Genomic DNA, 144179 nt, shown 5'->3' with positions numbered 1-144179 from the left:
GCTCCTGCTTAAGTTTTAGGGGACAAACTAATACTTGATATATGATACTTGATTCCAGAGTTGTCTCTGGCAATTGTTACTATTTAAACAAGTATTTCTTTTCTAGTAATTAGATTTTTTCATTTTGATGGGTAGTCATAAATATTAACCACCAGCAGTGCAGGAATAATTTATATTCAAATTGTCAGACATCACTCTGTGAAAACATAAAATAATTTACATTTATTTACAGCCTTTTATCCTAAAGTGCTCTACATGTATTTCTTTATAATCTGATTGCAAGTTATATATAGGACTCTGCTACCTGAAATAGGGCAGCAGCCAGAGTAATTTAAATAAAGGATATGACTACAAAAAAGGTAGAGGAAAGAAGAAAATATATATTTTACTTGTTCTTATTATGCTTTTGTGCCCACAGGATTGGAGGATTCATGTTGACCAAATGCACCAACATAAAAGTGGAATTGAATCTGCTCTAAAGGAGACCAAGGTATGTGAATTACTTCAGAATCAATGTACATTTCCTCAACTCTTGAACACTTACTAAAGGAGAACGTGAAGTGAAAAAAAAGACATAATCCTTGCCTTAGAGGAGCTTATGGATTATCATATTACATTTCAACAACCCTAACACTTTAACTAAAGAAAGAAAGGTAACTGTATGTAAAAGAATTAAAATATATATGTACTATATTACATATTAGAGATATATTTACTATATATAGTAGCCTATATATAGGTACATATATGAAACTTTTCACATATATATGTAACACTTATATGAAACATTTCATTATTCTTTCCTCTCTGAATCCCAAGGGATAACAGAATACCAGGCCAGCGATGCTTAGAACCCCCAACTTCCCTAGGCTTGCGGCTGCTCTGGCCGGAAATAAGGACTTTTTGGAGGATGCCACAAAGAAGCAAAGTTGGAATGAGAAGTTATGGGTCCCAGGCTAGAGCTATATATTTAAGGATCTACCCCCAACAGGAACATTCTAGTCATCTTTGAACTGTGCTACAAGAAAGCCATGTTATTCCATTACCCACTTTATGAACTATAAAGCCGATTCCACTCACGTACGATTTAGATATGCATAAGGACTAATGAATTGACTAACACTACCAGGTGCCTTTTTATTTTAACATTCTGCCATGTGTGACTAAAATATTTCTCATTACAGACTTCTTTTGCTATTGAAAATTTCAAGCTATCTTTTTCGCAAGTGGTTGAGAATTTGTGGGATGGATTGAAGGAGATTTAGCCTGTCTCAGACTGTTTTTGAAAAATATATTTGCGATTTTTTTATTTCTACTAAAATCTTACGGAATTTCTAGGGATTTTTGGATAAACTTCATAATGAAATTAGTAGGACTCTCGAAAAGATCGGCAGCCGAGAAAAGTACATCAACAATCAGCTTGAGCACTTGGTTCAAGAATATCGGGCAGCTCAAGCCCAACTGAGTGAGGTAACATAGGAATGATAGATACTCGGGGATGTATTTCAGTCGATGACCCTGATTCCCAAACTTGATACAGCACTTTTCATTTGAGAATCGTGAAATGCTTTTCACAAATAGCAACACATGGATTCTCTGCCTACTTTAGGAAGCCACGTGAGGCAATAGAACTTGTCATCTCCATGTTACATGAAATAGAAATTATCTCCTGGAAGTCTTTAAATGTGTTTCTTCATTTGATTTAAATAAATGAAGGCATGTATTGTTGGGGAACATTGCTTAGAACAGGAACAGAGTGTCAGGACACCTGGTTTTGTTTCTAAGTCTGCTGTTAATTTACCGTATGAGTAGGAGGAAAAAGAATAGTATGCATTTACATGTGTCAGAGGGAAAAGACATCCTTGCCTTAATGGCTTACAGCCACATAATAAGGAATATGAAAGCAAGACACGTTCAAAGACAAGCAGTTTAATTAATTTAATGAACAAATTTTTTTAATCCTTTTGAGGTTTTAGAATTTCCACCAAAAAAAAATAAAACCTCCAGCCTCTGAAAGCAGCAGTTCTTTGTACCCCAGTAGGGATCTAAAGGCTTTTCTTGGGAGTTATGCCCCTCTTTTCTGTTGTTGAAGGAGACTGCTAAGAACACTTGCAAATGTCTGTTGAAGACATTTTTTTTTCTTTCAGCAAACAAGGAGAGAAGAAGGAAAAAAAATTGAAATAAACGTGAGATACTTCTGTGCTTTCAGAAGTTCCCAAAGGCCAAACAGAAAATAATCTTCACTTTTTTATTATTTATTTAACAAATGATTCCCTCATATACACATCTACTCTTGGATGTTTTTACTTTCAAAATGCTGCAAAAGTCTCTGATTAAAACCACCATGTATCTATCAAGCAATGATATTAAATAATTGTTAGATTAGTTCCCAAGAACATATTCCATACCGTCATACCATTTGTTAATCCTTATTAATTGCTCATCCTGATGCTCTATTATGATTGATTTTTTAGAACTGGTTTTCTCTGCATAGCATTCAAATTAGATCGACCAAGAGCTGCGCTCCTAAACTGTTTAGCAATAGCTGAGGACAGTTTTTATTGTGCACCATGCCCATGTGAGTTACACAGTCAGTATATGAAGGTTAAGGTCGTTCATCATTTAATAGTGCTTTAGTTTAAATACATGTGCCTATTAGGGACATAAAATAGCTACAGTTAAATGTCACTTTCATAAATGTATTCACAAATGGGGGGGTGTCATAAAATGATATGCAGAAATTGCAAACACAAAGAGGTCGTATTTAAGTAATCTGCTTCTATTTTGAATTTGTCATTAAACAAAATGTTTTCTCCCTTAGGCAAAGGAGCGATACCAGCAGGGTAATGGCGGAGTAACAGAGAGGACCAGGCTCCTGTCTGAGGTACACACACAATACCTCAGTTCTCCCACCATCCACCGGGCCCTGGCTGTTCAGAGCCATCGGTGGTTTAATAGTGCACAACCGTGTGCTGCTTATTTCAGTAACTGCTTCCTGTGGCTTTAAGTCTTTTTTTTTTTTTTTTTTTTTGGAGAAAATCTCTAGTTTTCTTATCAATGATGTATTTATGTACTGCTTGTTTCCATAAAATGCCTGAAGTTGTTTTATTCACTTCAACATAGAACTTGCTGATAATATTAGCCATTTATAACCCTCCTTAATGTTTTTAAAAATATAAGTTATAATTCATATATAGAAGAGTGAAACACTGGCATAAATGGCTTATACCAAGTTTTAATGTTAATCTACAAGATACAAGATTTGTTTTTAGTGATGGCTCCTGATGTGTGTGACCCTGAATATTTCTCTGCCCACATACTAGAAGTGGCTTATAACCTTTTCCTTCTGGGAACTTCTGAAATATTTGCATATATTGTTGTATTTATTTTCATCATCTTGCAAGAGAGTCAGATCTAATATATATTCCAATTTTTTTACTGAAGAGCTGAGAGAGAAAAATCTTACAATAAGATCAGTAGCCAGTGTACAGGATTATCTTTGGTTACAGTTCAGTGTAATTGTCACAGGCTTTTTCTATATAATAGAATTAAGCTCCTTTTATAGAGATTATTTAAGGCATAAATAGTTATTTTAAAATACTAAAAATATAACTTTAGAAATATTTAGACTCTAGTTCTGTGGTGCTTCTAGCAAATAAAACACTATGTAGAAGTAAAGTGCTCACTTAACGTTAGGTAAATTAACACTTGAAGGGAGTCCAGGGAACCATTTAGTTCTTTTGCAGGAGGTAGTTATCCCCAGTTGTAACATTGCAGGTGCCTAAAAAAAATTAATTTGCTTTACTTGGATGAGCACTTTATTCCCAAGGAAGTTTTTACTCACCAGTATGATAAAAATAAAGCCTGCTAAGTTACAATAATTATGGCTTAGTTCTAGTCATTTAAATTTTTTTTTATTTTTTTTAAAGATAATGTGCTAGAACGGAATTTTGTTAATAGCGGTTATAGTAGTATAATTTGGGCATGACGTAGAGTACAGATAAGAGCCAAATGACAGCACGAGGTGCCTCTTGGAGTTCTTGGTTTGGATAGAGCAGTTAGAATATTTTTATATGCAGCCATATGGTCTAAGCATTATTTTTAGTATCCTATAGAGGAAAAAGTGGCATCTTCTCTTATAAAACTATAATATTAAGATACCTAGTAAACCTCAGAAATCCAAAATCTTCTCAGGATGTGTATACAGTTTTAATTAGTAACTGATGCCTGAGGACTGGCATGGAGGATGCAAGGAGATAACGGTAAGCTTTCCGTGCGAGCGCTCGAGGCCTAAAACAACCACTGAGACCATCTGCATTGTCACGTGACCACCTGAGAACGTCATTTGGTAAAGTTAAAGTTAGGAGCACTCTCAGAAGATAAAAAGCCTAGTGTGTCTGCATATTTTATCTTATTATTCTAATTATGTCCAGAACAGTCCTAAGATCTTTATATCCCTTTACAGATGTATTGTATCTAAATGTTCTTAATACCCCATTCAGTAATTTTGGAGAATTTATTAAAATTCAGAGCCTACAAAAACTTTTTTTTCAATTAAAGGTTACAGAAGAGCTAGAAAAGGTAAAGCAAGAAATGGAAGAAAAAGGCAGCAGCATGACTGATGGCGGTGAGTGCACACTCCTCTTACAGGGAAGATGAGCAAGAGGAGAATTATGTCTTCAAGTAACCTGTTTAGCAAAATGGTGTTAGCAAATAGGGAGTTTGCTTTTTAAAGTGAATTTGAAGAGAGGTAGGTACGTGGTGCAGAGATGGTGTCTGAGAATCAGTTCACGGTTTTCCTTGTAAATCCGCTGAGAAGAGTCACCATTTTTTTACTCTCATTTAAGATTTTTTGATTGAAATTGCATTGATTCAGAGATACAATTGGGAAATATTTAAATATATACTTTGTTATTCCAGTTTTTAGAAAATAATATTTTCTGTTTTCATCAAATAAGCTTTATTATTCCATTTAATGTGCAAAAGAGCACTAAGTGCATGCCCACATGGCACAGTGGCAGGGATGGGACGACCTTTGTTTTTCTTCCTCTCCCCCCAGTAGACCTGACTGGGCAGGGGTCAAATAGAGAAGAATTAATAATCCTCTAGTAATCATGCTCCATCGTGAGCTAGTGACTCTGACATGGCCCTGGGTGATTGCCTAAGGCCCTTCTGTGCTCAGGAAGGATTTTCTAGAGCTCTAATGGTATATACTGAGGGTTCCTTCAATGGGATATATGAAGATTTTGCTGTATTTGAATGAGCCCTTTACCTATATCTCACAGGCAATTGTTTCTTCCTTTTTTCTCCTGTTGTATCTGCTTTCCTTCAGACAAATATTCTAGCCCATAAAAAATATTGATAGACATCCTCAAATACCCTTTTAACAACTCTTCCCCTAGAAAGGAAAGGAAATTCAGCCTCAGCACATCAAAGGCTGCATCATTTCCCATCCTAAAAATCTCAGGTGTTTAAAATACCACTGGAAAACCGTGTGAATGTCAGTACGTTGTTGGCTGGGTCTTTAACCCCGTTTTTGGCTTACGACAAAGTGAGGAAAATGTTCATACAATTCTGTAATACACTGATACTGTAATACACCGATACATTTTTACTGCATGTTATTTTCATTCTGTAGCTCCCTTGGTGAAGATTAAACAGAGTTTAACAAAGCTGAAGCAAGAAACCGTTCAGATGGACATCAGAATTGGTGTTGTGGAACACACATTACTCCAATCGAAACTGAAAGAGAAGTCCAACATGACTAGGGACATGCATGCGACAATCATTCCAGAATCTGCAGTAGGCTCTTATTAAAGCATACTGTTTTTCATGCTTCTGATTAGTTGTTTTTTTATATCAAAGTATATTTCACTTTGCATAGATTTTCAAAACATAATTATACCTCTTAAAGCATGTTCAGTGGGTATTTTTTTACATACATACACATACCTTTTGTATCATGGTGATGATGGATGGTTAAAGCCTTTAAATTGAATATAGTATTTAATAAAGTGATTAAAAACTCTCACTTTGAAAGAAGCTCTCTCTAATCATTACATGTTAAAGCCCCCACCTGGTGGCATGTTTTTCTTACTGTTCCTTGTGCAGGCCAGTGTCCACAATCCATGCCTTCTGTAGTGCGGCTGCTGCTGTCACCACATGGACCTTTGACACAAGCCTGGCACCTTCCGTTTGGTCCACCTCTGCAGTGACCACAAGTGCTTCTGTGCCCAGCAGCAGCTAACGATGGCTGTGGGTTCTATTTACGAACCCAGACCACCCTTGCCTCAGCTTTAGGGTTACCTAAAATTATACTTCTTTTAAAAAGCATATGAGAAAACTTCAGTGTACTGATTAACATTTGAAGTTTATTATCTATCATGAGTATTTCATGACTAAGATGATTTTATATCTTCTCTGATCTAAGGCTACCTAATAAATCAATAAACATTTCAGTCATGGTTGACTCTATAGTGACAAAAAGGCATATTCATGTCTCAGTTCTAGTTTTTTCTGTGATATCAGCTGTATTAAAGAATCATAACGGGAGACAGCAAGACATGTGAAGATCAGCCTCCCAGTGTCGGTGAATTATCCTTACACGTGTTACTGAGGAACATTATAGTCTAGGACAGCTAAATTGCCAAAATAAGCAATATTAGCATGACCAGACTTAATACCTGGGGGAAACTGGGGAGGAGAGCACAAACCAGAAGATAGCCTGCATTTATGTTTCAAAAGGAAGAAAAGAAAATCTTGTGGTGAATTTTGATAAGAATACTTATTTGTATAGGACAATAAAAATAATAAAATCCCTTTCTCTATTTTTATCCTAATATTTTGTCCCCCCAATTTTTTGTCTTACTGTTTACTTTGTAGATAACACACACGCAAATCTTTTTCTTTCCTTCATACTCTTCTTGAGTTTAAGTTTAGATAAAATAAGTATGTATATTCTGTGACTCAAGAGGGTGATAATCAATACAAAGGCAAATAAGTCAGTTTATTTAGTTTGGGATAATAGGCAGTTTGAAAAACTCCAAAATTTTCCTTCCCTTATTCTATATTTATTGGGGGCGGGGGCTAGAAAAAAAGAGGGAAGCCCAAACTTTGGTCCCACAAGCTCACACTGAGTCCCTTGGAACTTATTTGCATAGGTATTGTCATGGCTGCACGGTTTTTTGATGAATTCAGTCAATGCAGAGAACCCTTCTGGATAAATCAGAGCTCTCCATAAAATGTACTTTTGCTCAGAGGCAAAGTACACTCTTCACTCTGTGTAAAGAGGCAGTAATCTAAGAACTCTTCCAATAAGTAGTGTGAGAAACCTATTTTTATTTTCTTCTCTGAAATAATCCAGTTTACTCAATTTGAGCTGTTACCCCCACCCCCCATTCCCTAGAATACTGAATACCTCTAATACAGAATTTATTGTATTGCATTGTAATTTTCTATTTTCTTCTACCCTTTCTAATAGACTGATTTGCTTGAGGATAGGGAGAAAGTCTTTTTCATTTCCATAATTCTACCCAAGGACCTAGCACACAGAGCACAAGTTAATAAAGGAATGGGTGGATGACTGGCATTACCCCGTTCAAGAATGTCTCGTGATTCCTGTTGTACAACATGGCAAATTTAATGACTTCAAGTCTATGAGTTTTTACACAATTCTGAGATAGTTACTGTAAATAATGTTTGTTTGTTTGTTTTTGCCCTGTGGTATTGGATTGGAGTTGGAAGCATTAGTATGGATTCATGATTTTTTAATACACACAAATTAACAGAAATATATTAAATATATAGAAACAAGTATATACATATATGCATGTATTTACTATTTCTCTCTCTAAGAGGGCCTACAATCAGTGACAGCTCAGAAACAGAATGCCTCACAGATCTTGGTTTTTAAATTTTCTGCTGAAAACAAAAACAGACTTCCTAGGAAAACTATGATTCCTGGACCAGGGCAGGGAAAGCACAATATGAGCCAGGAATATCTCCTTCTGCCAGAAAGTAAAGAAGGCCTCAAATAATAATGGGAAAATGGCTAAAGGACACAGATTGAGGGGTGTCCCACCAGCCAATCTGGGACAACTGAACATTAAATAATGATAGTAATGAACTCTAGCCCACAGAATAAAACAAGAAATCATGAGTCCATTCAGAGAGAAATTATGAAAATGAATGAAGGAAACCACTTAAAATGGACCCAGAAAGCCCTGAAGGGGAGAGCTCTCATGCACCCCACTTGTCGCAGCCTGCGTAACAGCAGAGAGAAGGAAGATAAGAATTCTCTTGACAAGGAAAGACATTTTTTCACACAGGAATTTCATTTTCTGCTTTTAAGAAAAGGAAAAAAAAAAAAAGAAGATCCCTCCCTATCCCAGCAACAAAGCACTAACCATTGCATACGCCAGTGAGAAACTAAACTCTTGCCCTTTGCAATGAACTTTTGTTCAAAACAACCTCCCCAGCTTCCTCCTAAAACCTAATAAAATCCAGCTTTTCCTTCTTTTCAGATTTGCCTGTGGTTCACCATAGCTTGCATGTCCCAATGCCTCTGCTATTTCCAAATAAACTCATTTTTCTATATTATAACTGGGTATTTTATTTCTAATGTTGACAAAATAAGTGAATCAATAGAAGACAGGTTTTCCTTACAATAGAATGATAGCTAATGTAAAAAGAATAGTGCATTTAGAAATTGCCATCTGGCGATTACTATAGTAATTGCTTCAGGCAAGAATCATCAAAGGGATATGTAACAGGATTTCAATCTAAAGTGGAACCAAAAGGGGGCATCTGGATGGCTCAGTCAGTTAAATTTCTGACTCTTGGTATTGGCTCATGGTGAAATCGAGCCCCCAATGTTGAACTCTGCACTGATAGCATGGAGCCTGCTTGGGATTCTCTATCTTGCTCTTTCTCTCTCTCTCCTCCCCCCCCCTACTTATGCACATGCACTGTCAATAATTAAACAAACAAAAACCAGAGGGTATGAAATGGGACTCTCACTTATGCACCCTCAGAACATAATTTAAGAACTAAGAGACTGATTTCTCCTAAATGCCTGATTTATAGAAGACCCAGATTTGGGGTGCCTGGGTGGCTCAGTTGGTTAAGTGTCCAACTTTGGCTCAGGTCATGATCTCATGGTTTGTGAATTCAAGCCCCACATTGGGCTCTGTACCAAAAGCTCAGAGCCTGGAACCTGCTTCGCATTCTGTGTCTCCTTCTTTCTCTGCCCCTCCCATGCTCATGCTCCTGCTCTGTCCATCTCTCTCTCTTTCTCAAAAATGAATAAACATTAAAAAATTTAGAAGACCCAGTCTTATCTCCTGAGCAATGAACATATGCCAAGAGTCTCTCCCCATCCTTAAGCCAATGAACTTACTGCTCAGATTCTGGCCTTCCCCACTGTGCACTCCCCGTTCAAAAATATAGCCCTGCCTGAACTCTCATCAAATTCACCTGTAGCTTGCATATGTGTCCTGAATTGTAGTTCCTCTGCTATTCCTGAATAAACTCAATTTCTGGTAGTTTGAGTTTGCCTCAGTTTACCTCTTTATTTAAGTTGACAAATGCTAAAACTACTAGGTAAAAGTTTAATGAGAATCTGAATATCTGCAGAGTCTCAAACTATTCCATGAAGAGAAAAAATGGTAATGTTACAAAAGAAAAACCCTGGCAGACACCATTTTAAGTGATCAAAAGTTAACATCAGTAGTAGTGGAATAGACACCAGGACCAGGTGTCTCCTGGAAAGGGCACACACTTAGTGCTTCCTTCTGAAAATGCATAACTTGAATCTAATCATGAGGAAGCATCAGAGGAATCCAGTGGGGGGACATCGTACTAAATGGCCTATATTCTTCAAAAATTATAAGTTCATGAAAAACAAGAAAGACTGAGGAACTGCTCCAAATTAGAGATGAAAGAGACATACTATGCCAACAAACGATTCCAGTTTGGACCCTGGACCAGGAAAAACATTTTGTTGTTGTTGTTAGAAAAGAACATTATTGAGACAGGTAAAATTTGAATAAACTCTGTAGATTAGAGAATAGTATTAATGTTATTTTTTTTATATTTGTATAATGGTTATGTAAGGGAATATCCTTGTTTTTACCAATATATACAAGTATTTGGAGGTAAAGGAGCATCATATCAGCAACTTACTCTCAAATGATTCAGAGAAAAAAAAGTAAATGTATGTGTGCTTTTGTATATTCACGTATACATCAATAGAAGGAGAGTGATAAAGAAAATGGGTGAATTTTTAACATTTGGAAGTCTGAGGGAAGGGCATAAAGAAATTCATTGTATTTCTTAGGCGGTATTTTTATTTTAGTATTTTTACTGAAATACTTAAAACATAGTATATTAGTTTCAGGTGTATAATATAATGATTCAACAATTCTATACATTACTCAGTGCTCGTGGAGATAAATGTACTCTTGATCCCATTTATCTATTTCACCTGTCCAGTCTCTCTCTGTCCCCCCGACAACCACCAGTTTGTTCTCCGCATTTAAGAGCCTGTTTTTTAGTCAGTCTCTTCTTTGCTCATTTGTTTTGTTGTTGTTTCTTAAATTCCATATATGAGTGGAATCCTAGTTATTTGTCTTTCTCTATCTGATTTATTTCATTTTGCATAATACCCTCTACATCCATCCATGTTGTTGCAAATGGCAAGATCTCATTCTTTTTTAATGACTAATATTCCACTTTGTGTGTGTGTGTATAGATATGATATAGACTCTACATCTTATTTATCCATTCATTTAACTATGGATACCGGGTTGCTTCCAGATCTTGCCTATTGTAAACAGTATTGCAGTAAACATAAGGATTCATATATCTTTTTATGAGGTCGGGAGAGAGAGAGAGAGAAAGAGACAGAGAGAGAGACAGAGAGAGAGACAGACAGAGAGACAGAGAAACTCTCAAGCAGGCTCCATGCTAAGTATGGAGCCCAACACAGGGCTTGATCCTATGACCTTGAGATGATGACCTGAGCTGAAATCAAGAGTTGGACACACAACTACTGAGTCACCCAGGTGCCCCATTATATATCTTTTTGAATTAGTGTTTTCCTAGTCTTTGGGTGAATACCCAGTAGTAGAATTACTGAGTCATATGGTAATTCTGTTTGTTGTTGTTTTTTTTTTGAGGACCCTCCATACTGTTTTCCACAGTGGGCCTGCACCAGTTTGCATTCCTACCAACAGTACATGAGTATTCCTTTTTCTCCACATCCTCACCTACACTTGTTACTTCATGAATTTTTAGTTTTAGCCATTCTGACAGGTGTAAGATGGTATCTATCTTATTTGCATTTCTTTGGTGATTAGTGATGTTAAGCATCTCTTCTGGTGTTTTTTGGCCATCTGTATGTCTCCTTTGGAAAAATGTCTACTTGGGTCCTTTGCCCATTTTTAATAAGATTATTTCAATGTTGAGTTGTTTAAGGTCTTTATATATTTTGGATATTAACCCCTTTTCATTGTATTTTTTTACCAATTTTCTATAAAGTTGAAATTATTTCAAAATATAAAGCTTAAGAAATGATGGTCCTTGGAAATGATATGTCTACATAGAAGTTAGCCTCCCTCTGAATCAAATAGAAAATCAAATTGTTAAAATAATATGACCTTCCCAATAAAATTATATGGCCCACTGATCATGTCTTATATCTTTATAATCATTGATTCATAGGAAAAAGTTTTTGACAGTTGCATGGAAGTTTTTTTCTCCTGCCCTCTAGTTTATCTAGGTCAGCATTTCCCATGAGCCTTACACAAAAACAAATTTCTGTAACCAGTAAATTTGAAAATGTTAAAAACAAGTTTAATTTTGTTTAGAACTTCTCATCTGCGTTATGAATCTGCCAAGAGCAAATACAGTTCCATTATTTTCTTTAAATATGTAATCACCTTTTCATCCAAGAACATTCTTAGAGAATGCAGATTTAGGTAAATGAGCACGTGAAAATCAGTGTACAAATTTAAGATTATTTTCAACCTTTTGTTAGGAAGATGCGGAGACCCATCTCACCTGGTTCATAACTCTCCTGTATGTATGACAACATGCAGCAATGCTCTTTCAATGTCAGTTGACTTTGACAATTCAGGGGACTTTATAGAGAACCTAGGATTACATGATCAAATGCTTTTCTTCTTAAAACTCTTCTATGCTGGCCAAAACACCTTTTTGTTTTTCCTTTAAAGCAGTCTTTAATAACTATGTAATTATAGTAGTTAGAATGTACTGCTGTATTTTGTGGTCAAATAGTAACCATTATCATAGCTTTACCTTCCTCAAAACAATGTGCCTAACAACCAAGTCTAAATCTTAAAACTTTATATTTTAAAAGGAGACATGGCATTTTACAGAGTAAAAACAAGTTTGGATTCACTAGTTTGTTTATTTGTTTTGACAAGACTTTTTTAAAATACAGGAGACAGGAGAACAAGAACCATGCTCATCTAAATGTGTCCTAAATAACGGGTCTCAAGCATAGATTTACATAATTGTGTGTATTTGATATAGACATGCAAAGTTCAAACTTGAGATTCGCTGACTCACCATCAGCACCTTATTTCAGGACTGTGTTGGGGTTCACCATACTTTGTCCTTATACTGCTTAGTACTACAAGGACAATTTCCAGTTGCCCATCAGATAGAACCCCAGAATCCATCACCTGCCCCTTCCCATCCCTTACTTGAGATGCTTCTGGGTAGGCTCCAAGTTCCTGTGCACAGCCCCATCTCTATGGGTCAGCAGTTACAGCCAGTTACCACTTTCTTACCCTGTAAAACAGTCTCTGGGCTAGCAACCTCTGAAATTTCTAACTCTGGATCAAAATCAAACTTTAAAAAAAAATGTGTTTTTCTCACCCCTCTTACCTCTCAATCTTACTTGATAGTTCTTTGATAGTTCTTGGGTGGGACTGAGAAGTCAGATATATTAGTGTTGCAGAGTTGATGACAAAAAGATCACCAACGCCAAATAGAAGCGAGACAAGATTTTAATTACGGCAGGACCAAACCTGACCTCCCTGGTGTTAAGGAGCAGAGAATGGCTGTGAACAAAGGCGGCAGTGAGATTATATGGACAGAATATGTCATTATTTAGTTAACCAATCACAATCCATAGCATTCCATGGTAGCCAATTATATCGTAATACACAAATGCCAGCTTTGGCGGGAACCCACCACCTCAATTTTGTCCCTTTAAAATGACCAATCATAGTTAGACATCTAAGATACCGCGAGACAGTGACTAAGTGATTTCTCTCCAGTTAACTCTGTCTTTGCCAGGTCTTAGAAAGGGGTGGGGTTGCTTAACAGAATCTAAGTTATCTGCTTAGAAAGCAGGCGAAGTTACAGAAGCGAGACAAGGTGGTTAGCACCTTCTGATAACTTTAACAGGGAGCTACATAGGCTTTTATCTCAATGTTTTAGCAGTTACCACACAATTTGTCAGAACAGTGAATGGGGAGATGCATTCACAAAGCAATTTACAGAATCCAAAACAGCCAGTTAATGATTTTCCATTTTACTCAGGTTTGTTAACCTACAACAATTAGAAAGCTCCTCAGATGATTCTGAGGGGTGCCTGGATGGTTCAGTTGGTTACTCACCCAACTTCAGCTTAGGTTCTGATCTCATGGTTCATGAGTTCGAGCCTCAGGTGAGGCTCTGTGCTGTCAGCTTCAGATCCTCTGACTCCCTTTCTCTCTATCCCTGTGCCCTCTCTCTTTCTCAAAAATAAACATTTTAAAGAAACAGAAAAAGACAAGGCTCCTCATATGACTCTGATGCAGCTAATCGAAGAACTACTTTGTGGAGCTCTCACTGCAGAAATTGTCCCTGCCTACAGTACACAATTAAAGCATCTTGGATCTGAAGAGCTCTCTAAAAGAGATCTAAACTAGTGTTGTTTTTTTAATGTTTATTTTTGAGAGAGATTGCACGTGCAAGCTGGGGAGGGGCAGATAGAGAGGGAGGCAGAGGATTCAAAGTAGTCTCTGTACTGAGAAGGGAGAGCCCAATGCAGAGCTCAAACTCATGAGCTATGAGATCATGACTTGAGCCAAAACCTGATGTTTAACCAACTGAGCCACCCAGGTGTCCCTAAACTAGTGTTTCTTAAAGTTTGACCTGTAGACTATCTTAACATTAGCCCTACCTGGGATGATTTTTAATAGGTACCTTAGATTATTTAAAAGATATTAGAGTTTGAGACATACTAATATTAAAAACTGCCACTTAAAAAAAATAATCCAACCAATGTCCAAAAAGGTTAAGTTGGCCTGCCCATTTTCAAACCAAGATTAGAGACCTCAGTTTCCAAAATAGTTCTCAGTGCACTTGGAGCAGCTCTATGGGAACTTCGTGTTCACAGTTCCTGTCATATATGCTTCCCATCTGAATCCCAAAGCAACTATACAGTCACACTTCCATTCATGCCCAATGACAGTTTTTCTCTAGTCCCTATATAAAGGCTTTTGCATAGGATACTGGATGGGGAATCCAGACACATTGATTTCAACCACAAGTCTGCTAGTAACATTCTGCATGACTTGTAGGACATCACTTATCCTCAGTGTCAGTACTTTTTTTCTTGGAAAGTTAGGAATAGGACTAGAATAATCTGAATGATTCTAGTCCTAAAATTGCATGATTTAAAACCTTTAGCAGGCTCTCCTATACTACATAGTTTGCAATGGTGTACTAATTCCTTAGAGCTGATTGTCAGATATTCAGAAACTTTGAGAGCAGTTGTTAAACTGTTGGTAGCTTAAATCCAGCACGTAATGGGAGTATTTACACCATGGAAATAGGAAAACACTAAAAATTAAGGCTTTAAGAAGACAAAAACAAAACAAAAAGCCAGTTTACCAGTACACCACTGATAGGCAGTATTATAATGTTCTGTAGACCAGAACCAAATTCAGTAAATATATAACAGAATGTTCCACCATATTTTAAGGTAGATTATTATAGTACTAATTGAATTAGATCAGATTTGTAAATTGTTCTAAAAAATCACTAAGTCTCCATAAAGCCACTCAGTGTGTCAAATGTGCATCCCCTCTACCATTTTATTGATGTAACTTTACTGCCTTTCTAACTAAACCCAGTTCCTTTTACTGCCTCTTAAATCAATAGGCTAAAGCAGCCCAAGCATCCTCCCTCACGATAGATTCAAAGATCATGCTTGTACAACTGAAAAAAAAAACGAAGAATGCACAACTAGCCCAATTACTTGCTACAAAAAAAAAAAAAAACAACTAATTCAGTTCACTGCATCATTGATCCATTTAATTGTATAGCAGCTTCCTATTGATAACAGGAAATGTCCCTGACTCAACCATGCTGAAACTGAAACTGGCCAGTTTTCCACAACCATAAATTTCAATAATGATTCTACATAACACACAGAGACTGAAAATTGTAGCCAGAGTTTATTACATTTTTCTTGGTTTCACTGATGTATTTCCTTTGCATATGACCTGATTTCTCTTATGCTTCCTGGGCTTCATGAGTCATTAAATGTTAGCCTATACTTATGCTCATGACTGGGTATTTTATTTCAGATAGAGTGTGACAGATTTTAAACTACCTATTCATTTGACGCTTGGAAACCATTCAGCAATCCACGAGCCCTACAGAAGGTGCTGCCGATCTGGAAGTGCCCCCTTCGTTCATATTTCTGACCACTTGGTTTAGGCAGATGCGATTTAGTATGCACATGGAATACAAATACAACAAAAATGGGATGGATAACTACTATATTTTGGGCATAATAGTAGGTGCTGAAGGAAACAAATAATCAGACATAATCTCTCCCGTCAAGAGCTCCCAGTCTAACAGGAAAGATCTGTGCCTTAATTAAAATGTTAGACTGGTAAATCTCATAATAGAGAAATGCACTGAAGGGTACTGAAGTTGGGTGAAAAAGTAATTCTAACTTGGAGGAAACAAAGAATTTATAGAGCTGGTTTTTGATGGATTAGTAAGATCCCAGGAGCAAATTAAAACAGGAATGGCTTGGGGTGCCTGGGTGGCTCAGTCAGTGAAGTGACCGACTTCAGCTCAGGTCATGATCTCATGGTTCGTGAGTTCAAGCCCCGCATCTGGCTCTGTGCTGACAGCTCAGAGTCTGGAGCTTGCTTGAGATTCTGTGTCTCCTTCTCTTTCTTTGCTCCTCCCCTGATCACACTGTCTCTCTATCTCTCAAAAATAAATAGGGGCGCCTGGGTGGCTCAGTTGGTTAAGGCTCTGACTTCGGCTCAGGTCAGATCTCATGTTTGTGGGTTCAAGCCCCGCATCAGGCTCTGTGCTGACAGCTAGCTCAACAGGCCCCTGCTTCCGGTTCTGTGTCCCCTTCTCTCTCTGCTCCTCCCCCTCTCATGCTCTGTCTCTTTCTGTATCAAAAATAAATAAAACATTAAAAAATTTAAAAATAAATAAATAAATGTTAAAAAAATTTTTTTTTAAAAAGACAGGAATGGCCATTCCAGGAAGAGGAAAAGACACAAAGTCAGGTGGTGCAGAAGGGCATTAGGGAATCAGGTGGCAGAGAGGAAGGATTAGAGGTACACTGGGAAGAAAAATGAAAGATGGAATGGAAGACTTTGAATGCCAAGAGAAGGAGTCAAGCAGGAGAAGTGACAAATCAAGTAGGCATAATACAATAAAATATAATAATAGACCTGGATACAGTGCCACACAGTTGGGGAGACAAGAATCCACTGAGAGGAAAGGATGTTTCAACAAGGTCTTTCAGGATTTTGCAAAATGGGACAGAAGAGAAGCAGCACTCTAGGGAGAGGGGCTAACGTGAGCCAAGGCACAAAGATAGTGATAATGACCAGCATTATCACCATGAATGCCAATCACTGTGCTAAGCATTTTATCTATATTACCATATATTATTTGGCACCTGAGTGAGGGGGTTAATATTTCCATTTTATAGATATGAAACTGAGATCCAGAAAAGCCATGTAACAGGCCCCAAGCCACATAATAGTGGACTCAGGATTTGAACCCATTGTACCACAAACCTTCAATCTGAGAAATCTAACCATATATGACATGACATTGAAGGGCAACAGTAAATCAGGGTGGTTATAGTGTAATAATTTTTTAAATCGCAATAATAATTTATTGGGCAGCTACTATATCATGGGGAACTTAATACATGATTAAATCACTGCAGTGCCTTGAAGAAAAAAATGGACCCAAATTACCCAGTTAGTAGCAAACTTAGTAATTTTTGCCGCACAAAAAGCACAGAGGGAGCTGAGAAGAGCAGGGAGAGAGGATGCCAGGCATGATTTTGCAGAGAAGCATCAGTGGAGAACGGAGGGTGGTGTCGACAACTACACTATTCTATGCCTCCTCCTGTTGACTGTTCTTACATAATACATGTGAAGGAGGAGCCAGATTCAAGGTCAGGACAGAGACCCTAGCTGATCTGAACCCTATTGTATTTGAAGCATGTTGAAACCATCATGTAGATACATTTACATATGCAGATGCTGGGGTGCCGGGTGGCTCAGCTGGTTAAGTGTCTGACTCTTGATTTCCACTGTCATGATCTCATGGTTTGTGACATCAGGTCCGCACTGATAGTGCAGAGCCCGTTTGGGATTCTCTCCCTCCTTTTCTCTCTACCCCTCCCCTACTCACACATTGTCTCTCTCTCTCAAAATAAATAAACCTAAAAAAAAAAAGCTGCAAATACCGTCAGTCAGAAGTTGACATGGGATATTTTGTAATGGGAGATGGTGGAGGAAACTGCCTAGAGACTAAAACGGAATATGAGAAAAGGACCAAGCTTCCATTTTCTTGGAGGGGACCAAGTCTGCCCAGGAATGTAAAGATTTAGTCCAGTTTGGAATCAGGAAGCAGCAGTTTTAGACTTTCAATCCGGGGCCTGCAGGCCAGGGATCAGAGTTGGTATGATACCAAATGCTAACGTAGGTAATGGCAGGTCATGAAAAGTGCGAGTGGAATCTAATCTTCCCCAGGCCTGGGCTGGCAGGGAAAGTGGAAGTAGGTAGGGATACTGGGTGAGATCCCTTCTGCAGTGATTACACCTGGGAGGGGAATCCCCAAAGTCAAGGACACCAGAAGACTGCATGGACCCTCAGAAACCTGTCAGCAGCCTCCAAGGATTATTTCTAGGAGCTGCTGATCCAAAACTGCTGCCTTCAGTCATATTTCTTATCTGTTGGTTTGGGGAGATGATATTTAGTCCTAATCTCACCAGGATTCTGGACGAGACTGGAATGACTCTAGCCCAATACACGCCAGTTGGCCACAAGCAGGTCAGCGCCACTCATTTACGTGTACAGGTGGCGAGCTGGGAGGGGGCAAGCCTGACACGGCTCTAGAATGTAGGGCAGAAATCGGACCAGAAATGGGAATCATCTACCAGGAGGCTGTACCTCAAGCCTGCAGCGGCTAAGAGCTTTCAGAAACTGAGACTGGGGAAGGGACCAAGGATTGGAAATGCTTGCCCTTAAGGACTGGCCAAAGGAAGGAAACTAAGAAGGATTAATCAAATAAATTAAAAGCAAGTGAGGAGTACAAACTTCCATTGTTTCCCTTTTTCTCTTCCTCCTTCATTTCCTGTGTATGACTTTTATTTTACACATTGATTTGTAATTAGAACAAACCTTCAAAAAGGAAACTCACTTCATTTTACAGAGATGGTAAATGATTCCTCCCTCTGGGGAAGCTGTATCAAATGGGATAATGTAGGTGATTGCACCTCTTAGGTGCTCACTGTGGGCTCATACTCGCCACCTCTGGCCCACCTTCTTCCTTCCCTGGGCTTCTACTCCTTAGCCTATAAATTCTTTGATCTTATCACCAAAATAGAAGCACATGTGATTAAATTAGATGTAGTTGATTTCTACATACAGGCTTAACAATGAGGGAAAAGAAAAGAGTTAAGCCTTTGGTTTCCAGATTGGCTTTTGCAGAGTATTGAAAAAGTGCTCTTTGGCCATCCCTTTTTATGGATAAGAAAATTGAAATAATCAGCTGAACAGAAGTGCTCTCTCCAAATTCATAGTTGCATCCTGTGCCCTGGCAGACACTTTTTCACCTGTTGCTTAGCATTTGGGAAATTCCAGGGAGTTGAAAGAAGTAAGACAATGAATCATTTGGTAATATTATTATTAAAAAAAACTATTTTCCCAGCTGTTAGAAAGGCCTTTTTTTGAGAGAGAGAGAGAGAGAGAGAGAGAATGACAGAGAGAGTGTGAGTGGGGGAGGGGCAGGGAAAGAGAGGGAGAATCCCCAGCAGGCTCCATGCCATCCGCACAGAGCCCAGCACAGAGCTCCAACTCACAAAACTGTAAGATCGTGACCTGAGCTGAAACCAAGAGTCAGACTCTCAACTGACTGAGCCACCCAGGCGCCCCTCTTTTGGTATTATATACCTTTATCATTCCAATTCTGGAGCAAACCAGTTCCTAGGAATCACCTTACAGGAAATCTGTTGCTTAGCAATTAGATTTCAGCACAGCCATTTTACAAGTGCAAAGATGATAATCATCAGCCTGTTACCTTTTCCCCTTATTAGAAGGAGCTTGGTTTATGATTATAGGGGTCACCATTAGTTCCACTTCATGGGTCACCTTTCCTGTAATATGGCTCCTGTAGTTTATATTAGACATTCACATGGGTTTTAGAGCATAGTTCCATGATCCATATGTTAACCCCCTAATGGCCAGGGAGACCCATGAACTTTGACCAACCAAATGGAAAATCTAAAACAGTACTAAAGTGGCCTTCCTTAACTGCCAGTCCCTAGGAAGGTGATAGATGGTTACACTGTGGCCTATCCATCCCCACCTTGGTGGTGAGGCTGAGCTCCAGAAGGAGAGAACATGATAATGTTGCCACAGTGCTAGGTTCTAATCATGTCTGCTCCTCTTGGCTGGTACCACCCTCTGCTTTAGAGAGGAGCCCCTCTCCTCCTCCAAGGACACCCAGGGAGACCACTCCAGTTTCTCTCACATAACAATCTGTGGATGTATGTGTATGTCTGTACACATGCCAACATTCAAAAATGAGAATTTTGCATAAAGATCCAGACTACAGGGGCGCCTGGATGGCTCATTGGTTAAGCGCCCAATTTCAGCTCAGGTCATGATCTCACAACTCATGAGTTCAAGCCCGTCACAGGGCTCTGTACTGACAGCTTGGAGTCTGGAGCCTGCTTCAGATTCTGTGTGTCCCTCGCTCTCTGCCCCTCTCCCACTCATGCTCTGTTTCTCTCAAAAATAAAATAAACATTAGGGGGAAAAAAGATACAGACTATAGACCTTAACCAAAAGTTAGAAGATGTCCCAACTTGAAGGCTGCATTGGCACCCATGACAATCAGAGCAAGTGGAGTGTAGCTCTCCACTGTCCCTCAGTCCTCACCACTCCCAACTGTATTCCTGAAATGAGGCAGTTCTGAATACAAAATATAATGCTAGTGAATTATCAGAATTCTTACCTTGTCTGCCTTCCTTGTCTGCATTGCCTGCCTAGCTCAGCAGGCGTTTAAGTGGAAGCGATGAGTTCCTGCTGCCTCTAGACTTGAATCGCCATCACAGCCACCAGCATCCAGCATCAGCAGCTTCCGTTTAACCATCCACTTTCAGAAAAAAAAAAAAAAATCAACAGATATTTTTCCTCTGACTGAGCCTCTGGAGCTGGTGGAATAGAATCTGGACCAGGCTGCAAAGGCCATCTCAAGGCCATGGGAAGGTTGCCAGGGCGGGAATGCATGCAGACAGGGCTCTGAGTTTGCCACTGGGCCCCTCTGACATTTCCTGGTTCTTCCAGGGCACAGAAGACCAACCCTTCTCAGAGGCCAGTTCAGTGTGAGCGAACTGAAAAGAAGATTCTTCTTGCGGTTGTCCTAACTGAAGAATTGATAGCACTATATTTTATAATCCATATATGCATATCTTACAAATATCCTACATACATATTTTTACACATATGTAGGCCTATATCATTTTGATATATCACAGTAAAAAATGTGGGTATGTTCTTGGTTTATAGTTCAGTTGCAGATGGGAAGCCCTGGCTGAGAGGACACAGTCTTTGTTTCATGACATCTTGTTTGCTTTCCAACTTGAGGAGGCACCCTATATAGACTTTAATAATCATACTCATCTTTAACAGGCCTTATTCTACAGAACAAGCTTGTACTTCTGTTCTCGCTGAATGTTCCCATTCATACACAGAGACGCACAGGGCAAGATCATCTCTTGGCTCTAATAAAAAGGCAACAGAGACTCAGGTGGGGTGGGCTGCTCACGACATCCAGGTGGGTGGGGTGGAGTCTGAGCAAATCAGGCCTCCTGGCCCGCAACCCAGGGCTCTTCCCAAGACAGGCACCTCCGTCAGAATCCAGTGAACATTTGAAACATGTCTGCTGATTGAATAAACAACCCACAGTCCCTGGAAGTTAGTACATGAGAAGATAAAGCAAAGTATTAAAAATCCATATGCGCTATACTGACAGTTCCCAGGTATTGTACTGGAGTTAGAGGCACAGGGCGGATGTCAAGGTACTCTGTAATGAAAAATGGTCATGCTTGGACTGTGCCCCTTTATCTCCCTAATTCTATAACCCAATTTTTATCAAGGACCTCAGGCCTGAAGAGCTCAAACTGTATTTTGAAGCTTATCTCATTAACATTCACCACCACATCCTCAAAGGGTGCAGAGCACGTATCATTATCTTCATGTTTCAGATGGAAACATGGCAGCGAAAGAAGCCCAGCCATGTGTGCCGGGGTTAAGGAGTCAGAGACTGTTTCCTTATAGCACCACCATCCATGTCCCATTCGGCAGTGACTTCCCCTATAAGAAACAACACCGAGATAAACCAAGTGGGAAGCTGTCATTTCAGCCTGATGTCCCCAGTGTCACAGTCTGACCAAAATAATAAAATCAAAGCCCCAAGGCTATGATGAAAACGAAAGGCTATGACGAAGCAAGATTGGCAAAGAACCATTATGTATTAGCCTGGGTCCTCAAATGTCCTTAGAAGAATATTGAAACCACAGATGCATGTTATTGTACAGTAGCAATTAAAGCTTATGCCTCACAGTGAAAACAGCCAGCTTAGAGCACTGGCCACACAAGATTTGTGTGGGATTTCTTGGATTTTAGATTTGATCCCACTATGATCTTTCAGCACCATCTTGAGCACCCATGTGTCAATTTCACTGCTTCCAACACCGCTTACTATTTCTCTTTCTACAAATCTCTGTGTTTTTTTAAAAAGCATACCAAAGACACCTGGCATTAGTAAACCCCAGTGACCCTGGAAAGAACATAAGAAATGTCTGCTTTCAGCCAGGCCAGTGTTTTAGTTGATTGAAAATTTTGTCACTAACATCTGAGACACCTGGGGGAGGATGTGACTTCATAAAAACTCGTGGTGTACTTCCGGGAACTTATCCTACCCAAATCACACAAGGTCTTCACTGCCGTGTTTGTAATAACAAAAACGTGGGACTAAGTGGCCATTAATAAGAGACTGGTCAAATAAATTATGGTACATCCATGCAGTGGAACAAAACTGGGCTCTAAAAGAAAGGATGAAAGAGGTCTTTATGTACCAATAAGGAAACCTCTTGAGGACGTAATAAAGCAAGATGCGATACAAATGAGTAGTATAGGATTCTACTATTTGTTTAAAAATTCTGAGGGTGAATATATTTGATTATTTAATATATGTTTCTTGAACACCTTTGATATCCCAGGAACTTTTCCAGGAGTGGGGTAACAGTCACTGGCTGACTAAACTCCCTGCCATCAAAGGACTTGCTCCTATTTGCTTTTATGTGCATTTTACAAAATATTTTTAAAGACATATAAGAAACCTGTAATGTGATTACCTGTTGGGAGAGGAAGGGACTGGACAGATGTGGGACATGTGCAAGAGAGCAAGTTTTCACTGTATGGTCTTTTATATTTTCTAAATATTTAAATCAAATAAAATAAAACTAAAAAAATAAACAGGAAAATCTTAAACTCCTTTCCCTATTAATCTGAGATGGGTTCACACTCACCAAACTATCCAAACCTGTCTTGAACCAATTAGACAAAGTATTAAACTCTCTTGTAGGCCTCTGCCATATATTTACTCGTGGAATTTAAATAAAATATCATTCCCTTTGTTTATGCTCTAGGCATTTCCTTCTTGGTTTCAAAATGCCCCTTTTATCTAATATTCTGAGATTAAATGAATACATTTATGTTTATTGTTCTCATATCATTCATTAATCTGTAAGCCTTAATGAAATCTCCCCATCGCCATTGCCTTCTCTCACTCAAGACTTCCCATTCTTGCTAAGAGATTCCTTACTTCCATGCTGTTAGTTACATACACCAGCTTCTCTCCTTGCAATTGAGGTGACTAGGACTGTGGAGTTATTTCTAGAGAGTATATTGTAAGTTCTGGAGAGTGAATGGGGTAATAGCTGAAACATCACCGATGTTCTGGTCTCGAGGCTGTTGAACATGATAGCACTGTGAGGACAGAGCCCCGTGATCCCCCAAAGGACAGTTAAGATACAACACCTGCTGTAACTCCCTGACATTCCTTGAAACCACATGCACTCCCTCCGTGCCTTCACGTAGCCACCAGACGTATGTCTGGCTAATGTCTAAAGATCCTTTGTGTTCTCTTTCCTTGCTTTGATACTCTTTGATGCTGCTATCTAATGAAATATGAAATAAAGGCTATTGCAGTCTGCTGCTGCTGCTGCTCTCTCACAGACGCAGCCCTGCCTGTCCGCTCAGTCTAGTGTCTGAGAACTTCTTCAGTGCGCAGCCACAGGGCTCCACTTCTTAGCCCGCCAGAGACACCAGCTTCACCTCTCCCATGACAGCCTTTAACCTTCATTTTTATCCATAAATTGATCTCTTCCCGCCCCATCCTTCCTCTGACTCCAAGTTTTCAGCCTCTCATTCCCCTTAGATCTGTAGATGACTCTGTGCTGTGTCGAGTTTCACATTCCAGCCCAGCTCCTCGTTGTACCAATGTGCTTCCTGCCCCTCTTCTCTCACTTGTGCCTCTCACTGCCCACCTAGATGTTTCCTTATACTGATCCTCCTCCGTCTCTCTGTGGTGTTTAAAATAGTTTGAAATTATTTATGCCTGTTATAGGTCACAGGTTCTTAACGTTAAAAGGGTCCTTGGCAGCTAGTTGACCTCCAGCAACTAGAGAATCCTGTAGGCCCCACTTACCCCAGCTTGGGGATATTCATGCATTTACCAGAGAAGAAATGTCAGGCTCTGCTCATGCATCCCGTAATATCTTCCTAGGGTGGCCAATTGTTTGGTTTGGCTAGGACTGAGGGGGTTCCTCAGATGTGGGACTTTCTATTTATTTTTTTTTAATGTTTATTTTTGAGAGAAAGAGAGAACGTGAGTGGAGGAATGGGCAGAGAGAAGGGGAGAGAGGATCTGAAGCAGGCTCTGTGGTGACAGCAGAGAGTCCATCACAGGGCATGAACCCATAAACCATGAGCTCATGACCTGAGCTGAAGTTGGACACTTAACTGACTGGGCCACCCAAGTGCCCTGGACTTCCCATTTTAAATAAAGACAGTCCCTGACAGACGGGGATACACGGTCACCTGCTTTAACCGTTCCACACACTATTTCTGTGTGCACCTGCGCTCCCGAAGGCCAGCACCAGTGTATCCTTGCTGGAGCGCTGCGCTCCGGCTTCTAACAGCCCCTCACCCGCTCCGCCCGAGACCCAGAAGTGACTTAAGTTTACATATCCTTGGGGCAGCTCTTAACCAGTGACTGAAGGGTAAGGGAATTTTGGGACTCCAGTATCTAGGACCCTGATGAGGATGATACTGAGCTGTAAATTTCACCATCTCCAGAGCTCCTGACAGGATTAGGTCACACGTATCCTCCATGGGACTGCTTGGTGTCACATCCTTGCTTGGTTGTCTTCTCTCTAGTGCCTCACTTGCCCATGCCACCGCCATTTGTTTCCTGGGAACACATCCTAATAAATCAACTCCTTATCTCAGAGTCTGTTTCTAGGGAGCCCAAATATTTGGTCATCTAGTACTATGTAGGAAACCACCCCAAAATGTCGCAGCTAAAACAACCATTTTATTACCTCATAATTTGGTGAGTGGTTCTTCTATTCCATATGACAGCAGCTGGGGCTGCAGTTATCTGGGTGCCATCGACGTGAATGTGTGTCTGAGACCCCTCGGCAGAACTGCTTGTCTCACTTGGAGTCTCTCATGTGGTTGTGGTCAGTGGCCGCTGGGGCCAGACTCAGTGGAAGGATTCAGCAGAACGCTGGACAGTGAGGCGCATTCTCTCTCCATGTAGTTTCAAGACCTCTCCTCTTGTTTTAGCTTTCTAGGGCTGCCATAACAAAGTGCCACAAAATGGGTGGCTTACAAACACAGATATTTATTCTCTAACAGTTCTGGAGGCCAGAAACTCAAAATCAAGGTATCTTGATTTCAGCAGCCATGGTCCTGCTGAAGGCTCTAGGGAAGAATTCTTCCTCACCTCCTTCTGGCTTCTGGAGGTTGCTGCCAATCCTTGACATTCCTCGGATTGCAACTGTATCACCGCAATCTCTGCCATGTCCTCACACAGCTTTCTTTCTTCCTGTGTGTGTCTGTGTTGTCCCACGGTCCTCTTATAAGGATGCCAGCCATTGGATTTATGTTCCATCCAATCTAGTATGACCTCATTTTAACTTGATGACATCTGCAAAAACCCTATTTCCAAAGAAGTCTCTTTCATAGGTTTCAAGGTGCACATGATCTCTCCATATGGTCTCTCCATCAAAGTAGCCGAATTTCTTCCAGGCATGTCAGGTTTCCCAGAAACAAAAAGTAGAAGCTAATAGGCCTTACTGAGTACTCACAAAGTACTTCGCCAAGCTTTAAATGCTGAAGTTACAGTAGAGAAAAAGATAGGCACAGTGCCTGCTGTCATACAACTTCCACTGTGGCAGAGGGAGTATCATTAGCCCCTTCCCTCACCTAGAACTCTGAGCTAATGTGTTGTGGTAGTATGGGAAGAGTAATGAACTACATCTGACACCTGAACTCTAGCAGTGCTTTGGGTTCCAGACAGACAAAAGATAATATAGCCGGTCACCTGGCTCAATCACATAATATCCTTGGGCCTCCATTTCCTCGTCTGCATAATGAAGGATTTGAACCAGACAATCTGAGGACTCCCAACTGAGGTCTCCACCATTTACAAAACTGTTTTCTTTTGTTCAAACAACTTCGTAATTTTCATCTCTTTCATAAAGTGTTAAAAGTAGCTAGTGCTTTGGGGGGATGAGTAAAGAGGGGATGAGAGGGCAAGAAACAAAATGAAGTTCCTGAGCAGTTGAAAATTTTCTCTCTCATTCCCCAAGGTATTCCATATTCTTACATTCTTTCTTTTAAATTGTGACACTTCCCTAAATTATTAATACACAGCTGCTCAAATTGTGGTTTCCATCTCAGCTGACCCATTTGGCAGGAATGGCAGACTGCAAATTGTGATCTGGGCCAAAATCATATGATTTTTTATCATTGCTATCTTGAGCATACACCTGTTACAGACACCGCCAGGTGTTAGGCAACAGATGTTCTGGAATTCACAGAGAAAAACAGGTAACTGCCCCTCTATGCTTCTTAGCATAAAAACACAATAATATCCATCAATATACTTTAATGGAAGGGACCAGAGGGTCAGCCTACATGATGGCATGTGTGTATTTTGTTCCAAACGAGTCAGTACAGCAGAGAATATAGGGAGGTTTTGAAAGTGAGTGTTAACATTGCTCTTAATAAATTGTGTCTCTATGCCAGTGCTTTTTTCAAAAAAAAAAAAAAAAAAAAAAGCAGGGACCACATGCATCAAAATTATTTGGGCTGCATATTTAGATGCAGATTTCTGGGCCAGTTTCAGAGATCCAGTGTAAGCAGGCCTGGCATTTAATCACTTCCCCAAAACACACTGAAAATAGTTCTAGCATCTTATCCTTCCATGGAGCTCCTCCACTCCCTGCTCTTTCTCCTAGGTAGTCTGGATGCCAGATCAGAGCTACATAAACTCCCCTCTTGCCAGGAACTAGGAATCAGCTCATCCATCAGCATCACCACCCCACTCCCCACTCGTCAGTCCTGTGGGGAAGCTACAGGGATACAAAGTCCAAGGGTGAAGCAAAAAAAAAAAAAAAAAAATAGAGTCTAAAGAATCACCTCAAGGAAGTGCCAGTGATAGGCTCTGACTTGAAACCAAGGTAGGTGGGAAGACCAGAATGTCATAGACGCAAGGAAATGTGGTAAGTGTGGTGGGAAGGGGGATGGCCAGGCCAATATCCCAGGGCAGCAGGCTCTGGCTGCCACACACTGCAGTGGGCCTAGTTTCAAGACCCAGGGATGGGATTCAAGACCAGATCATACCCTTTTGTTATAGGCCACTGAGAAAATCAAAAGGATTATACATTGAGATATTCAGAGTGTGTTAAGAAGCTTACAACAGAAGAGGAAAGTTTTGAGTCAAAAAAAATTTTACCTTAAAATTTAATAAATGGCCTATCACTCAAAAAAGATTTAGTTTTTACTATTTAATCTATTATATTTCAAATTAATTCCTTTGTGTTTTCAGAATCATTTATCTTATTCATTCAATGACTATTTATCAATGACTGTAGGAGATACAATGCTAAGCAAAAACTATATTGGTTCCTGCCCTTATGGGGTTTCTATTCCACTAGAGAAGAGAATCATCTAGCAAATAATTACATAAATAAAGGCATAGTTACAAACTGTATTAAATGTTATGACAGTGAGCCTCATGGTGTTATAAGGATATATTACAGGAGAAGCTGAGCTAGTCTGCGAATGGGGGACCAGGAAGGTGTCTCTGAAGAATTGACATGTGACCTAAGAACTGAAGAATGCATAAAAGTTAACCAGACTTGGTGGGAGGAGTTGGGGAGTGCCGAAGTCCAGCTCCAGCAGGTCCAGGGCTTCCTGAAGGATGGACAGTGTAAGCGAAAGGGAGTGAGAGAGCCTTGGCTCCTTTCTGTTCACCAGGCAGGCATCTCTGCACTGACCAGAGAGTCAGCTTTATTTATTGAAATAATGTATGGGGTACAAAACAGGAGTGGCAACTTCCTTAGACAATGATTTCTGATGACAAATTCTTTGGTATGTAAAAATTTCCCAGAACATAGATTGGTAGAAGACTCATGCAAAATCTTTATTAATAGTGATTGGAGTAGGTGACTAGATGCTTATCACATGGAAAAGGTTATCTTTAGCACTTAAATACAAGGCAATGATTTTAGCATAGTAAAGGCAAGAGTTAGTTCTTTGTGAGCAGGAGTCAATAGCCTGTTTTTGGAGGGGAAGAAAAACAGGTTTTCTCAGGAAATGTGATATTTACTCCTATAATCACAAAAGAAGAAATTTCTATAACAAGTTTTTTTATAAGGTACAATTCACATGTTTTTAGCATAAGAAGGCAAGTCACTCCTGATATCAGTCAGTCAGGCACCTTGGGGGTAGGTGCTCAAGCAGAAATTGAGTGAGGGTTGAGTGGGGGTAGATGCCGTTTGCCATCTGACGGTGGAAGGCCTTACAAACCTGCCTTACTTCAGAAATGGCTCCCAGCAGGGGAGCATTTCACAGGGGAATGGCATGTACAAAGACCCTGAAGTGGATTGAAAATGTCCAAATGAAAGAAGGCCACTATGCCTGATACAAAGCGTGAAGAGAAGAGGACTCACATGAGGCTGGAGCTTCAGGCACAGACTAGGCTTTGCAGCACCTTGCTGATCTCGCCAGGTAGATAGATAGTTCTTTAGCTATGAAAAATGAGAACCATGGAAGCATTTAGGCAGGTGATGGCATTGTCAATTTAGACTGCAATGTCAAGAGCAGATGAAGAGGGCCAAAGCTGGATGTGAGACCAGTCAGGATTCTATGGCACTAGATTAGTTAAGAAATAACAATGGCTTGGGCCAAGGTGGTGGCTGTGAGATTGAAAGAAGAGGACAGTTTTGAAACCCATCTCAGAGATATCAGTGAAAAGACTTTATAATGGATGGGACACTGTTGAAGGAAAAGAAAGGACGAGTCAAGAATGGTGCCCAGCTGCCTGATTTGTACCACTAAATGGAGAATTGTGTCTTTCACTGATGGAGGGAGGGTGCATTCAAGAGGACTGGGTTTGGAGGGGGAAATGCAGTTGGCTCTTAATAAACATGAATTTTAACTGCACAGGTCCACTTACATGTGGATTTTGTTTGAAAAATACGGTACTATAAATGTATTTTTCTGTTTCTTCTGGTTTTTCTTAATAATATTTTCTTTTCTTTAGCTTACTTTATTGTAATAATGCAGTATATAATATATTAAATATGTTAATTAATTGTTTATATTTATCAGTAAGACTTCTGGTCAACAGTAGGCTATCAGCAGTTATATTCTGGGGGAGTTGAAAGTCACATGCAGACTTTCAACTGCATGGGGATCTGCACCCTTAACTCCTATGTTATTTAAGGGTCAACCACTTTCTAGCTGTGCAATCATGAAGAAATTACTCAAATACTCTAACCCAAATTCTCATATTCTATAAAACAGAGACAATAATATTCCCTACCTTATAACATTGTTGGGAATATTAAGTGGCAGGATTGATTTAAAACTCGTAATATGGTTCTCAGAATCTAGTAATTATTCTCTTAACCAGTCATTAAATGTGGACTTTAATTCTCCCAGAAAGCACAGAGAATTAGTAAGCAAGACCTAGGACTAAGCCTTGATGAAATCCAATGCTTAATGGCTGGATAAAGAAGGATGAAGAACAACCAAATCATGGTCGGAAACTGCTGTCCAAATCTACCCACCAGAGAAACTAAGTCAGCAGCCCCATGTGGAAGCTGCTAGGATGGGTTAACCTTTTCAAAGCAACTAGAAAGAGAGGCCAGAATCCTTGAAAGGAGCCCAAAGTCAAAGGCCTAAATAGGTCTAAAGATAAAAGGAGATAATAACACAGAGTCAGGAACAAGCTGGAAATAGACCTGTAGCAGGTCAGAAACCAGGGAGTTAGGAGATGGGAAATGTTAACCATGGGGTGCCCAGAGCATCCTATTAAAGGTAGATGAGCAGGATGGGAGAAGCCACAGTATTTCATAAGATTCTTAAGCAGATAGATGTCTGCTGTTCAAAATCACCTACCACGGAAATATTTAAAATTGTCCTAAATATAAACAATAAAATAACAGAATTTAGAAGCCCTTCTTGTTTAAGTGTTTGAGTATCCTACATTATATAAGTTGAGTCATGACACAGTATGAAATTTTGATGTTTGCACATTATGTTACTACATTATTCTTAAAAATATATATTCTTTGGTATTCTTGATTAGTGTTATTGTTTGGGGATATATCAGACAGCTATATTCAAAATGTTCTCAAAATGTTCTTTGATACGATGATGATAACAACGGCAATAGTGGTGTCACCAGTGTTGTTATCAACATTGTCCAGTGGCAACAGGATCTGGTCAAATGTGACACCTGTGTTATAAGAAAAGATATATATGTATATGTGGGGTGTATGTGAAGGCGGCTAGGGGTGAGGAGAGAGAAAGTAAGGAAAAGAGGAGCATACAATGGCAGGAAAACTTAATTAAAAGCAAATTTGGATTGATACCAAATACATAGCAATAGAATTTGCATTATTAAAGTATTGATATTGGCTCATGCTCCTAGAAGTCTATTTTCATTATTATGATAGCTTCTATTTCTCCCATTAGATTGATGAATTGCTGAAGGAAGCAAAAAGCGAATTTGTCTCAGTAAGTGAAAATCATTTGATTGAGTATAAATTTCTTTTGGTCCAGCCCCAATACTAAAATAGTCACAGGTTGAATATCAAGTGGTCTCTAGCCCAGGCTAATCTGAAAGACAAGCATGTAAGCTTATTCAAAGGAAGAAACACTATTACTAAAATTTAACAAACATCTTGGGAAATATTTAAATAGGCTAAATCTACCTTAATTCTTTTTTTTCCTGAGTAGGAATGTTGTTCTGAAAGGTCTCAGGCTGACACTGTTTACTTATTGATTGCATATTTCCCACTGTGTCTTCAGCATCATTAGTCCTAGGGATCAGTTTTGAATGCAGCTTTTAAATTTTTTTAATGAGGGCATTATAATGTATTAAAGTCAGGCAGAAAGTAAATAGTAACTATCTCTCCATACACATCCATAGGCATCCACTTCAACAATAATCTCTCTTCCTCTTCCTCCTCTCACCCCCTCATCTCCCTCTTGCTGCCCTGAGTCTCTTCAGAATCTTTGGTTTTTATTGGAGTTTTGGAGCAGGATAAAAATCACTCATCCAATCTTTACCTCCTATTTCCACTCAGTTAAGAACCTGGCAAAAGGAGCAAGTGGAGGATCATAGCACAGTTATCAGCTTTACCAGCCGTAAAGCCAGATTGAATAACACTGCACAATCCAAGCACAGAATCAGCTTTATGTTATAGGCCAAGGAAGAAACAGGGCACTTTGTTAAACTTTGCAGAAAGTGCAGCCCCAACCTACTAGTTCTCTGCTCCAGGTCTACACCTGGACACCCACTGGACAATAACATCTTATCCAACCACAAGTGGAGAAGCAAGAACAGGAGTCTTAGCTAGACCCACCAGTGATAAGCTAACTATGTGGACAGTTGAGACGGACACATGCAACTCCTAGGAGCACTTGAGTCAGAGAGACCAGGAGAAAAAGAACAATGACCTTCAAGACTTAAATTTGCCCAGTAAAGAAATGTGGCCAAGTAGATGACGTGCTGTCCCTACATTCATCAGTCAGAAAACCCATCTTCTCAAGAGAAGAGCTAAGTAAGCAGGAAGGAGCAGGCTATATAGCACCTTTCCCAAGAGGGCCACTGACCATTCTAGATCCATGCAGAGAAATTATTGTATTTCATCACTTCTCCAATGGAAATAATACAGTTGTTTTTCCTTTCATATCAAGCAGTGGTTATAGATGACCCAGAAATCCTAGGATAGAAAGGACTTTAATGAGGAAAAGTTTAATTATTCATGTTTACCATTTTGGTGATTATTAACCCTCTTTTTCAACTGGCAGTGAAGGATTTCTAGAGATCAGCTAATTCAGTCACTCTGAAGAAGCTGATACAGTTTGTTGTAAATGTGTTTTGCTTCACAGACAATAGTGCTGTGATGGAATGGTTAGTCCATGAATCTGTGAATAAATGAATAAATCACACACCTGTTAAATTGTGTGCTGCACATAATGAAGGGGTTGTGATGTGGTTTTTTTTAAGCAAAATGTTGCTTCTTTCCATTTGCTGCTCCTAAACAATTTCTAAATGTAATGTCTTGTATATCTCCTCTTTTAGTGAAGCTCAAAGTACTTCATGGAATATGAATTCTAACTTTATTTATTCTCTCCATTAATTCTCAGAGTTGCAAATACAAACACTGTGATTTGGCATATGAGCAAATTAAAATATATCAACATTATGATCCTGTACCAACTCATACTGTAAGTAAAATATGGAGATACAGGAGGAATAGAGTCTGGCTGGCACCATCGGCATGCTGTTCATCTGGGCAGGTACCCTATGGAGGGGTGTAAGATGTGCAGCATCTTAGAAAAATCCATGTAAGCCTTGGAGTCTCAGGGACCAATTCAGGAATAACCACCATGGATGAGATCTTTATGCCAGGAATGTGGTCATTGCATCCAGAGGGCAAACAGAGGGAAAAAAAAAAAAACCATGAAGCAACTGGGTTTTGAAATCTGTACATGGATACCTTCTGAGTCCTCCCTGGTATCTTGTAGCTTTAAAACAGTCTCCTCTTCCAGAGTAGGGATGTGTACTCCATTATGAATGAGGGCATTACATCTTTATCTAAGCTAAACAATAATTACAACATTGATTTTGTCCTACTTTGTACCTATTATCTCCCAAGATATGCAGGGAACAGACTATAGGCTTTGGAGCCAGACAATTTAGCTTTAAATTCATGATCCACATTTTAGTTTTCATTGGCCAAGCTACCTAACTTACCTGTTGGGGTGATTAAATGTGTGTGTGTGTGTGTGTGTGTGTGTGTGTGTGTGTGTGTAAAAAACACATAACACATTTGGATTGAAATAAACTCATAGAAGTTAGACTGGGCTTTGGCCATTTTATGTATTAACTTATGTATTGGTCCACCTGGTCCATATATATTTACCTATAATAGCATCAAAAGAGGTTTTGTAACTTGAAATATCATACAGACAAAAGAAATAAAAGGACGGAGAAGGAGAGGGAGGGGGAGAGAAAAAGGGAAGAGAGAAAGAAAAAATGAACTAAAAATTACTGAAAGCCATATTACTAAGATCTACAGTTCAATGATGAACTCATACATATATATATACATATACATAGAATGTACACTGCAGTTCTGATACAATTTATGTAGGGGAGCAAATTTGCCACCCCTAAAATGTATCTCCATGGCATGAAAATTATTTTAGGCTGATTATTTTTAAGACACAAGCTCAAGAAGTTTTTCTTTTCTGCCCTAACTGCCTAGAAGAAAATAGATAGAGGACCTGCTCCAGGAAGCGAGGAGCTATCACCATAGATACCTACAGTATAATATAAACCACAGGTGGAAGACAGGAGGGAAACTAGCAATATCTGTTTGCTAAAATTCCTTTCTGCGTTCCATTGCTTCTGTATGGCCCAGCAAACATTTGTTTACCAAATATTTACTCTTCCTGTGAATTGTCCCAGCCCCCTTATCCCCCCCGTCCCTGCCCCATCTCCTGAGCTCTGGATGGCACATAAGCCTCAACTGCCTGACTGCCTGTGTGCTTCATAGGCTTATGGAGCCCCCAGACATATGTAATTAACTTTGATTTTCTCTTGTTCATCTGTCTCATGTCAATTTAACTTTTAGACCAGCCAAAAGAATCTTGTAGAGTAGATAAAAGTTCTTCCCTCCCAACAGTTGGTGTAGCCAGCAGGATAAACTTTAACTAACTGAATGCTGCTCACTCCAGGTCTGCTGCAGCTGAGAGATTCTGGAACTTCTGACAAAAAAAGACCAGCAGAAGGTAAGAATTCTTACACCAGTCTCCCAAACTATGCCTGCAGGGTCTAATGGAAACAAGAGTAGTGAGAGTCCTTTTCTTTATCTAAATTTAGATTAGTAGGAGAAAATATTTATGGAACTATTGCCTTGGGTATAGTGACTTTGGTAAAAATTTACTATGAGTATTGTTATTTTCTATTGATCCTTTTCCTCACAGAGATGGTCATTTTTTTTTGTCTCTGTCTTTTGTGTCATTTGTCATAAGAAATGGTGAACCATAGTTCTGATTAAGTTTTCCTCTCCTCTTGTTCTATGTCTTGAGAGCTTAGCTTTATGACCAGTGAGAATATTCTCTCTGGTATCTGGCAGCTAGAGAATGCTCATACTGGCATGCATCTGGCAGGCAGCCCAATAGGTTGCGGATCCAATAATCAGCACTCTTTTTGTCCAAATGTGCCTGCTCTCAGGGGAATTTGTCATAAGGGGATCCAGTTCATAAAGGTCCTTTTATATCTCAACCTTCATTGTCACTAATTTGGCCAGACAGAATGTGAGTTGCACTTTCTTTGCAGCTAAATATAAGGCTGTACAGAAAGGTGAGTGTTACCCCATTTGTGGCTAGATCTTTCTTAGGCTAACTTTGGGAGCAAACTTTCTGGATCTTCTGAGGACTGTTTGTTTGTTTTCACTTTCCTTTGGGGACACATCTTATTTCCATGGTTAAGCCATAAAAAGGTTTAGTGGTTTAAGTCACTACTGAGATTAATATAAGATTCTACTCATCAGTGGACAGGCACTGGATCTCTTAAACTGACTATATTTGAAAGAAAAAAGTTTTTGGAGAGCTCTCTCTTAAACAATTGTCTGATTGGTATAATGGCTAGCCTTAGGGGCTCCTTAATAAGAAGAAAGAATAGAAAGGTGACATAGAACAAAAATCAAAGTCCACTCAGATCTCCTCCTATTTGTCTTCAGAGATTTGCAAGTATTGTAAAAAAAAATAAATCAAGATATTAGAAAAATAAGAAGAAAAGAAAAATAATGAAAGCAACTGTCCTTATCTTACGAATTTTTGCAAAACTGAAACAAAAAATGAATTAACTCTACAGGCAATCCAAAGTCCATCCATGCCTTTTTCCCAATTCTAAAACCTCACCAATTAATCTCAAAAGGCTTGTCAATTATTGGACTTAGGAAATCAAAGCCCTTCTTGGAGGAACTTGTATTTGTTTTCAGTCTCTTGAAAAAATAAGTCAAACCATGTCTTTGAGATATAAGACCCCATGACATGTCTAAAACTATGTCCATACTCACCTAAGACTAGGAAAGAAAAGAAAAGAAACAGAGTCTTTTTAAAAACACAAACCACAAAGAAAGCTCTCTTGCCTAAACTCTAGACCAGAACCTTCTAAGGATTATTTCTAGGGACAAATACAAATCTTAAAACTCTTCTCCACAAATAGTAAAAGATTTTAACCATTTTAGTGAGTAAACTTAAATTATTCCAACTGCTATTTATAAACTAGTGATTTTATATTGTTTTAAAATAGAAACAATAACAGGGAGCCCTGGTGGTTTGGTCAGTTAAGCATCCAACTCTTGATTTTGGCTCAGGTCATGATCTCACAGCATGGAGCCTGCTTGGGATTCTCTCTCCCTCCCTCCCTCTCTTTCTCTCTCTCTCTTCCTCTTTTCCTCTTCCCAGCTCATGTGCTCTCTCTCTCAGTGTAATAATGATGATGATGATGATGATGATGATGATGATGATAAAAACTATAAAATCTCTGTGTTTGTCTATATGTATGTCTATGTCTGTATGTTAAAAATATGCTGTTTTTCTACTTCTAGATGGCATTACAAAAGTAACTTGTAAAAGAGCTCTATTTAGTTGGCTTAAAGAAAATTAAGCACTCCTATAAATTTAGTATTCATAAAAATCCTCAAAAAAGAACTTAACCTAAATGAATTTCAGGTTTATATGGTTTGGAAAAATATTCAGTATGAAAAGCCAACTTAAGGTTGTTGGTTTTATTAAAATACTCATGTCTTAGAGCTATCAACATTGACTATAATAGAGACATACAACTTTTATTCTACTTGAGTTTATTAGTCAAATAAATTTGTTATTTCTCTTGAAAAATTTGTCAGCAAAAAATAACTTAGAATGATAGCTGATTTTGTCTAATATCTCATAGAGGTTTCATGGGTGATCTAAACATAATTTTTTGGAGCAAATTACTTAAGGAGATATTTTCAGGTGAACTTTTTAGCAAAATTATGTTTTACGATATGTATACTTAAAAATAATTTCCAAAATCTTTTTGGCAACCTGAAACTTAAGAATTTTGCTTTTGTAAGTTAAATGATGGAAATTTATTAAAAACCTAGATTATCCAAAGAAGATAAAATAATGAAACATTAACTACTAAATATAGGTTTACCTAATTTAATAAAATTTGGGTCTGTTAATAAATATGTTTTATGCTTTATTAAAAGATTATATTATAAAGATGCATGTTTCTAGAAATTATGAAATGTATTCATAAATTTGAAATTCTAAAGAATGCTGATAAACCTACAGAATGGGAAGAGATATATGCAAATGACATATCAGATTCAGGGCTAGCATCCAAAATCTATAGAGAACTTATCAAACTCAGTACCCCCAAAACAAATAATCCAGTTAAGAAATGGGCAGAAGACATGAACTGACACTCCCCCAAAGAATACATCCAGATAGCTAACAGACACATGAAAACATGCTCAACCACACTCATCATCAGACAAATACAAATCAACACCACAATGAGATACCACCACACACCTGTCAGAATGGCAAAAATTAACCACAGGAAACAGACGTTGTCAACGATGCAAAGAAAGGAGAGCCCTCTTACTCTGTTTGTGGGAAAGCAAACCAGTGCAGCCACTCTGGAGAACAATACGGAGGTTCTTTAGAAAGTTAAAGATAGAACTGCTAATGACCCAATAATTGCACTAGTAGATATTTATCCAAAGAATACAAAAATACAGATTCAGACGGGCACATGCACCCCAGTGTTTACAGCAGCACTATCAACAGTAGCCAAATTATGGAAAGACCCCAATGTCCACTGATTTATGAATAAATAAAGTAGATGTGGTATATAAATATGATAGAATATTACTCAGCCATCAAAAAAAGAAACTTTGCTATTTGCAACAACATGGATGGAACTAGAGAATACTGTGCTAAGCAAAATAAGTCAGAGAAAGACAAATACCCTATGATTTCACTCATGTGGAATTTAAGAAAAAAGCAGATGAACATGAGGGAGAGAAGGAAAAATACAATAAGATGAAAACAGAAAGAAAGGCAAATGATAAGAGACTCAACGATAGAAAAGCAAATGAGGGTTGCTAGAGGGGAGGTGGGTGAGAGGATGGGCTAAATGGTGGGGTTTTAAGGAGACACTTGTGATGAGCACTGGGTGTTACATGTAAGTGATGAATCACTAAATTCTACTCTTGAAACCAAAACTACACTATATGTTAACTAACTTGAAATTAAGTATAATCTTGGGGAAAAAATATAAAGAATGCTGATATAATAATTCACAATTGCTAGTTTTCACTAGATATTAGTTTCTAAGAATTAATAATTCTAATTAATATATGTTAATTAAAGCTACTAGAAATAATAAGGGAGGTAGAATATATCTACAAGGAAAGTAGATATACTTTGGGCAAGAAAGTATGAGGTATGAATATGTTTTTGTTAAGGGAAATAAAAGTAAATTTATCCTAAAGTAAAACTGGTTATGGAAAAGAGGAAAAGACAAAATCTAAATGCATAAAAGAAAGTTCTACAAGGTTTGTGGAAATGGGATCTTTGAAAAGGAATTTTAATGTATAGTCCAGCTAAGATCAAAATAAATTTATTTAAGAATGAATTTTAATATCAAAAGTATACTAGTGCACAATTAGAATTTGGTTTTCCTGTTTTTAAAAGAACAAAGTTTTCCTGGACTATTGGTCTGCTATTTATAATAAGAGATTATAAAGGATTTCTCTTTTTTCTTAAGATAATCTGCCTTGAAAACAAAAATGCTGTGTTTTATCAAAATAATGTCCTATGCTTAATCAGGTCCTTGACTGTTTAAGAAAATGAATCTTCTCAATATTAAAAGAGCTAAATTTTTCCTTTTTATGGCCATTTACCTTCCTGTATTTGCCTGCAAAATCTTTGTCATCATGGTTAAGTGGATACCTAAGTATTGTTTCACAGAGATTTATGACCCGATTTGATGAAACATTTTATAACATTTTTGGTAATTTTTACAAACTTCTCAGAAACTAAAATCTAGATGAAGTCTTTTTGACTTCAAAATAACTTTGGGATTTTTCAGATGGTTCCTGAGAAATCACAAAAGATTTGTTCTTTCTCCTTACTAAAGAGATATTGAACTAGTTAGGCTTATTTGATGTGTTAAATTACATAGGAAGCAGTGTCAAGTGGTTATAATAGGTAAATATCATTATGTAAGTGTTCTAGAAGTTGCATAAAATTCTTAAAATTCTGATATATCCTCGTATAATGTTATCAATCATAATTCTAGTTATTATCCTAAAATGTTGGGTCATAGAAATAACCAAATTTCCTCATCAATTGCATTGTAATGAATTCTAATCAGACCCTTAACCATACTACCTTTAAACCTTTTTTATTTACAGACAGTATTCATTTACTCAGATGCTTTTACAAAAAGTTTTCCTACAAAAGGCTCATCTCAATGAAAATTCATGGAAAAGCCTGTAGAATATAGGTTTCTGATAACTTTAAGACCATAAAACTCAAGTGGATAAGAATTTCCAGAACTGATGGAAAAACTGGATTCAAGCAGAACAAAATTAATAATATTGGGCTGAATGAACTGATAAGAATGATAACAATTTTTGTGATGTTTATTGCTGACTTAAAATTTTTTTTAACATTTATTTATTAGCAAAAAAGAGAGAGAGAGAGCATGAGCAGGGGAGGGGCAAACAGAAGGGGAGACACAGAATCTGAAGCAGGCTCCAGGCTCTGAGCTGGCAGCACAGAGCCGGATGCGGGGCTCAAACCCAACAAACTGCGAGATCATGACCTGAGCTGAAGTTGGACATTTAACCAACTGAGCCACCCAGGTGCCCCTAAAAAGGTTTTGCTTTCAGGACACCTGGGTGACTTAGTCAGTTAAGTGTCTGACTTCCACTCAGGGGATGATCTCACAGCTCATGGGTTCGAGCTCCGCTCTATGCTGATAGCTCAGAGCCTGGAGCCTGCTTCAGATTCTGTGTTTCTATCTCGCTGCATCTCCCCAGCTCACACTCGCACACTCTCTCTCTCAACAGTAAATAAACATTTAAAAAGTAAAAAATGTTTTGTTTTCTATATTTAAGCATATTTTTCCTCTGGAGCTAACTATGACTTACAGCAATTTGATAAAGTATATCTTTGTAAACAAATTGACTCTGGTTATATTGGAAACACTGGTTATATTACCAAGGCTTTGACTGGAATGTCATAGTTGAGAGAGATGGGCATAGACTCAGATATGACCAGACAGTTTTAAGGAACTAAGATTGACTTTATGGAGCCAATAGAGCCCCTTGGAAATATGAACCTGACACCTTGCTTACAGAGTTTTCAGTAGCATGCCCAGGTGAATAAAAAGATTACTTCCTAGCAGGTGCTGGAACCTCAAGAGGAATTAACCCAAATCTATAGGTATTGCAGGGAAAGTCCGATGGTAAGTATTCAGCTTGGCTTCCGAGGCTCAAGAGGCTGTTAAAAGTTCAGTCTCAAGATTCTTCATAAAAGTTCCAGCAAAGCAGATTTAAAAGAGCCTATATGAAAAACAAATGAATAAATAAATATAAAAGCCTAAATGATCAATTACTATTCTTGCTGCACTTACATAGACAATAAGGCCAGGTTTAGTAAAATTGTACTTATTTTGCATACAGATTAGTGTTACTTTGACTACCTTTGGTAGAAATGAGGCTGATTATAGAGAGGAAAATGATGTTCCAATAGCACACTTTTGTGGATATTAAATTCTAATACTGTTCATTTTAAACCAGATTATATTATGAATTTTTCTAGTTCCCTCTGATGCCTGGCTACAGCTCTCCAAACTAACATTTTCAATTTTTCTTCCACCCTTTTGACTTGCAACCACTGAGAACTAAAACTGCCTTTTTCTGAGGCCCTATAGACTGAATATGAATGACTTGATATAAACTTTAGAGAAATTACCATGGCAGCATGTTCATAACAGTTGTTGTGTGGCACTCAGAAAGATTACCAGAGACATTCAAACTGCAAACCAGGAAAATATATAAGATTGCCACTGTTTGCCTTCATTTCATCTAAAAATGCTCTGAGCCAAAATCTATAAATCTTCTCTACTGGCTGTCTTCAGAACTCAGAACCTGGGATTATAATTTGCTCCAATCATTAACCATTGTTTTATTTCTTTAAAAAAAATTTCCATAGACATGTCTTTTATTTAATACCTGATTACTTGAACCACAGGCCTTACTTTGGGAGCACACCTCCATCACTGTCTCCTGAAATGAGTTTAACTGAACTGACCAACCTTTAGTCAGGACTAAGAGACTGGTTCAATGAGAGTAAACAATCTACCAACTAACTTCTGGACTTTGAAACGTCCAGTTATAAAGGCAGGACTGTAGAGGAATCAAATTTGCCACCCCCAAAATGTGTCTCTTTGGCATGTGGATTATTTTCAGCTGATTACTTTTAAGAAACAGAAGCCTCAAGAAATGTTTCTTTTTTGCTTCTTCCCTAACTGCCTAGAAGAATATAGATAGAGGACCTGCTCCAGGAAGGGAGATATCACCACAGATACCTACAGTATAATATGAACTAGGGGTGGTATACAGGGAGGAACTTAGCAAAGTCTGTTATAATTACTGTCTGTGTCCCGTTATTTCTGTGTGGCCCAGAAAACATTTATTTACTCTTTTCCGTTTGTTTACTCTTTTCCATTTTCCTGTGAATTGTCTTTCTTCCCTGTGAAGTCCCAAACCTTTACTCTCTTCTTCTTATCTCTGAATGGCATAGAAACTTAAACTGCCAAACTGCTGTGGGTCTCATATTCTTATGGAATCCCTCTACCTATGTAATTAAATTTGATGTGTTTTGTGCCACTTAAAGTCTTAGACCAGCCAAAAGAATCTTGAAGTGTAAAGGAAAGTTTTCCTCCCCAACAGTTATATTTCCTCCTAAGAACTGAAGACTCCCATAGGATTTATAGAGAATGCATGGTACTTTCTGTATAAATTCTGATATTAAAGGTATCTATTGCTCTAAAAGATCAAGGCTATACTCCTTAACCATTTACATTCAATGCTGAGTGAGTTTCTAAAGCATTTAAAGTGATACTGAAATCTCTATCTGTTATCTTCAGGTAGCATTTTTAGAGGTTTGTCCGCAAGGCCTTCTAGCCTTATAAAATAACTAAGTAGGAGGCATTAATGAAAGCCATCTGACTTCTAAAATATTTCATTCCTCTTCCCCCACCCTATCACTTTCTTAGAGGTCCTGAAATTCTTAGCATTGTTCATTCATTCATTCTTCAATCCACAAGTATTTATTGAGGTCCTTCAAGTATTTTTTGTTTATTTATTTATGTAAGTAATCTCCATACCCGACGAAGGGCTCAAACCCACAACCCTGAGATCAAGAGTTGCATGCTCTTCCAACTGAGACAGCCAGGTGCCCTGAGGTCCTCCAAGTATTTAATCACAGAGCTACATGGTGGGAATTCATATAATAGTATATGTATATGAATATACATCTGTACACTCATAGAGCTCACAGTTGAACTGGAAGAGAGACAAACAAGTGATCACAATAATGGGTGCTAAGTGCCATGACAGGAAAAGTACATTTTGCTGAGGAGTCTAACTGGGAACATCTTACCTGTGGGGATGGAAGGAGCCTGGAGATACTTCCTGGAGGAAGTGGTATTTTAACAATCCTATGGTGCCACTCTTTTGAACTAGGAATTTATTTACCCTTGTTAAAATGTAAACCACTTACTCAGAAGAAAAACACTTTTAGAGTAAAACAAAAATAAAAACTGTGGGCATTAGGAGAGATTAGTGTCCACAAACTGAAGCCCTTGGGTTAATTTTCCTTTTGCAGCCACCTAAAATTTAATAATTTTAAGGTTTATTTCCTCAGAGCACTGCTTCTGTGGGGGGATTTTGTGTCTGCATAGAGTTGGGTGCCTGGGGGTGAGGATAGGGCTTAGACTCAAGACTCAAGACACCGAAACAAGATGCAGGCTAAATGATTAATTTTCCCTACATTAAAGTTTTGCTAAAAGCCTACTCTACTTTTGAACTAGTCCTTACAAGTCCCACTCATCACGGAAAATGCTTCAACTTGGCTTCTAGATAGTGAAAGTGAAGTGTGAGAGGAAAAATATCTTCATAAAATCTGACAATATGTCTAAGGTAGTTGTGCGCCAAGACAAGCTTGGCTGGAAAAATCCATCTTGTTTTCCTAAAGGTTATCTCTATGACCCCCTCCTTCTATGTAAATTGTTTATAACTGTGATTCTAAAATTCAACATAAAAATTGGTCGTTCATTATTTGATTTCATGAACATGTGCTGGCATCTACGTTACTCATTCCTATAGCATTTTAGAAGTGTCAGTAAATGAGTCTCCTATTTATTATCTAGAAAAGCTTTCAATTAAGCATCACTGCAACACAATTTATACAGGCACTCTAGGGTATAATAAAAGTCTCCAATCCTAACCTCAACCTGTGTCTTATTTTAATCCAATTCAAAACATTTTTCAAATGATTTGTTTCCAAACAACAGGAAGTTTGGTCTTGTGACAATGAAGAGATGTGACCAGCAGCTAAGAATTTTGACTCTACTTTTTTCCCAGTTGGGAGACATGTGAACTCTGTGAACCAAGATCCCTATCTCTCCTCCTGATAGTGGTGTGTGTGTGTGTGTGTGTGTGTGTGTATGCAGGTGGGTGCATGCATACATACATGCTCATATGTTTGTAATGAAGAAACATTAAGTTTAGAGTTCACACTTTTGCTGTGGGACAAAGATGTGTCCCTGATGTTCCAACATGAAAGTGTGGAAATGAGGAAAACTTCATGTAAATTATAACAAAGATCTGAGTAACATTTTACACTTTCCCTTTTATTTTATCCCAACAACAAACCTCTGAGGAAAGTAGGTTAGTTACAGATGCTTTTCTGTTTATAGACTTTCAGCCTATGGATGTTCACAGATAAAAACAAAGCTCTCCTATGAGAACCCACTACATGGAATCAGCAGATAATGTGTGCTGCTGTCTTTTGGATTATAAAACTGTATTTTCTGCCATCAATACATTTTGCAGATTTTGTGTTTATTTTGAGACATCTTCCCAAACATCATTAACCACATCAGGTCTAATCAGTCCAAGATCAATGATAGTGTTAAAAAGCCCTTGTCAAGATATACAATTACCATGGAAACAGAAGAGATTTTTTTTTGTAAGTTAAAAGTGGTCAGAAAATGAGGAATGTTTCATGTAAATATTGAATGAATTATTTAAGAGTAGAAAGGATTCTGAAGAACAAAGAAATAATCATGAAACGTACAAAAGTGCTATCCCTGTGCCAATGGGCAATACCAACAAGAAAAATGGAATAGGGTCACTGTTGGAGTCTCATGTAAATTCCACAGAGGGCTGAGCATCAGAGAAGTTTAAGGATTAGCAGATGAGGCCCTTCTGCTAAAACTCTTGTCTCTGGCCTCTTCCAAGGCAGTTTCCATCCACACAATGGGTGAGGTGGTAAGCATGGAAGCTGTGACTGCTAAAGCAGCCCCCAACACTAGAAGGCCTCCCTGCCCCCAAGAAAGGCAGTTTTCTCCTCCAGAGACTTCTAGTAGATGCTAACAAGGGGGAATTGGGGGGAAAAGATGTCACTCACTCAATCCTTCTGTGTGCCAAGCATTATTCGCTTAGCTAGGCCCACATGACATAGGAGATGTATGAATAAGAACACTGGCCTTAATTAAAAGCTTTAAGAAACTGATTCATGCTCCTATTCTTGGAAATGCATTTGGGACTGCAAGCTTAGTCACTTTGGACTTTTCAACAAATAGACTCACTTACAACTTGATTTTAAGTAGAGGAGTTTCTATATTAGTATTTCTAGTCTACTGATAAGGAAAGTGAGCTTTGAGGACATTAAAGAGACTTGCCCTAAGAAGTCAGAGGTGGAATGAAAATTCAGATTCAGCTATTGACCTCAAATGAGAGTTCTCTTCTACTCCATCCTCAATTCTTTAGAATATGGTCAAACATTCTATCCTATAGATGGACCAAAAACTGATTCCCCAAATTTCCCTCCTTTCATTCCTAGAAGAAAATGGCATGCAACACCCTATATTATCTTTTTTTACATATGATGAGGCAAACTTTACAGCAACCCACAAAGTATATTACTAAGGATTACTAAAATATGGTATCATGATCTAAAATTATTAGATTTTACCAAGGACTTAATTGTCTATTCTACTAAGAAGCTTGAATAGCACCAAAGGATTGTCAACTTTGGCAAGTGACCTACTTAAAGACATAGAGATAGTTTGGAACTTTTGGAATTTTTAGTAAATATGCTGTACATTTTGAGTGTTGTTAATCATAAGAAGCCTAGAGAGTTCAACTTCTGACATTTGCACCTTTAAGTATAATTCATTGTCTATTTAATTTCAGAATTCTCATTTTAGTTTGTGGTGAGTTGTTAGGTTAATCCTATCATGAATGGTAATGTATTAACAGTTTCTTGGTTCAAAATTATCCAATGACCAGATTTTAAGACATAGGTCCACAGAAGCTCAAAATAACAATTTATTTTGCTAAAGCTGTTATATGTAGAACTGACCTCACTCAACAAAAGTACTTGTAAAGAGACACATTATTTTTATCAAGTTATTTTTTTATTGGAAAGTGGAAAAAAGCAGAATAATGAACACAGATTATTTCCACCTTTGCTCAAAAACATCTGAGCATCACTTTAACCTCTAAAATATGATTACTGCTAACCTTTAAGTATAAATGCCATTGGCCACTGGCTACCTGTTCAAGAGCTACTCCCAATCCCCTTTACCTTGCTGCCTCCCACTATAGAAGTTGGAAAATGAAGTATGTGCTTTCTTCATTTTTCTTAAAGATAGAGATAGTCACATGATCTTGTCTGCTCATGAGATATAAATGGAAGTCTTCTGGGGGAACTACTTAGACAGCTTTTCTTTCCTGATGAATGGGGGTACCCTACTTCCACATCCTCCTGGCATTGATGACATGCTTGTAATTACAACATCCATTCTGTAACTATGAGGAAAATAGCAGCAGGATTATGGGGATGCATTGTTAAAACACTGAACCTATGCTGGCAGTTGCCTCCCTACAAATTTCTTATTATGTGAGGAAAAAAATAACTCCTATTTAGTAAGGCCAATGGGTGTTGTTTTGTGTTAGGATTCAAAAGCATCTTGACTAATGCCTATGCACAAGGAGGTAAGAATTTAGGTGTTGACTTTTCTGCAGAATTCTTATTTATAACATTGCTTTTGGGTGAGGGGGGTATTCTGACTTATAAATACAAAATTTGGAACATAACTCCCTAAAGGATAAACAAGTCCAAGTGTTCATTTTCATTATGTCTCCCTTACCTCCATGCTCTCGCCAGGACTCACACACACATTTGTGCACACGCACCTGCTCAAAGACCTATATTTGCCCCTATTACCTAGTGCTGGGATGATAAATTGGTTTCATCTCAGGCGCCAACATTGATAGATTGGTAGTGGCTGTCTGGATCACTATGCTGAGAATAATTTTGAGGCAGACAATACAACTCATGAGGAAGAGTGTTGTGATCAATCGGCCAAGTCTTCCATGAATGTGAAAAATGGGCTGGCAGCACCTGTATTTTATAATAGTTGACCTGATCCAGCGTATCAAATTTTAATTGCTCAACCTACTGTAATCCTTTCTATTCTCTAAATCCTGTTGGTAGAAATTTAGTATTTCAAGCTGGGATGTTTAGTCCTTATATGGGCTATAGTTTACTAACTAGAAAGTGGAGGTATCCTAAATAAAACAATATCCACCTAGGGTACTTAAGTTGGAACTGTAAAGATACTCTAAGAAAAATTTAATAAGCACTGTGCTGACCATGGGAATGCACCATTTCCTCTCTTTCCAAGAAAGAGCTTGCCATTCTGCTGCAAGAAGTACAATTAGCTGACAATATCCAATACAGTTTCTGCGCAACTCACCTCAACTTTCAAGCCAAGGCTGTGTGCAAGTCCAGGCAGACCCAGACATTGAGCATGGTGGAGATAGGGAGGTTACAACTTGGCCATTTATAGCCAATGCAGGGCTCCACTAGAGGCCATCTTTGATCCGAAACTCATGCAGTACTGGCTAAGTCTTCATAAGATTTGTGTTATTATATCATCTGTCTGAGGCATTCCTAGCTTCATTCTGCTCCTTTCTGCCTCTCCTTTCACAAGTGCCAGTCCAGCATCCCTGCCCTACTCTGCTCCTTCCCCCTTTATCTTTCACAAGTGGTACTCTGTCTTCTTCACTCACCCCAAATTCCATCAGAGTGTCTGTTTCCTGAAGGACCCAAGCTGATACACATACCTACTCTGGATATGGCTACTTAGATTTATAGATATTTATATTAAATGTACAACATTCCAGAAGACACAATGTGCTCTATTGGCGTTAGCACTATGGAGTGTGGATTAAAATCTCAGACACTTATCATTGCCATCAAATTAGTGCTCTCATCTTTATTTTTATTTTTTTAAGTTTGTTTGTTTGAGGAGAGAGAGAGAGAGAGTGAGAGAGAGAGAGAGAAGAGAGAGAGGAAGAAGGAAAAGGGCACAGAGAAGAGGGAGAGAAAGAATCCTAAATAGACTCTGCACTGTCACAAACTGTGAGATCATGACCTAGCCCAAATTAAGAGTTAACCAACTGAGCCACCCAGGTACCCCATGTCCTCATCTTCAAAATAAAGATGCTAATGGTGATACTGAGGTGATAGCATGAAATTGATTTCTAAACCATTAAGCGGTGCATACATTTTAGTTACCACTATTATTATTATTCCAAGTATTCTTAAATATCATTAACAATTTTTTGTGCAAATCTGTATTGTGCCCTTACCAAGACACTGGTGCTGATGGAGGAGATGAGGTGGACAAAAGACCCTGCTCTGGTGAAGCATACATTTTCTAAATGAACCAAGTACATACGAGTTTCCTTTTTAAAATACGGATAAGTTAGCAACAGCTCACAAACAGGGAAGGCCATATCTGTGTTAACTCAAGTCTAATTGCAGTTTGCTCTTGTCCCAGAATTTGTCTTTGTTGATGTTTCCTGCTGAACTGCCTCTCTTTCTTTCAGTTTTACCATTCTTGATGCTGTGAGTACTGCAGGAGACTAACGGGCCAGTGATAGCTTCTTACTGTACCCAGGGCTCAGCTGGCCCATCAACTTGCCTTCTACACTTACTATTTTTCTCTTTGCCTTTCTCTTTTTTATGATCCTAACCTCCTTTGCCTGAATATTTGTTACATCTCACCTCTCTGCCCCTATTTCTCTGTTCTTCACTTTCCCATTTCCCCTTTGCTGTCACCCTCAGTGGGAGAAGCTCTCTGTTTCTTCAGATGGCCATGTCCTTTGGTTAGAGAGCAAACCTCCTGGTAGAAAAACAGGAAGACACACCTCTCAGTAAACAAGACCTCTGCTTCTAACATTTCCTGGAGCCTTGCAGCCACAGGAATCAACATGTGTCTCTAAGAGGTCTGTTCACTTCAAATTAACTCAGGGCTCAACGAGGCAAAGAGGGATGCACCCATCCATTGCAGGCTGTGGTCAGGGCCAGCTGGTCACCAGCCACTGAGAGGCTGGCTGGAATGTAGCTATGCTGAGTGTACAATGTCAAATGTCTGCATGAAAGCAGAACCTTCTGGTCCAAAATATGAATGTGTCACCACATTCTATACACATAATTTTTAAAATGGATTTTTTATTGGGCTCAGTCAGTTAAGTATTGATTCTTGATTTCAGCTCAGGTCATGATCTCACTGTTTATGAGATAAATCCCCACATCAGGCTCTTTGCTGACAGATCTACTGCTTGGTATTCTCTCTCTCTCTCTCTCTCTCTCTCTCTCTCTCTCTGTCTCACTCTCTCTCTCTCTCTGTCCTTCCCCCACCCATACTGTCTCTTTCTCAAATGAAATAAACAATAAAAATAAATAATAAATAAATAAAATGGATTTTTAATTTTTAATTTAGTGTCTAGAAGCCTATATAGATCAGTGGCTGTCACATTTTTGACCATGCTGTACCGTTAGAAATAAATAAATAAATATATATATATATATATAAACACATACATATATACATATGTATATTTGTACACGCACATATTTAAATATATGAAACAAAATTTTCAAAAAACAATACTTACCACTATTACATGTGGAACTCAAATTGTCCTATTTCTGTTTAGTCTATCATAATAGCTTTTTTAAAATGCTGGTCTTGATCCTAGAATTTTTTATTTTTTGGTGCCATTTGTACTCAGTGTGGTAAAGGATACCTTCTTGGACTAATGTTTTTGAATGCATAAAACAAAACTCATAAGATTACAAAGGGAATTAATTCCTTTGAAATACAGTCCCATCCTTGAGCCTCTGGGGGTAGAGAGAGCCATGTCCATGGACCCCAGCTTAAGAACCCCTGCATGACTAAATTGATTTCACAACCAACTGCTAAGCCAGGACCTGTGGCTTGGAAAATATGGCTGTAGACAAAGCCTCAGAACGTTTTGTGGTAATTGAATAGTTCAGATCTTTATCATCCTGTCCTGATTTGAATGTTCTTTTCCCTCTCTTTCCCCATGCTCCCCACTCCAGTCACACCCCTGGCCACTACCCTGCACACACACAGACCTTCAGGTCATGCATCTGGAATGAGATCAAGTACTGGACTACAGTGACCAACCCCCTCTGTCTCCCTAGTCCCATTCACTGACTGACCCCTCGATCCCTGCCCCTCCAGCTCCTGTCCCAGGACTACCGCAATGATGCCATTATCTCTGTAGGCAAGTGCTCACAGTTGTGGCTTTTGTGGCTTCCTTCCCAGCACTGAGATCCAACAGGTGCATTCTGCCCTAGAATAATGGTAGAGGCTGGTGGTGGGACAGCCCAGAGCCCTTGATCTTTATTTTCTCCCTCTTCAGTGAACCTTTTGTGGCAGGTGTTTCCCTTTGATGGGCTCCCCACCACCAGGCAGGGACTCTGGATGTCACTCCCAGCCGCAGCTACAGCTCTAACTTGGGTCACGGTGGCCTCTTGGACACACCATTCCCCAACCCAGAGCAGTTCCGCAAAGGGATACTGGGAGGAAAAACAGTTATTGCTGTAACGAATTATGCTAGTGCTTTTTCAAACAGTTTACTCCTGTGGTTTCCCCCAAAATTTGCACACTCCCATGAACAAAGAAGGAAGCAGAAGAGAAAAGAGTCTGTATCTACTTCCTTTTTGGAATGAAAATAAGTCAGACTACTCTAGAATCTTCTATTAACAGAACTTTTTGGTCCAGAACATGAACATTTTCACTAGACTCAACACTCACAATTTTAAGAATAGATTTTCTGAGTTTTTTATCCAAATGTCTAGTAGCCCATAGACCAGTGACTATGAAATGTTGGGTTCTTTGGTTTTGGGGTTTTTTTTTAAACCCATGCTTTACAATGAGAAACACAGACATCCAGAACAGGGCCTTGGAGGCATTCAAGCCCGCCACTTCATGTAGATGGGACTATGAGGCCCTGAGAGCGGAGGGGGCGTGCCCCGGGGCACACAGCAGAAGGGAGCTGACTGCGGCCTCAGACCCTGCCTTCTCCTCCAGATGTCTCTCCCTTGCTACCTTCTAATGAGGTTTCTACCATAAAATCCACACCATAGAAATTAATTTCTTTAACCTGAAATTAATATAACACTGTATGTTAACTATGCTGGAACTAAAATTAAATTAAATTAAGGAAATAAATTAATTTTTTAAATTCATGCCTTACCACCTTTCCCTCAAACATGCTTTTAGAAGTTGAAAGGTCACAAGAGCCTCATAAAATTACCCAGAAGAATTGAAAAGGCAATTGATGACAGATGTCCTTATTTCAAAATCTATGTTTTTCATGAAGATGGCTTTCTTCCCCTCAGATGAAATTATAATTTTCTTTTTCTCCCTGGTTTTCTTCCACTTGCGCCTAGGCCTGCTTCCTTAAAATAGTTTGAAATAATTATTTGTGTGTATTAATCACTTTATAATACTCACTTTTTTAGCAAATAAAATTCCAAACCTTCTCCCATCTCCAAAATCACTTTTCATATCCTAGTCAATGAATTATACAATTATTTTTTCAGCTTCCAAATGGTTTGCTATTGTATGTGTCATAGTTTTCTTCTGAATGAGAAAACCCTCATTTCACACAATAGTGCCATTGCTTTTATTTCTATCTTTGAGGGGGGAAAGATCAAGAACCAAACAATAAGACTCTTATTTACAGCCTCAGCAGAGCTGTCCTGAAGGTCATGGCAAGCCTCTGCCATTGTGTACTTCACCTTGGGAGTGCTACCCGCGAGGCACAGAATGATAGCGATCCTCAGGACCATGGAGTTTAATCCCTTGATTCCACGGAAGAAGAATCCAAGGCAATCAGGTCATCCCAAGACCATATAGCTAGCTAGTGGCAAAGCAGCAGACCCAGAACCAAACCTTGGGCCTCCCTCCTAAAGCACTGTGTTTGCCTCTGCCCAGTAAGTCCCAGGAATTCCTCCTTGACTTCCCAGGTTCATCCCAAAGTAGAACTGCAATCCATCTGTGTTTATCTCAGCAGTATGGAGAAAAGAGAATGTCACGACTCTTGGCTCAGCAACATCAATTTACATAAGAATTTACATAGCCTGGTTGACTAGTTTCCAGTTTCTCCAACTCCAACCTTCAATCTGTCTTCAGAAGTTCTTTCATGTATCAGCATCCAGAAGCTGTAGGAGGATCATGCATGTGACCTTGTGGTGGTCAGAGGATGGGGTCTGGCATCAAACCTATGCAAGTTATTAGCTTCCGTCTGCCTCAGTTTCCCAATATACAGAACAAGGATACTGACCACATCTGCTCATGCTGCTGTTTTTAAGGATTAAAAGAGATAATTCATGGGAAGGGCTTGATATTCATAACAACTCAATAAATACTAATGATTATTATTCTAGCTAGTGAAAATGATTACTACTTGATAGCATTTTTAAAAATTTATGTTTATTTATTTTGAGACAGAGAGAAACAGAGCATGAGTGGGGGAGGGGCCGAGAGAAGGGGGAACACAGAATCTGAAGCAGACTCCAGGCTCTGAGCTGTCAGCACAGAGCCAGACTCAGGGCTCAAACTCAACAACTATGAGATCATGCCCTGACCTGAGGTTGGACGCTCAACCAACTAAGCCAGCCAGGTGCCCCTATAGCATTTTAATAAAAATTTATAAGGAAATGTATAAGAATACTTAGTGCATCTCCAACATTGGCAGTGTGATGCAGCAGAAACCATCCTAGGCTATGAACTGGGAAATCAGAGCATCAGGTCTAGCTCTGCCACTAATGAGCTCAGTGGCCAATAGGAAACAGGCTCATCTCTCTGGGTCTCAATTTTTTAATCAGCAAATCTAATTCTAATCTCTAAATGGGAGAGAAGGACTTCTTGAGAAGTTCAACTTAACAGACTCAAAACCAGTCAAAGCAACCCCATCTAAAGCCAGAAGAAGGTGAACCTCTGCCAAGAATTACCATCCTGTTTGCAGTGAGAAAGCTGGTTCCTTGCTACCTCCATGAGAAAAACAACTGCTGGGAGATCACTGTCCCCAAAGCAACCCAGGAATAATTTCATTCTCGCCTTCGAACGAGCCACCTGCCTGAGCTTAAGCCAGAGAAGAGAGCAGATGAACAATGAATGTCACAGCAATTAGTTTTGGCAATTAGGCAGGCAATTAGTTCTGTAGCATGTATAATGGGAGGAGAAAGTAAATCAGCACTGAGAGGTGACAGGGAAATATGATTAGGACAACAGGGTTTGGTAACACCCAGGTGGAAAGGTGTGCAGGAGGGTCCCAGCCTCCCCTTTCCCATCACTGCTGTGACAAAGAAGCCGGCTTTCCGGAGGTCTTTGCAATCAGCTGCTTAATGGAAGGGGCTTTCAGTTCACTGCTCTAGTCCTCTCCTCAGGGTCACCTCACACCTCCAGTGTTCATTCTTGGCAAAAGTTCTTGCTAGTTTCTCACCAGGAATTCTGCTTACAATGTCAAATGAATGAACCAGTAGTTCCTGGGGATTTCCTCTCGTAGCTGAGAGTGTTTGGTTTTTTGCTTGTTTTGTTTCTTTGTTCCAATAGCTTTGGGAGTTTTTCTCTAGAGACAAATTAATTCCACATTTTGCTTGGGTCAGAGGGAGATATGACATAATTGCATCATATAGTGAGGGAAAAATTGAGCTTTAAAGCCAAAGACTGGGGGCAGGGGGCTCAGTCAGTTAAGCATCTTACTCTTGACTTTGGCTCAGGTCATGATCTCATGGTGTGTTAGACTAAGCCCTGCAGCATGGAGCCTACTTGGGATTCTCTCTCTTCCTCTCTCTCTCTCTCTCTCTCTCTCTCTCTCTCTCTCTCCCTCCCTCTCTCTCTCTCTCTTGCCCTCCCCTGCTCACATACATGTGTTCTCTCATTCTCTCTCTCTCTCTCTCTCTCTCTCAACATAAAGTAAAATAAAATAAAATAAAATAAAAATAAAGTAAAAAACCAGGGCTTGGATTCCAGTGCTGCTACTTGCCGGGCTCTAAACTTTCACTTACTTAGCTCCAAAATGGGCATAATAATGAGGTTATCATGTAAAATGCATTACAATACAATTTGGTAGCTCTTCTCCAAAGACATTTGGCCCAACTTAATTTCACATTTTGGCCCAAACGCCTTGAAGAAGAGATCCAAGTGTCCAAGGAATGACTGGGCATGACCATCAGGTAAGCCCCTTTTAACCCTGAAATTCTGAACTGCAACTTTTTTTTCAATTTTTTAAATGTCTATTTATTTTTGAGAAAGAGAAAGAGACAGAGTACAAGTGCGGGAGGGTCAGAGAGAGAGGGAGACACAGAATCTGAAGCAGGCTCCAGGCTCTAAGCTGTCAGCACAAAGCCCGATGTGGGGCTCAGACTCATAAAGTGCGAGATCATGACCGGAGCAGAAGTCAGAGGCTTAACTGACTGAGCCACCCAGGTGCCCCCTGAACTGGTATTTCAAGCTGCTTTCCTTATGATCAAGAACTGAGAACAGCTTAGGAGACAGAAGTGAAATCAGGAGTGTGGTTATGTACAAAGCACAGAGCACAACAGCAGTTTGTCCAAAATGTTGACAGCAGTTCTTAGGAAAAGTCCAGGATGAGATCCGGGATGAGACCCGGGATGAGAAGATTTCACACTTCTCAGAACTCAGGTGGGGATCTGATGACCTGCCTAATCAAAGGCACCTTCAGGTTTCATGAGGCAGGAAGCTTATCCAATTTTTTTAAAAAAGGATGCAGACATACAAAATGAGGCATGAAAGTGAATATTTACTTAGAATGAGAAAATAGATCATGACAGATTACAGGAGTGCTGGAGAATTAGGTCCCTTTCTTCTGAGATCTCAGGCGATTTACCAGAAGTGCTGACATAGAAAATGTTTCTGATTATAACACAATCCTCTCTCCCCACCTGGAACCTTCTATAACTCTTAGTAATTCAGGCACTCACAGGCCCTGCAAGTGAGAGGACCTGTAGCTTACAATTTATTACCTTCCTGCTATAACTTCCCTGCACCTAAATGCATTTGCAACTATGCTCCTTACGCAAATAGTACTGAAATAGCATTAATGGAAAACTAAAACCGGGGAGGGCTTCCGTAATCCCACCATTTTAACCAACCATCTGCTTCCTTTTTCCATATTTCTTTTTCAGTCTGTGCTCATACACACATAACTTATGTACTTGAAATCATGGTACAGACACAATTTCAAATTCTTTTTCACTCAACATGCTACCACTTCTCTATGATGCTCTGTTGTCTTAATCTACAGGATATTTCAAGGCTGCATAATAATCCACTATCCTACCATTGTTAGAAATTTGTATTATGTAAATGAGAATTATGAAGATAGGAACAGAATCTTTGATGGACTATGGGCAATTCTAACCACCAAATAAAAAAATTTAAAGAAAAAAACAGACTTTAGCTGCATTGCAATTCACAGAAGCGTAAATAATCTGTCAATCTAAAGAAAAAAATCATTCAAACCAATTATTAGGTGTGGGCAGATAAAGAACCAAGCAGCAGGTTGGATTTCCACTTTTCAACTAATTTCTTCAGGTAAGCAATTGAAAATCCAGTGTGAATGACCCTTCTCGTGGGGTTACTGAATAGAATAAATAGAGATTGCCGTGTGACTGAGTACTACAGTGGACATTTTTTTTTCCTAAGGAGTATTTCCTGATAGAAAGTATTCCATCTGGAGTCACAACATGCCAATTCTATGGCAATAATTTAAGTATGCCAATTAGAATGCAAACTGTTCCACAAAACACTATGAGGACCCTCGCTCTGAGAAACTTCTGAACAAAACATTTCAATAGTGCTCAGTAGTTTTGCCTTCCCAGGTAGAAATTAGAAGTCAAGTACAATATGATTCATAAATTCAGGGAACAATTGCTGTGGGTGGACTCAAGTCACCCACATCCCCCTTTGCACCCAGATACACCTCCTTACCTTTTACTTTCTCAACTTCTCAGTGGGGTGCAGCAAAGAAACCACAGTGTGGGGGACTGATTTGGTAAAACTCCAGTATAAAAAACTCGGGTGGTTAAGATGTGACAAAAGAGTCAAAAGTTCCTGTTCTAAATTCTTTGAGTGTCATATCAGGTGGCAAGATCGGGGTCTGAAATGTCTTTTCTGTGGCTTGGAACTCTCGACAGCCCATTTAATTCATAAGTAGATTACAGCTCATCACAACTTATTTACAGCTTTATGTCTAGATTGGTATATGCTACCGAAACTAGCCAAGTTGTTTTTAGTATACACCTTCACATTAATCAGCACGACTCACCGTATTTTGAGGTTCCTAATATACCAAAGGTTGCAAAATTCCTCTCTATAAGATTTTAAAGCTGCATCTCTCATGTTTTTCATATTAAGAGCAGGATGGAGGATCTGACAGCATCTGACTGGAGGCCAGGTCTCCATTTTAGCTGAAAGCTTCTTAGACCCTATGTTGTAACAATGTTGAGGCTTAGACTCTCCCTAAACCTCAAGCTGTAACATCCCCTTATACTTATGCCTTGTATTTGAGAGGTAATATTTGCGGGGTGGGGGTGGTAACTACAAAGAATTGATTTCACAGGGTCTCCTAAGGTATTACTCTGCCCTCTGCATCAGTGACTCACCTAATGTCACAGGGCTAGTGATGATCAAAGGGTTTCTGCCTGGCAAAGACAAAAATGTGTACTCCTTTTTTAATTTTATAAAAGCCAACATCTATGTGAACCAAAAACAGGGAATGACACTCTGACCAGCCAATTTTCTCATTGAAGCTTTTGTAAAATAAAATTTTCTTTGCTTCCTATTTTTATGCTGTCTTATAGTGTTGCTGGCACGGGCAACAATCACACTTGGCACTTCTGTCGTGCTTTTCATCCAAAGATTTCAAAGTGCTCCACAACAGGATTTCATCCTCACTGCAGGCCAGGGAGGAAGGTCAGCTCTATCATGCCTCGTGAGCAGATGGGATGCCGAGAGGTGATGTGACATATGCCCGCCACGCAGAGCTGCAGGGGCAGAACCAGGTTAGAGCCCAAGCTTCCTGATTCCTAACTCGTCTACTATTCACCTGGCCTAGTTGATGTGGCCTCTTCTTCGAAGGGCTGGACATTAGGCCCAGCACGACATGTTAGGAACAGCTTCTTAAGTGTCTTACCGGAAAGCTACCATGCAAAGGTGACTGACCTCAAGGAGAAACTAGAAGCCCAAATAAAAATGTTTGACTTGTTTTTGAGGACTTTTCAGACTTTAAGAACTTGGCCAAATAAGCCTAAAGATTTAGTGCAAATCTCCCAAATGAAAAATGGCTACCAGATTTCAAAACTTGAAAATATCAAAGTATTGCCAAGAAAGTCAAGCAATGGGAATCTTATACTCTGCAGTTGGGAAGGTAATTATTACAACCACTCAGGAAAACAATTTAGCAATAGCTTGTAAATTTGAACGGGCACATAAACTTCAACCTAGCAATCCCTTTCTCATGTATATGCATGTATACTACATGTATGTGTACACATGTATGTATGTGTGTGTGTGTATATATATGTATATATTCATGAAATGAATTATAATCCAGAGGTGACAATGAATGGATTATATCTTCACATAAAATATGGATAAATCTTATATATAGTACTTAATAAAAAAAATGTAAGTTTGGGGGTGCCTGGGTGGCTCAGCTGGTTAAACGTCTGACTTTGGCTTAGGTCATGATCTTCTGGTTTGTGAGTTTGAGCCCACCACTGGGGGGCTTAGAGCCTGGAATCTGCCTCAGATTCTGTGTCTCCCTCTCTCTGCCCTTCCCCTGCTCACGCTCTCTTTCTCTCTCTCAAAAATAAATAAACATTAAAAATAAAAAGCAACTCTGGGAAGATGAGATAAAAGATTAATCTATTTTTGTGAAGCTCAAAAAATATGAAAACTAAACATATGTTCAGAGGTACGAACATATACAGGATAAAACTGGTTTTTAAAAAACAAGGTAACGATAAAGGCAAAAGCAGGATGGGAGCTCAATCTTGGGAAAGGCAGAGATTGGAGATCGTGGAGTGTATTAGTCAGGATTGTGCAGAGAAACAGAAGCAGTAAGATATGTATAGGAAGAGACTCAGTATAAGGAATTGGCTCCTATGATTAGGGAGGCTGGGAAGTCCCATGACCTGCATCTGCAAGCTGGAGACCCAGGAAAGCCAGTGCTGTGATTCCATTCCAAAGGTCTGAGAACCAGGGGAGCCAATGGTGCAAATCCCAGCCAAGGGCAGGAGACCAAAGTCCCAGCTCAGTAAGCAGGCAGGAAGCAAAATGGGCCAGTTTTTCTTTTCTCTTCCTTTTTGTTCTATTCAGGCCCTCAACAGATTGGATGATGCCCACCCACATTGAGGAGGGCAATCTACTGTAATGAGTTCACGAATTCAAATGCTAATCTCATCCAGAAACACCTTCACAGACACACTCTGGAATAATGCTTAATCTGGGGCATCCCATAGTACAATCAGGTTGACACAAAATGAGCCACTGCAGGGAGGAACAGAGAGTAGCTGGTATGTTTTCGCTCTTAGGTTGGGTGGTGGATTCATAGGATTTGTTTTTTACTATGTTTCTTCAAAATTACATATTTTGAATTACATATTCTTTTCAGATATTACAAAATAATGTTAAGTCTGAAGAGTAGAGAGTGGAAAAATAAAAAGACTTTTAAAGGAAATCCTAGACCTCTCCACAGGGTTGTGTGGATGCATGCACATGTGTGCAGTTTAATATACTGCTTGAGATCACAAACACCCAAAACTTTTAAGGGTCACTATTTGAAAAACATTTATCTAATGATAAACCAAGAGAAGTGTTTGAAACAAGGATGACATTAAAAAGAGTCATTAGAGTTAGTTTGTAAAGAGTTGTATAAATCGAGAAGACATTGATACAATATAAAGTCTGGAAAATATGGGGTGCCTGGGTGGCTCACTCAATTGACTGACTCTTGGTTTCAGGTCAGGTCGTGATCTCACAGCTTGAGAGTTCAAGGCCTACACCAGGCTCTGTGCTCACTGCACACAGCCTGCTTGGAATTCTTTATGCCACCCTCTCTCTGTGCCCCTCCCCTACTCACACTGTCTCTGTCTCTCTCAAAAATAAATAAATCCACTTAAAAAAAAAACCTGGAAAATATAACAAATAATTTATAGGAAAGTTCAAAGAAGAAAGACATAAAAGAAGACAAAGAAATTATTTATGGTAATTTTTTTAACCTATTACATTGATGAATATTAAAAATATACTCAGTGGGGTGCCTGAGTGGCTTAAGCATCAGACTTCAACTCAGGTCATGATCTCACAGTTTGTCTGTTGGAGACCTGCACTGGACTTTGCTGACAGCTCAGAGCCTGAAGCCTCTTTCAAATTCTCTGTCTCCCTCTCTTTGGGCCCCTCCTCCACTCACATTCTGTCTCTCTCTCTCAAAAATAAACCAACATTAAAAAATTTTAATAGGGGCGCCTGAGTGGCTCAGTCGGTTAAGCCTCCAACTTCAGCTCAGGTCATGATCTCATATTCCTGAGTTTAAGCCCTGCATCAGGCTCTGTGCTGACAGCTCAGAGCCTGGAGCCTGCTTCCGATTCTGTGTCTCCCTGTCTCTCTGACCTTCCCCGCTCATGCTCTGTCTCTCTCTCTCAAAAATAAATAAAACATTAAAATTTTTTTAAATTTTAATAAAAAAAAATACTCAGTGCTGGCAGTTCAATGAAACCATCATAAATGCTGCTGATGTATAACCTTTAACAGAAGCATTTTGGAGATAGGACTCAGTAGATCTAACGAAGCCCATGACTTTTCACCCAATAACATCTTGGAAACTTTTCCAAAAGAAATAATTAGAAACCCAAAGATGTTCATAACGATATTATCTTAACATCAAACATTAGCCGAAATGCTGAATAGGAGAATGGTTAAATAATGTGTAGTGCATCCTCAATGGAAATTAGGCAGCCATTAGCAATGGTGCTTTCACAAGGTATTTTCTGATATAATGCTCACACTAACTGAAAATCAGGATACAGAGTTATTTATATGGCACAATCATAGATTTGTAAAATATATGCATATACACACACATACATACACAAGTCAAGAAAAACTCGAGAGATAAGAATGAAATAGCGGTCTCTGCAATATGAGCTCATGTGTGGTTTTTAGTTTCTCCTTTATCAGCTTCCATGATATCTAAATTTTCTAATTTAATAATAAAATATAAGCATTTTTTCAGATAATAAAAAGTATCTTGCAATAGAGGGGCACGCATTTCCTGGAAGGCAGTGGTGCTGGGTCACAAAGTGTGTATTGTGGGTCAATCACCTTGTCCAGCTTGCATGGGACTCTTCCAGTTTCAGCAATGAAAGGTCACATCCTGGGAACCCTCTCAGCCACAGTAAAGTGGGGATAGTTGGTTATTCTACCATTTGGCCTAAAGGAATCACTGAAGTGAAAAGCTTTCCCAACTGTAAACTGCAACGGTAGTCTTGATAATTCCTTCAGTCTTCCTGTAGAACTGGCTATTTTGACCTTGCAGATTTATGAAGCTTTTTAAGTAAGTCACATCTTAAAGAGCTTGTTGAAAGCAAAGCAGATTGCATAAATGCTAAATACGTTGGTTAAGAGACATTATACAAGCTCTGGATGTGTGCTCAAATAGGTCAGGAAACAAGAATCACCTCTTGTCTTAAGGAAAAGAAGCCTATTTATCTCTCATTTTGTTTTTTGTGTTGTACATATTCTTTCCCTTTGCAAGAGAGGGAGTGGCAGGTGTATCATGTCACCAGAGGAAAAGTGAGCTCTGGGGAATCAGCTTAGAGGGTGAAATGGACTTCCTGGTTAGGGCTAAAGCTCTACGAAAGAACAAGAATCGGATCTGAACTGCTTTTTTGCCTGCCTTTCTCATACAGTCAGGACAAATCCTCTCCCATGCTAAATCTACAGGAAGTTCTACATCTTTGCTCAGAAATATCTTGAAAATATAATAGAACTACAATACTGAATGTGCTAGCAGCAATCTCTGCATCATGGAGGAGAGCTGCGGTGGCTAATCAGGGGGTGGCAGGAGTATCAGGTCTGTGTCAAGCCTTGCCTCTGTGAGTACTGTCGGCCAGGCGCTTAGCCACTCTCTGGGCCTCAGTTTCCTCACATATAAAATGGGAATGTTGGGGCACCTGGGTGCAGTCAGTTAAGTGTCCAGCTTCAGCTCAGGTCATGATCTTGCAGTTTGTGAGTTCGAGCCCCAAGTCAGGCTCTGTGCTGACAATTCAGAGCCTGGAGCCTGCTTCGGATTTGGGTCTCCCTCTTTCTCTGCCCCTCCCCCACTTATTCTCTCTCTCTCTCTCTCTCTCTCTCTCTCTCTCTCTCTCAAATAAATACAAAATTAAAAAAAATAAAATGGCAATCCCAATAGCACCCACCTCATAGCATTGTGAGGATTACACATGTTAACAGATAATAAAAACTTAGAGCAGTGCTGGGAGATGCGTGCACAGGTTTACTAGGGAATGCTCCTAAAATCAGGACCAGGGGTAGCAGAAGGAAAGAAGCAGCATTGAGGAGAGGGAGAGGAAGAGCTGTGATGAAGTCCTGACAGAGCCTCAGTGGGGATGGCCGTGGATGTGTCCTGAGTTGGGGAGAAAGGGCGCTTGGCCTTAATACACCTGTAGTCTATCAGATGGTGACCACTCTGAGAAGGGGTTATGACCCAGGTCTCCTCCCACAGACCCAGGGCCTGGGATCTGAAATCCAGCACTGTGTTTATACCACAGGGATACTAGGTCCCTTCCTGGTAGGTTGGGGACTGATCTTATGTGCAGAACCCCGCTCCCCCTTAGCTTTATGAAATGTTCACTTCCTTAGATTTTACACTGATCTAAGATACTTCCACCCTGCTTTCTGTTTCTGTCACTTTTAATTAGGATCCAATTCCTTAAAATTTATGGTGAACACTGTGATGTGCTCCAACCTCCCTTTAGGAACAAATGTTAAAGTTTACCTTTTCTAATCCTCTTTATTTTTTGGATATGTCAAAAAAATAGTAAACACACAAAAATAAGAAGTAGCCGCACTTGGATGGCTCAGCTAGTTAAGCATTTGGCTCTTGATTTCGGCTCAGGCCATGATCTCACAGTTGTGATATCGAGCCCCACATTGAGCTCCACATCCTGCATGAAGCTTGCTTAAGATTCTCTTTCTCCCTCTGCCCCTCTCCCTGAGCCCTGGCTTGCATATATGTGCTCGCTCTTTCTCTTTCTAAAAACAAACAAACAGGGGTGCCTGGGTGGCTCAGTTGGTGAAGCATCTGACTTCGGTTCAGGTCACAATCTTATAGTTCCTGACTCTGAGCCGCACATCAGGCTCTGTGTGGACAGCTCAGAGCCTGAAGCCCGCTTTTGATTCTATGTCTCCTTCTCTCTTTGTCCTCCCCTGTTTGTGCTCTTTCTGTCTCCATCTCTTTCCTCTCTCTCAAAAATAAATAAACATTAAAAAAAATGTTTTAAACAAACAATGAATGAACAAAACACCAAGAAGTAGTCTCCGAGAATTCAGAAGCCTACCTTAAAAGGCAATAACAGGGTAGAGGAATTGTTCTAGACCAAAAGGCTAAAGAAACATGGGGACAAACAGGTTCAAGGGAAAAATATCTATCTGGCTATAGATATAAAGAACCAATATGGCAAAATTGTTGATCTAGGTCAAGAACACTGTATTCTTTGAGTCTTTCTGTGTATTTTGAAAGTTTTCAAAAATATAAATTCAGGGTAAAGTAAGAAATCTCTGCTTGTTGAAATGTCTGGTGCTTGGGTTCTTATTTATTTGCAAACGTTTTAAACCAGGAAAGAGAATCTACATGGCCTGAAGGGGAGCAAATAGGTTCAACACTAATACGAAGACCTAATTTCTTATAAGTCAAGCAGGAAGTAGTAGAGGGAGATCTGTGGGTTTTAATATAAAACACTCTTTAATTCTCAATGAGATTCTGGAGAGAAACACATAATCTGTGAGCACTTAGGAAGGAAAGCAATGATCACTAGGAGACAACATATGTTCCTGGAGAATAGGTCATGCATAATGCACCTTTCCTAGTGGGGAACATCAAAGATATAACTTCATTACAACAAAGTAGTTGAAAAAGCCCATCAAATGGGCTATGTGATTAAAATGGAGAAATGTAAGCTGGGTTGTTAGATGAGCTTTCCTTCCCATCTATCATTTCTTCATCCCTTCACTCATTCATGATCAATCATGTATCAAGCCCTGTATTAGGCAACCACCCCACTGGAATTAACAAACACTTAACTGCCAACCTAGGCTCAAAGGACATTTCTTTTTTTTTTTTTAAATTTTTCCTGTTTTTTATTTAATTTTGAGAGACAAAGAGAGACAGCATGATCAGGGGAGGGTCAGAGAGAAAAGAAGACACAGAATCTGAAACAGGCTCCAGGCTCTGAGCTAGCTGGCAGCACAGAGCCTGACATGGGGCTCAAACTCACGAACCGTGAGATCATGATCTGAGCCGAAGCCGGTCGCTTAACCAACTGAGCCACCCAAGGCGCCCCTCAAAGGACATTTCTAAAGATGCTGCTAAAGCTGACCTAGGACCAAATGCATCAGGATCACATGCGGTGCTTGTTAGAAATGCACATTCGTAGAACCCCATCACACACTTACTGAATCAAAATTTTTGGAAATGAGGATTTGGGAATCTGCATTTTAACAAATGTGCCAGATAATTCTTTGTACACTAAAGTTTGAGAACCACACTCAAGTTCTCTACCCTCTGTTCTGAAATCTTAAACATATTAATCAGTGAATTAGGGGAACTCCAATATAAATTTTGCCTATCAAATTTGTAAGTGACTGATAGTTGGAGGAAAAGCTGATAAACTGTATTAAAGAATCAAACTGGGAAAAGACCTTGACAAAGGAGAATGAAATTAACAATATAAAACTTAATAGGGTTAAATGTTAAATTCTGCATTTAAGTTCAAAGAATCAACTACTTAAATACAAGGTAGGAAAGCTCTCAACTGACAGCAGTTCACTTGAAAAAGATTTGAAGTTCAATGAGAGTCAAAAATGTGATATTATTTTTTTAAAAACTCATACAAATTTTAGGGTGCATTAATAGAAACTGAAATTAAGGAATAGAGAAGCAAGGTTGTACTCATCATGTTTTGCATTGCAGAGCACATCTAATTAAAAATACTTAAAAATTTTAAAAGACACTGTCAGACTAGAATGTGTCCAAGGGAAGGTGACTAGATAGTAGTCTTAAACCCACATCCTATGAAGAATTAAGGAACAGAATACATTTCACAAAGAAAAGTGAACATTCACATGTCATGACAGCTGACTATACAAGACTGAAAAACTACTGAGTTGCTGAGGAAGGAATTTATTTTTCTGTGTGGTTCCACAAAACAGACCTAAGAATATAGGGGCAAAGTTATAGGAAAGTTATTTTTGGTTAAATGTAAGAAAAAATTAATCTAAGAATTAAGGGGCTTTAAATATGGTATGGGCTGTTCCCTTTAGAGATGAGTTCCAGCAGTCAGTTAAAACAGAGGATTCCAATCAATAAATCAATCAAAGGAGGACTACCATGGACCAATGGTGATGGTGGGCTAGGAAATAAGAAGTATGTTTAACTCAACCCTCTGTAATTGAAATACAAAAAAAAAAAAATAGACAAAAGAAAAATAAATAAGGACACCAGCCTTACATAAGCTATTCCTTCAAATATTTCATTCTTTAAATTTCTATATAAGTTTATTCAGAATTTTGGTTGCCATGAAAAGCCTTCAGACCCTTATCTGGTCACATCAGTTGTTCATCCTTCTGAAGGAATCTGTCTCTGACATCTTTTAGAGGGGCTGCTTTGGCAAAGGCAAGAGTCAGCGTGCCCATGACATGCTTCCACCATCCCCCAGAGGAAACCCAGCCATGGTGAATCCTTCAGCTGACAGGATTTCAAACCTTACGCTGTGTTACTCAACAACAACCAACCTCATCATCAGAGGAAAGTGAACTGGAGGACAAACAATGTGGAGGTTGGCTGGTGTTCTAGACGGCAGCTTTTCACAAAATCTATGTCAAAATAGAGATCATGGTGATTAATTGAAGGGATTATATTGCCTCTTTTGGAGAGTTTTATATATAATACGCAAACTGGTTTGGCACTTGGAAGACGGAGCAGAGGCAAAAGATACACAAAAAGAAAGCTGTAGAGGCTGTGAAAGCCCACTGGATATACTTAAATTATTAGTAGGCAAAAGCCATAGGGAAGCAGAAACCAAAAGCTGTGGCAAGGATCCTCACGTGAGGACTGTGGCTGGCAGGTGGATGTGACCGCGGAAGCAGACATACTGCCCCTTGCCAGAGTTCTCCAAAGAGCAGAGGTGGAAACACTGAACAGCTGTGGCGGGTGTCCAGATAAATCATTTCCCAGAGACATCTTGGGTGTGTTTAGCCAACTCTGTTTTCAGAACAACATTCCAATCTCCAACATGTCTATTCTGCAGCTCTTACTATTAGTCCTTATTTCTCTGTAAATCCTATATAATACTTCTCTGACTTTTCCATTTCACCCAAGAAAGGAAAAGAATGTATGCTATTGGCAGTTTGGGACACGGCCCAAGCAGTTTATCATCACTTCAACATTTCTTTGCAGTCCCATGGCATTTTTATCTTTAAAATTTCATGAGAAATTTGCATCCTCCTCCTTAAGAAATCTGTACTAGTTTCTATATCAAAATAATGTTTAGTCCATTGACTTAAATTAACAACTTAGGCCAATATACCACTTTTTAATTTTTTTCAGTTCCTTCCCATAACTCCTGGCTAATAAGGTAAGAAGAGAAACATGGACTTATGATAAACCAACATTAGTTGAGGTTATCTGAGTGTTCCCTAAAGATTTTAAGTACTGCAGCGGTTGGTCTCAGGGAGATACAAATGTGTGTGTATATGTCCCATTCCAGAACCTCTTCTTAGTCACAAAGGCCAGAACAGACAATATTCTAGACGTTTCAAATACTTGCTAATGTTTAATAAATACATGCTACAGAAAAATGGAGTTTAATGTTCAAACCCAAATATGTTTATTTGTTGATACTTTGTATCTTGCTATATATTGAAAGCAACTATATTTTTGCTTGTTTTTCTTAAGTCAGTGTTGATTGCCCTTGCTTTACTGTAGGCCTGAAGAAAGTCCACCTTCATATAAACCTCACTGAAGGTGAATAATAAGAAGAAAAAGAAGAAAAGCTGAGGATGTGAGCAATACAAAGAAAATCAAGGATGAGGATCAGACCTAAAACTTGGTCTAGGTTTAGCACTGTAGCTAGCATAATTTTTCCACTACAGTTTATTTAAAAATTAATTATGGTAAAACATGTTTTTATATGAAGTGTCATTTGTAGTAATTGATTATTATTTATTAAAAATCTAATAAAAACTAGGTTTTAAATTAAATATTAGTCCAAATAAACTAAATTTAAATAATTAAACCTATTTTTTAAGGTTTTTTTTTTTTTTAGTAATCTCTACATCCAATGTGGGGCTTGAATTCATGACCCTGAGATTAAAAGTCATATGCTGTTCTGACTGAGCCAGCCAGGCTCCACTAAATAATTAAGTCTAATATTAATGGTGAGGGATTACAGGAGAAGAGGAAATCCATTGTGAAACCCACATTTTATAAAAAATTTTATATATAAATAGTGTGTTGAGAGATTATGATTCTCTGATTCACTTTTTTGCCCATCGATAGTATCTACTTTCTTTAGAAACTGGTTTGTACTTCCCAGGCACTATAACTATTGAGTAGAATTTACTGAGAGCCCACTAAAGCTGTATACACCAGTTCAGTTCAAAAGCCCTTACTGGACAGCAATGGGCATCAGACACAGTGAGGCAAGAGCACTAAGATACGGTCCTGTCCTTTAGGAGTCCACAGCCAGCAGAGAGGGAGGGACATATAAACACAAAGCTTCAATGCAGCATGATACATGCAAGAGGGGAAATGTGTGTAGGGCACCCAGTCAGGAGGCTCAGAAGAGTCTTTGCAGATACAGTGGTTCCTGGCTCGGATTTTGACATTATATCAGGTAGGGCTTTGACAGCTGAATATCCAAGAGAGAAGTTCCAAGCAGAACTACTCAGTTTGCGCAGAGGTGTGAGGCAGCATGGGTATTAAGAGGCATAGCTACTGCTTCAATGTGACTGGGAGACATTAAAAAAAATAAACTGCACCATGAGTGAGAAAAGAAATGGGGTCAGATTTGTCATTTCTTCTCTCTGTGTAACCTTAGGCAAATCACCTGACCTCTATAAGCTTCAGTTTCCTCATTTATAAAATTTCTTCCTAGAATTATTATGAAAATCAAATGACATAAATTGAAGATTATACACAAGGACTGGCCCCCAGCACTCAGTGAAGACTAGCTGCTCATGGTGTTTGTGGAGTTTGACACAGTTAAATACAAGAAGGGGGATGTCAGGCCCAAGACCTCACAGGACCACCTCAAACTCACTGCCATGCCAATATCTATAAACTCTTTGTGTGTGTGTGTGTGTGTGTGTGTGTGTGTGTATGTGATGGAAAGGGAGAGAGTGAGCGTGGGAGAGGGAGAGAGGGACAGAGAGAGGAAGCTTAATCTTAATCTTGGGAAGCAGGAAATTCATTCCACCTGTGTCTACTGCTCTCTGATGACCAAATTATTATAATATTTAAGCCACTTTCCATAATAAAATAAGTATGTTCAAACTGTCCATTTCTTTTCAGCCTAATACCTGGCTTGGACAACCATGGGGCTTGAAAAAATTGCCCACGTTTCTCCTCTACCTCCCTCAGAAATCCACTGGAATATTGCAGATGAGTGTACCTGTCCAGTCAATGCCTGCTAGGGTAAAATATAATATACTCTTTTCACACAAAGGGCTATCTATAATTAATGTATGACACAAAATGACTTTGGAGATAAGTATATACCCATGCCACAATCTATGTCATAAACATATCCAACCTCCAAAAATTTCCTCCTGCCTTCTTCTTTTTTGGTGATAAGGATGGTTAATAGCTACCCTCTTATCAAATTTTTAAATATACACTATGGTATTATTAACTATAAGCACTTTGGTGTAGAGCAGGTCTCTATGACTTATTCATCTTGCATAACCAAAACTTTGTGCCCTTGACTAATTCCTTTCTGTTTCAGCCTCTCCTTAGCCCCAGCAAACACCATTCTATTCTCTGCTTTTATGAGTTTGACTATTTCAGATTCCTCATATAAATGGTATCATGCGTTCTGTATCTGGCTTACTTTGCTTAACGTGATGCCCTCTGGTTTATCCACATGATCACAATGATAGCATTACCTTCTTTTTTTTAGGGCTGAAAAATATTCCATTGTATGTTTATCCCACATTTTTTACAATCTATATATCCACCAATGGATGTCTAGTTTGTATCCATGCCTTGGCTATTGTGAATGATGCGGCGAAGAACATGGCAGCCGTGCTGACATCTCTTTGAGCTCCTTATCTTACTTTCTTTGAGAGTATACCCAGAAGTATACTGGATCATACTGGGAGTTCTATTTTTAATTTTTTGAGGAAACTCTAAACTGTTTTCCATAGTGGTTGCACAAATTTACATTCCCACCATCAGCGTACAAGGGTTCCCTTTCTTCTGAAACAAAATGCACCCTTAAAAAGAGTTCTCACAATTAAAGTCCAATTGGACACCTTCCTGGCCTTTGATAGGCTAGGCAGCTTGAATTCATTTATCTGAAAACCAATTTCTTGTAACCTTGCCCCTAAACTTGCATCTCCTCCTTTGCTCCCTATTCTGGTCAATGGCATCATTATCTATTCAGAGCTCTTCCCAGGAACTTGCCAGTCTTCCTTCATCTCTCTCTCCTTCACTACCCAGACTCAGTCAATGACTAAGTCCCAGTAAACCTAACTCCAAATGGCAAGCCTGTCTTCTTCCTTCCACTTCTCTGGTGGCTTCTTCCATTCATGTCCTTATTACTTCCATGTTAAGGCAACATAATTATAAAGCCTCCTCACTGGACTCCCTGAATCCAGCAGAGCCATCCCACATGGTGGCAGAGAGATCTAATATTATAACTTCTACTTAAAATCCTTTCAAGGTACTCTTTTATCTACAAAATGAAGTACAAATAGGGTGGACAAGGTCTTGATTGCTCTGACTCTGCCTTCCAATCTAACTTTATCTCCCAGACATAATACTTTGCGTTCTGTGCTCTAATTATACCAAATTACTGGTTGTTCTCCAGAGAAGCTCTTCCAGGGCTCCATACCTTCACACCTACAAATCCCTTTGTCTAGAACTTTGCTATTCTAAGAGAGGTCCACGGGCCAACAACATCAGCAGTACCTGGGAGCTTGTTAGAAATGTAGGTTCTCAGGCCTCACTCAGACCTACTGAAGCTGATTCCACATTTACCACGATACCCAGGTGATTCTTACACACATTAAAGTTGTAGAGTTCTGCACAGAATGCTCTTTCCACCTACTTTGTTCATCTCACTGATTCTCAGGCTTAGAGACCCAGTGCCCCATTTTTATATACTAAAAAAAACCCCGCCCTCTACTATCTTGAAATAAGTGTTGTGATAATGTATCTATGCTCATCATTTTAAAAGTCCAATAATATTTTAATAATAATGTGAAAAAACACAAGTAATATAGAATAAAACATATTTCTATATGTAAGTAGTGGGGCACAATTATACTTTAAGACATAACAAAGTAATGAAATGTTTGCCTAAAATCACAAATGAAGACCAATTCAGGTATATTGCATTGGTGACACAAATACCATGAGCAATGAGACAGTTAGGGATGTGACTTTTCAGGATGGTGAACGACTCTTGGCAAAGTCCCAAAGAGCAAAACACAATCTTCCTTTGACTCACAATGGAGTCATATATTGGAAAATTCAGTTTTTATCAAAACTGTGCAAGACATACATTGTGTTTATACATGACAGGAGTTCGGTTTTTTGACTCAGATAATTAGAACCAGATTTTCACTTACATGAATGTCTGGTGGGACATTCAAATGTCTGCTGGATACAGGGCGATGCTTTCTTATACAGGACTAACCCATGCACTGCAGGACATCTAGCATCTCTGGCCATCATCCACTATATGTTAGAGCTGTCCTCTCAGCAGTAACCACCAGTAATGCCCCCTAAGATTTCCAAAGTTCCTCAGGGGACAACACCTCTCCTGCTGAGAACTGTTGGTCTGCCCGAACCACTTTAAGGCTTCCTTCGAATCTCAGCTTACCCAGTCTCCCTCTCTATCACTGGTGTTACCCTGGCTCTATGCTTCCACAGTGTTCTCTTAGCTCTCCTGAACATGGTTCTGGTCCAGCCCTTTCAAATACAGGATCTGTGTACACAATCTGAATCACACAATCTGAAAGTGAGTAAATGCTCCACAAAAGCTGTTGAATAAAGGACTTAAAAAACAGAATAAAAGGAGTGCCCAGATGGATCAGTCAGTTAAGTGTCTGCCTCTGATTTCAGCTCAGGTCATGATCTCACAGTTCATGGGTTTCAGTACTGTATGAGGCTCTGCACTGACAGCACGGAGCTTGCTTGGGGGACTCTCTCCCTCTCCCTCTCTCTCTGCCCCTCCCCCACTCGCACACACCTTCCTTCTCTCTCTCTCTCGAAACATATAAACATTAAAAAAAACATAATAAAAGAACTTTGAGAACATGTAGGTTAGAGACATTTTCATCCATACAACTGAATGCTGTCTAATATACCTATTTTACCCTAAAGATAATGATAAAAATGAACATTGGTAATTTTTCTTTTTTATAACTCCAAGTATTTTTTAATCTTTATTCTTTTAATTAACAAAATTTTTTGAGAGAGAGTATGAGGAGGAGAGAGGGCAGAGGGAGAGAGAAGAGAATCTCAGGAAGTCTCTATTCTCATCATGGAGCCCAATGCAAGACTTGATTCTAGGACCCTGGGGTCGTGACCTTAGCCAAATCAAGAGTCGATTCTTAACTGACTGAGCCACCCCAGCATCCCTCTGCAGTCTTTATTCTTTCATTCGATGTATTCAATACCAATTGCATGTCAGGCACTGAGCTGCACATTCCTTTGAGGAATCTATGATGCACCATGAGAAAGAGCCAAGTACACAACTTGGTATATTTAAATGTGACAGTATGCCTCCCATGCCACCAAGGGAAGGAGTGATTATTTCTGACCAGGTGACTTGAGATCTACATCTTCTATATATAATAGTGTAAAAGTTCACATTTTGGTGCTCTCATATAAAGGCAATATGAAAAAATATGTGATTCATTCACTGATGACACTTAAAATCTCTCTCTCTCCAAAAAAAAAAAAAAAAACCCACCCCAAAATCAAAAACTGAAGAGGCATTTTCTCAAGGTTCATTGCTATAGGTATACCGCTATGCCCGCTGTGGGGTGACTTGAGGCCCTTCTACAGATCTGGACGGCTTCATCACAGCATTCTTCTCCAAAAGGAGATTTGGAACTAATATTATTTTTCCCCACTAATATGTTGAATTTGGTACTTATGCCCTGAGGAAATTTACCACTAAAAATATATACTTCTTTAGTTCAAATAGTTAATAGAACAGGTCTTGAATACATTTGTATAATTAAGGGCTAGTTGTGGGGATGGTGGTAAAAAATTAAAACTAAAATACTTTTGACAACTTTAATAGTTAAGAATTACAACATATATATCTGCCTGGTTCTTCCCTGTCCCAGAATATTCCACAGCTCCTGGCATGTCTGAGGCATATAACAAATATATGTCAAATGAATTAATCCATGCATACATAAATGAATGGTCTATATTTCCATTTATTCTGAGCTTCAGAATTTCTTTATTAAAACTACAAAGCTTTAGGAAAGTAAAAAAAATGTTAAGGAAAGCAACTGCAAAGGGTTTTCCTTCCTATCCCAGAGAGAATGCAGTCTTTGATGCACCGAAGCTTCTTGGTCAGGCAATGCTGTAACCTCTCTCAAACCCAGCACAAAGGTGGCCTTTCTTTGTTTTCCTCCTTCTCTTCACTGGTTTCATGAGCTGGTGCCAGCTGAGTCTAGATGGCATGCGCTTTACACTTGAATGAAACACTCCCTGCCCTCGGTTCTGGGAGCTCCACTCTGCTGCCTCCATCTGCTGCTTCTGATAAATGCTCATATTCTAAATATATTACTATCAGCTCACTCCCAAAGTGGTTTGCCGGCTCTCCATGCAGCAAACAACCCCACTGGCACAGAGCCACTTCTTGGGTAGAAAGAATTTGGGCAGACAGAAGACATGCCTCCCAGTGAGGAGAGATGAAAGAGAAGAGGGAGGAAATGGCCTGGAGAAGCTAATGACAAAGACCTTGTCTGTGTCCTGCCGGTCTCCAGGGACCACCAGATCAGCTTGCACAGCCCGGGGTACCTATGCAGGGGGTGAGTAGGTCTGAAGTGCAGGCATTCTAAAGAGAGCAGCAGAGGTGAAGTTGAAGATGACGCTTTGCTTTTTTCTGAAAACGAGTTGAATATTCTTAGCCTGGTCGGCTGACAACCCTCCATTATGAATAACCTCCAGGAAACTAAGATTCACAGAAATTTGCCTCCAGCCCTTTAAAGCCTCCTCAGGCACATATACCATTTAAGCTGCTCTTCCAAGTTCCCCTGCTAGTTTCAGCTGCCAGTTGCCTCCTTTTCAATGTTTCTTCCTTCCAGCAACTGATCTCTAGCCAGCATAATCACCAATTGCATTTGGGAAAGATGGAGCAATGCACCGTGGAAGGTTTCCCCGAAGAACGCGTTCACAGCAGAAGCCACTAGGGTAGATGTTTATTCTCTCACAGTTGTGGAATCATAGAATATTAGAGCTAGAAGGAGAGTTAAGGAACATCTAGTCCAATTGCTTTATCCTAAAGGCATCTTCAGTTTTCATGTTCCAGAGGACTCCCGATACCCCTCTCCCACTTCCCCACTTCCCCACCAAATCTCCCTTCTCAGTTTGCCCAGTTGGGTAGGGGCAACTTCAATTCTCTAGCTGCAAAGACTGAAAACCCTGGAGTCATCTGGCCACAACCAACATCGATCTGGTCCCATGGCAAGTCCTGAGGGTTTTACCTTCAAATACAGTTGCTATCTAACCCTTCCTCACCACCTCCTTTGCTGCAATTCTGGCCTGAGCCACCTTCATCTTCCCAGTGGTTTGCTGCAATAGCCCAAGGACCAGTTTGTGCCAAATCTGGCCTGGCATCTGCTTTTGTAAATAGTCTTATAGGGACACAACCATATTCATTGGTTACCTTGTGCTCCAACAGCAGTATCAAGGAGTTGTAACAGAAATCTTGTGGCCTGCTAATTTAGTATCTCTGGACAACCCCTGAAATAACCCACTAAAACTGAAAGTTGGATAATATCACTGCCCTGCTCATAACACTCTCTCTCCAAGTACAAGTCCTATTAAGCCCTGCCACAATCTTCTGACCTTGTCTCCCACTGTTCTCCTCTGTGCTCACTCTCACCTGACCACACTGTCTGCTCCCCTCCCCGTAGGCTTGTCTTCCTCCCCCCACTCCCTGTCCTTCCCCAGATGAGCCAGGTGGGCTCCAAACTGCGTATACTGTTCCTCTGCCAGAAATGATCGTCACGTTGACATCGGCCTGGCTTGCTCACTCTTTACTCACTTTTTATTCAAATGTCACTGTCTAGTGAGCCTTCCCTGGCCACCTTATTTAAAATGGCACTTCCTCCCCATCCCTTCTCAGTGCTTTACTTTTCTCCACAGCTGCTACCACCACTTTATGTACCACATTTCCCTTATTTATTTTCTATGTCATCTCTCCCCACACTCCTACTAAAGCACAAGCTCTGGGAGGGTGGGGTTTTATCTGGTTTGTTTTCCTGATGTATCCACAGTGCCTAGGTATGTATTAGCTGCTCAACAGCTGTTTTCGAATAAATACATACATACATATTTAGAAGTAGTGATGACGCTACAGTAAATGTGAACCATATCAGTGTCTCAGCAGGGTATCTACAAACACTGCTGTCCAGGAGAAAGAATCACCAGGAGCTGCGGGCAGAAATGACCTCTGTACTTGGGGAGGCACTTTATTTCCCACTTTCCTACATTCCTTTTTCCATCTTATTTCTTACCATGTAACTAGTGTACTTCTTCTGTTCCTTAATTCCATGGCTATAGTTTCTGTAGCGTTTCAGATCTCAGTCTTTTCTGTTCTGCCTATCATCATTAAAACGTATCTCTCTGGCTCCTATTACCAAAAGACTCTGGTCTGTTCTCGTCTAAGCTTATAAACTCATTAAAGCCCAAATATTAATGAATAATAATGTATCTACCTCCTAGAAAATAATTTGCATTTAAACAACTTTCAGTGCCTCAATCCAAAGCGACCAGTGATGTGGGAATTCCCAGCAGGCACAAGGCCTGCACCAGCTGGGGTAGGCATGGAAAGGTCCTTCCAGCAAAATCAAATCACAGCCCATCGGCAGCTGTCCACTTTGCCTCTATAGGATGAATCCAGCCATGTATATCCCCATCAGACTCTGTGTGCACACAGATACACAGGGTGTCAATTAGAGGCTCTGAGAACATCTTAACTTGCATGGAAATGAGACTGTCACTTGTGATATATGTGCACACTTACGTATATTACTATCGATTTCTTCCCTTAGTGCTTTGATAGCTTTTCATCTCGCTTGTGGTCCCACTGGCACAAAGCCACTGCTTGGGGAGGAAAAGGAAGCTGGGTAGGCATAGTATTCAGCCCCCAAAGAAGTAAGACAGGGAAGGCGGATGACTACTGGAGCACCAATTACAAGCATGTTCCATTGGTCTGCTGGGGCCATACTTACAATGCTTCAAAACACAGTGAGGGTTCTGGGAGTAGAAAGGAGGAAAAGATTGAGAAGTGCAACCTTACACCAAGAAATAATACCACCATCACCAACAACAAATTTCTGTTTCATATAAATTTGTGGTATGCAAGGAAAGCAGATTTTCTTAGGCAAACTAGTACTGCCAGACAAAATTAAGAGAATCATCTAAACAACTGAAGAGGAAGAATATACCCATTAGCAAATCTGGCTGATCTGTCCATCAGAAACCCTTCTTACATCTCCAGAGGAAGGAGCATTCATGCATACCTATGGGCAAGAATGCTGTTTACCTTTTTAGGACAGGACAGATTAGATGATCCCTTTACCTTAGCTATCGGAACCAGCTGCAGGTGATCCACCCATATGGCTGTCGAAAATGAACAAATAATTTTCTTCTGAATTATGATAGAGTATGACTCATTTCTCCTTTATTCCACATACTGCAACATAGGTGCCTCTGAATCTGTCATCTGGTGAAATGGGTATTGATTTGTCATTCCTCCAGGGAATCCTCGGTTTCATTTACTTCCGTCTCTAGACAAAGAGCCACATTTACGTGACCATATGAAAGATTTCTACATTTTTATCAAAATGGCATCTTGTGTGGCTAAAATTAACAACTTGGGAAACAACAGATGTTGGCGAGGATGCAGAGAAAGGGGAACAGTTGTGTACTGTTGGTAGGAATGCAAACTGGTACAGCCACTCTGGAAAACAGTATGGAGGTTCCTCGAAAAATTAAAAATAGAAATACCCTACTACCCAGCAATTGCACTACTAGGTATTTACCCAGAGGATACATAAATGCTGATTCAAAGTGTCACATGCACCCCAATATTTATAGCAGCACTATCAACAATGGCCAAGTTATGAAAAGAGCCCAAATGTCCATTGACTGATGAATGGATAAAGAAGATGTGATACACACACACACACACACACACACACACAGAGGAATATTACTCAATGATCAGAAAGAATGAAATATTGCCATTTGTAATAACTGGATGGAAATAGAGGGTACTATGCTAAGCAAAATAGGTCAGTCACAGAAAGATAAATATCATCCGATTTCACTCATACATGGAATTTAAGAAACACAAAAGATGAACATAGGGGAAGGAAAGGAAAAATAAGATAAAAACAGAGAGGGAAACAAACCATAATAGACTCTGAAATACAGAGAACAAATTAAGGATTGCTGGAGGGGTTTAGGTTGGGGGATGGGTTAAATAGGTATGGGCATTAAGGAGGGCACTTGTTGGGACTTGTTGGGATGAGCACTGGATGTTATACATAAGTGACGAATCACTGGGTTCTACTCCTGAAACCAATACTACACTGTTTGTTGACTAACTTGAATTTAAATAATTTATCAAAATGTGGCATCTTTGTAAGTGGAAACGCACAACAGATTAGCCCATATTTCACATACTAAATACCCCGATCAACACACAAAAAAGGCAGTTTGTAAACTACCATGAAACCAATCTCTCAAACTACTTATAAATCCACTAACTACAGAACTAAAGTGGTCCTCAAGCCACTCTGAAGTACACATTGGTTTCTACCAGGATGCAAATAGTGTACGTGCTCTTTCAGCATGAGATGCTAGAGAAACCTGCAGCTAATAAAAAATACCCAGTGGGCCAGGAGACAACTGGGGTTCCCAGGGATTCTCCACTGACCCACCAAATCCAAGGAGACAGAGAAGCAGATGACATTTTTACCAAGATGGATTACCTCCTAGGAGGAGCACCTGACTTCCAAGGTCAGGCCCAAAGCCAGTGACTCTCATACCTTAGTATAAACCAGAACGACCTGGAAGACTCCCTGAAACAATGATTGCTAGGTCCCACTCCAGAGTTTCTAGTTTGGTAAGTTTGGGACAGAGCCCAAGGATTTGTATTTCTAACAAGCTCCCAGTGACTACAGCTGTTGCAGATGCAGGTCCCACACTGAGAACTATCCCTATAAGCACTCTATTTCTATACCTTTTTCCTTTCCTCCTACTGCTGTGGTTCATGGGGCCGTTGGCTGGGGAAAAAAAGGTAGAAGCTGCAGCTGAACAACAGCACTTGGCACATGGGAGCCTTCAAGTCCAAGCTGCCATTCAAGACAGACAAATAAGTGAGGTTATGGGCACACGGAATCAGGCGACCTTTCTCATGATCCCAAAAATGTACATCTGCCTCGTCTGGAAGTTTGATCCTAGTTTATCCACTTCACTTTTAAAGCCCATCTGACGATAGTTTGAGTCCGCTGGCCCACACCCATAGCAATTAGACCAGTATTAGGGGAGAGCATATTGGCAGATGTACGCAGAGAACTCATGCAGCATCAATCAGCAAATTTGACGAGGCACAGTGTCTTGAGTAATTTTGCACAAGTGGCCATGAACAGGCAAGGAGTACACACCTAGAGAGCCCTGTTTAGGCAGAGAACAAAGCTTTCTCAGCAGACATTCCTGGCTGCTGCAGGTGGGGAACTCTTCTGAAACTGGAGAGGAGACTATGAGCCTGAAATGCAGACAGCTACTCTGCAGCTAATTTCAAAGGACATTCACATGCTCCAGCCTTTACTCTTTTTTTTTTCCTAGAAAACTTGCCCCTCTAAGGATACAAAAGACAGTCTTTGAAATCTATTTCTTTCTACACCTTGCTCCATAGAGGAACAACAGTGCAGTAAAATGTTGCCAGTGGAGCCAGGACTAAGAGAACAGTGAGGCTGCAGAGTGGTTTTGGCTAATGTCAGTATTCAAGGATATTTTTGTATATAAATAAGGAAGAGGGGCACTGCCTTAGCTGCTGGGAGTATTTGTGAAGGGCTGGACTGTGTCATTAAATACCGTAGATGGTATCTATCAGGAGAGATGACATGGTTTTTTCTATTCTGGCTGTATGTTCTTTGTAGGTCAGATGGGGTTCTGCTTTGCCTCATCCTTATCCTAGGGCCCAGGCCCAGAGAGCAGACACTGTCTGGAGCATTGCTGACTGCCATAATAGAGGGAAATAGTGTGGCAAATTACATGCTAGGTTTTATGCTTTCGTCCAGAGGTAACACACGTTACTGACTACAGTGGGTTGAATGGTTTGACCTCAAAATTCATGTCCATTCCTGGATCCTCAGACTGTGACCTTATTTTGAAACAGCAACCTTTGCAGGTATATTTAGTTAAGTATTTGGAAATAACATCACACTGCATTTAGGATGGGCCCTAAATCAAAAGACTTATATCCTTATAAGAAGAAGAGGGACATAGAGACATTGAAGGCCATGTCAGAGCTTGGAATGTTGCAGCTTAAGCCAAGGAACTCCAAGGACCGTCAGGATCCACCAAAAACTAGGATGAGGCAAGGAAGGATTCTTACCAAGGTACCTTATTTTCAGACTTCGAGCCTCCAGAATATGAGAGAATAAATTTATCTTGTTTTAAGTCTCCTCGTTTGTGATTGTTAGGATAGACCTAGGAAACTAATCCACTGGGCAAAGTAAGTCACCTGTGATACAAACCTCTCTGAGCCTCAGTTTCTTCACATACACAATGGGTATAAACAATGCTTCCCTTACTGAGCTGTTACAGAGATTAAGGGAAAAAATATGAAAAGAACCTAACTGTGGTACACACAATAATGCCTCCAAAATATTGTCAAACCCTAATTCCTAGGAATTTTGTGAATATGTTGCTTTACACAGCAAAAGTGAGTTTGTAGATGTGATTCAGGTTACAGACCTTAAAATAGGGAAATTATCCTGGATTACCAAGAGGACCAATCTAATCACTTCAGCACTTTTAAAAGCAAAAGAGTCAGTCATAGAAATGTGGCAGAGGAAGGAGAGGCAGAGACATGATAACATAAGAAGGATTTAATGTACCATTGCTAGCTCTGAGATGTTCAGAGACCACATGGAACTCTACACAATGACCCAAAAGAGGCCTCTAGATGCTAAGCAGCCCCCCCAACCTTAAGCCCCAGATGGCAGCCAGCAAGAAAATGGGGACCTCAGACACTGAATTCTACCAACCACCCAAATAAATCTGAAAATGGATTCTCCCTAGAGCCTCCAGAAGGGAAAATAGCCCAGGCAATGCCTTGATTTTAGCCCTGTGAGACCAGAAGCAAAGAAACCAGCAGAGTCCAGTGGACTTCTGACCTATGGAACTGTAGGATAATAAATGGGTGTTGTTTTAAGCCCTTAAATTTGCGGTAGTTTTTTCTGCCAGCAGTAGAAAATAAATACCCTAGCACAGTGAGGTCTTGGTGAATAGTATGTACTTGCTACATGTATGCCATCTGCCCTCAAAGGGGAGTTAGGCAAGATACAGAGGGGCCTTCCCAGGACCCCAAACATTACATGCTCTCAAAGAAATAAGCCTGCTATGATTTTACAACTAACCTAGAAGCTGGCTTTCTCTCGTGCTTTCCAGCTGTCATGAGTGTGGGCCCCCTACGTGGGTAGCCTCCAGCAGCAGCAGCAGCAGCAGCAGCAGCAGCAGGAGGAGGAGGAGGAGGAGGAGGAGGAGGAGGAGGAGGAGGAAATGCTGTTTCCCCTGACTTAGGCAAAACAAGCCTGTGCACATCTGACATCCAGAAGGCAAGTTACACCAGAGCCGACTGTCATCACTCTGGTAGCACAATTCTTACCTGGAACCCTTAAATCCTGCCATCCTCCTACATGGAGGCAGTTTCTGTTCCTAGTATTTGCTCCTAATTGAAGCACAAGTGAGGATGAAGAGCATTTCCTGCTGCTAAACCCTTCCTTCTGTTCCTCTAAGCCAAATTCATCTCTCTAACCACATATCAGTATCTTCCAGCTGCCTAACCATCCAAACCTAGTCCTTAACCAGAGAGCACAGACCCTCCTTGCTACATAGCTTTATCTGATGACTGGAGCTCCTATGCTTTAATAACTAGGTCAAGTTGAAATAACACCCTAGGACACTGGGCCCTGAGCCAGGTGTCAGAGATGTGGGCCACTCGGCATTCAGTCACTAACAAAGTGTGCAGAAAAGCAAGAGGATTAAGGGCTACCCACTGGGCACAGACATGTGCCTCTAGCTTGAATCAAATATAGACATTTTGCCAAGTCCCAGTGCTTCTTCAAGGCTCCAGACCAGCAACTGGTGATCCTTTTGATAATTTTCATTTATGTTCTAGGAGAACCATCTCACTATAGGGACACTATAATATTAAGAGCTAAGATTGTGTGCCTACTGTACACCAGGCACTGTTTCATATAACTGTAAAAGTGTTAACTTATTACATTGTCAAGGCAATTTGAAAATCTAATTTCTATTATCTTTATCATCTAGCTTTACAAATGAGGCATCTAGGGCTCAGAAAGGTTAAGTAACTTATCCAAGGTTACCTGGTAGTACATGGCTGGAGCTGTAACTCAAACCTAGGCTGACGTTTTCTATATACTACACACCACACTGATTTCCTTAGGTCTCAACCAGGCACTCTGCCAGGCCCTGGAGATGCAACTATGCCTAGGAAAAACTTAATTTTCTCCTAGCTGACATGATAGAAGAGGAGACAGATATGTAGAAAGAAATATGTATTGACACATTTTATTAGCAGCATGAACAAAGTATTATGGAAGAGGTAATTAAATCCTTTAAGTGGTGGGGAACTATAGAAAAGAGGAAAAATACCATTGAGAAAGGCTTCTAGGAAGAGATATAAAAGAGAACAAGGGAGATAGACATAAATGAGAGAGACAGAGAGGAAGTATCACATATAAGTATGGGCAAAGTGCTCATTATCTCTCTTTCTCTTTGTTTCTTCATTGCTAAAATGGAGATCATAATACCTGTTCCAAGGCTGTTATGAAGATTAATTTAGGTGATAAATCTAATGTGAATCACTTCTGTTCAAAACATTCTAATATGTATTACTCCCTTGCCTTCCACCCTCCTCTCCACCAAAAAAAAAAAAAAAAATCCCTTAAGTAAAAATAAGATGAGCTCAAAATCCAAATAGAAAGATTTGAGAGCACTAAAAGGGAAACATAAATGTAAGGTGGTTAGATACTGGAAAAAGGAGCCCAAGATTATCTAAGAGAGATTTGGATTCTCTTTCTGGAAAAAGCCTCCTCTTGCTTCACCATCAAAACACATTTCAAGAATAAAAATGGTCACCCAGGTGGCCTCTTATTCACCTGACATATGCCTACTGCATGTTCTGCATACAGCTACACTAAGCACATAGCCTCAGCAGCTCTTAGTATGAAATAGAGCATCCCTCAATCTCTACCTCTGAAGACTGGGGACAGTCCTTCCCAGTCACTCTTCAGCTTTAGGGGGGTCGGTTGGTCTCAGGGACAGCTGACAGCCTTATTTAGCCAACCAGCTGCTCTGTGATACACAATGTCCCGAATGCTCAAAGTCTGGTGGATGATTCTTTTGTATCCATATAAGCAGCAGTTGGAGGAGAATCCATCAGTCCCTTTGGTAGCCTCAGGGTGTCAAGGCTGCCATTCAAATCATTACCACCATAATTATTAACCATTATTTTAGTGAGATATCTGCTAGGCAATTGTTTTTCTTTCTTTTTCCAATCATTAAAAAACAAATTTCACTGGAACAATGTTTGCCTCAAGTCACAGGGACACATTTATTAGGCCCCTTCTGTTTTCACAGTTCAAGAGGAAGTCTCAGAGAAGGAAATGCTTAAAATATTCTGATTTGAAAGATTCAATAATGCTGTGTGCAAGAGGTTTAGACAAAAAAAAAATAATAAGTATAGAAAAAAGTTACAAAAGCATACAATATACCGCTACAGTGTCTGGGGGGCAATTGTATTTCCTGGATTTTATTATGACAGGGAGAGGATTTGGAGAAGTAGGATACTATGGTGAAAAACTGCTTTCTTTTCCACTAGGTAAGAGAAAAACAACCAAGGGGAGCAGCCAGATATGCACCCCATTAAGGTAGCCACCGGAGACAGACATTTTTTTTTTAATGTTTTTATTTATTTTTGAGAAGGAAGGAGACAGAGAATTAGTGAGGGATGGGTAGAGAGAGGGAGACACAGAATCTGAATCAGGGTCCACGCTCTGAGTTGTCAGCACAGAGCCTGATGGGGGACCCGAACTCATAAATTGTGAGTTCATGACCTGAGCCACAGTCGGACGCTGAACCCACTAAGTCACCCAGGTGCCCACCAGACTTCTTAACAAGAGAGTTAGTTCACCGTTTAGGGTGTTACGGGCAGTTGTAAAATGGCTTTTGCTTCAGGACTAAGGATGACTCAGTGAGCTTTCAAAGGCCTTGGCCACATTTTGAACCCATCTTTCAAGCATGCTAACCCCGAACGCTGTACAGGGCTGCAGGAGTTGAGGTCACTCACCAGGCTCAACGAGGGTCTTGGAAGGGACGTCTTGAGTGTGTCAGCCAACGCTTATTAACCATGCCTGACTGCGCCTGGGGACTTGGCGTCAAACCACACCTAAAAATGTTTACCACTACGACGGAACGTGTTGGAGGAACCCTGTTCAGAGAAAAATACTAAAGATCAAGGCGAGAAAGCGCGCTGGGAGCCCACAACCGCACCGGAAACAAAAGCTTATGGGGCACACGAACCGAAGCTGGCAAGGGAGCCCTAGAGCGGCAACTCGCTACAGACAGGCCCGCCCCGCCGCCCAACACACTGCGAGGCGCCCCGGGCTCCCAGACCGTCGGGAAGCGTAGCGACGCCCCTCCGCGAGTGCGCTCTCGGCTGGGGGGGGGGGGGGCGGCATTTAGGGCGCGCGGGCACTGGCTCTGGCGAGGACGCTACAGGGTCCACGCGCGGGCGGACGTCGTACCCGGGAGGGGCTGGTGCGGGCGGAGACGCCCAGGTCGGGGAGCGCAGCGCCAGGCGGCGCTCCTGAAGCGTGAGGGTGGGAGTGAGAGCGGAAGAGGACCGTTGCAGGGAAGACAAAGGACCCAGGATAGTGTGACGGGCAGGGGAGAACGGCGGAGAGGGCGGGGGCAAAGAGGTCCCGGGTGAACGCAGGAATACGCGCTGAGTCTCCTGAGGCGGGCTGGCGAACACACCGTGGGGGTGGGAGATGGAGAGTGGCGGGACGTGACCCGCAAGTCCGGCGCGTGCCATTGCGTGGGAGCGGGATCCAGGCCTCGTCTGAGCAGACTGGAGCGCGGACGCCCGCAAAGCAGGAGGGCGTCGCGTCAACAGCCCCAGCGGCGGGGCGGGGGCGAGTGCGCGTGCGCGTCTCGGTCCGCGGGAGAGCGGGGAGGGGAGCGGGCGTGGGGTGGCAGGAGCGCGCGTGCGCGCGGCCAGGCAGCCTGGGCGGCGGGTCCTGTCTGTGACGGACGGCGGCGGCCGGTCCTGCCTGTGACGGCGGTGGCGGCAGATCCTGCTTGTGACTGTTTCGGCGGCTGCTCCAGACACCTGCGGCGGCGCCGGCGGCGACCCCATGGCGGCCGCAAAGATGTGGCCCCTGGTGGTGCTGCTGCTGGGCTCGGCTGGCTGCGGTGAGTGGCCCCTTTCTCCTGGCTCGGCGGCTTGTGTCTCGCCGCCCCCGCGCCGCCCCGCGGGTGTGTGGGCTGCGCCCCAGCTGGCCCGGCGGCACCCTGGAGAGGGTGGTCAGAGCGCGGGACGCTCGGGCCCTGCAGGCTCCGGGCGCGAGTGTAGGAGGGCCCGGGGGTAACCCGGCGACCCCTTCCTTCCTTTCCCGCCTCTTCCTTTTCCCCCCTCGGTGAGAGAAGAGTTCCTCTCCTTCCCCCCGTACACCACCTCCAGATGCTCACCGAGGAAGATTCTGAGCTGTGCACCTCGCGCAGAAATTAACTGTAGAGAGAAAGGGCGCGATCGGAGGCGAGGGGTGGCAACTGTTAGGGGCTCCCCTCTTTTGCACCCCTCTTCCTCCTCTATGTTTAAACGCGTTTGGGGGTAAAGGAGGGAGAGTGGGAGGGCCGGGGCCTCTTGAGATAGAAGTGCGCATTTTGGCGAAGTCTCCAAGACAGTTTCTCCTGTTTGCCTTCCCACTTGAACATAGGAGTTAAGGAAACATAAAGGACACTATTAAGTTTTATTTCCAACCCAGCATTTAATAGGAAAAATTTTCTGGTTGATTTTTTTTCCCCCCAACTCTAGAAATAAGCCACCTGGAAACTCTCGCTACCCACCCCCACGCCCTATCGCATGTTCAAATTTTTTCCACTTTATTTGGGCTAACCGTTTTAATAGTAATCCAGATTTCGCTTGAAATATGAAGACCATATCCTTTATAGAGTCAAAATATATTTGCAGCCTAGTGGGATTTGATGTCTCTCAACACCAAAGGCGTTTGGCCCCCTAGGCTTTTGGAATCCATTATGCCTTTTTTTTTTTTTTTTTTTTTTTTTTTACCGTGTGCTTTCTCTGTAAAAAGTGAGGAATAGGAATTTTTGTGGTTCTGCGGTGCCTGTCACACTTCACATCTGTACAGTCTTCTGTGAACTTTTTGTGAGATTCAGAATTGAATTGGAGCATCTGTAAGAAGCAATTGTTACATTTAATTCTAGAATGCTAAATTAATTAGATTTTAAACCGATTATTAGCCTCATTGTGCCATTTGTAAAGGTTTGTGATTTCAAGCTATTTACATTATGGCTTTAAATCCTTGGTTACCACTTTCCCCAATCTCTGAAACATCCTGGGTTATTGGAGCTGTTAATAATATCTTTATTATATAAAGAGTTGTTATTAGATAAGGTAGTATTTCTTGTTATCATTAGTGGCTAATTGCCATTACTATTACTATAGCTAAAATACTGCTTTCAGAAACCTGTTGTGTGATAAGCCTTTATGTTGAGCCAAATTACAAATTTGTAATAAAATATCAATAACTCAGCATTGGCATCAAAGCTAGTCTGAAGAATAAAAAATGTAAGTCATATAGCATTTTAAAAAAGAGGTCCTGTTTTCAAGCAGATGAAAGAACTGCCATAATGGTACTTTTGGGGATAGGATTTCTGTTAGGCCATATTTAATAATAGTTAAGATCACATGTAATTGGTACTCATTTACATACAATATAAACGTGCTCAAGTCCCCACAGTCTCACAATTTATAGTATTTTATTGTACTTAGTTAATAATAACCCCCCAAAAAAACCCAAAATAGAAGTATTATACATTTGAGTTCTGTTAAGCATTGACTATAAAACAGGAAGTGGTAGTGTTTGTCATAAGATATAATGGATTGTGTGTGTGTTTAATATGTAGTTTTAAAAAGGACATGTATGAAGATACGTTAACATCTCAGAATATGAGTAATTACCAACCAAGGTATTTAAGAGACTGAGTTTAGAATCCAAAATGAGTAAGAAAGTCACAGATTTGTACATTTATTTGTACTGAAGTTTGATTTTGCTTTCAGTTTCATTCATAAATGACTGATAATCAAAGGTGTTTTTTTTAAAGCCACTACTGTTTCAGTTGACCTTTGTGGTAAAAGAAGTTATCTAAAATGTTCCTTCCATCTACTTTCAGGCAAACTGCCACCCCCCCTACTTTGTAAGATGCAGAATGAATTAGTAGGCTCCTTTCATCCCCCCTCCCCTGTAAATCCAATTATCCTTTTTTTTTTTTTTTTTTTTTTTAAAGCACATCAGCAGTTTCAGTAGTTTTCAGCAACTGGCAAGCAAAACTCTACTCAAGTAATGACAGGGCTATGAACTGTCTTTTCAGTGATTGAATGATTTTTCTTTGTTCAAAGTGAGTTTTTAAAATCAAGGATACACATGAATAAAAAACTTTTATTGTCTAAGTCTGGTGGTAATTTGTCTTGCTTAAATAAAAATGTTTTCTTTTCTCTTAAGGAATATATTACTTTTAAACACAAGTTGCCATTTTAAGGAAGTAAATGCCTATTTAAAAGTACTTATTTATGGGGCCGCCCCAGCAGTCTAGAGGCAGTGTGTTAAAGCATTACACTAAATGTCTACCATTAGGACACTTGCTCATGCTGTCATCTATATTTTGGCAGATGTTTTATCGTCGCCACTGAGTTGTTAATGGAGATTTGAAAGGCCAGGTTCTAAAGAAGAAAAATAGGTGTTTTTCCCAAGTTTCCTAAGTCCACAGTAATCATTCATATTATTAAAACCGAGTTTGCATTCCTTAATGTTAGTTTACCTATAGCTATATAGGCATTGTTTTTAATACTTTTTTATGATATAATTTTCATATAACCATGTCGGCCATCTTTTAGGATTTTGTTGTTAACCTTTATTATAAGATAAAAATCTCTGTATTTTTATGTCTTGTGTCTCACTCAGCCTAATATAATGCACTCTTGGCTTGTTATAAAGCTATTTTACTTTGTGTCCTAGTGTAGATAGTAGTTCCGTGATAAAAGAACAAAAATATTAGTGTAAGATTGATTTTGTTAAATTCATTGGAGTACTAAAGTAAAGAACATGGAGGGGCCCCTGGGCAGCTCAGTCAGTTAAGCATCCATCTGACTTTGGCTCAGGTCATGGTCTCACGGTTCGTGAGTTCCAGCCCCAGGTCTGGCTCTGTGCTGACAGCTCAGAGCCTGGAGGCTGCTTCGGATCCCTCTCTCTCTCTACCCCTCCCCTGCTCATGCTCTGTTTCCATCTGTCAAAAAGAAAATAAACATTAAAAAATTTAAAAAATAAAGAAAGAACATGGAGTACCCAAGAAATTTGATCCTGATATACCTAGACTAAGGCAACAGGACCTGGATTTTTCCTTGTAGTTACATAGAGTTGAAACCGAAATTATAAGTTCTAAACTTCTCTGAATATTACATTTGCTGTCTGTGGAACAATTATATAAGACTCAGAATCTGGCCAACCCCAGAGTTTGAGATGAAGAGGATAAGAGTGCATATTTGAATACGTGTTACACCTTACAGGTTAAAAGGTAAGGCAAGTACAAGGTCTGTCAAAACTGCTTTTTTCCATTTTGAGCACATATGAGCCCATACTATGCTCTAAACACTTTGTAAGGCCCTCTTGGGTATAACAGATAAATTTCAGACCATTTGCCTCTCAGTAACTTAAAATGTAGTATATAAAGGGCAGGAAATTTTGTTTGTTTTTATCTCCTGGTGACATTTAATATATTTTAAGTGCATGGTAAGCCTATAATTCTGGATGTTACTAACTTGAAACTTTCTCTTCCCTGCAATTCTAGGTTGACTACTTCTATTCTGATAAGGCCACTTTAAGTCTAGTGGGCGATTACTTTGAGGTGAACACCCCTACTTTAACTCCAGGCCTTATTTGGTCTCTATTGGGGAGAGATTTGTCTAAATCCTCATTTTTGACCCTAATTCTAACCTGATTCAGTTTCAGACTCCAGGTCTTCATATCAAGGACTTGATCTAATGGCAAAAACTGGTAGGATTCACTTTCAGCTGTTGTCTTTACTCATGAGCTTTGCTTCATTTACCTTAGTGACTGACTGTTAGGCTTCTTATCCCATTCCTGAACATCCATTTCAAGCAGATAATTAACTTCCTACTCTACTGCAAAAAATAGTGATGTGTGGTGTGGACTCACTCAGCTTCCCTCCCACCATTACTAAACATATCTGTAATATCTTACGCGGCCTTAATCTCATTCTTCTCCCTCCCCAGTTTTAGAAGTATACCCATTCACCTTTCCAAGGAAAGGTTCACCTGTTTACAGCTCCTTCACCCTCACCATCTTGGAGACGTGCCCAGACAGCTGAATTCTTTCATCTTAGATCTCTCCCGCTCCATTGGTTTCTTCCACACATGCTCAAGTTTTACCCGCTTTCGTCTTAGATCTTAGATCTTTCACTTAGATCTTTCATCTTAGATCTCTCCCTCTCCATTGGCTCCTACACACATGCTCAATTTTTACCCCTTTTGTCTTAGATCTTAGGTCTTTCGCTTAGATCTTTCATCTTAGATCTCCCCCACTCCATTGGCTCCTTACACACATGCTCAAGTTTTACCCCCTGTTACAAACAAAGGAGAAAAACCAAAAACACCTTGTGCTTGTCTCCATCTCCAAACTCTTTCTGTTGCTTTTTCTTTCTGCTTTCTTACACTGCAAAATTTATCGGAAAAGAAAACTGCTTCTTCCTTCTTCCCACCGATTTTCTTCCCAGATGCATACTTGGGAACACTTTCCAAATGCATGATATTTGATCCCACTAGTCTGTTGATATTGTTGTAGGTAAAGAAGCTAATGATGCAGTTTTTGATCTAGAGGCTGTCTCTACTCATACCACTTAACATCTATTTTGTTCATATAAAGACCCTTGGGTGGTCTGCAGTGGTGTTCTTTACTGCTCTCACTTTTTCTCACTTCCTTGATTTGTTCCTCTTTAATGATTTTTTCATAAATGTTGGTGTTCTCCAACATTCTATTCTCTTGTTCTTGCTGTCTGCTTTGGAGGTATTCTCTGGGCAATCTTGATTATACTCGCAATTTCACTTACCAGCTGTGATCTTGGTAATTCCCCAGTATTCATAGTTCTGACCTTTCTTCTTAAATCTAGATCTGTATGTCTTGGGAACTATTAGGCATCCTCATTTCATTATACTGCAGGTACTCACCCTATTAAATATTGAAAGAATATTCCCCTGTAAATGTCCCACAATTTCTTTTCTCAATAGAATCCACAGTCTAACAAGTTACACATACACTTAGTAAATAGCTTTAATTCTTTCCTCTTCTCCCATATTTCCCACAGCTGACTTACATTGATTATCTTAGATTTTTACTGTAATGTTTTGGCTTTCTCTCCAGGTGTCAATTACCTGGACTATTGCAGTGGTGATCTCTTAAAAGGTCTTCCTTTCCTGTCTCCCTTCCTGCCCTCAGTTAACCCTTCATACTGCAGTACTATTTTTTTTTTATCCAAGTAAACCTGAGTGGTTTGCTATTACTTATATTATCCAGTCCCAGCTCCTCAGAGTGACATGCAAGGAAGCCTTTATGGTATTTCCTAACCATCCCTTCTACCTACCGCTCACTTGAATAATCTGCTTCCTGTTATTCACTTTTCTTATTCCTCTGTGCATGTTACGTACTCTTACGTTCTTTGCTCGGAAAGCACTTCCTTTTCTCTATCATTCCTACTCCTCCCTCAAGACCTAGCTTAAATATCATGCTCTAGGAAGATCATTTTTAGATACATTCTTGTAATTTTTAAGAAACTCTACTATATGGTCTGCAACTGACTTGTTCAAGATTGTCCACTAAAATATGTTACTTCTCAATTCCATAATCAGGTCTATTGAAATGAGAAGCAGTGGAGGACTCTCTGGACAAATGAAAGAAGAGTGAATCCTTTTTGCTAGTTTTTAGATTTTCCTTTCTTGGAAATCGTACTTTAAACTTTTTACATTTATAAGGAATGTATTGATTTGCATTTGCTGTACCCTGGATCCATACATAGGATACCAAATAAAGACATTGTCATTGTTTCTCTTGCATCTGAGACTAATGGAGATTTCTGTTAAGTAAAACAGTATTTACAAATTCAGTAGTTAAATGCAGTGACAAAACTTGAAGAGTGGGACAGTGGGAGCAATAAGGAGGGGGTGAATACGATTGAGTAGTGGTAGGAGAGGGATGGAGGACAGGACTGTACATCCCCATTGTGTTTTAGTAGGAAGAACCTAAGGTAGTAAACTATAGGTGCCATTTATTGGACATTTCCTTTTTATGTGAAAGCACTACAGTAAGAACCTAATATTTATTTCATTAAATCTTAAAATTTCTATGATGTATACACTATCACTGCACATTTTCTGGATGAGGAAACTGAGATATAGAGGTTAAATAACTTGCCAAAGGTTATACAAATAGAAAGTGTTAAGTCTTGAGCCAAGGTCTGATTCCACAGTGTGTATTCTTACCTGTACATATGTTTGCCAGCATGTGCAGAGGCATGGAGATGAGATGGCACTTGCAGATTCATGGAATTGCAAGTGGTCATTATGATTGGAGCTAAGTTTGGAAATGAGGGAGTACAGGAGGTGGGGCTGGAAAGGATCTTGAAGGAATCTAGTTTGTATTCCATGATAAGGCACTTAGAATTAAGCTTGAGGGGGGTGGGGGTGTTGTTAAAGTGTATTAGGCAAAAGAGTGCACATTTGCATTTAGAACAGTTATTTTGGGAACTGTGGAAAATACATTGGGACTAAGATGGGAAAACATTGAGGCTGGAGGTAGGGAGCTAGTCAAGAGGTTATGGCAGTATCTCAAAAGAAAGATGATAAATTTCTAGTTCGTACAACAGACATTGGATTGAGGAGCCATTAAATAGGTTGAGCCTATCAAGAATTTTTCATGGCTAAGGAGTTGGAGCAATCTAGCATGATTCTCATTAGGTCCAGGTCTTATTGAAGGATAGATAATAGAAAATACTTTGGATGGTGAATATTTGGGAGGGGGATAGGAAGAGGATAAATGGGCTTTTGGACATGTTGACTTTGAATTAACTTGTAGTGCATTCAAGTGGAAGTGCACAGTAGACAGTTGGCTTTCCAGGTTTGTAATCGAGAAAGGTGGGGGCTTGGTTAAATAAATGTGTGTAGGTGTTAAAACTGGGGAGTAAGGAGAATGCTGGACCTAGGGGGTTGAGAGGAAAGTGGGCAGTACTAGATAAGAAGTTCTGAGGAACACTGATATTTATTGTGAGTCAAGGAATAGATTTCAATAAAGAGAAAGATGAAATGGGGTAGACCAAGCAATAGGAGGAAATTCAGAATCAGGAGCTATCACAGAGGCCAAGGGACAAGAGCAAGAAAGGAGCTCCCTACTGGCTGAGGAACTGTAGAATAGTCCAGATAGAGAGAAAACTGCACATTTAGTTTTACACATAGGATTATTAGGGCCTGGCAAGAACGATTGTAGTGAAGCAGGGGTAGAGGCCAGGTGGCAGAGATTTAAGAAGTGGATGTAGGTGAAATGCATTAAGATGATTTTAGGATGCTAGGGAAGAGATGAATGATTATTTAAAAGTTGGCCAATATTTAAGCATTTTAAAAAATATTACAAAAAGCCTATGTGAATGGCTTAGAGTGATGTAGGAGGCTCATAATCAACTAGGGAAAGTCCTTAGGGAGATGAGTGAATGTGGAGCCAGAAACGAAAACTAACAGGTGAAGGGATGCAATTCTGAAGAGGAGGAAGGTGAGGGGTGTGTGGATAGTTGGGTAAATTTATAGGTGGGAAGTATTGGAAGCTTCTGGCTTCTCATGTGAAGGACTCAGATTAAGAAATGGGGCACCTGGGTGGCTCAGTTGGTTAAGCATCAGACTTCAACTCAGGTCATAATCTCATGGTTTGTCATGTTGAACCCTGTGTCAGACTCTGTGCTGACAGCTCAGAGCCTAGAGCCTGCTTCGGATTCTGTGTGTCTCTCTCTCTCTCTGTCCTCCTCAAAAATAAATAAACATTTCAAATTTTTCAATAAAGAAAAGTAATAGGGCTCCTTTGGAGAGTATAGGATAAACTCCTGCAAAAGAAGAGTGATTTAAAAGTTCTTACTAAGGAGAAAGGTTTTTAACATGGAGCATATAAAGAGATAAAAGATTGAAGGCTTGACATGGGTGGGATCTATAGCAGTCTTCTATTTTTCCGCTGGTGGCAATGCAAATTTTCTTAGAAATCTGTAAGACTGATTACTCTCCTGCCCATCTATAGCCCTTTCTTCATACCAAAGGATAGCACTTATGACTTTGTGTTACAGAAAGTGTATATCATTCTTCCAAGTGAGAATTGAAAGATTCTAAAAGATAATTCTTGCTTTTTTTTTCTCTCTCATCCCTGTATCCCCTCATCTCATCACAATGTTTCAGGTCAGGTAATTCTCAATAAATGTTTGTTGCATACGTACATGTCTCAGCTAGACTTGTGTGCTGTGACCACCATGACCACCCTTGAGCCTTCTCAGCAACACATAATAGCTGTTTCAATTGAGATGGTTTCAATTGAGATGGTTTCAATTGGTGGTCTGAGATGGTTTCAATTGGTGGTCTGTATTTAAATAGGTTGTGAAGTCCAGCATTTTGGGCAATTTATATAAAATAATTTCACCATTTCATTTGTTAATTTATCTGTAGGTCTTGCATCACTGATGGCTATACTTATCAGCTCCTATCTGATTTAGACTGCTATCAGCATATCCCGATTATTCTGAATTTCCTTATTCATGTTAATTATCTATGTGCTTTTATTTGCTCCTGGTATTTTAAACTATTTTTCACTTTGATGTTTCATCAGAAAGCAATAGGCAAAAGAGGCAAAACCCAAATCAGATAATTTTACTATTAATAGGTTTTTTTTATATATAAATGTTTATAGAGGATGAAACTGTAGTTAACAGCTAGTAGAGTGAGATATTTGGACTACTGTTATTTATTAATTAGTGCAAGGGTTATTAAAGTTATGGCTTATCCAGGTCAATTTTACTCTGAAATTTATTGACAGCATTTATTCTACTTATATTGCTTCAGCTATAAAATTCCTTTATTGCAACAAATAATGCAGTGCAATTAGTACTTTCTATATTCTTTAGAAAATTCATTCTATAAACGTAAGTTATGAAATTATGGAGTCTTTGCCAACCATTTCTTTCTTAGAGCCTCTAAAAAAGTTTGCTGGGAAAACTGAGCTCTTCACTTGTATCTCTTTTATTAAAGGGTAATTTTTAGAAATTTTTTTTTGTCTTGACTCAAATACAAGATGACCAAGGGTCAAAGATTTTATTTCACATGTTAATTAACAAGTAAACCTGCAAGATGGTAAAGCCATCTTGGTTTTAAAAGAAAATTGAGGGAAGAGACACATTTATAGGCAATCAGGAATGCTGAAATGAATTTTCAAAGAGATGCAAAATTGGTCAGTATCCTCAGGGCAATAAAATTTGATTTTTTGAAATCCTCTCTTCTTCCACAAGGGAGGAGTGAATTGCAGAACAAAGTTTATTTGTACCTCTATGGACAAGAATCATTTGCATTACTCAGTTTTACCGAAAGTGTAAAATAGCCCAGATGGACAAACACAGTGAAAGGCACCGGCCCCTACAGAATCAGATGTTTCCGAGGAATTTGTCACACAATCCCCAGCACTCCTTTGAAAGGACACTCAGTAATCTTTTTGTCTCTTTCAAAACCTTTTATTATATTTTCTGACACATTCCATTCTTTCTAATTCCAACATCGTACTTTCTTCTCTTCTTTTTGTGCATAATAGTTCCCCTTCACCTCCAGTGCTTCTTTCTCAGGGGAAATAATTCACAACCCCAAGGCTATGAAGAATACAACTGGAAGTGCAGGTTTTTCCTGAGACTTCCTAATGTTTGGATAGCAAGAAATGTAGAAAAGCGGGAAGGGGTGAGTTGTGGACATCCCAAAATTGGTTCAAACTGCACATTCCCAGAAATAGAACAATTTGGGTCTGCCAGGTCCAGATGGTCACACTAAAAGGCTATATTGCCTAACTTTTACAGTATTGCCCCTCATATTTATAGCACAGTATTGTGAGAGAGCACTTGCCCAGAAATTTTCTCCTTTGGTGCTCACCACATTGTGTGAAGTAGCCTAGTGTTGGTTTTTGATCCGCTTACTCACATAGAGTAAACCAAGGCATAGAAAAGTTAAGTTAATTGCTTAATTTGTACTCCGGCTTTCTGAACATTGTTCACTCCATATTCCAATATGCATCCTAGCCTTCAACTAAGTGTGCAGCTACTGAATAATAATTACGTTTTTAGAATAATAACATCATGTACCCCTGACTTTTATTCCCATTTTATGAATGTCGAAAGAAGAAATCTTAAGGATGAACTATTGAAGTTGATGTTTTATTTGTATTAATAGAGCTTTGTTAGAGCTTTGTTTTTTGAGAGAAGAGCTGGCTAACTACTTAGGTAAAAGAGTTGATACACGGATGAGCAATATGGAACACCACTATAATTTCTCCATATTCTTGGACATTTTAGATGGAAGATAAGTGGTTTCATTTATAAGGCAACAATAGTTGTATCATATGGAGCTGATAAAACACAGTAGTCGCTCTTGACCTGCCCAGTGGATGCCTGAAGCCACAGATAGTACCAATCCTATATGTACCATTTCTTCTGTATGTATCTATAATAACATTTAATTTATAAATTAGGCATAGTAAGAGATTAACAACAATCACTAATAATAAAATAGAACAATGAAAACAATGCACTATAATAAAAGTTACGTGAATGTGGTCTCTCTCAAAATATCTTCTCCTGATAAAATAGCTACGTAATAAGATGAAGGATGTAGGTGCTCTGATGCAGTGTTAGGCTATCTGGCATCTTCAAGTATAGACATTTATAATGAAGTGAATGTAGAATGTGTAGAATTCTAGAATGTGTCAGGAGGATACTCTGCTTCCAGACTGTGTGGTTCACTGCAGGTAGCTGAAACCACAGAAAGTATGACCATGGGTACAAGAGGATTACTGTAGATCCTACTTATTAGCAGTATCTGCTCTTGGTTTTAACTTGTTTCTTAGCTCCTTTTGAATGGTTTATGGTTTCTAGGAGGAAGGAACACCTGTAATACATATTTGGAAATTGTTATTCCATAGTTTGAATGAAATATAGGGGTAGGAAAATGCCTTTCAATTGTATATGCTCCTTTCTAATACTAATATACAAAATGAGTCTTGCTCTCTGTATTTTACAGTGCGAAAAAAAGCCCCAGAAAATGTTTTTTCTCCTTAGCATTCTAAGACTTTCCATTCTCATGGAGAGATGTGATGTGATTCATCTGGTTTACCTTTTCATATTAAAGTATAGTAGACCCCATCATCTTTTTTGGAAATGCAACATAAGGATAGAGATAAACTTCCTATCAGCTTAGCAAGTTCTATTTGGAGGAAGTATATGAAGTTGAGACTGAATATAATGTTTGGTTTGATTTTCTGTTCAAAATTTTCCCATGGTGAGGACAGTATTTTTCTACATATATCAGTAGGCAGTAACGATTACTTCAAAGCTTCCAAAGCCAGATACTACACCTGCATGTTTCAGCAAGGCTGCTGAGTTTGTTCGATGCATGGTAATGTATACTTTGTATTACTGAGGTTGAAAAAGGACAAGTTACAGTGTTCTCTACCAGCTGTGCACATTAATATTGAAGAAATTTGGGGGGTTTTTTCATCTTGCCTGTCTTCTTTGTAGTTGTACTGTTTGCTTAAATGAACAAGAGAAGCTCTTTTTCTTAAGGATTTGTAACTTCTTAAGGTATAGAATTGTATACTGAAATGAAACAATTTTCTTTTTCTTTTTCAGGTTCGGCTCAGCTAATATTTAACATAACCAGATCTGTAGAGTACACTGCTTGCAATGAAACTGTTATCATCCCGTGCTATGTTAACAATGTGGAGGCCACAGACATTAATGAAATGTATGTAAAGTGGAAATTTAGAGGAAAAGACATTTTTACCTTTAATGGAGCTGAAGAAAAGATCACTCGTGACAATAAGTTTAAGAGTACAAAAATCATACCACAAAAATTACTAAATGGCATTGCCTCTTTGGAGATGAACAAGGAAGAGGCTGTTGTAGGAAACTACACTTGTGAAGTAACAGAATTAAGCAGAGAAGGCGAAACCATCATAGAACTAAAATATCGTATTGGTAAGATTTCTATAAAAGCTTCCCATTTATTTGTCCTGTAGCATCCCGATCCTATTAGAAGGGGGACAAAATGGGGCTAGGCAAAGCCCAGACTATTAATAATGTTGATGTAATGTTTGGTAGCTTTAAGATCATGAGTTTTATCTTACTTGTTTTTCTACTTTTCAGAGTAAAATTCCTTTGCTGTTGGTTAATTTGTATATTGTGTGGTTCTCACACTTTTGCTCCAAGGACTGTTCTCATGGGGTGAGCAGTCCTGAGGTCATCTATTCTGAATTTCTGTTTGCTGCCATCAGAAGTACTCACTTCCCTGTGATTAATTTTCCAGACTCTAATTATTTGACCTTTTCTTTAACCTTACACTTTGATCAAGGGTTGACAAGTCCTAGCCATGTACCCTCTGTAGAGAATAGATTAGGAGACTCAGGAGCTTAAAAAAATCAGATCATCATGGGTAAGTCCTTGTGGCTTCCTATGCTTAGCTTTGCTTTGGTGTTTTCTTCATTGGCCAAGATTTGGAAGAACTAGAGATCCAATTCAATGTATTTGAATTCAGCCTTGATTATAGCACCATGATTCTGCCCTTTCTTCACAAACTTGGCTTGGTGAGTTGTATAAAGCAGTTGTTAGCTGCTTTCTTTTCTTTTCTTTGCCATGCCACCTGATTTCTTCAGCCACATACAAGTGCATTATGACCTTCTGTTTTGAAATATCTGTTTAGAATCAGTAGACATATTACTGATTTTAGGATTAGACCGTACTTTAAGAACCTCTGCTTTAGATGGGACCAGAACAGTTCAGTTGGATCACCTCTTCCACTAGTGTTCAGACATTATAAAATATCTGTTACCAGAGTGAGAATGAGCTGTTTAGTTTGATGGAATCTTTTGACACAGTTTAGGATTAGGAATCAGGAAATCTAAATTCTGTCCCCTATTCTACAACTTAACTATTTGTCCAGATGATCTTGAGAAGTTTTTTCTCTAAGTCCAAGCTACCTACCTTACCTCTGGGATGAGGATGGAAGTAGACCCCTGTTTTTATGTATTCTGCAGTGTAATGAGCATCAAATGATATCGCATATGTAAGCTCTTTATAAACCAAAGTGCTTTGCAAATGTTAGTTGTGTTCCTGGAATGTTTATTTTATGAAGTGAGATTTATCAAGTTGTTGAAGCTGGCCTGAGGTATTGTGAGAGGGATTTTTGTGCAGTGAGGAATAGGTATGAGAGAGTTTAGAGTGGGCTGGCAGAGTTTGGAAGGTGTTGCTGCTAGGAAGTTTCTTACATTGTAACTGTTACTAATTTGGCATTAATTGCGAGTAAGGAACTTTAGAAAAAAAAAAAAAGGTGTACCTTTCAACAGGGTCTAATCATTAAAACACTAGGATTGCCTGGAATTAGGTAACCCGATATCTTCTTGAAATTTTTCTGAAGGACTGTATACTATGTGAAAATGAAAAACACAAGACAGGGGGCAGAGAGTAGCAGTTTGGAGTATAGGGTCAGTCCCTGAGAGACAGACTGTTAAACTCTAGATTTGAAAGGCTAGAGATAGAATGAAGATGGATGGGAAAGAAGTACTAATATCTGAGCTGAAGAACAAGTTTATAATTTTATGTGCAACTATTTTATCTTTCTTTTTTTTCAAAGTACCCTATAAAAAATGAGTTGTACTTAACCTTTCAGTCCATTAGAAAGAGAAGGTATTGTTTTCTTGCAGAGAATGTAGGATACTATACCAGAAGTTTCAGACTTTGGGCTTTGCACCCATTTTTATTTTTTGAAATAATTAAAGATTTATGGGAAATTGTAAGATTGAACAGAAAGATGCTGTCCACTCTTTGCCCAGTTTCCCCCAGTGATTACATCTTACATAACTGGTAAAGTATGAAACCAGCAGGTTCGCAGTGGTACAAGGTGTACATATTTGTCATTTTATCACATGTGTTTATAAACAACTACCACCACAGTCAAGATCCAGAACCATTATTCCATTCACAAAGATCTCCCTCATGCAACCCCTTTTATGGTTATCCCCCCCAAACTGTTCCCGACCTGCAAGCATTAATGTGTTCTCTATGGCTATGATTTTGTCATTTCAACAATGTTGTGTAAGTAGAATCATACAGTATTTTGAGATTGGTTTTTTTTCACTCGGCACAGTGCCCTTGAGAACTATCCAGTTTGCTCTACATATCAATAGTTCAATTCTCCCATGCCCCCTCTCTCCCTGAGCTCAGTAGTATTCCACAGTATGGGTATATCACAGCCTGTTTAACCATTCACCTATTGTGGGACATTTTGGTGGTTTGCAGCTTTTGGCTATTACAGGTGAAGCTGCTATGAACAATCATGTACAGGTTTTATGTGGACGTAGTCTTCATATTTCTGGGTAAATGCCCAGAAGTACAATTACTGGGTTGTATGTAAGTATATGCTTAGTTTTTAAAGAAACTGCCAAACGGTTTCCCAGAATGGTTGTTTCATTTTATATTCTCATCAGCAACATATGAGCGATCTAGTTTCCCTGCATCCTCGCCAGCATCTGGTGTTGTCTCTGTTTTACACCCATTTTTGAATGGGGGAAGAAATAAACCTCCTCTGCTCAAAAATGTTAATTTGGGGCAAGACTCTTATTGTGGAATACAAAGTTACTGTAGTAGTGCTGCTTATCCACCATGTGAGCTTTCGGGATTTAGCAATAGCAGCCATTTTCACTATGTTGTGCTTATTTTTTTTTTTTTTTTGCCAATGTAGGCATAAATGAGAAACAGAAATTACTTAATAGACAAATCTTAATGGAATGTGAAGTAATGGTGACCATTTGTGTTCCTTTTTTGAGCACTAGGAATATGTGGAAATATTATATATGCATTAGAGTTTTATATACCTCTGGTATCTATGTATAGTATTATACTTTTGGAAGGAGCACAGGACTTGAATTTAGAAAGCTTTTTCTATGCTTCACTGTTTCTAGTTTAAGAAAACTAGGTTGAGAAACTCAACCAATCTGGCCCTCAATTTTTTACCTGTAAAATGGGGATACCATCTCCATGACAGAATTGTCTGGATATATATAAGTTAGTATTTCTCTTTCTTAAACAGATTTATTGAGTACCTGCTATTGCCAGGCACTTTGCTAGGCACTAGGGATTCAGTGATAACTAAGATGTGATCCCTACATTCAAGGAAATGATAGCAGTATAAATAAGGGCAGTAAAATAACCTAACATTCATTTGAGTGCATACCAGATACTTGATGTATGTTGTGTCCTGTGATCTTCTCAAGAACTCTAGGAGATAGACACCAGTCTTACCATTTAATAGATGAGGCAACAGGTGAGATTTAAAGTACTTGTTCAAGGTTTGAGTCACAGCCAATATTTAACCTGGATCTGTCTGTCTTCAAAACCCAGTATTTTTACCACCCATAGTACATGGTTTCTTTGAAAATACTTTATAAATAACCAAATGTGAATAATAGTTATAAAATTTGTTATTAATATCTTTATTTGTATCATTAATGATACAAAAACTTGGAGGCTTAAAATTTTATATTTTTTCAAGTAAATTCTTAAGGTTTTATTTAAGAAGGTCAGTTTAGGGGTGGTGGGGTGGCTCAGTCAGTAGAGCATCTGACTTCAGCTCAGGTCATGATCTCACAGTTTGTGAGTTCAAGGCCCACAGTGGGCTCAGAGCCCACTTCAGGCCCTCTGTCCCCCTTTCTCACTGCCCCTCCCTTGCTCATTCTCTCCCTCTCAAAAGTAAATAAATAAGCTTAAAAAAAAAGGCCAGTTCAAATTCAGCAGAGTTGCCATTTCCATCATTGTCAGCAGGATATACATTATGCTCATTGGGCATGGCAAGATCCTTGTGTTAGTTTTCTAGTGCTGTATTAGTTCTGTTGTACTAGTTTTCCAGCGACAGTTCTGACCATGGTATAACTAGGTTCTCCGTGCAGAGTCTTACAAGGCTAAAATCAAGGTATTGGCCAGGCCTGTTCCAAGCTCATATGATTGTGGCAGAATTCAGTTCCTTGTGATCGTAGGTTGTCTTTCTTTCTATTTCTCTCTTTGCTGGATGTCTGCTAGGGGCTTTTCTCAGCTCCCAGAAGTCACCTCATTCCTTGCCACGTAGCCTCTTCCCTGTATAAAGCCAGCAAAGGAGAACCTTCCTCTTGTAGAAAGAATCCCTCTCACATTTTGAATTTCTTTTTCAGGAAGAGCACAGACCCTTTTAAGGGCTCACTTGATTAGACTTGCCCCCTCTTCTCCCAAAGGCAATTTCCCTTTCCTAAAGCCACTGGTTTGGCACCTTAATCACATCATCAGAATTCCTTTTGACATACAACACAACAGAATCATGGAAATGAAATCAATTATATTCACTGCCCCATCCCTTCTTAAAGGGGAGAGAATTATAAAACACTGATTGTAGGGAGCGGAGATTTGGGGAGCCACCTTAGAGTTCTGGGTTTAATTAACAGGACTGTAGCCTAGCCAAGTTGACTCATCAAAAAAAGTTCTCACAGTCCTGAAACATGTAAAAATGTGGCTTGAATCTTAGTGTTGTAAATTTAATTGTGATCCTCTTCTGTGGAAACTGGTGTTTGTGAAGGTTTACCATGTATATATTTGAAGGAAAGGCACATTTAATTGCTTGAAGTGATCACTTTTTCCAGGTATCTCATTTTGTATACAGTAATACGAGGAATGAAGTACTGAGTTTTTATAATACTTAGGCTGGGAAGAAAAATTTAAACACTCATTCCTATACCATATCCTCTTAATAATTTTTCCACTCTAAGTTCATCTTCCTGAGAGCCACACTACCTGAACAGGAATTGGGGAAGAGTAATGGGCAGAGTTGTCAGCCACAGCATGAATGGAATAACATTGCCTTTGGATTGTCTTTTTTAATTCTAAAGTGGAAAAATATCTAATAGGGACTGTTTTAAGCTTCGTTTATTTTCTTAGTACCGTAAACACTGAAAATTGAGAAGGACCTTAGAGAAGTATCTTGTCTCTTTTCTCCCCTTGAGGAACAATAGTTAAAGTCATCTGACAATCGTATATAGCTTAATGGGTATATAAGTAGTTTTATATAAAACATTGGCTTTTTCCCCCCTGGCATCTCATTTGGTTCTTGAATGTTCAATTTGGTGATCCTCAGACTCTCCGCCTTAACAAATTAGAGAGAGGTAACATGTTTGGGTCAGTAAGGAGAGGTAAATTATGCCAGAGGTCTGCAGCAGTGATTTTAGCTGAGAGAATGATGGACCACTATGTACATGTATGCGTATGTGCGCGTGTGCACACACACACACTCTTACTGTGGAGAGCATATTACAGTCTTGGGGTGAGAGCTGAGAGGGAAGAGTGTGTGAAGTTTGAATAAACCTTCTGGTAAATTTCAGTTAAGAATTTCTTAGACAACAATATTTTTTTGTTCTATAATGCTACCTTCTGTATGTCACTGAAATGTCTTTTATACTTCTCATTATTTCTGCATAGAGGCTTGGAGTCATCCAAAAATCATTGGGTCTCACCATCTCACTCATGAAGTACTTCTATCACACCCCAGGTAATTGGTCATTCAGACTTTTTACCTAAATACGTGACATGTTGAAACTCTTTTCCTTCCCAAAAGATCTTGGTTTATTAGTAAGCAGTTCTAGTTGTAACTTAAGCCAAACTAGAACTTGAAATTCTATAATTTCTCTCATGAGGAAGGCTGTGTTATTTCACTCCCAAGCCTGTTCTTCTCTAAGGTAGAAATCCCCAGTTCATCCAGCCATTGCTTATGGTTTCAGGATCTCCATTCTAATCACCTTGCTTTGGAACAGTTTCTTGTTATGTGTTTAAATGTGATGAGTGAAAATGTACTCAAGACTGTGTTTGTGGAACATCTTGCCTTCCTGCTACTATGCAATTGCTGCAGCAACTTTATGATCAATCCTACTTCTTAATCTATTCTGTATGTGGCTGGCAAAGATTTTAAATGAATCAGGTCATTTTTCTTGCCTGGCTGAAGCTTTCCAATCACTTATCATTGTTCTTATAATAAAATCCACCTCTTATTACAAGCTGTTAAGACCCAACATGATCTTACCCCAGGCAACTCTTTCCATCCCCTCTTATATCATTAAATTCTAGCCACAGTGGCCACCATTTTGGTGCTGAATTTGCTATTCCTTTGGTGTCTCTTCTTTCCTGTCTTCATGTGGTGCAGATCCAGTTCTTCACCCCAGAGACTTCTCCTTACTACCCACAAAAGTCTGATCTTCAGTTCCTCCCCCTCCTCAAGCTCATGGTCCCCACCTTCCATACTCACAGTTGGGTCTTAAGTACCTAGAATACCCTATCCATGGTGGGGTTTCAATAAATATTTGTGAAATAAGTGAAAAATGAGTAGTCAGACCAGGGTCAAACACAGCTCTTATTAATAGGTTTGTATCAGTATATTCTAAGATTGTTTTGTTATCTAGGGAGGGAGGTCAGTGAAAGAACATTTCACTGTCAGCTCATCTTGAACATATACTGTTCATGGTGATCAGATACTGGCTGTATTTTGAATGTAGAGCCCACAGGATTTGCTGTTGGACCAGGTGTGGGGTGTCAGAGAAACCAAGGAGTCAAGGATGACAGTAAGGCTTTTGGCCTGAGCAGCGGGTGACATCAACTGGGGAAACCCTAGAGGGGAGGTGTGGTGGGAAAGTAAGGGGAGGACTCTTAGAAGTCCGTTTGGGACATGAAAACTTAAGATACTTAGGGTTCTTAATTCACTGTGCCTCAGTTCCCTCAGCATTAAGGAGGGGCTAATAATTCCTCATACAATAATTGTGAGAATTTGAGAATTAATATAGACAACTCAAAATAATAGAGAAGGTAGATAGGGAAAATAAATTGATTAAAATTAGATCTATAGAGCTTTTAAATCCTTTGGGCATTAGATGTAAAAACCTAAGCATAATTTACAAAGATTTTTCCTGGTAGGATTTTGGGCTGAATTGAAATGGGTTTTCTTTGGTATAGGAAGATACACGGTAATACTGTTGGAAATTACGGTATTGATTTAGAGTACCTGAAAAATCCATCTCTTGGTAGAGATCTGCAAAAATTAAGACACTGTCTTCCATTCACTCACCAAACTCTCATAATTAGAGCCTTCTAACAGCAAACCTGTTGAGTACCTACTATATACAGGGCAAAGTGCTCGATTCTGAAAAGGTAGCATCTCTAAGACAGAATTTGTAATGTTATTTTCTGTGGCGTGTTGCAAATATTTATCAGGTTTTAACGTAAGAGTAACACAATAAATGCATGGCTATCGTGGTGGTACAAAGGTTCTTCACACTTTGCTATGGAAAGGCAGAGCCAGGGAGGATTTGAATGAATAGGGTTGATTTCAGAGGAACACCTGTGCTAGCTTTGGGCAGTATTTAGGAATGTTCTTCAGCAAATCCCCATCATAGAGGCAAACTTTGAAGTATTTTTGGTGCGTTTGCTTAGCTTTATTGTTAGGAAAAGAAATTTCATGATAAAATCAGTGTATTAAGTGTTAAGATATGATTCAATTTAATTTTTAAAGAGTTCTCAAATTATTTGATGTCTTAATGTAACAGCTTCTTTCATACAGACTGTGGCTGTATTTGCACTGCCTAGGTAACATGTGACTCACTTAACAGAAGCTTTCTTAATACTTACTGTTACAATCATTGTAGTGAAGGTTGACTGAGTACTTGGTACATGTCAAGCTTTGCTTTAAGTCCTTTTCACATATTGCTTTGTTAATAGTCACAACAGTCCTTCAGGGTATAGGTGCTATGTTGTACTGGTGTTAACAATTGAGGTCACTAAAGAACGGAGAGGTGTTAAGACTTTGTCCAGAGTCACAAAGCTTGCAATATAGAGTTAGCTTTCCAGCCAGGCAGTGCGGTTGCAGAGCCCTGTTCCCAGCTCCTGGGCCGTACTGTCTCCTTGCACAAATCATAGGTTAGGGAAAACATGGGAAACACACTTAAATTAGCTTCTTTTTTCATAAATAAAATTTGTTGTATAAGTAAATTATTTGTGTAATTTGTAATTATTTTAAGGCCATAGCTTTAATAAATTATTTTTATTGTCTATCTTCATAATAAAATATATTGTTGACTATTCAATGGCCAGACTTAACATGATTGTAGTAAATATTAATTGTGATTTTTGTTTTCTTCCCAGTTTCATGGTTTTCTCCAAATGAAAATATCCTCATTGTCATTTTCCCAATTTTGGCTGTACTTCTTTCTTGGGGACAGTTTGGTATTGTGAGTAAGTATTTATTTCTATTTTTCATTTATGTTTTAATGATGAAAATATTTCTCGGAGGTAATATTAGTGAAATATTTTACCTGACTTGTATTAGGAAGTGTGATGATGTGATAAATAAGAATAAACAGTCTTAATATTTTTGATTCATAAGGGTTTTTTTTTAAACTTCTTACAAATAACTTAAGAATAACTAGTGGGAATCCTCACAATAACAATACCTTAAACTCATGTAGAGTTTAATGTTTTTGGAGCATTTACACATATTATTTTGACAGAGATGGTCACAGCCCACCTTAGTGTTAGGATAGAATATTATACTTTTTATTTTTTCACTTTGCACTTGTCCATGTATATGTGTTCATCAAAAGCCCCATTTCAACTGTATGTTGTCATTCTTACTATGAATCTGGAGCTTCTAAGGGAGTAGCAACAGGAAAATTGTGGTTTTGGATCATGTTTTCTTGTAATAATCATGCAACCAAACTTGTTAGGGAAAATCTTGATACTGTATCAGATTCGGCATTAACTATGTAGAACGGTCACTACTAGGTAAAAAGGTAGTATGTATTCTGGTTGATGCTGATACTCAATACTCAACTATATTTCCCTACCAGTTTGGTAAAAGAAATTTACTAAATTAGTGAAGTTCTGAGGTGACAGTGTAAACTTCTATACGTTTAACATGTAAGATGGTCAGTCATTGAAAGGCAGCAAGCATTTATAAAAGGCAAGGTGTAAGTGATGCTGATTTTATTTATTTCATTCTACAACCTTTAAAAAAGTGAAAAATAGTAAAATGTGGTAGTGGATTGGCTTATTGTATATTTCATGAATTTCACTTTTACTCAGAAATCTAAAGTGATCTGAAGATGGAAGAGAGCTGACTGATTATATATTCTAAGGGCTCTTTTCAGTGTATCACACTCTGGAAATGCTTTGTGATTTCAAAGCTATTCTCAAGTTTTGTCTAAAAGGCAAAGAAAGGGAAGAAAAGGGCTAACAGTGACAACTGTCAAGACATTTCACAACTTTTATTTTCAAAAAAGTGTCTAGACTTCTTATGGAAATTTTCTTAGGATTTTGGTAAGTCTTTTATATCACGAAAAAGACTGATACAGCATCAAGACCTATTCAGTCTTTATTGATGTTAGGGAAAGCCTTTACCTTTATTGGCAGCACTAGGCCTTAAGCCTATGTCCTATGTTTGAAGTAGAAAATAGCCTTTTTTTAAGATAATGAAATTATTTCACAATAGCTTGATTTGTTGCATTTGGATTGATGGAAGTTTGCTAATCATGGCATTCTCATTAGTGACATTATTTTGATTGACCAAACCAAGAGTCAGCCTGTTCTTTTATGAGATAAGCTTTACAATTTTTGTCTTACTTAAAAAACAATAAATAGCACTTTGGGAACCCTTATACAAAATAGGAAATTATAGAGAAAAAATAAAAATCTGAAGTCCCAGAACCTAGAAATAAACTATTGGTATACTATAGTGAATTTCCTGCTTCCCTTTCTGTTTTTTTCTATATATTTTCGTTATCTTTTTTTAAGAAAGAAAACCATAAGTGGACTCATGTAACTTACATACTTACATCCTAATTCCCCCCCTTGTTTTCAGAAAATTTTTTATAGCTACCTATACTCTACTTTTATGGATACACTATAATTTACTTAGCTCTCATCTTGATGGATATTAAGGATGTTTCCAAGTTTTGTGATACTATGAAAGTAATTCTGCTAAAGATAGGTAAGACTGGAAGTGGCAGAAGTATTTTAAGGCTCTTGATACATACTGCCAAAATGTTTTCTAGAAACTTTGTATCATTAACTACAGATGAAAATATCTGGGTTTTTTTTCTAAGTTTACCTATTTATTTTGAGAGAGAGAACAGGGGAGGGGCAGAGAGAGAGAGAGAGAGAGAGAGAGAGAGAGAGAACCTAAGCAGGCTCTTCACTGACGGTGCAGAGCCTGACACAGGGCTTGAACTCCCATACTGTGAGGTCATGACCTGAGCCAAAACCAAGAGTTGGATGCTTAACTGACTGAGCCACCCAGGTGCCCCAAGAATATCTGTTTTTCACCTCATAATTCTGACATAATTATAATTCTAAATCCTTTGCTAGTAATTTAATGGGTGAAAAAGCATCTTGTTTTAATTTTCATTTTTGTGTTATGTTGAATGCTCTTTTTTTATATTTATTCCTCTAATCCTATTTTAAAGAACATGCTTATGCATCTAAGAAAATATTTTGATGGCAACTTTTTATTTAGGCTCTTGTTAGAACAAGTATATGTGGGGGGTGTGTGTGTGTGTGTGGAGGAGGAGGACCTATCTGCTTGATACACTCAGTCTGGACTCACATTTAAAGTTGTTTATGATAAGAATACCTGAATATTTGTGGAACTCTTATACTCTGTGTGATAGTTGCTGCAGAGCATATGTGTAATCACATTTTCATCTCGCAGGAACTCTATGGGGGTAGGTACCATTGTTCTTCCCGTTTTGTAGGAAAAAACTGAGGTGCAGGTAGGTCAGGCAGTTGGCCACCACCCCCGGCTGTTCTCGGGAAGTACAGGGATTTGAACCACTGCTATTTACCACTGCACTACACTGCCTCTGAGACTTGACCTTATTTTGAGAACTCTTTTATCCATGAAGAGTGAACATATATGTGGGTACACATACTGAGTAGATGAAACTATTACTGACAGAGCAGAATGTAGACCTACTTTGTTTTCATTTATTCAACAAATGTCTATTGACAGGGTACCTACTGATTGCTAGGCATGGGCTATAGGCTCGAGATGTAGAAGTGAAATGCATATTGCCCCTGGCTTTGTAGCACCCACATTTCAGTTGAGGAGACATGTAAGTGTGCATGTTCTGTGCCTTCTGTCACATTTTTGGAAGAGTTACTTTGGTACCCTTTCTATGAGACCTCCTATTTATGGCCTGGAGATTTCCACCAAGCAGGAGAGCCCCTCTGTTTCCCACTTGCCACTTGGCTATGTTTTTTGGAGTGTGGTATGGTGTAGCCCCTGAAGTATTAATAGTAACTCAGACCCATGACTTTCACTTTCTAGATTGCTAGTTCTCCTTAGCTGTTTCAGATTACCATTTATAGTCTGTATTTGACCACAAGAGGTTTTCTTTAGTGGTTTTTCTAGTTCTGCATGTCAGTCTTTTGGTAGTCCAAGATTAAACTTGGACTTCCCATAGGCTAAACATGTAGTAAAGAACAGGTTATGCCTTCATTTTTAGGAGAAAGAATTACTTTCTACCAGAAATGTATCTTGAGCTGTATCTCAAGATGCCATTGATCCTACTGAAGAAGAAGCCTGAGAAGATTTTGAAACTGCTGAAGCCAAGCCAGTACTTGGTGAGCCCTAGACCATGTTTTGAAGACAAAGGTTTCTCATAGGGAAATGTTCCTAGATACCTTTGCTTTTATCTTTAACTCATAAACTTTTAAGCAGAATCTTAATGCTTAGCAAGCTCAGAGATTACTAGAATCAAACACTGAGTCTCAATCAAAGTCACAAATCTTTAGTAGTAGTACAATTCAGGCCCTTTTTTTCCCCCTAAAAACTATACCAACTCATAGTTTCTTACTTCAATGACAATTAAGTTACTAGCTTGATTTCCAGAGTTCTTCCTCAGTATACCAGGTAACTTCTATCATTTAGGTATTTCGTACGCGATTTCAAGTATGAAACATCAAAAACACTGAAAATTAAAGTGTTTTGTCAAGAGGAGTTGGAACAGTGCTTGCCTCCTTCTTACAGAATTTTGAATACAGAGCAGGCATCTTTTTTATGCCTCAGTGAATTGTCATATTCCTTTTTAAGTTGGGATCAGCTTCCAATATTTCATCCTATGCATTCACAAGGTTATATAATATCTCCCACAATTTCTTTTACGTGAAGTTTTTTGCCAGCATCACTACTCCTAGAACATGTGCATTCCTTTCGTCACAACCTACTCACTGTCCCCATTTATGCCAATAAGTTCACTTTGAGTTTCTCTGACTGTATATCTAGAGTCTCTTGAATGGCAGTAGTTGATGACATTCCCTCAGCCAGCTATTTCTTCTATGATGCCATTTACGTTTTATTTGAATTTCACTTCCAACATTATCACTTTATATTTCTTTACCTTTTAATCTTTGTTGCTATGTTTCCTCCTTTGATAATCCATCACAAAATAGCACACTGATTTGTTATCAGGACACAAAGAAGTTACACAACACATGCTTTGCTGTCTGCATGAACTGAATAAGAGTTGTTCAGTGAGCAGTCACCAACAGTCTTCGAAGAAGTGACATTATTGGTCATTGATTATGATACACATCTGATATTAACAGGGTGATTTGTTTACTGAAGAGATAGCTGTGAAATTTGCACTTCATGCAAGTACTCAGTTAATTTATTGTGGTATTACAGTAACTGAGATTCCTACTGCAACTTGGAGGGCATTTGTGTTACTTAACTAAACCATAGTAACTGAAATTCATGTATATTGAAACTGAGCCAAGCGAGGACCACTGTAATTTATTTCAAATTCAGGCATTCTGGGCATATGTCATGTCCTTTTCTAACTTTCTAGTCCTTGCTCAAAGTTACTCCACAAAAATTTTGGTTACTGCTCAGAGGTATTTTGTTATATGTTCCTGTAGAAGTCATTGTTGGGAAATTCAAGGAAAAAAATTATCACAACAGCTTTGAAATACTAAGACCTTGAATCCAATTTTTAGAACTATTTTATTGATACTGAAAGTAGTTAGACCATGAGCACGCATAAAAAGAATGTAATGGGACAAGGAATTTCTTTATGGATCAGAAAAATCATTCTGAAGAAGTAGGGATATATACTAACTTGCACCAGGAAATTTCTATCCAATATCATCACAATGAATATTATTAGAGAATCATTCTGTGCCCTTGTTGATATTAATAGGACTTTGTTATTAAGTTTCCTGTGAATTTCATTCAATAATCTTGGGCTTTTAGTAATTTCCCTTGGTCCTCTCCACGTAATTATCACACTGTGTTATTAAATGTTTTTATTCCCTGGTTTTATTGTAGGAAGAACTGAACAAAACTATAGGTTGGCAGTGTACGCTTGTAGAAATGTAGTTGTTATTCCTTCAACTTTTTACAAATTCAAGCATCCCAGGTCCCAGCATATACTCTTAAGTTATGGCACAGCCATAAGATCAGGGAACATTTGGAAACAAGGAAAGGAAGTTAGTGTGTTGGACATCTTCTTTAATCTTCTGTATTCAATATACTTTCTGTACAATGCCTTGGCTTTTTTACTTCTGCGTCCTATAGACCAGGAATGTGATTTTTAGTCAGTATTAAAAATGGTTTCATCAAAGCCAGTTGGATAGTGTATGGAGTTTATTGTAAAATACTTGATTTTTGGCAGGTAATTGGTTTATAATGGGCATTAATATTCTGTTTTCTCCAGCACCAGATCCACATGGCCTTCATTATTTTTTAATGAGTATGTTAAGTTTTGTAAAATAGTAATTTAATTAAATAATTAAAAATTTTGAAATTGTAATTTCATTTTCAAAGTGATCGGATGTTCTTTATCCTGCATCAAAGACAATATTGATTTGCAGCTTAACAGATACCAAAAAGATCTTATAATTACTCTCCTAGAGTCCTCAAAAAATAGTGAAATCAGACATGTCTCCCTTTATGATTTATTCTTAATCTGGTATGCATTATATCTCACTGGTTAACCTTCTTACCTGACCACTAACTCAGTGATCACTCAGTAAAGGAACATGTAAATGTCATGCCTTTGAGCAGATACGGCATTCATAGATTTGTGGGTTTGTTGTTTGGGTAGACTGAGAGCTGTGTGGATCTGTGCGGGCGTATTGAATCCTATCTTTGGAATAATTAAAAAACATTAAAAAAATTAAAAAGTATGATTACAACCTAGAATAGGTAGGGAGTTAAAAAATCTTCAGTTGCCTGTGTTGTATCGTAACATCTTAACCATAGATTATAATGGAATCCTAAGTCATAATACCTTATACATAGATTTTGTTATGGTCATTTAGGAGTTTAGGTAGTTTTTATTTGATCTCCGAGTTGATCTGGTAGTTTCACCAGATTTTATCAACCACAACCTGCATATTTTCTAGTATGTCCTTTCTGTTAGTCACAAGAAGACAATAAAACCTAAGTGAAGCGTCTATTCATGACATTAACTGTTGCTTCAGGTGCTTAGAGGGACATGTCATTTTTTATTCACATTTGAATTTGAAGATTAAATATATAAAGGGGCTTTCTTAGGCTAGAGGAGACCCACACCATCAGTCACTCTTCCCTTACCCCCATCACACACATACAGGGGTGCGTGCATGTGTGTGCACGCACACACACACTCTAGAATGTAAGGGCTTTGAGGCAGAAGTATTTGGGTTTTTTTGTTCAGTGCCAGCAGTCAGAATAGTAATTATTACATGGTAAGTGCACAATCAATTATTGTTTCATAATCTTCTACTTATACCTTGATTTAGTTGATACGATTTGAGCTAATAAAAGGGCCTGCTACGGAGAAGGACAGATACCATATGTTTGCACTCATAGGTCTAACAGGAGAACAGGAGAAACCTAATGGAGGACCAGGGGGAGGGGAAGAGGGAAAGAGTGTTGGGGAGAGAGAGGGACACAAAACTTGAGAGACTATTGAATACTGAAAATGAACTGAGGGTTGAAGGGGAAGGGGGAGGAGGGAAAAGAGGCAGTGGTGATGGAGGAGGGCACTTGTGGGGAAGAGCACTGGGTATTGTATAGAAACCAATTTGACAATAAACTATTTTAAAAAAATAATAAATAAAATAAAAGGGCTGCTACATTGTAGGTACATAGTATATATTTCTTAAACAAACAAATTAATCAGCCTAGCTCATTTCTGTGAAGTAGCTAGCTATATTTAATTATTTTACAGAAGATGTAAAAGGAGAAAATCTTAGAATTCCTAATTTGTTGTCAAAATATGATAGTTTCCCCCATATATTTGATATTCCTTTGTCAGGCAGCATTAGGGGTATAAGTTTTTGTTAAAAATAATAAATACAACACCAAATGCTTATGAGGATGTAGAGCAGCAAGAACTCTGATCATTGCTGATGGGAATGCAAAATGGTATAGTATTGGAGGACAGTTTGGCAGTTTCTTTAAAAACCAAACATATTCTCTCTGTATAACCTGGCAGTTGTGCTCCTTGGTATTTATCTAAGTGGAGTTGAAAACTTACGTTCACACAGAAACTGGCAACCAGATATTTGTAGCAGCTTCACTGCTGTATAGCAGGTGAATGGGTAAACTGTGGTACACCCATACATGGAATATTATTCAGCAATAAAAAGAAATGAGCTATTAAGCCATGAAAAGACATGGAAGAAACTTAAATACATATTACTAAGTGAAAGAAGTCAATCTGAATAGGCTATATACTTTATGATTCCAATTATAAGACACTCAGAAAGAGCCAAAACTGTGGATATAATAAAAAGATGAGTGATTGCCAGGGAAGGGGTAGGGGTGGAGGAGAAATACACAGGCAGAGCCCAGAGGATTTTTAGGGCAGTGAAATTATTCTGTATGATACAGTGATGGATGGGTGTCTTTGTACATTTGCACAAACGCAACAGCATACAACAGAAGTGAACCCCTAAGGTAAACCAGGGACTTTGGATGATTATGATGTGTCAACATAGGTTTATCCTTTGTAGAAAATGTACCATTTTGATGAGTAATTGTTAATGGGGAAGGACACTCGTTTGGGGATAGAGGATATATGGGAATTTTCTGTACCTCCCTCTCATTTTGTTGTAAACTTAAAATTATACTAAAAAAAATAAAGTCTTAAAAAAAACCTAAGGGGTATTATTTTTTTTATTGATTTCAGTATTTTTAGCTGAGGAGAATCTTTTAACACATGCTGATTTTTAAAATTACATAGATTGTGTTGGTAAACAACCAGGAAGTTTGATAAGAACCTGCAGTTAAGGGCAGAAGAATGAATCTGGACCACTTCCTCACACCATACACAAAAAATAAATTCAAAATGGATGAAAGACCTAAGTGTGAGCCAGGAAACTATCAAAATCCTAAAGGAGAAAACAGGCAGCAACCTCTTTGATCTTGGCCATCGCAGCTTCTTACTAGACACATCTTTGGAGGCAAGAGAAACAAAAGCAAACATGAATTGTTGAGACTTTATCAAAATGAAAAGTTTCTGCACAGCAAAGGAAACAGCAAAACTCGAAGGCAGTCTGTGGAATGGGAGAAGATATTTGCAAACAACATACCTAATAAAGGGTTAGTATCCAAAATTTATAAAGAATTTATCCAACTAAACACTCAAAAAACAAATTATCCAGTTAAGAAATGGGCAAAAGACATCAAAAGACATTTTTCCAAAGAAGACATCCAGGTGGCTTACAGGCACAGTGCTCAACATCACTCATCATCAGGGAAATACAAATCAAAACCACAATGAGATACCACCTCACACCTGTCAGAATGGCTAAATTTAGCACATGAAACAACAGACGTTTACAAGGATGCAGAGAAAGCAGAGCCCTCTTACATTGCTGGTGGGAATGCAAACTGTGTAGCCACTTTGGAAACAGTGTGGAGGGTCCTCAGAAAGTTAAAGATAGAACTACCCTACAACCCAGCAATTGCCCTATTAGGTATTTAACCAAAGGATACAAAAATATAGATTCAGAGGGACCTGCACCCCAGTGTTTATAGAAGCATTATCAACAGTAGCCAAACTATGGAAAGACCCCAAATGTCCATTGACCAAATGAATGGATAAAGAAGATGGGGTGTGTGTGTGTGTGTGTGTGTGTGTGTGTGTGTGTGTATTATTCAGCCATCAAAAAGAATGAAATCTTGCCATTTACAAGGATGTGGATGGGGCTAGAGTGTATTATGCTAAGTGAAACTCATCAGTCAGAGAAAGACATACCATATGATTTTACTCATATGTGGAATTTAAAAAACAAAACATGAACATATGGGAAGAAAAAAAAAGAGAGAAGCAACCCATAAGTAACTCTTAACTATAGAGAACAAACTTGAGGATTGATGGAGGGAGGTGGGCAGGGGTATGGGCAAGGGGGCATTAAGGAGGGCATTTGTGATGAGGGGGCAAGGGGGCATTAAGGAGGGCATTTGTGATGAGCACTAGGTGTTATATGTAAGTGGTGAATCACTAAATTCTACTCTTGAAATCAATATTTACACTCTATGCTAATTAGAATTTAAATAAAAATTTGAAACAAAATTTTCAGAATATTAAAAGAAAGTCCATTGGATTTGAATTACAAAAAAAGGCACATATTATTTTTATCTTCATGCTAAGTGGGAATTTACTTGAATTTATTTGTTACACTTAAAGTTTTGATAGATTTGATAAATAAGAGTAATTATACTTAGTAAAGGACTAGAAAAAAATCACCAATAAAAGATCCTTGAGATTATTGGGTTCTCTGACATCTATATCAGAGTCCTGACCTTTTAGCTACACTGAAAAATTTGACAGCTGACTTAGCAACAAGGTACTTTCTCCCTACTTACTGTAGGACCTGCATAGGTACCATCATGAGCAACAAAATGAGTCAAAAGAATTTCTTTTTATAGGTTCACTAAAGATATGTAGAGATGAACTCTTTCATTGCCTGTAGTTACATAAGTAGGCTGTACTAATATATTAGCTAGAAAAAATGACTGCTTAATTTTAGGAAGAGGATAGTATCCTTGAAAATAAGTAGTAGTTGAACTAATTGACAGGAACAACTATCTTGAACATGTAGTGTATATATGCAAAGGTTTGAAAAGTGGTGGTTTATTTTTGTGACTATTGTTGGAATTATTTTTCTCATAAAGCTCTTCTGAGTCTGAAAAGGTGGAATTTTATATGAGGTTCACACTCTTATATTTGTTAAGAAGGATATGTCTGCCTCTTTGCATGAACTTGTAATGTACGCTAAGGTGAATTCTTGCTACTTGATCTTAGTAGCTCTTTTATGTGTTGAATTAAACCTGACAGAGCCTTTTTATTATAAATGTTTGGTTGATTGTGAGGTACATTTGAAACACAGCTTCTGTTTTATAACCCTTTTGCAGAACTTTCAGGTTCTATTTAGATAACAGTATGCATCAGATGAAATCAGAAATATGACATGTCTAGAGAAAGTTTATTTTTTTAAACTATATTTGTGCCTTTTGTGACCTATACGTAGAATTTAATCCTAAATAGTGTTTGAGCCTAGAAAATAGGGAAGATGTGGAAATTGGTGCCCTATAATAAGTCAAGAACGTGACTGAATCATAGTCATAGAAGTTTTAAGGCTGGATGAATCAAATGAAAATTTGGGGAAATTGCCATATTGATTCTCTTTTCTGATGAACGTGGATTTGATTACTCAGCTTCAGCACTGGTTATTGCTTAGCCTTCCATATTCCCCTGAAGAGAATAAAGTTGAGGTTACAATCTAAAGTATGATTACAGGGGTGCCAGGGTGGCTCAGTTGGTTAAGCGTCCAGCTTCGGCTCAGGTCATGATCTCATGATTAGTGAGTTCGAGCCCTGCGTCGGGCTCTGTGCTGACAGCTAGCTCAGAGCCTGGAGCCTGCTTCAGATTCTGTGTCTCCCTCTCTCTCTGACCCTCCCCTGCTTGTGCTGTCTCTCTCTGTCTCTCAAAAATAAATAAAAAGCATTTAAAAAATTAAAAAGTATGATTACAACCTAGAATAGGTAGGGAGTTAAAAAATCTTCAGGTGCCTGTGTTGTATCTTAACATCTTAACCATAGATTATAATGGAATCCTAAATCAATACCTTATACATAGATTTTGTTATGGTCATTTAGGAGTTTATTTCATGTTTTTAATTCTATTTTATCAGTTTGTCATGTTAGCTGAAGCAGATTAAAAGCTAAATATAACATTTAAAAAATCTCCTCAGTTCATTCATCCATTGATGAGAGGCATGGAAAATATTGTTTGTGTAAAAACAGCAGAATTTCTATCATACAGTCTGCTACTCAGTCTCCTTTTAGGTTACTTTAACAACTTTCTTGGTGAAAAAAATTAACTTTAATATTAACCAAAACAAAACCCAAAAGGTGAATATATAGCAAAAGAAATACAGTAACTCTAAAAAACATGGGTTTGAAGTCTGTGGGTCCACTTACACTGTGGTTCCTTATGAGTTTCTTAATATTTCCTTTTCTGTAGCTTACTTTCTTATAAAAATTCAGGATATGATACATTTAACAAACAAAATATGTTTTAATTGACTGTGTTACTGGTGAAGGCTTCTATTCAACAGTAGGCTACTAGTGGTGAAGTTTTGGGGGAGTCAGAAGTTTTAGACTCGGATTTTGGACTGCACAGGGTGTTGTTTCAGGGGGCAACTCTAATATCTTTAGGCTTCTCCATTACATTCTTTCAGGGAAAGTATTAGATACTTGACAGTAGAGCTAGGACCAACAACAGGAACACATATGATGAGTGCTATTGAGTATTCACAGTTTATTTTTATGCAGTTATTTTAATTGAACAAGGTAAGCATGTTTTTACCCTCAGGACACCAAGAGAGTCTGATTTGTCTAGTGTTTATTCCACTTTTTCAAAACAAAATATCTAGAATTCCAAATGCTTTCCTAATTTTATATAAGATGGAATAAAGTTCTCTTTTTCTCAGTATTTTGCTAAATAGCAGTTATTTCTCATGAGGGTCATGTACATCAGTTGTAAACCCGAGGCAGTTTTGTTCCTCAGGGGCCATTTGACAATGTCTGGAGACATTCCTGATTGACACAGCTGGGGGGCTGTTGATGGCGTGTAGTGTGTAGAAGCCAGGGATACTACTAAACATTGCATAATGCACGGAACAGCTCCCCCCACAAAGAGCTATCTGGCCCAAAATATTAATAAGGCCTTAGAAAGCCTGATGCATATAACTTCATTCTTTAAAGATAGGGGAAAAAAGGATCACCTTTAAACTTAGTACTTATATTTATACTACTATGACGATTACTTAGATAACGACTTATGAAAAAGATTTGAGGTAGCTTCATATGATAGGAGGGAGTTGTGCCTCAAAGTTTATTCAGTTACAGTAAGTTACCAGTTTGTCTCTGCATTTCATATGTTACAGAAATGGCTTTACTTTTTGTTATTTTGTTCATGTAATTCTTTGTTTTTTTTTAAGCACATAAGTATAAATCCAGTCTTATGAAGGAGAAAACCATTCTTTTATTTGTTGGTGGACTAGTGCTCACTATAGCTGTCATTGTTGGAGCCATTCTTTTCGTCCCAGGTAAGATCCAGTTACACGAGGGAGGCAGGATTGATGGAGATGATGGCCCAGGGTGGGGGTGGCTGTTGTAACACATTATCTCAAAAGGGTGGAAATTTCCTCACAGTTCTGGAGGCCATAAAGCTGAACTAGAGATGTCCTCAGCGCCATGATCCCTTCTGACGCTTTTAGGGAGAACCCATCCTTTGCCTCTTCTAGCTTCTGATGTCTGCTGGCACTCTGTAACTCCTTGGCTTGTGGCACCATAATTTCAGTTTCTGCCTCCATGGTGTCTTTGTCAAATCTCCCCCTGCCTGTCTTACAGAGACACTTGTCATTATATTTAGGGCACACCTGGATAACCCAGGATAAACTCCTCCTTTCAGGATCCTTAACCGAATCATCGTTTGCTATATAATGTAATACTCTTTTGCCATAGAAGTTAATATTCACAGGTTCCAGGGATTTGGAGGTGCCTGAATCTTTAGGGCCATCATTCACCACACTGCAGAGGCAGACTTCATTTGCCAAGACCTGGAAGTGGCCATGAATGTGGGAAACCAGTCTGTCTGAAGCCACTTGCTTTTCGAAGACGAGAGTAGAATGGGGAAGAAAGGGTGTGCGGCACACAGAAAGACAGACTGGAGAGTTCTGTCATTGCTTTGGAGCTGGATACAGTACAGGTGTCCTGTTTAGGAACATAAATTTGGCAGTTCTGTTTACCTCTGGAGTTAGGACACAGGGAGGACGAGAAGAGTTCAGAAGATAATTTGAGAGAACAGCTGTTTTGACTTTGGGACAGATTGAACACAGCATGTCAAGGGACTAGTGAGAGGGACTCCCAAGTTTCTCACTGGAATTCTGTAATGTAGTTGAGGCAAAGCCAAGTCAAGGTTTTGACATGTTGAGACTTAGATGTTGATGTTTAGTGGATGTTTTAAGTTTGTTCTTAATAAACAAAATAGTCATTTATGTGAAGTTTTGGGAGAAATCTATCTTTAAACCTTTTCCAATTTGTAAGAGTAATATTGAGATTAATACACTTAGTAAGTTTGAGTACTTTAACTTCCTGTAAAGTAGGAAGTACATAGGATAATGTTTTCAATACTATTTTTTATTAACAGGTGAATATTCAACAAAGAATTCTTGTGGACTTGGTTTAATTGTAGTTCCTACAGTAATTTTAATATTACTTCAGTACTGTGTTTTTATGATAGGTAAGTGTATGTTACAGCATGATTTTGTCTACCTTTTTCTTTTTAAAAACATTTTTGATTAAAATATTTCTTGTATGATTTTCTTTTTTTTTACAATTTAATAAAAGCTTATATATTTTTAGTAACATATTCCCTGTGGATTAATTTTAAGGTTAGTTTATGTTTTCAGGGCATTCTATTATTTGGTAAGAAGTAATTCTCATATATATTTGATGCTAGGCAGTGGACTTTTTAAAATTATATAATTTCTTAATGATTATCTTCATATTTTTATTTTATTTTTTTCAAGTTACAAGTAGACATTAAACATGCCATTTCTCTTATTTTGCTAAGCCTCTCTTAAAGAATAGTTCTACAAATTAGGATTATTAATTATACATAGAAATATATCTTTTTTAGTTATTGGCAAATCTCAACATCGTAATTTTAAAAGATGATGCATATTTCCAAACTCTGGTATAATCTTAGTACATTTTTGGAGTCAATCACTGATATATTTTTGTTTTTATTACACTCTGTTTTTTCCTCTTTGCACATTTAACTCTTGGTCTTTGAGCTTATCTCTAGCTTGGTATACATTAGAAAATTATTAATTTGTTGTAAAATCATAGATGTAGACACACAAGTCAGAGGTTATGTTTACAATGGCATGTTCTGCATAATGGTTCTCTCTGCCAGAGCAATTTTATGTGCCTGTGGTGAAGTCACAAATAATAGCCATTCATACTGTAAAATGCACAAATGTGGTAAAAGCAGCATTGTTCTGAGGTTTGGGGTAAAAAACACCAGTCCAGCTCAGCTCACTGTGGAAATAAGACTGCTGAATGTGTGAGTCTGGAACAGACTACTTGTGTGAAAAGGCAAGATTTGGAACAGTGGGAAAGAATCTAACATCTCTTAAGGAAATCCAGTCAGTCTTTGGTCACCAAATATTATTTTTGATTGCACAAAATGCAAGTTGGTGTGATTGCTTCTTAAATGCTCTCAACTCCCTTTTTCTTCTTCCAGGTGTTTGGATGTCTTCCTTCACTATCGCCATATTGATCCTGCAGGTACTGGGCTATGTGCTCTCTGTGGTTGGACTGAGCCTCTGTGTCTCAGGTAAGGGTTACATTCTCCTCTCATCCCAGTTTGTCTTACTACAGATTTCTCTTGGACAGAACTCTGCTTCCTTCTCTTCTCTATCCATTCATCCATTCCCCTACTGAAGGACATGCTGCTGCTTTCAGTTTTTGATGATTAAGAATAAAGCTACTATAAATATCCATGTGTGTGTTTTTATGTGGACATAAGTTTTCAACTCCATTAAGTAAATATCAAGGAGTGTGACTGCTGGATTGTTAAGAACATATTTAGCTTGTAACAAATTGCCAACCTATCTTACAAAGTGGCTGTGCCGTTTTGCATTCCCATCAGCAATGAATGAGAGTTCCTGTTGTTCCACATCCTTGCCAGCATTTGGTGGTGTAGGCTTTGTGGGCTTTCTTTTTTTAACTCTAATTTCTTCCCCACTGAGAACAGTGCTTTCCATATTGCCATGAGAATATTGGCTGTATATGGCCTGTGGGCTGATTACGCTAGCAGCCAGACTGCTAAGCCTGTATTTGTGGGAGAATTTTTTAAATAACCAGGCTCCAATTGGTTGGAACTTAAGGCTTTACACACTATTTTCCATTAGTCTTGACGTGATAATGTACATGTTATGCAAACAAAATCGTTTTTTTTTAATAATTTGGAGGCATTTCATGGAGTTAATGATGAATATATGTAGGTAACTTTTGTTTCTTAATAATTAGAAAAAGAATTACTCTCCTTAAAATTTGAATTGTTATTGTTGGTTCTTTTTAAAAGTTCACTTATTTTGTGTAGATATATAATGTAAAATCTCACTTGTTTTTACAGAGTGCACCCCAGTGAACGGCCCTCTTCTGATTTCAGGTTTGGGTATTATAGCTCTAGCAGAATTACTTGGATTAGTTTATATGAAACTTGTTGGTAAGTCAATCTTATTTTTGTTAGCCTGTGCCAAGAAGTTCAAAGATATAATTTGGAAAATGCTTTTGATCAGCTCTTATAGTTTATGACTAAAGAAATTTATCAGTTTTTCCAAAAATGAGAAAATATCATGAATGCAGCTGTATTTTTTAAATAATAAAATTGGAATGATTTGGGGATAATGAAAGAGGGTAGAAGTAATGTGAATTAATGAAGTTTAGATTCTAAACTAGTTTTTTTTTTAAATGGCTTTATCTTTTAGAATGTATAGACGACTAAGCTAAAAGGAGAGAAGGTAGAGGATTCATTTTAAGAGGAAAAGATTTTTAATTGTCCTGTTGGTTCTGAGAGAGAGCTCTTTCACAGAGACCTAGCTGTTACTCGCTCTTCTTGCAGACTGTTAATAGACCGTGGCTCCATAAGTAGACAGGCCGAAATTCAAAACCTGTCACATTTGTTAAAAGAACAGTGTCTTCTGACTTTACTTGACTTTAAAAATATTTTTAGTTAAGAGACTCTTAAATATAGAGAACAAACTGAAGATTGCTGGAGGGAAGGGGGATGGCGGGGAATGAGCTAAATGAGTGATGGGTACCAAGAAGGGCACTTGTTGGGATGAGCACTGGGTGTTATATGTAAGTGATGAACCATTAAATTCTATGCCTGAAACTATCAGTATGCTATTAATGGATTTCAGTAAAATTAAAAATGAAATAAAATCTCCCATAACAACAACGAAACTAATATAATAAAAACATGGAGTTTTAAAATTTAGGGTTTTGCTACCTTTTTAAATATTTATTTACGTATTTATTTATTTTTAAAATCCAGTATACTTGACATACAGTGTTATGTTAGTTTCAGGTACGCAATATAGGGACTCAACAGTTCTGGGAGTTACTCAGTGCTCATCATGATGAATATGCTCTTTACTTCCCTTTACCTGTTTCTCCCATCCCCCACCCACCTCCCCTCTGGTAACCACCAGTTCTGTATAATTAAGAATCTTATTTTTTGTTGTCTCTTTTTTCCTTTGTTTTTGTTTCTTAAATTACACATATGAGTGAAATTGTATGGTATTTGTCTTTCTCTGACTTATTTCACTTAGCATTATACACACTAGATCCTTCCATGTTATTTCTTACTACTTTTAAAATAAATTGTTAGTAAGTGTGTAATTAGCTAATTTTTCTGAACTTCATATTTAATCTGCCAATTTTCAAATAACAGATTTCTATATAAGTTCTTGGTTTTTATATATAGAGGCAGATGCTTTTAACTAGTATGTTATCTTATTTAAGCTAAAAATGTTCCCTACAATTGGTTTACATTAGTATCCCTTTAAAAAAATTGTTTTTTTATCTAAGAGGTAAACCAAACTCTTAAATATTTGTCAAAATAATCAAAAGTTGCCAAAAACTGGAGTAAAAAGATATCAGTGTTCTGCTTAGGTGAACTTTACTGTGTTTGAAAAATTATATGAACCTTGAATTGTTGGTCAAATAATTTTCCATATGACTTACATAATATTGTCAAAGAAATTTTACCTTTGTTTTTGAACCTCAGCTTCTGCTGACTGATCATTGAGTTCAATTTTGTTACATATCCTGTCCCTATTTAGTTAATGCTTATTAGATAAACAAAATACTTAACTAAAATCTCCCTGTCTTTGGCTTATGTGTTCTCATAAGTCAGAGTTGTTTCCTCAGTGAAATTTTCTTAGTTCATGACTCACAAGTCCATAAAACACCATGAAGACTTCTCAGCACAATGGTAGCTATCATGAGCATCACATTATGAATGTTGATACATATTCTATTTTGGTTGAATATTCCAGTCCCCATTTCTGTGGTTATTGAAGTTGAAACTGCTAGTTATGTTGTCTTATGTGAGAACAGCATGTGACCTTCTGTATTCGTACATGATGTAGTATTAGGTGTCTTGATTGATAGCTCTTTGTTTTTTTTATTCCTCATTGTCTGGATCATGCTCCCTTTTTTTTTTTTTTAATGTTTGTTCATTATTCGAGAGAGGGGAGAGAGAGAGACAGAGAGAGAGGAAGACACAGAATCTGAGGCTGAGCTGTCCCCACAGAGCCCAATGCGGAGCTCAACCCCACGAACTGCAAGATCATGACCTCAGCTGAAGTCGGATGTTTAACTGAGCCACCCAGGCACCCCTGATTATCCTGCCTTTTATTGCTTTGCTCCCCAGGCCTTCCACGTCTTACAAAGAATGATGATCAGTAGAGTTGCCAGCAGGTCTGGAATGCTGACTCAGGTGGAAATAGGCATTATTAGCCACCCCTCCTTGGCCCTGTCTCTCCCTTCTCGAAAGCTTACATCCCAGAGAAGTTTGTGAAACCACTATAAGAACACACATACTGTTCTCATGTGAAACATCAAAGTGAAAGTGAAACCCTAAAAAAGTTCCCCTAATTTTTTCTTTATTGTAGTTTAACATATAAGTATTTGTATGTTAAGAATTTAGTCCAATTTTATTGACATTATGAGAATATACTAAATTAATTTTCCAAATCAACTTGTCTAATGCCAGAATTCAGAGGCACACCTTCGGTCAGTTGAAGGGCAAGAAGAGAAAAGGTACAAGAAAGTTGCTCTTTAGATAACGTGGTAAAATAGGAAAATTAATGTGTTTTCTTATATAATCTGAGTTTGTAAATATCAGTATATGTAACATTAAGGTTGCAAATTTTAGTATTTTTTATCAGGAGGCAAATATTCTTTCCAAAATAAATTTTACTCGTTGTGCTCTGTTTTGGAAAAGCTTAATGAATGTGTCTTGACTTAAATGCAATAAAATCCTCAGATTTTATTTTTGTTATTGTTAAAATCCAAACTATTTTTTTAAGAGTAAGTTAATGGCCCTGTGAGAATTTTGTTATTTTTATTATTTCCAAGTTTAAATTTGTAGCCTTAATTGTTACTTTAGAAGTAAGATTTTAACTTTCACTTTTTATGGTCTCTTTAAACTGTGTTGGATTTTTTTCACACTGGATTTATTTATTTTACAAAATGAAATTGGGGCTGGAAACAATAACAATGTAAGATCATATAGAAAATTAAATAGAACTAACTAAACTCACTAGAGTTAGGCTTATTGTTTATATGGGGCATTTATACCCATTATTATAAGAGTCAGTACTTGTTCATTTTGTTTTCCTTTTTTTAAGCCATTATCAGTTCAGTATAAAGGCATATAATTATGTTTATTATAAATCAACCTACTAGTAATCAGAAACCAGATTTATTACAACATATCACTTGTTTTAGAATGACATGGAATGAATATATATATATAATTATATATATTATAGCTCTAAAATATATATAATATATATATTCATGATATATATTAGTGATATTTTATAGCTTTAGTTTTATAGTTTTATAATTACATGCAATGAATATATATCATATATCATGTATATATATCATATATATAAATGATATTTTATAGCTTTAGTTTTATTGTTTTATAATTACATGCAATGAATATATATCATATATCATGTATATATATCATATATATAAATGATATTTTATAGCTTTAGTTTTATTGTTTTAGAATGACATGGAATGAATATATATATTATATAAGTGCTATATATATATTAGTGATATTTTGGAGCTCAGTGTTAGGATGTTAGGGAGAGAAGGGTCTGCTATCAGTAGGAAAAATATTTCTGAAACCTAAAAACCTAGAAATATATTTATGTCATGTGATCATGTTCCAGGGAGAGAAGAACAAATCAGGAAGAAACTTTGCAAGGGAATGCATATGCAATCCTTAAAGCTTGTGGTTTAAAAATAAATATGTGTATTTAAACTACATCTATATATGACTTCACACACACATACACATGCACACATATATCTGTTTGTATGTATATAGTGCCTTAGCCTGGTAACAGCAGATGAACCACAGTCATTTTGTCAACTTGGCATATGTGTGTGGGGGAGGATTAACTCAAGTGAAGTTAACTTTTGCACTTTTGGGTTTTATACTATTATTAGGGGGAACACAACTGACTGGTATCCCCACTCATAATGTAGCCAAAATAGATGTTCCTTGGACCTAAGAATTGGAACTCAGAAATTATTCTTTACACATTATTAAAATAGAAAAGGAGTTACATGGAAGGTGTTTTTTTTAATGTTTGTTTATTTTTGAGAGACAGAGCACTTGCAAAGGAAGAGTCAGAGAGAAAGGGAGACACAGGATCCGAAACAGGCCCCAGGCTCTGTCAGCGCAGAGCCTGATGCAGGGCTCAAACTCACAAACCGCGACATCATGACCTGAGCCGAAGTTGGAGGCTCAACCGACTGAGCCACCCAGGCGCCCCTACTTGGAAGTTCTTAATGTTAATTCTGATAAATAAATTTATGATCTCAAAATTATAGCTCTAAAAGCTTACCTCTGATCCTTAACGCTACCAGTCAGAAATTTGCACAGCTGTTCAGTTTTCTTTTTTTGGATACAAAGTAGAGGTATAGTTTAGTTGAAGTAATTTGTATATATATGTAACTACTGAGATGATCCCTAATGAAGTTTTGTAATTATGCTTGGCTTCTTTTGAGAGGCTGCTAAATGTGATTCACACATATTCCCAACCGACTTCACTCCATAGTACTTTAACAAGTGGTTTCCTTGTTTGGCTGCAAGGACCACGCCACTCCCCACGTGTGTCCTGTAAAACAGATTTACTTTAAAGCCACACAGGCCACTAACAGAGATGGGGATCTCCTGAGAGCTGAGATACACCTAGACCTCACAAGGGCTGGGACAGTAAACAGTTTAGGAATTAGAAGTTCCTGATGAATCTCTGAGAACCAAGTCATCGTGTTACCATCTGAGTAACAAGAGCTAGTGACCATCTGCAGATTATACCGAGTTCCTCTGCTTCTTTCCCTACGAGCTCATCCTCCCCTTTATGGTTCATCTTAGACTTTGTTCTTGTCTTCTCACTGGTAGTTTTTTTTATGTTTGTCTCTAATCTTTGAGCTTCTCTCCCAGCTTGTTTTCTGTCTCCTTTTCACCTTCTTTCAATCACCAACTTTCTGGTCTACTTTGTTTGTCCTCTTCAGGTTCCAGTGGGAGAGAGAAACTTTTCAGGCTAGTTAGTTACCATGGTCTCTGTTTGAGAGAGCCTGTCAGCTTCTGGCTGGTTTCTACACTGGCTGCTCTTGCATGGGTCTCACTCCCACTGCCCATCAGCTTTGGAAGCTTGGTAGGGGTGGGTGTGGAGGAGGAATGGTAGTAAGTAAAGAGCACGGAACGCTAGAGCAGTTCTGGGGGCTTGCCTCAGTGGCTCATGAGCAAATCCAGCTTTCCGTCCGGCCCACTGGACAGCGTAACTGACTGTCCCGTAGCATCACCCTCCCACCACCCTGCCCACAGGATGTTCCTGGTTAATGCTTTTATATATGTAGGACTCATTCTGATTTAGGACTGGCTTCAGCTGTTTGAGACTGTCTCACTTGGCTTTTGTAGGAAAGTTCTTTTTCCCTATGCAATCGAAGTAAATGTTTTTGCCTTTGTCTCTTTCTCCATGTCCTGTGTTCCTTCATATTCAATAACCAGTCCATTCAGAAGCAGTGCAAAGGGTAACTTGGAAAACTGAGAAAGAATACATGGAGAAGAGGTTGATTGTGGCTAAAACTAACTGCTTGGAGAATTCATTAAAGTCCAAGGGATCTGAATTTTTTTTTTTTCAGTTTGTTAGCTATTGGGAGCTTTGAAAAGTGGAAAGATGGAAGCAGAAGAGAAGACTGGAGCACAAGGAATGAGGACAGTGAGCCAAGGGCAGGCAGTGGCTAAGGGCAGGCAGTGGTGAAGACTGGTCATTGCCACCTTCTGTCCACATTCGGTCTAGGATGAGTGAGCAGGTGTATAGAGTCCACAGTGAGGGTGAAGAGATGATAACATTTTTCACCAAGAAGTATAACAAATGGCTAATTTAGGGGAAATATAGCATGGACAAATGAGAGAATATATTTGTTTATTATTTGATGTAGGTGGATCATTTGATCATTATATTCTATCAGTGCATAAAATCATTAAAATTAATCATTAACAATCATTGATTAAACATTATATTACCTTAATTTATTAAATTTATTTTATCAATTTTGTATCATATTAGCTTCCAACCAGAAGACTATACAACCTCCTAGGGTAAGTTAAACTCTCTTAAATAAATTTGGAATGATCACTTGATGGTTTTGACTGAGAAATGGTAATTGAGATGTTGAAGCCTTTTGCTCTCTATTCAGTGTATATAACATCATATTAAGAGAATATTGAAGTCATTTCATGACTTTTGCATGAGTAGATCCAACTTTAAAACATGTTTGGTCATTTTAGTTGTAATAGGATAGAATCAGCAATTCCTTAACATTGTGCTGATTTCTCAATCAAGTGACTTCTCACTTTCTCAGAACTGGAAAGTTTCTGTGTAAGAATAATGGTTATTATCTCTGCTGAAAGAAGCTGATTCCAATATATTGCTCACCTGTTGGCTCCAGTTGATGTGTGTGTACAAAATGATACTTCAGGCTTTAAAACAAGAGAGAGAGATTTGTATGAAATTGATTTCATTAAAAATAATAATCTATGCAATAAATGTACATATTGCTGAATCATATCTGTTCTGAATTATTCATTTCCCTTCTTCCCTCATTTTATAAGCATTTTTCTTTCTCTAAACTGTACTATAGTTTACAATCTATCTTGGACACCTTAAAAACTAAGAAAATTCCAAGAAAAGGAACAAATTAGGAGATAAACCAAAATGGGTAAATGAGCAAGTGAAAAACAAACAAACAAAAAAACGTGTAGAGAATCATCATGTGACAGGCCCAAGAACTACTTTATGGAAAGAAGACCTGGAGAGGATTATGTTGTACTCTCATTCCAAGAAAGGAATAATGGTAGTTCTATCTGAAATGCCACAATTGAGACTCTTGTCTGTGGCAGGAAGTGGAGGTTACATATACCCCTGAGTCTGACAAGTCTCTGCAGACATGCCTGAAAGGCAAGGGAGGGCCTGTGGTGCGTCTTTCCATAGGACTTTATTCTAGAAAGATTGGGGCTGGGGCGCCTGGGTGGCTCAATCGGTTGAGCATCTGGCTTCAGCTCAGGTCATGATCTCGCAGTTCATGGGTTCGAGCCCCGCATTAGGCTCTGTGCTGACAGCTAGCTCAGAGCCTGGAGCCTGTCTTCAGATTCTGTATCTCCCTCTCTCTCTGACCCTCCCCTGCTCACGCTGTCTCTCTCTCAAAAATAAATAAAAACATTTAGAAAAAAAAAAACTAAAAAGATTGGGGCTGTAGCTACATTGGTCACCAACAGCCAGCAGTGTTTAAAGTGCCTCTGTTAGAGATAATCCAACCATTGGACCCTTAAATCTTGACACACTTTCTTTCCTTGTTACTGAGTTCAGTTTGCATGATTTGAAAATGATTGTATTTTTGTCTCCTCTCTTGTTTAACTGTATTATCTATTATTCTGTTGCTATTTATATTTGCATTTTTTTTGAGAAGTTTGAGTTTCTTGAACTGAAAGAGGCAGAGTGGGTGGGAAGTCCTGCATAGAAAAAAATATTAAAAGACTAATACAGTTATTATTAAACTATTAGGTAAACTTGGCAAGCTTTATTTCCTTAACTTTTATTTCCTTGCTTCGTTTTTTGACTGTAGGATTCACTCTTTACTATAGAGTTTAAATGTTAGCATATATAAATTTTAAGTATAAAAGAACATGAAATAAATTCTATTTTTACATAAATATATTTTAAATATTTTCCAGAAAGCTGTAGAGGAACCCCTTAATGGTATGTGGTTATTACAAACTTGTATATTCTTCTTGATCCATTACCAGATGATAATTTGAACTGGCCCCCAAAGCAGTTCAAATGCTCTTCTATGCCTGGGAGAAAAAGTCTCATTTTTTTCTTGCCTGACCTCTCTTATCTTGATTATTCATGATAATTAAGAGTATTACTATTGTAATGTTCTTACCTCTGAGAAGAACGCACACTGCTCAGTATCTCTCCAGTCCTTGCTTGCTCTGGCCAAGCAATATTTGGGCAAGAGGACCATTGCCTGTTATTAGCCAATAGAGAAGAATCTCAATTAATCTTAATTTATGATTTATAAACTTCAGATACAGACTGTCATCACATAGTGAGAGCCAAGCATCTCACTGTCCTTCTTCCTAAACCTAGATCTATGTTCCCAACTGACTTTGTTTCCTTTGAGAGTGGATATGAGCCACAGACAGGCTTTTGTAATAAAGTAATAGACTTAGAATTAATTTGTCTTTATAGCTGTGGAATAGTTAGCATGATATTACTGCATTTTATTTATTTAGAAATGATTTCTAATTATTTAACCTTACTAACTGCTTGGCTTGTTACTAATTCTTAGCATTTAAAGAATCAAAAGGAATGATGAATGATGGTAAGTATTAAATGCACCTGCGATTATAGATTGATTAAAATACGAAAATTGAAAAGAAATGAAAGGACTTCTTGAAAGTATCCTTTTTTACATATAAAAGGGACACTGTCAAATCATAAAGGTCTGCGTTTCTTGATTTATAAAACTTAAAGCTTCTCTTAAAAGTTGCAAAATAAGTGATATAAAAGCTGTAGGGTGTCACTAATCAGACCCTTCCATCTTAATGCTCCTAGCAAAGAGAAATTACTGCTTTTTTTAAAACATTTTTCAGTTACAGTATCTGGTCATAGTAACTTTTAAAAATGCTTTATAGAAGACACACAGATAGATAATCTGGCACAAATCTTTATCATCTTGACAGAGTTTCTTTTGTACTTGTGTTGGCGATTTGTTGCATTTAATTCATGGGGACTTAATATCTCTGCTTTTCCAAACAGGGACTCAGTTGTAACCTTTTGAAAAAGGATTTAAAAAGAGAGAGAAATGTTTAGTCACTCAAGCTTTTGCTTCTTGTTTTGGAACTTTGGGCTAATAACTTCTGATTTTTATTGAATATTTCAAACACATTTGCTAGTATTTAAAAATAAGTAATTGGAGATACTGAATGCTCTGCCTATTCATTTTGATTTTGCTTGAAGATGCTGTAGTATTTCAATTCTGTTAACATTTTAATAATTACATGTTTTTATATTATCAAACACTTCATACCTTTGATATTTACAGTCATTCCTTGATCATGTATATAGTTTGCTGTTTTACGGCTTTAACCTCCCCTCTATGGCAAAGTGTAGGATTTAACACGAGGCTATATTCCCATGAGTGCAATTAATTTTTGCATCAGATTAAAAACAGACCAATTGTGTATTGGTGGATAAGGCTTAAAACAATGTTTAGGCTGTGTTCAACAAAGAATCACAGAATGATTCCACTTTTGTAGGTTTTGTGTCATAGCCACAGCCTTTACTACAAAAATGTATGTTTTATTTATCAACCACCACCTTCATATATATATATATATATATATTTCCTATATATATAGTAGTTAGTAGGAATAAACTAAATGACATTCAAAAAAAAAAAAAAGAACTGGTGCCTGGCATTGTGGCATGGTTTGTCCATGTTTACATTCTCATGTTTTTTTAATTTCTTTGCTCTTTTCCTACTGCCGTGTGAGTCTTCTGTAGTTGTATGAAGAAATGAAACTCTTTTTCTCTGTTTTCAGAAAACTAGTATAAGAAACTCAAGTGCCTCTTCCTTTACTGATTTCATTTGACTTTTTTTGGAACCACCATATCAGTAGATACAGCAGTTTTTGTGTGTTCATAACACACAAATTTTATGATGATCTTTGAAATTCCCTTAATTTTGCTAATATTAGCTGTTTGGAATTTGTTTGTTTTTTTTTTTAAACCTGTCTTTCTAGTAGGCTCCATGCCCTCACAGTGTGTCTTGCCTTGTCAGTTTCAAACTGTCCTGAGGACCACAATCCCATTTTCTCTTGCACTTGCACCTACTCGCATGTTTATTTCACTTACATCCAATGAATGATGTAGGTCTAAAGTGAATGTGATAGAATATTATTCAATCTTTTTACTTTGAAAAACAAACATCCCTAGGCTTCTCAGCCAGTCCAGCAAATTGAGATTATCAGCACTTGTTGATTTTTATTTTCACTTGGCATTGACCTTTTACTACAACTAAAAACACTAGTGGTTTACTCAGTTTACATCTGTGACCTTTGCAAATCTAAGATTAAATACTTTTAAAAATTTTTTCAGATACTGTATATCTGAAAAAATTCTAGTTTTTAAAGAGTCATCAACTTGTTAGTCAATAGAAAATAGACATGAGTAACGATTATATGTTCATTTTTCAATTTTCCAGAGTAACTGAAGTGAAGTGATGGACTCTGATTTGGAACGTAGTAAGACTTGAGAGGAATACAGTTGTGTTTCAGCACCATGGCCTTGATTCACTGTTCAGGAGAAGAAAACGAGAAAAATAACTGGTTCTCATCTGTGGGAGAAAGTAAATCATTGATCCTTAAATGATTGTTACAGTTAAATTTTTATTCAAAGCATTTGTAATTTAGTTAATAAAAGAATTATTATCTGTGTTGTGTGCCCAATTGAGATCCAGTTTTTTTGTTGTTATTTTTATTCAGTAAAGGGCAAGAGTAGAGTGGCTAATTTCCAAGAATGATGCCTTTCAGATCCTAGGGCCTCTCAACTGTAGTTCACCAGTTTGAATTGGTTTGAGGTGAGAATCACCTGCCACTAACCTGGTGGTCTCCCAGAGAGACCCGTGAGGAGTGGTGGCGTCCACAGAACCTTAGCAAACTCGGGTTTCACGGCCGCTTTGCCAGTCTACGGCTGGTGTTAGCCGACTGAAGTTTCTGGCACTTCTTGGGTCAAGGGAATAGCAAATTTAAGTACAGACAGGAGTTTGGTTGGGAACATCTTGAATGCCGCCTACATGTGATGTGACCGGCGGGAGACCGTGGTCTTCATTCTTGGGGGTTGCCATTCACACGTTCTTACTTCAGCATACTGTGTGATAACTCCTTTCCAGACTTAGGATAATTTTATTGATGGACGTGTTTTTCTTTTATTCACACAATTTTTTAAACCCTGTCTTGTCCTCCTGTTATTTGCTTCTGCTGTACAAGATATAGCACCTTTTCTCCTCTTTGAACATGGTCCCGTGACACGGTAGCATCATTGCAGAAAGGAGCCAGACTTATTCTCAGAGAACTATGTTCACACTTTTCAGCAAAAATAGTGATGGTTGTAACATATGTATTTCCTTCCTCGGATTTGAAGGCACAATCTACAATGTTTCTTCACTTCTTTTCTGATCTGGGGCATGAAAAACCAAGATTGAGATTTGAACTGTGAGTCTCCTGCATGGCAATATAACGTGTGTCACCGTCAGGCCAACAAGCCAGCCCTTGGAAGGGTGGTTTTGTTACTGTTGTGTCTGTGTTGCATGATAAACATCATCATTTCCCTCCTGTAGTCCTGCCTCCGGAAGCCCCTTATGCTAAGATTGGAAAGTAAAACAAAATCCCCATGTTTCCTACCCCCGTTAGAAGAAAACTAACATTCTGACAGTTGTGATCACCTGGAGTACTCTTAGCTTATTAGCACTCGTTTCCCTCCTTTGTGCGTGCGTGTGTGTGTGTGTGTGTGTGTGTGTGTGTGACCCGTGCATCTTCTGTGTGGACAACAGTGGGTACCTACAGGAGAGCAAATGTTAACTTCATGCTCTTAGTAAAAACATTTAAAAAGCTCTTTATTGGATGGAATTATATTTGATGCAAATATTTGATCACTTAACACTTCAAAAACTTCTAGGTAATCCTCCAAGCTTTTGATTGCTCACAATACCTTCTAAAAATACTAGTAATTCTTCCTGTCTGTGTAATAAGACATTCATGTCTGTAGTTAAATTACTAATAGTTATTTCTTAGTCCACTGAATGTTCCCATGTACCTCTTTTATGCCAAACTATTTTTCATATTTCATGTTAGGACCAAGTGGTTTTGCCCATGGCAGACCTCAATTTATGACCTGCTGATGGCTTCTCAGAAAACCGAACAAACCATGAGGACAGCTCTTCTTAAAAAAATTTTTTCTTTCCTAATTGTGTTGCTGTCCAAAATATTATCATATGTAGAGAGAGCTGTATTCCTTTATATTAAATCTGATGGCTCTTGCTGCCCTTTTTCCCTCTGAAAATATTTATATTTTACTAGTATTGTTTGTTACTTTAGAAATCAATTTTGATGAAAGAGGAGAAAAGCAGATGAGTTTGAAAAAGATCCAGATACCAATTCTCTATGAAGAAAAAGAAAGGCATGAAAATCTTTATAGTAAACTTTTTTTATAAACTAAAGTTGTACCTTTTAATATGCAATGAACTCTCATTCACTTGGGGTTCAGTCTTGGGACCCGCCTGTCCTTTGTGTTCTCTTTAATGCTGCCTGTCTTTTGAGGCACTCACTGCCCTAGACAACGCACAGAGGAAGCAGGAGACATGCCAGGTGACATCAACTCTTGCTTTTAACTGGTTGTCAGCTGCTCTGGAAAAGGGACCACCTCAGCGGAGCCCGCTGGCTTGGGCGTCATTGGGCCAGGTCATTCTCTTTACGTCAGACTTGTCGTGGCTTTTGATTTTTTTGTTGCACCAAATTAGAATTGTTAACAGTGTTTTGAGTGTCCGTTCCTCCCCCACACAACCTGCTTTTAACTCAGTAATCCCAATTTTTGCCACCTGCTCTTCCACTCAATTTTACTGTACATTCTCTGACACCACTTGCCATTTTTTGCAACGACCTTTCCAGTGTTTTTTGCCAAATGATTTTTCCATCTCCCTCAAAATACTCTCCTCCAGCCCTGCCTCCCCTACTGGCTCTCCTCTGTCATCCATCCCCCTCACTGTGGCTGCCTCTTTCATCTCTTACATACCTTGCTTAGTACTTCACATGTGTCTGCTGAGTTCTAGCGGGGGTTTTTGTCTTGCTTTTTTCACTCGATTTTGAAATTCTCTTACAGCAAGAGCTTTCCCCTGCCCCTTTCTCTTCCTGTGGTGTTTTGCATACATTAGATGTTCAGTACATAAGTTTGATGATTGAGAGTTGGCTGTGTGTAGATGCCCTACTATTTTCAGTAGAGTGATCTAGATAGTTTTCTCTTTTGACAAATTTCACATGCTCTGAAAACTTTAAAAGGTGATGATTTTTCACCTGAAACTATAGGTCCATTTTGTTTAAATTTCTGAGAATATCAAGATGAAAATAATGGGGCTATCCCAAATTTGAGAGTATTGCTCATTCCAGGATGCTACAGTCATTTTAGTAAATGACCAAACTGTGATTTGAGTTAATAAAGCTCAAAAAGTGACAAGTTTAACTCCTCCATCTCATTAATTAAACCCTGTATCACCTTCTAGATGTGTTTTTGTCCTAAAGAGGCTATTCAAAAACAAGCCTGTGGGATGTGTATGGAAATACATACTCCTTGATTTACCTGCCATTGGAAACTGGAGAAGTGATTGTTGGGCAACCCTTTATCTTTTTATTATGTTTTATTTGATGGAGAGTTTGTTTAGAAACATTAGTTTTACATGTGTCATATTTTCAAAATCACTAACTGCCATCACCCACTGGGGTCCTTTGTTAAGTCATTTTCCATGGCTAATAGCATCCAGGTAACTTTTAAGAGATAAGCAGAGAGCAGGAAGTTTTCCTGCCTTTGGCTTTTGACAGTTCTTACTTATCATTTAAGACCAGCTTTCCCATAAATTTAGCCTTTTGGGGAAAAAAAAGAGAACATTTGTAATAAGCTTCTCTGTAAGACAACATCAATGGAATCTTAAAAGCATTGTTATCAGGATTGGTGAGAGAAGGAAGCATTTCTGTTTTTATTAAATGGAGCATTATTTACAAAAAGCCATTGTTGAGATTTAGATCCCACATCATATAAATATCCATTAACCATTCTAAATAAAGAAAACTCCAGTGTTGCTATGTGCAAGATCCTCTCTTGGGGCTTTTTTCCATAGCAATTAAAGGTGTGCTATTTGTCAGTAGCCATTTTTTGCAGTGATTTAAAGACCAAAGTTGTTTTACAGCTGTGTTACCGTTAAAGGTTTTTTTTATATGTATTAAATCAATTTATCACCGTTTGAAGCTTTGAATATCTGCAATCTTTGCCAAGATACTTTTTTATTTAAAAACATAACTTTGTAAATATTACCCTGTAATATTATATATACTTAATAAAACATTTTAAGCTATTTTGTTGGGTTATTTCTATTGCTGTGAAAGCAGGCCATAGACACCTTTCTAAGAAATTTAATTTGTATTTTCAGGTTGTTCATATTCTAGGTGACGAGTCAAAGGATCGGTTAAGATACTAACTTGTAAATTATTTTTAAAGAAAATAACCAGTAAGTAATCTTTTAACATATTAAAAAAAATTTTAATGTTTATTTTTGAGAAAGAGAGAACGAATGGGGGAGGGGCAGAGAGAGAGAGGGAGACACAAAATCCGAAGGAGGCTCCAGGCTCTGAGCTGTCGGCACAGAGCCAGATGCAGGGCTCAAACCCACGAAGCCTCAGATCATGACCTGCGCTGAAGTCAGACGCTTAACCGACTAAGCCACCCAGACACCCCACTGATAAGTAATTTTATGTTGTGTTTTTGGTGTTTTGTGTTTTTTTTTAATTTTTGAGACAGACAGAGCATGAGCGGGGGAGGGGCAGAGAGAGAGGGAGGCACAGAATCTGAAGCAGGCTACAGGCTCCACCGAACTGTTAGCACAGAGCCCAACACAGGTTCAAACTCACTAACCATGAGATCATGACCTGAGCTGAAGTCCAGCACTTAACCGACTGAGCCACCCAGGCGCCCCAAGTAATCTTTTAACTGGAGCAAACTTTTAACTAAAAGTTTAAAACAAGTCCCTGGTGTTGAATTTTCCTATGGTCTAGTGAGAACATGCCATGAGAAAGCAAGAACCCTGGGTTCTGGTCCCGTCTATACTGCTAACTAGCAGAGAACTTGACAACCCCTCACCCCACATTTCTGGGCCCCTCCTCACCCATTGAACAAGAGAAACCTCTTTCAAGACTGAAATGTAAATTAAAACAGTTCTCCATTTCAATTGTTTGTCAATTAGGACTGTTGTGATTACAAGTGAAAGAAAACTTGTATCGAAGAAAATGAATTTATTGGTTAATGTAACTGAAAATTCAGATGCACAACTGGATACTGGGCCTCAGAACGGTGTCTTAAGGATCCAGTGTCTCGCCAGCTCTCCAGCTAGCTCTTGCCTACCTTCACAGGTTGCGTGTGATGGCAAAACAGCAATTGGGGTCCCAGACTCTCCTGCCAAGGTTAGGGAACAGAGAGGAGGAGAAAAAAAGTGCATCTCTCTCTCTCTCTCAGAAATCCTATGCACCTGGATTGTACCCCGTTGCTCTGAGGAGGTCCTGGCCTCCATCTCTCACTCACCTAGGCCAGGTAACTCTGACGGTCCCCTTGGGCAGGCCTGACTCCCACGTCTAACCTGGAATGGAGATTGTGGGCAGCACCTGGGGTGGGGGTGGGGCTGAAGGGAAGTAAACTTGAAGTCCAGTCGGGATTGTTACCCGGTGATGAGATGTCATTAGCTTTATGAGCACAGCATTCCTAGTCAGCGCTGCGTGCCTTACAGGTATGTACTCTGTGATTCTGCATTGTATGTGTGATTGTAGACTATTTGAATGGAAAATAATATTTGGCGGCAAGGTACCATCTCCTTTCTTACCTCATAGGCAATTTAATGTTTTATGCATTTATGAGAACTTTTTTGCTCTCAGCAGGAGTAACTAATGGAGTTCAGAAAGCATTTAAATGGCCTGCCTCCTGCACTGAAGGCTGCTCTGGGTAGCACGGGAAATGCACTCAACCTGATTAGGACTCCCACAGAGGTGGAGGCTTCCAGAAGCAACTGGATTTCGTTTTTGCACAGCGCCTTTCCAGCTCAAGGCTTCAAGTTTGACAGCTTTAGAAAATACTGGATTATGGTACCACCATCTATGTAGGACATGATTTCCTCAGAAGCTCAGATATTTGAGCACACTTGACATTGGTGTGAGCAGTGAGGCCATGCCGGTATTCTGCACCCAATGTTTATTTTGCATGTGGAAGCTTCATGCTCAAATCGGGGAAATAAAGTATTCAATCCTGAGTTATGGATAATTGGACTGATTGTTTAATGTTGAAGATAGCAGTACAGACTGCGCAGAAGTGATGATGGACCTGATAGTTAGAACTCTACTTAGCGAGCGCCCACCCCTTTAGTCAGCTGTTTGACTGGAATGCAAGAGCAGTTCAGCTCTGAGAACAGCACACACAACCCTCCCCTCTGCCCTGTAAGGACCAGGTGTCTTGTCCCAACGGGGCAAGAAATGCTTCGCAAGCAGTATGCTTGGTAAGGAGTCCAATTTGGAGAGAAGTGATTTAGAAGTCTAAAAACCTCAATCTGATGTCGGTCTTGAAGCCAGGTAGCCTGCCTGGTTTGCAGATTTGCACAACTGCTATCCCCTTATAGATGTTGTCACACCATGGCATGGCACAAGGCTTTGGATCCTCCTCTTCACATAATCTTACTTGATCATAGATCTGCCTTCCAGAAAAAACAACTGTCGTTTTCCTACTTTTCATTGAATTGCCTGCGAAATTCCTCAAGGTTAAACTGACAATATATACAAGCTGATGGACAATCTAAACACATGGATTGTTGGCAAAATTTAAGTTTAGTTTGCTTAGGATAGGGAGTATATCTCCCATGGGAGCTCTCTACTTATTTACTTTCTAAGTATATAGTAAATTAGTAACTTCAGTATACGTAACAGATTGTGTCGGGAGATAGCTCTCATGCTGAGGGCAACTGGAAAATACTAGAATCTTTCCTCTTGCTACACCTTATTCCCTACCAGTTGTAGGACTAGTTTCCCCACCACCTTGGGAGACAGCTGTGTGGTGGTGGGAGTCGGATCCCGCCCCCCAGGAATGCTTCTCACACTTTAGACAACTTCCACCCCTAACTCGACCAGATGTTTTTAGAATGTGTTGTTCATAAGCCCCATTTAGACAAGCTAGAGGATGCATATTTTGTTTCCCAAAAAAACCTTTTTTATTGCAATGTTATCAAGTGTTCAATTCTCACAGTTGAATTGGTTGGGTACATACCTTGGATTTTTAAAAATTTGCTTATTCTGTATTCAATAGAGCCCATGTCTCCTCCTATCTTTAGCTACATACCTAGCTATCAATAGGGATTGTTCAGGTAACAACTGCTACTAAATTGGCACAGAAATTGTTACTGCGGGTCCAATGGAGGGATATATTTGAACCCATCAAGTGTCAGTTGTTCTCACTTTCGTTCAGAGAAAGTTGTCGGAAAATTATGGAATTTTTTTTGTGCTTTAAGCCGATTGCTTTTCACTGATATGAGGCATTTATTCATTGCCTAAATTGTGAACAAAATTACACAAAAATTATAAAGTTTTTTTTAAAGTTTATATATTTTTGAGAGAGAGAGAGAGAGAAAGGACACAAGTGAGGGGGAGGGGCAGACAGAGAGGGAGACACAGAATCTGAAGCAGACTCTAGGCTCTGAGCTGCCAGCACAGAGCCCGACGCAGGGCTAGAAATCACGACCCATGAGATTATTACCTGAACCGAAGTCAGACACTTACCTGACTGAGCCACCCAAGTGCCCCTAAGTTTTTTGAAAACCATCCCAATTAGTAAAATTAAATGCTCTTGTATTATTTTTAAGTTTCTGGCAAACTATTAAATAGTCTCCTGAAAACATCTGGCTAAAGGGCTTGACTGGAAGAATTACCAAACCTCATCCTTGTGCCTTCTGACTGGGATCATTCTTCTTCACTGTATGAACTGAGTAGACTCAGTAGAGATACCAACAAGCTCCCTCCTGGGATCCTCCGAAGGTGCCATAATATAGCGATGGGAAGGTCTCAGACCAGATTTTTCCTGAGTGACTGGATCCCCTGGGAGACCACTCAGTGCCTTTAACATGTGTTAATGAGACTGGTGATCCCCGCCCCGCCCTGAGCCAGCTACTCATTTCTATGACTCCATCTAGTTCCTCAAAGTACTTAACATGCCCGTTTGGGTCAGGTACCCTTACGTAGAGAAAAGCTGCTTTCAATGAGCACTTGGGTGCTGCCACAAATTGGCGTGGGTGTCCAATAATGAGTAAACAGCTCCATGCAAAACCATACCTCTAAATGCCTTGTGCAAAGCATCCAGGCACAGAGGCCAAGAGATTAATTCATTCATACAAAGAACAGTTTTTTATTTTTCACCTGAGAGGCAAAACCACCACAATAATTCCTACTGTATGTAGAAAACAAATTTATTTTTTAAAAAACCAAATTCCTGAGTCAACAGATTCCCAGTGCCTGGTGCTGTCCAAATGAACCTGGCAGTGACACAGGTTCATTTGATTCATTGATGAAAACTACGTGTTAGGAGTCTGCCTTTTCTGGGCCTCCTGGGTATTTTCATTCTTTTTTTTGGAGTTAATAATAGGGGTTGACATCTCAAGGTGAGGAGAGAGAAAGCAGCATGTGTTCCTTCAAAAGACCCAACAAGATAATAGATTTTTTAAAAAGCTGTTGCTAGGGCACCTGGGTGGCTCAGTCGGTTAAGCATCTGACTTTGGCTCAGGTCATGATCTCCCGGTTCGTGATTTCTAGCCCCACGTTGGTCTCTGTGCTGACAGGTCAGATCCTGGCACCTGCTTCAGATTCTGTGTCTCCCTCTCCCTCTACCCCTCCTCTGCTCACACTCTGTCTCTCTCTCAAAAATAAATCAACATTAAAAAATAATTAAAAATAAAAAGCTGTTGCTGAATGTAATGTACTTAGAGTTCAAAGGACTTTTTTTTTTTAATAAAATCTTTGCGAGCAATACTAAAGAAATCTAGAACCCCCCAGGGTGACCAAAGTTAGAATCCTATCAGGGATTTAAATCTAATTATTAGCCTGAAAGTAAAGAAGAGAGAGAAAAGGCCAAGTATCAGCCTGGAAAACAATAATAGCCATGACAGTGTTCAGTACCCCAGTCATTAATTCTTTGAAGAACTGTTTAGCATTTATTCTTCTTACTCGTGAAAGAGAGCCACAGAGATTTCCATTTTCCTGTTTGTAATTTCTATCTCTGTGGAGAGGCTTCCTCTGCTTCTACACATCGTCCCATTCCAGCACCTGGTAGAATAGGCACTTAGAGGAGGCAATGTGCAGAGTCAGAGCACCCCACATCCTGCGCTTCACCAGCTGCGTGACCCTGTGCAAGTGAACTCACTGATCTGTGCCTCTGTGTCTTCATTTGCAAGATGAAGAGGAATTGTGAAGACTGAAAAACATCACACTTGGGAAGTACTCAGCACAGCGCCTGACCCAATGGGAGCACCCAGGAACTGTCAACTAGTTCTCTTTTTCCTCTTCTTATTAAACACTGGCCAAGGAGGGGGAAATCTGGCATGACAGTCTAGAGATGAGCACAACGGAGAGTGGAATATGTATTTTCTTAAGCGGGGTGATTGCTGAAGAAGCAAATAGAACATGACTGGGACCCTAGACAATATGACAAGCGCAGCTACATCGTTAGACATGTTCACTCCAAGCACAGTTTCTTGTTACGACTCCCTCCAGTTCCCTTCGTGAAACCAGGGCCCAGGATGTGGGTGACATGAGAGAAAGGCCCCGGGTCATATGATTTCCCCTCTCCTGGAATGCAGAGATGGAAGGGAAGGATCTCATCTCTGTAGCACAGGGAGGGTCTTTGGAGCCCTACTTCTGCTACTTTTACTCAACTCATCCATTTATGCATTCATGCATTCATGTCTTTGATTCTCAAGACTTCTCAAGATGTGTTAAGAGCAGGCCCTCTAATCACTCTAGATAGAAGACTTAGATTAAGAACATAGAGCTGCCTTTAGGCTAATAACCAGCAGAAACTAAATCCAAGTGTATAGGAGGGAAGATGAATGTTGAAATATTGAGTCCTGGTAAATATTATTTCACAAATGCAAAAATTACGGTCGGGGGATTTTGATAAGGCTTAGGTTGTCCTGTAATCAGCCCATTCTCTAAAATGATGAGAGCCTTCACTCCGTCCTGGGTGGCTGTAGAAAGCAAAAAAGGCAGCTGGAGACATGCTGTGAATTGGAAGAAGCTTCTATTTGCTTCTCCGCCTACTCATATGACCACGGAGGATGCCCAGTTCAAGGGGGAATCAGATGCCAAGTGAGGCTGTGCCGGCCTGTCCTTTGAGCAAAGTGCAGAAACCTGCTTGAGAGAGTGCTTGATTAGAGGCCCCAGATACATCTGAAGACCTGGTTTTCTATTAAGCCTTCAATGCTTACAATTTTATACTCTCTCCATAGAGAGGGAATCTGAGCTGTCCTATGTCAATGTTTTAGTTCCTGACTCCTAACTTGGCAAGAGATATGTGGTGAATCAATATGTCACAGTCTGTTAAAAGATGCTTCGCTGTTTATGTTTGTTGGGTGTTTAGAAATGCAATAACTATACTGGAGTCTTTTCTTAGCCTGTCATCTGTTTCCGAGGGAACAGAGAGTGATGCAGAAGGCCAATCACGGCACCATAATTACACCAAAAAGTGGGTGCTGGTATCCTCCACTAGGAACATCGCTATTCCATGCTCCCAGATGAAGAGCATTTTATAGACACCTCCCTCTCGTTTCTTCCTCCAAACCAATCTCTCACTTCCTTCCACTCAAAATTAAAGTACAACGTGAATTGTGCCACTATCAATGTATTCGGGGGGTGTTCTGAGCAGGGAAAAATATAAATACATTGGTTCTATACTCAAATTAACTGTGGAGCCAGGAAGATAAACAAAGCACAACTAATTGCATCCAAGCAAGATTAAAAAGAATGGTGTTCTATGGAAAGAAAAAAACCACACAATTAATGGAAGTTAAGCAATATCTCAATGAAACTAGTAAATAAATAAATATATAGCTATAGGTTTAATTAAAAGCAAGACTCTATTATGGCTTATTTCTTACTGAGCTCCTTAAAGAAAGTCTAATGTTAAGTGAGAAAAATCAACTCAGGACACCTTGTCATCTGCAATTAATCAAGACTTCTGTGTCTCATACAAACTTAAAAAAATTTTTTTAATGTTTACTCATTTTCACGAGAGAGAGAACACAAGTAGGGGAGGGGCAGAGACAGAGAGGGAGACAGAATCTGAAACAGGCTCCAGGCTCTGAGCTGTCAGCACAGAGCCTGATGCAGGGCTCGAACTCAGGAACAGTGAGATCATGACCTGAGTGAAGTTGGACGCTTAACCAACTGAGCCACCCAGGCGCTCCTCATACAAACTTTTAAGATAGGTCATGGCAAGGGTGAATTTAGGAATCTCATGTGAATTTCCCATGGCTTGCGATGTACAGGTCTCTATGTCTCCAATTTGGACATAGAAATATCCCAGGAATATTGTGACTGTAAAGCCACTTCCCCTATATTTGCTATGTGATTTTGATGAAAAGATACCATATCAGGCTACTATAAGCAAAACTTATATCTACAGCTATGGCTAAAATTAGAAGTATGTTGTTTTTCTGATAATAAAACCTCTACAGAAATGTTTCACATTTACTTGAGGTTTTGCTTCCTTTCAACTCAGTCTCCTGCAATGTTCTAGGAATCACAGTATCCATTAAAGGTCAGATTTTGAATGGAAGACAGATTTTGGGAATTGTTCCTACATGCTTTATCGAAATACCCTATCATGGTCCATTTTAAGTTATTTTCTCTCCACCTACTAAGAGCCCAAAGGGAAATTTGAATTCATTTTCCTTGAATTGAATTCATCAGTGATGGCCACTCCTAGGTGACAGGGGCAGTGAAGGGGCTATCCCTCAAGGTGCCTGAAGATTTCAGAGTGCAGGAACAAACGGACAGGAGATCACCGCATCTGTTCCCTGAGCTGTATGTCAGGCTTGTGTCTCCTCACTTGCCAGGAATGTTGCCAGGACGGGTGGACAGATAAGAGAGGTACCTGTCAAAGACCTTCAAGTCCTTGGAAGAAAGAAGTTGACATATAAAGTCATTTCTTATGTCATGATTAATTATGCAGACTTCTTGGGGCACTGGGTGGCTCAGTCCGTTGGGCATCCGACTTTGGCTCAGGTCATGCTCTCATGGTTTGTGAATTTGAACCCTACAGTGGGCTCTGTGCTGACAGCTCGGAGACTGGAGCCTGCTCTGGATTCTGTCTTCCTCTCTCTTTGTCCCTCCCCTGCTCACACTCTGTCCCTCATTCAAAAATAAATAAGCATTAAAAATTTTTTTTAATTAGGCAAACTTCTTTCTTTCTTTCTTTATCCCATGAGGTCTTTGTTCATCTCTCATGAAAGTCTCATCACCTGCTTGCACTTCCACCCTGAGGAATAATGTATCAGAAATTATTTATTGAGCACCTGCTTCATGTAGGCACCATGAGAAAGCCTGAGGATGTAGCCATAATCAGATAGACAGACCTTATGAGCTGGGGTGGCTAATTTAGTAAACTTCTTACTGTCTCTGAGCTTTGATTCACCCAAAGGGTACATAGGAAAAGAATAAAAATAAATAAGAATCCCACCTTCAAAACATGCTTTGAGGACTCCATGAAATAAGATATACGAAGGTATTTAGCAAACTATAACCAGGGTTGAATTAATGTTACTCACCCCTGCCAATCCTAAGCAGTAAAGTAAGTTAAATCAATACATTTTCCAACTTCTTAATAATTTATACCTTTTTCAAAAAGATTATTGGTGGATATAGTGGAAGCTTCTTGATTTTTTTTAAGTTTATTTATTTTGAGAAAGTGGGCAAGTGATGGAGAGAGAGAGAGAGGGAGGGAGAGAATCCTAAGCAGGCTCCATGCTGTCAGCACAATGCCTGATGAGGGGCTGGAACTCATATCAGACCATGACCTGAGCCGAAGTCAGACCCTTAACCGACAGAGCCACCCCAGGTGCCCCTGAAGCTCTTGATTTTGAAAAGTGAGTGATTTTGGATCAAATAGCAGATCACAGGATATGAATCACAGGATGAACAGTTCTTTAGGACACACACCCCCCTCCAGGAAGCCTTCCATCAGATGACACAAAACCTCCACCAGACTGAAAAGTGTGCAGGTGTGAAGCCCTGGAGAGGAGGGTGGGGCGAGAGCCTGAGCTTGCCTCCTTGACCCTGTCGTGGGGGCAGCTCTGGGAAAACCTGTGCAGACACGGGGAAATGCCTCTTCCAGGCCCCCCCTCCTGCTGACTTTGCCTGGAATTATGGTCCAGTAAGTTTTGTAGGAATGGGTGACTACAGATTCCGGTGACAAAATAGCCAACACACCTTTCTTCTGGATGGATCATGGGTGAATTCTGCCCACATGCAGAGGCCCCTGTTCTCCTTCTGACCTTCCCAAGTTTTCCCAACCCCAGTTCTGAAATTTGGCCTTTTAGTCTGTTCCAATGCCCAGTTAACCTCTAGAGAAGGCCTGGAGGGGCTAAGTGTCCACGGTGGGGGCAGCGATGGCCTGGTATAGCGGACAGAGTGTTGGACGATGAGGCAGGAAGCCTAGGAGCTCGCTTCTTAGCTGTCACTGAAAAGCTCCCGCAAGGTGGCTGGGCTTCCTGCATCTCAGCTTCTATATGCTTTAAATGAGGGGGTTGGCCTGGAGGCCACCAGCACTAACCCCAAAGCTGCTGGCCTATCATCTCTGCTGCGAAGTTGATATTCTTCATTAATATCCACTCAAGCAGAGGTCAGGAAGTGGCCTACAGAAGGAGTTGGTCCCCAGTGACTACCTCAGACTGACATAAAGACCCCAGGAAAGAAATTCTGCTGAGAAAAGAAGATCACCCCTCCATCCAGCCTGTACCAGCCCCCTGAAATCTCCTGAGGCTACAAGGCGCAAGTCAAGGTCAAAGACATGGCCTTCCCAGTGGCAGAGGAGGGTTACCAGGAATGCCAAATTTGGAGTAATTTGTTAATAACCCTTCAACATTCAGCAGTCTATGTAGAAGGCAAGATGCAAATGGACCACAGGCAAGTGGGTTGTATTTGGTGTATACAAAGTTGTAAACACCATTTGTACCATTCAAAGAAAAGAAGAAAAAAAAATTCCAGCAAACAACAGGAGATTCTAGACTTTAAAAATATCTGGATTTCCAGCTTCTGTTAAATTAAAAAAGAAGAAGATCTGGCCACCCTGGGCCCACATGCTCACCCCTGCCCCCATGGGTTAGCCGGGGTTACCAGTTTCTGCTCTCCTGGAGGGTAAGGGGCACACAGTGTCCAGGTCTTCATAACTCCTTCCACAGCTGTTACTTGAGCCTGTATCTTAGTGTTTTGCTTGTAGTAGAGAAATAATTTCTCTGAGTTCATGAATCCACAAAAAGTGTGAAAATAAAACATACCCAGAGGACCATTTGCTTTATCAGCAAATCAAGAACACATCTTTGTAGAAGTGCAGCTCATGGCTAGTGTTTTCTGTGCAATCCCCAGGGTGCTCCACTCATTTACATGGCCTGGCCTGGCTCTTAAAGGCATTTTACTCTTGTTCTCTCCCTGGAAAACTGGGAGGATGGAAATCTGCAGACAGCCTGCAACTTCTGTACAGCCCTTCCTCTTCCGGAGTTATTCAAGGTCATAGCAGAATTGCCTTGGCACCTGATCTTGGCAGGAGTCTGGTTGTCCTTAGTCCTTGTTTGTTTCATCACTTGCTGCAGACTTAAATCTCATCTTAGGGCAGGTGGGAATTTGGCAAACTAATTTAGCTTCTTTGCTTGAAGTACTAATAACATGAATTGCCATTATAATCTTCCCTGTCTTTCAGACAGACGAGGAAACTCAGGCTCAGACAGGTAGGTAACATGCTGAAAGGGTGGAATTCTAGCACATGCTGGTCTAGAAGGGGTGTGGGGAAGGGCGGGGTTTCTGGCTCCTTTCTCTGAGGGAAGCAAGGTGCCCTTCCGACAACCTCCTTCCTTCCTATCCCAGCACACGCACTAGCCCTCAGCCTGTAAGCTGGCCAGCATCTCCCTGCCTGTCCCCAGGGTCACCTTCATCCAATAGATGGGGCAGTGTGGGGCGAGGAGCTGGCTGGTGTCTGCCCGTTGCACTCCAGCCACTGCCAAGCAAGCCTGACCATGAAGTGTGGGAGCCCGGAGTCCTCAGCAAAGCACCTGGCCACAGGTGGACAAGGACAGGCCAGAAGGTCTCACAGTTTTCTGCCCAGTGCTGCCTTGTTCCCAGCAGGGAGAGCTATAGGAAAGGGGTAAACATTTTCAGAAATGGAGCTGAGACCACTATGGCAGGATGCAGAGAGAGAAGCAAGATCAATAATATCATGAGACTTGGAGTGTATATAAACATCCTAGAGAAGGAGCAACCCACTGCATTGACAAAGATGAGGCAAAAGTATGCCCCTGGATGTGGATTCTGGGGGGTCTTTCTCCAGT

The 144179-nt window shown here is 39.1% G+C and overlaps 2 protein-coding genes and 2 long non-coding RNA genes across 11 annotated transcripts in view; 3 read left to right on the top strand and 1 right to left on the bottom strand.

Moving 5' to 3' along the window:
* Positions 1-6031, top strand: part of IFT57 (intraflagellar transport 57) — a 54526-nt gene extending 48495 nt beyond the window's left edge. The window contains exons 7-11 of one of the 2 annotated variants that reach the window (XM_029939250.1): positions 419-490; positions 1339-1470; positions 2822-2884; positions 4561-4627; positions 5639-6031. In XM_029939250.1, coding sequence (XP_029795110.1) covers positions 419-490; positions 1339-1470; positions 2822-2884; positions 4561-4627; positions 5639-5817 — 513 coding nt within the window. In that variant the 3' untranslated portion in view covers positions 5818-6031. The remainder of the gene's footprint in view (positions 1-418; positions 491-1338; positions 1471-2821; positions 2885-4560; positions 4628-5638) is intronic. The other variant, XM_029939251.1, reaches the window with a different exon arrangement.
* A 76373-nt stretch (positions 6032-82404) lies between these two features.
* Positions 82405-129255, top strand: CD47 (CD47 molecule). Of its 7 annotated transcripts, none has more exons than XR_003908629.1 (11): positions 82405-82618; positions 94418-94765; positions 102986-103075; positions 115340-115447; positions 116551-116643; positions 117652-117744; positions 118546-118638; positions 121195-121241; positions 124805-124836; positions 126469-126493; positions 129006-129255. XR_003908629.1 is itself a non-coding variant. In XM_029939252.1 (11 exons), the coding sequence occupies exons 1-11, from the start codon at positions 82561-82563 to the stop codon at positions 129008-129010; spliced, it is 978 nt and encodes a 325-aa protein (XP_029795112.1). In that variant the 5' UTR covers positions 82405-82560; the 3' UTR covers positions 129011-129255. The 7 variants fall into 7 exon arrangements, 4 of the variants coding, with proteins under 4 accessions (XP_029795112.1, XP_029795114.1, XP_029795115.1 ...); XR_003908630.1 differs by lacking the exon at positions 129006-129255 and adding an exon at positions 127089-127104; XM_029939252.1 differs by lacking the exon at positions 121195-121241 and adding an exon at positions 127089-127121.
* On the bottom strand, positions 83467-87686 carry LOC115291706. The gene is made up of 2 exons (XR_003908635.1): positions 87569-87686; positions 83467-83618 (listed from the first exon to the last, which is right to left on the bottom strand). It is a non-coding gene; the product is annotated as an uncharacterized LOC115291706 (long non-coding RNA).
* On the top strand, positions 85713-88568 carry LOC115291702. The gene is made up of 2 exons (XR_003908632.1): positions 85713-86496; positions 88365-88568. It is a non-coding gene; the product is annotated as an uncharacterized LOC115291702 (long non-coding RNA).
* Positions 129256-144179: the final 14924 nt, after the last annotated feature.

This window comes from Suricata suricatta, chromosome 5 (genome assembly GCF_006229205.1).
Source record: "Suricata suricatta isolate VVHF042 chromosome 5, meerkat_22Aug2017_6uvM2_HiC, whole genome shotgun sequence".
Lineage (NCBI taxonomy): Eukaryota > Metazoa > Chordata > Mammalia > Carnivora > Herpestidae > Suricata > Suricata suricatta.
Note: the sequence above shows the minus strand (reverse complement) of the source record. Positions and strands in the feature narration are given on the sequence as shown.

Coding starts and splice junctions, on each gene's coding strand:
- CD47 (XM_029939252.1), top strand. CDS start 82,561: ATGGCGGCCGCAAAGATGTGGCCCCTGGTGGTGCTGCTGCTGGGCTCG. Junction 94,766..102,985: donor AGAACTAAAATATCGTATTG/GTAAGATTTCTA, acceptor TTTTCTTCCCAG/TTTCATGGTTTTCTCCAAAT. Junction 117,745..118,545: donor ACTGAGCCTCTGTGTCTCAG/GTAAGGGTTACA, acceptor TTGTTTTTACAG/AGTGCACCCCAGTGAACGGC.